Source organism: Sciurus vulgaris, assembly GCF_902686455.1.
Source record: "Sciurus vulgaris genome assembly, chromosome: 2".
NCBI lineage: Eukaryota > Metazoa > Chordata > Mammalia > Rodentia > Sciuridae > Sciurus > Sciurus vulgaris.
Genome location: NC_136462.1, coordinates 202,637,057 through 202,762,750, shown reverse-complemented (window position 1 = coordinate 202,762,750; position 125,694 = coordinate 202,637,057). Strand labels below are relative to the sequence as shown.

Sequence of the window (125,694 nt, the reverse complement as noted above, 5' to 3'; positions counted from 1 at the left end):
CCCTAGTAGGACCAAGGTAACTTGAGGCAGGGCAAGTCTTGGTGACTGTGGCCCCTGGCAGACACTCATCCTTGTAAATATCGGGGCCTCTGTGGCTGGGCGGGACCCAGGCTGCCTCTCTGGCTCCCCATCCCAGGGGCTGTCCCAGTGCACTGGTGGGTCCATTGTCAGCTGGGCTGCTGGGGACTTGGAAGGAGCCCCCTGCGTCCCTCCTGAAAAGAGAGATGGGAGGGCCTCTGAAACAAAGGCGTTGCCATGGTTACCCCTGAAGAGAGAGAGAGAGAAAGAGAGAGAGAGAGACAGAGAGAGAGACTGCAGCCTACAGAGGGAAGGGTGCAGGCACAGCCCCCAAGCCAGGACAAGGACAAGCTGGTTGCCATGGAGATGGCCAGGCTGACCAGGCTCCACAGCTTCCCACCAGCCTCCACGCCCCTTACCCTAAGTCTCTAAGACTGACCCTTGTGTAAGGGACACGCTTCTGAGGGGCTGAGCCGCCTGCCCTCCTCTTGACCAGGAGCTCTGGTCTAGGCTCAGGCAAACGTCTACGCAGCTGAGCCTGGTCATCTCCGTCTGGCTGTGGGCGTGGGGTGGGTTTCCCCCACTTTAAGACGCCATAGCTGGACCCCGAGGACTGGCTGCCATGTAGCCAGGATTGGGTGGGTGGCAGCCGAGGGTGAGCACCCCTCGGTCAGTGATGAGGGTGCTGGGAACCAACTTCAGAGGGCACTGCAGGGCCCTCACCAGGTCAAAGGCCAATTCCAGACCCAGAGTCTTCTAAGAATGGATGCAGGAAGGGAAGAGAAGGGACAGAGATGGGTGGGGATATGTGAAGCCAGGAAGAAGGTGGTGGAGGATGATGGCAGCTGAGTGTCCCTGATTTACCTGCCTCTCTGGTTTCCCTCTGCAGCGACCAGACTGGGGGGCACTGCATTGTCACTGGGACTTTACGGAGGAGCAGACTGAGTCTCACCCAGGACCGGTGACTCCCTGGACCCACAATGAAGAAGTGCTCCCCACCCAGCCCCAGGCCTTCCTACAGGCCAGCAGCCTGGCCTGTCCCCATCCCGTGGCTACTGGAGAGGCAGAACCCTGGCCCGGCCACGCCCCAGAGCCAGCACTTGGACGAGACGCCCAGGAGTTCCCACTTGGCCAGGGTAGCCACTGGCAGCCCCGAGAGTTGCTGGTCAGAGGGTCATTTGGGGCATCTGCTCATCTAGTGGTCTGTTTTGGGGGTGTGCTACCACCTGAAGTGCTCTGAGATTAACCCAAGTCCTGGAACCTCAGTCCCCACCCCAGCCTAGCATGGATGGTCATCCAGTGAACATCAGTGTCCAACTTCTGAATTTGAGGGTGGCCATATGGATGGACCTCTGTGGTTTTGAGAGGACACTGGGGACAAAGCCAGGACTGAGTGCTTAGAATGAAGTGTGGGGCTCTCTGACCAAATTCCCAGGATCCTCCCTGTCCTCTTAGCCAAGGAGGGGGGACCTGTCCCTTTTCCCTACAGAAATATGTCATCAGTCAGTGGATCCCACGCTTGACCCAGGGCCTGCTCCTGGCCTGCCCATGGCTGCCCACTCTCCCTGTGGACAGCCGTAGCCTCTTAGAAAGACAAGCCCACATCACCTGCCTCCTGTAGGCAGGCAGAGGAGAGATTACAGCCCCATTCCCGGGTCACCGAGGCTTTGAGGGCAGAAGCAGCTTGCCAGGTCAGACTCACCTGGCAGCAGTGCAGTCCTGCCCATAACCTGCTGCCTTCCACTCCACACCTCTCTTACCTCCTCTCAGGACTCTGGCCTGGATTTATCGCCTCACCTGGGCCTGGGCCCAGAGCAGCCCCATTAGACCAGCCAGGGCTTGGTGTCCAGGAAGGTGCAACGCCCCATTGCAGCCCCACCTGGCCAGCTCCTGGGGCCGGTCCAGGCTCTGCCTCATTATTCCCAGGTCTTTGCAGAGCATACTTCCCTTTGCCCTTCTGGGGCACGCCCTGTAATCTTCTCTGTGGACGCAGCCAGAGGGAGGCCCGGCCACGGAGGCCTGGCCTCAGCCTCACGTGGCTCAGGCAGATCCCTCCCCACCAGCTTTCAAGTCTGCGGCGTGACAGCTCGGCTCCCCTGTTGTCGGGAGGAGGGTATTTTTAGGTTTGAACCCGCCTCGTGAAGAGACAAGTTATCAATAGCAGCAGCAAAGGGCTTTTTCTTGTTCTTTCACCCCCCCCCCCATGTATTTGGGACCTGAACAATCTGCACCCATTAAATTCTGCCAAAAAAATAAATGATGTTCCTCTTATTAACTTTTTACCCCACAGCTTCCTCCCTGCTTCGGCTTTGAGATCCAACTCTTGCTGGGGCAGAGCCCACCTGCTCCCCACCCTGGTGGGTTGATATTGAAGTCAGTCTGCTCAGTGATGCCAGCCATCCCAGCAGAGAGTGAGGGTGGGCTTGGGAGGGGAGGTGGGCAGCAAGGCCCCCGATTCTACTCTCACAGGTGGATGTGGGCCGCAACTTCTGAGCTCCATGACGGCCCTTGCATTTATTTAGGGCTGGCTATGTACCCAGCCCTGAGCTGAGTAGCTTGGAATGCCCTGTCCAGTTGGCCGTGAAAATTGGTGATAAAGAGACCCTCCGGAGTCCCCAGGCTCATGGCCATCATTCAGTATTTCTAGAGGAAACGGCTCCACAGTCAAGGAAGTGGGAAGACACTAAACAGAGCAAGCAGGTGTCCTCCTCCAGCCCAGGGCTCCCCAGGTCCCTTCCCGCTCTGGTAAATGTGATGCCAGGAGAGCCCAGAGCAGACCCAGGACTTACGGGACCGGGAGGTTTTTCCATGAAGTTTCTTGCGGAACGCTGGCGTGGCCTCTTGCCTTCCTGGTTGGAAGGTCGGACGAAGCCAACTTATCTGCTTGCCCTTCAGGGTTACAGCTTTGTTCTGAGGAAGCCCAGAATAGCCCGCTCTCAGTGTGGTGCAGGCCCAGGCTGTCCGGGTTGGCAGGGGCTGTGCGTCCACCTCACTGCACTCCCCAGGGCTTCCTTCCATCTTTTTTATTTTTTTAAGTCATTGATGGACCTTTATTTTTTATGTATTTATTCACGGTGCTGAGAACCAAACCCAGTGTCACGCATGCTAGGCAAGCACTCTACCACTGAGCCATACACTGAGCCCTCCTTCCATCTTCAATGTCACCTCCTGGCCATCTGGCCAGAAAGGAGGAAGGAAGAGTGTGCGGGCAGAGCACACCCACCGGATGAGTCAGCTTCCTCTGAGGACCTGTCCCCAGAGATACACCAGGCACTTCTCACATGTTGCAGGCCACAACTTCGTCCCACGCCTCTTGGGGCAGGACAGCCACGTTTTAGCTACGTGCATTGTGGCCTACCTAAAACAGGCTTGGAGGAGTTATGGATGGCTCCCTGACATAGAGCCTGCCTCCTGGCCTCACCCAAGGGAGACCCCTGACACCACTAGAGCCCAGCAGCCAGGCCTGCCCACAGCTTCAGGAGTCCACAGACCCAGAAATGTGGACCCCTCTGGAAGTACATTGAGTGCCGGGCACTATCAGGTCACGATGGATGCAAAGCTCAATGCTCAGCTCAAGTCCCTGGGGCAGTTGTCCATCTCGGCCTGTGCCCCACCCTGAACCCCAGTGGGGTACGGGGCCAGTAGGCTGTGTTTCCCCTCCTTCTGTCCACCCTAACACGGAAAGTGGTTCCTGCTTCTTCTCTGGATACCTCTGGAGCACCAGCCACACACTGGCCCTGCAATGAACTCTGGGTACCACCATAAGCAGAGCATGGACCCCAGGGGACACTGGCCACTCTGTTCCCCGCCATCCCGTGCACCCTTCCTGGGGCCCTCATGGGGCAAGAAGTGTGCGCACACATCCATGTGCTGGGGATCGGTGGGGCGTGTAGGAGCAGGAGGAGAGACAGCTGGGCTGGGTTAGATTTAGCTTGCCGGGAGCCAAGTGCGTTGGCCAGAGCCACTGGCTAGGCCTCCGTGCCAGGGAAGCTGCGGCACGGGGTGGGAGGGAGAAGTTTAAACAAGCCTGGGGAGCCAAGAGTGGGGGCAGAGGTGGTGTCCAGGACAAAGAGCAGCACTTTGTTCCTCTTCCTGGAAGCAGCCTAGGCCAACAGTGAGGGCTGGTCACAGCCCCCCAGCTTCCATTGTTGACCCCAGCACATTGCTCCAATAGGTGGAGCTGGGGCCAAGGGTACGACACAGCCAGGTACTGGGGGTTCTCCTGGAATCTGTCCCAGGAAAGGAAGCCGGGGCAGGGGAGGCGAAGACAGCCCAGGGACAACTGTATGCCAGGCCATATCACAGCACAGGGCAGGGTCACAGCACAGTGGAGAGAGCGGGTGACCCCTTGGGCACCATCACTGGCTGGGAGCCAGCATGTGGGCACATGGCCTGTGCCACCCTGTGAGGTCTGAGCTCAGTTTACTGCTCTGCTGTTGCCACCTGGAAATTCCTTACCATCTGGGACAAGAGGCCACATTCTCATCTCCCTGTGGGCCCAGCAAGGTCTGTGGCTGTCCAAAGGAAGGAGGATGTGGTGTGGGAAGCGGGCCCACAGGTGCTCCTGTCCGGAGTCATGTGCAGCCAACCTAGGGACTCCATCCCTCCTGGGTGTGATGACAGACCTGACGGGCAGGCTGAGTCTGCTCTGGGGAAGCAACGAAAGCTTGATAAAGAGCCTCATGTTGGGCGTGTTGCTGGCACTGCCCAAGCTGGGGAAGACAGTCAGCCAGGAGTTCAAGGGCCAGTGTTGCAGAGACCTTCAGGGACAGTTCTTCTAAGGCACTCTGGGACACAAAGCTAGCCCAGTGCTTCCCACTACTCACTAGCCTTAGGAGGGAGCTACGAGGGCTTCCAAGCCCCCATCTGAGCTGCACATAGTAGGTGCTCAATAAATACCCCTGGTTTCTGCAGGAGGGGGCGCAGGCTGGTTGGCAAATGCTGGAGGTCAGGCCTGGAGCCCCCACGGGTTGAGGTCCTGCCGTTTGCTCTCCGTGCTCCAGTTTCCTTGGGCTTGGTGAGGAGTGGAAGCCTTAGAGAGCATGAGCACCATGTGCTCCCCGCAACAAGTATCTGGTGCTGTGCCCAGCTCCCACCCCATCCTCTAGGAGCCACCTGAGTTCTCCCCACGTGCAGGTGACCCCTATGCCCCAGACGGGGCATGTGACTCAGCCCCAGGGCATCACCGTGGGATACAGCAGGTGGAGAGTTTGGGCCCAGAGTTCTCCATCTCCTCCAGGGCTGTGAGTTGAGGTGTCAGCCTGGAGATGCTGAGTTGAGGCAGGCAGCTGCCTGAGGGGGACCAGGGCAGGGAGGCACAGGCTCTGCTGCCAGCAGTGGGTTCCTGAATCCGCCTGCCTGGAGTAGAAGCCGGGGCCAATGGACTCGCAGATACACACACACCAAAGCTTCCATCTGGACAGCACTCCCACCTCTCCACACACAGGGAGGGTGACCAGCCATCAGGCCAGCCTCTGAATGCATGTCCCTGCTTACCTGGGCACCCAGGCTGGCTTGCCCTGCAGGATGGCACACAGGTGAGTCACTCAAGACAGATTCGTCACTGGCTTATCCAGGGTCACCATTGTCAGATGTAAATGGAGCCTGGGAGCAACCTGCCTCCTGGGGAAGCTCATTACTCACCCTGTGGCTCTTCCAGCTGAGCATCTAGAAAGAGACAGGGTTATGAGATGCCGGAGAGGTGGACCCAGGCGCAGGTCTGGAAGGAGTGGGAGGAGAGGTCAGTGACTGGAGGGGCAGGCGGTGGCAAGGTAGACCAGGGATGCACCATGACAGTAAGCACCCTGGTGGCACAGACACCCTCCCTGGGGGCATGGGGAGGGGCCCCTGAAGACAGTGGGCACTGGTCTGGGCCCGAGCTGGGCCTCCCTGGTCCTCAGTCAGGACCCAGTATTGAGACCACTGTGACCAGTGCTATCCCACTGGAAGTGCTCTGTGGGCACCACAAAACCTAAAGGCAGCTCATGAGCCAAGACTCTGGGCCTCACAAGACCATGAGGCGCTGCTCCCTGCTGCCCTACGCCCCAGGGTGGCCCTAGAAGACGCCTGTAGCCTGGTGTCCTGTTGCCCAGCTGTGTGTGAGTTCGGACGAGTGCTGTATGAGTGTGTGTGTCCAGTAAGGGCTGGACTCCTGCCCAGACCCGAAATCGGCTCTACAGCAATCTCTTGACTCTGGAGAGGGGGGCCTGTCCCTAAAGGGTGGGAGGACAGTGAACTTCCTCCTGGTGTCTTCCCAACCTGGTGTCTTCAGACACACTCAGACATACCCACAGACACACATATCGGAGCACACTCACATGCACACGTCATAAGCATGCCCAAGAACCCACACAGACAAACCCCAGCAACGCCAGACCTGTGCATGATGAGCACACCTTGCTGGCCCCCTATGAGCTGCCCAGGCCCCTCCCACCCTCCTGAGGACCCAGGAGCCTCGTCTCCTTGGCTGGGTCCGATGGGTCCAGCACCGGTGCAGCTGGGCTCATTCACTCGTTCCTCAAGGAGCGTCCCTGAACACAGGCATCCCTGGTCCCAGAAGCAGCGCTGAGCCAACCTGCCTGGGCTCACCTCCAGCAGCCCCACGGCACACCACTGAAGGCTGGGATTCAGGCCTCTACGAGGAGTTTGGGTGCCCCGTGTTTGCCCACGTGCGATGGAGAGACCTGGAGGAACCCCGAGCTTCAGAGGGGGGCTAGAGGGCAGGTGCTGGGTGGGGCTGAGCCTGGAAGCGTGTGTCTGGGATGGGGTGTGGGGACACAGGGGCGCAAGGAAGGAGGTAGTCACCTGTGTCCTAGCAGGCCTCAGGTTCCAGGCCCAGGAGGGGGCTGTTGGCCCCCAGCCTTACTCCAGAGCCACCAGTGGCAGCAGCCAGACAGGGGAGCCAGCAGCACAGCAGTCAGATCCCTGGAGCAGCCACAGAGTCACACTAGGCCCTGCCCAAGCCAGACCACCTCCCTGGGAAGCAGGTCAGAGGGTGCAGCTCAGCTGCTTGAGAAGGCCTCGCCTGCCCAGGAGTGGAGCAGCCTGGCACGAGTTGCCCCTGCTCAACCTGCCCAGCCTTGCACCCCTGACCTGGGCTCAGCAATGGACCAAGGCTGCCGGACCCAGGCCCCCTCATGCATCGTCATCTGTACTGCCCCAGCTAGTCACTGCAGGAAGGCCCAGCAGGCGGCAGCAGCAGGGGACAGAGCACAGGAAAACAAAAGGAGACCAAATGAAACCGGTGCAATGGCCGTGCCTGTGATCCCAGCTACCAGGAGGCAGAAGCAGGAGGATGCAAGTCCCAGACCAGCCTGGGCATCTCAGCCAGACCCGGTCTCAAAATGAACAATAGAAAGGGCTGGGGGCACAACTCAGTGATGGAGTGACAGGGCCCTGGGTTCCATCACCAGCACCAGGGAAAGAAAGAGGCCCAGTGAGGGGGCAGGGGAAAGGCATGCCCAAGGTGTGTTCGGGCTGAATGTGCTGTGCAGTGACGCTGGTGGCAGAGGGCACAGAGCAGGGACGCCCTCTGGAGAGCTGAAACCTCTTGAGCCATTGCCCAGCCAGGAGTCCAGACTAAGGAGTAATCAGTCCCCACCTGACAGGACCCAGGCCCAGGGCAGGGAGCAGTCCCACACAGATGCCAGCCATAGTATGGGAGAGGACAGAGGTGGGGGTGGACAGAGCTGGGCACCCCACACCAGGGACCAAAACTCCCCCTCCCCAGGACTGGGCCCTTGATCAAGTGGATTGTCCCCACCTCTGGCTAGGCCCACTGACCCCAGGGGTTTGACATCTGCCATCAGGGCCTGGGGGGGGCGAGCCCTAGTCCAGAGTGTCCCCAGGCATGGCAGGCATGTGTCTTGGGTGGGGAGGTCTCGCCAAACACCCCAGGATGGAGTGGGAGATCCTGGGCTGGGCTGGGGCTTCGTACACCTAGGTTTGGGTGCAGAACCCAGTTCCAGCTGCTCTAGTCCCATCCATCCCACAGGGGACAGCCCACCCCAGCTGCCAGGGTCTAGAGAAGCATGGGGAGAGGGGCCAATCGCCTCCAGAGGGAGCCGGCTCGAGGCTGCCTACTCCGCTCCTCCAGCAGGTAACTACTGGTCGCCCTGGAAGTGCATGCCTGTGCCACAGGGGCCTTGCAGGCAGGGGTCCTCCCCTGGCTCCTCCAGCAGCCTCTGGGTGGCTGTCCACACACCCCTCGAACCAACCCAGGTCCCCACTCTTCCTCCAGGAGCCTGGTGCTGGCCTTAGGAGGCTTCCGGCCGCTCAGTCAAGTTCTCCAGGCACTGCAGGCTCCCTAGACGCTGCGCCGGGCCAGTGCGGTTCCCCTCCTCTCAGCCTCTTCTCCCCCAGGTGGAGACCCAGCCCCAGGGTGAGGTGGAGAGGCTAAAGCATGACCTGAGCCCCATTTTCTGGGGACCACTGACCCAACCTGTGGGTTGGGCTGACCCCATCTCTTAGGCTGGCCACACAGGCTCTGGGTGAGCAGAGAGCAGACCAGAGAAGACCATGCGTGAGCTTCCTTCCTGGGGTGGCCAGGCCTCCTGAGCCAGCCTGCCGGGGCCTCAGGCTCAGTGCTCTGGGGGAAGCAGCGCTGCCCCATCTCCCACCGTCTCCCTCGCTGTCTTCTTGCTCCTCCCCCCGGCCTCACTCTGTCCGGTGCCCACAGCAGTCAGGCGAAGACAGGCACTCAGACACAGGCCATCTTCGCAGGGCGGCTACCAGCATGGGCCCCACATGGTGGAGCACTCTGCCCAGGCCACATCCTGCAGGACAGGACACGGGCTCTGAGGGCAGCACCAGCGAAAGCCCCTCAAGCGCATGGGGAGCCACCGGTTTTTGGAGGACCGTGGCTATGCCTGCACCCCCCACACTGCTCCTCCATCCCCTGCAGCAGGCGTGGGATTCAAGTGATGCTCTCCCACACTGCTGCAAGTCCAGCCATCAAGACAGCCACAGGGGACTGGGACTGTGGCTCAGTGGTGAGCACTTGCCTAGCACGTGTAAGTGGGTTCCATCCTCAGCACCACATAGAAATAAATAAAGGTATTGTGTCCATGTACAACCTGAAATATTTTTTAAAAAAAGAGATTGCCACTGTCAGGCCGGTGCAAGGGGCTTGGGTTCTCTTGACAGCTTCCTCTCCCTCCTGGGTATAGAGGAAGGGACGGGGGCAGCCTGGAGCTTCAGGAAGAGAGTCCAGGAACAAGCTCTGCCTGAGAAGGAAGCAAACACAGAAAGATGAGCTGGGAGGAACTGATCTTTGAGCACCTGGATACTGCCATACCCCTAGGCTTCTCTGTCCTGGGCCACAATAAGTTTCTTTTTGCTGGACATGGTAATCCCAGCGACTTGGGAGGCTGAGGCAGGAGGATCACATGTTCAAAGCCAGCCTCAGCAATTTAGCAAGGCTCTAAGCAACTCAGTAAGACCCTGTCACTAAATAAATTCAAAAAAGGGCTGGAGATATGCCTCAGTGGTTAAATGCCCTTGAGTTCAATCCCTGGTACAAAAAGAAAAAAGAAAAAAAAAAAAAAAAAACCCTTTTTTCCTTAGGGCTTTCTTGAGTTGGTTTCTGTCACCTGCAACCAAACAGCAGCAACTCTACCACTGGATCCCTTGTCCCCTGCTCCTTCCCAACACCTGGGCCTTGGGCCTAATTCTGCATGGTCCTCAAAGGCAGGGAGAGTCAGACCCAGTTTTTCATTCCAAATCAGTGGCCTCAGACACCATTTTTATCACACCCGGGCCCTGAGCTCATCAGGATGCACCCAGAGTTGGCTCAGAATGTCATGGGGCGGGGGGAGGGGAGTGGGGGGAAGACAAGGAACAAAAAAAGAAAAAATCTGCATTCCCATATTCAAATGAGCTTCTGCAGAAAGAGAGAGCAAATAGCAGTTCCTCTGCAGAGGTGGCAGGCACCAGACCCAGACCCCACGAGTGCCTTGGCTGTCACTAGAAGGGCAGCTGGCTCTTGGTGGCCCTGCTCCCTCATTATTCCCCATTAGTAAGCCATGTGCTGCGCAGCAGGGACAGAGCTCCGCAGGGCCACAGCACTGGGCTTGCCCTCATCGAAGGCAGAAAGATCTTTTCTGACATCTCAAGAGAAGCTGGAGGCAAAGCAGTCACCCTGGGAGGGCACCAGTGCCGGGTCAACCCAGCTGGACTCCCCCGAGACCTGGGCAGGCTCTTCCCAAACATGCAGCTCAATTAGGCCTCCACGCACTTGAAGCACACCTTGCCCATATGCTCCAGGTCATATGCTCCGACCGTCGTTATACGGTTTCAACCTGAGACCTTGGAGCCAGGGAGGACCTTCTTTCCCTCAGCTCCTGCAAATCGCATGCCAGAGTCTGGCAGTCCTCACCTGGACCGCCCACTCCTCCACCTGGTTCTGGTCCTCTGTCCCCACAGCAGTCAGAGGTCCTGTTAAAATGCCTCTCAAACCTTCCTGGAGCTCCCGCCTCCCCTGGAGGAAGTCCAGGCCTTGGCAAGAGGTGCCACACAGGGCCCTCCGAACCCCTCTCTACCTCCCGGCTCTCTGCTGCAGTCACACTGGCCTCACTGTGTGTAGCAGTGCCAGACACACTCCCACCTACTGCCCTCTGCTCCCGTGTCCCTCTGCATGTAGCCCTGTTTGTCTCTCCCTCTCTGGGTCTTTGCCCAAGGGTCCCTCAGTGGACACTCCCTGACCTATTAACTCTCAGAACCTGGTTGGGTCAATGTGGGTCTCCCAGGCAGATGCAAGATGGGTCAGGAGGTGGAAGGCTTGCTAAGGACCAGGCAGGGAGCAGGGCAGTGCCCCAGGCCTCACCTGCCCATCCCCGCAGTCACCCCTGCAGATGGGAGTCTGTGCTTCTACCTAAGGGGTCTAAGTCCTGGCCCCTGTACCTGTGCAAGCCGCACCTGTCCATTCACAGAAACAACCAGGCAAGAGAGTACTGTGGTGACCAAGCAGCCCCTGAAGCCCACCCTTGCCCCTGCCAGGCCCACTGTGAGGCAGAGGCCCTCTTCCTCCTGCTGGTCACCACCCCTTGTCTTCTTGTCTGCCAGTCCCTGGGCCCAAACAACTCAAAATGCCTGCAAAGTAGACCCTTCCTGTCTTCCCCCTCCACCCATGAGTGTGTGCCCCTTCTGGGGACAAGGACCTCTAATGCTACAGAGCCCAGAATTGCAGAACAAATTCCCTGGTAGGTCATTGAGAGGGACGCTGAGTGGGCTCTCCTGCCATCACGACTGGATCCCAGGCACTTTTGCCAACTCTCTGGTCGGAGAAAGGTCTCTGATTGCCTGATGTGGTGGCCATGCCTGTCATCCCAGCAACAAGAGGCTGAGGCAGGAGGATCCAAGTTCTAGGCCAGCCTGAGCAATTAAGGGAGACCCTGTCTTAAAGCAAAACATAAAAAGTAGCTCAGTGATAGAGCCCCTGGGCTCAGTCCCCAGTACCAAAAAAGAAGAGGGGCTGGGGAGATAGCTCAGTTGGTAGAGTGCTTGCCTTGCATGCACAAGGCCCTGGGTTCGATCCCCAGCACCGCAAAAAAAAAAAAAAAAAAAAAAAAAAAAAAAAAGAAGAAAGCGCTGTGATTTGTGATCTGCATCCTCTCAGACAGTGCCCACCCTCACAGTGTTGTCCCAAGCCTTGTGTCTGTGGGAGACACTCCCTGCACCCTCTGAGGCCACTGCTTCAGGTGCTGTGACCAGTGGTACACCTTGGGTCCCCTGGGCATAGGATGTTCCTGCCCCTCTTTCACTAGGAAGTGGGCCCCTGGCTGGATGCTACTCTTTTTTTTTTGGCGGTGCTGGGGGTTGAACCCAGGGACTTGTGCTTGCAACACAAGCACTCTACTGACTGAGCTATCCCCCAACCCTGCTGGACGCTATTCTGTATGGAATCTCTGGCCTGTGGATCAGGATTCTGTATGCCTCAGCATTGTGGTGCAGGCCCTGTGGCAAGAGGGGCAGACCCACACCTGGAACAGGCACTGAGCCCTGTGAGGAGGAGGACAGTAGGGCCAAGGTTGACAGGTTCCCACTAGCTGTTCTCACTGGACTCAGGCTGGTGGGCAGACACTCAGGGGCAGCAGTAGTGGTGGGCCTTCGCAGGTAGGAGTCTGGACTCCTGGACCTGCCTGCAGCCTTTGGGATGGCACTGTATCCAGGCCACTGTATTTTCTGGGCTGGCTGATGACACTCCTTGGTGGATGTTTGCACATGACACAAAATCATATGCTTGTGCCCACAGCCACATGCCGGCCACATGACTCTGACCCACAGCTCCTGGTCTCTGTCTCCAGGACTTTTCCTCCCAGGCCTCTGACCCTCTTGCCAGGACACTGGCCACAATTTCAGCTGGCCATATTTTCTCTATTTCAAGTGCAAGACCGGACTGACCTCTCCATGGGAGAGTCTCCAGGGTAGGATGCCACAGGGAGAGCTGGCCTTGCTGGTATATTTGTTGGCCTCAGGGGCCTCTGCCTCATGGCTGGGCTAGGAGTACGTCTGTTGTTGTGTCTGTTGAGAGGGTGGGTTCCAGGCTGCTGTGATCCCAGGAAGGTGGGCTGCAGGCTTTGCATAGGGAGACTGGCCCTGCCCATCATTAGGGCATCTGGGGCCTCCTAGGGTCATGCACACAGGTGCTGGCAAAAGAGCCTGGCTCCAGCCACATCCAGCCACGGCCATTACCAAACCTCTGGCCAGCCTCAGCCTTCCCTGTTCCTGTTGGACTCCATTTAGAGGAAGATATCCAGGCTCATAAAAATTTGGTATCTCACGCGAGGCCACACAGCTGGTCCTCAGCACCAGCACCTGAGGTGAGTCCACCCCTGACACTAGCTGTGTGCCCTTGGGAGAGGTGCTTGGTCCCTGAGCTCAGCCTCCTTCTTAAGACTTCCTGTGAACAGGTGGTGAGATGATCTGCAGGACATGAACACCATGTCTACCTCCAATGTGTGATGGACATTCTCCAGAACAACTGTGGGGCAGTGCAGCTGAATTGTCCCAGGCCAGCTGCTGGGATAGAGTCCACCAGGAAAGTGCCCTCTGCCCCAGGAGTCTGGCACAGGTACTCTTGGGATGGACAGAAGGCAGGGAGGTTGTGGATGAAAGGTGTTGGAGCCAGGATGGCAGATAGAACTTCCGTGCCCTGTCCCTGGTTCTGCTTGGGGTCCCAACCTCCACTGTCACTTACAGACTTGATTAGCTTCCTATGAGTTTCCAGAATAATGACAATCACCAGGACAGATATAGTTGGGGCTGACTGAGACTTTACAAGGACTTTACAGACTCTAGTTGACTCTGCCCCTCAACCCTGGACAGTCAGCCATTCATATTCCCATCTTGACAAGGGACACTGAGGCGCCAGTCTGTAAGTGAGGTCCAGGGACTCCTCTTAACCCCCATCCAACTCCATCTCACGAGGTCTCAGGGCCCCACATGGCATGCCTGGCTGGAGTCGGCCTCGGGAGTGGTAGGAGGAGCTGGACCTGTGGGAGCTGCAGGCTGAGGATGAGACAGGGAGCCTGCCAGCACCACACCCCCAGGGGGCTCCCACAGTGGGTCTGACGGGGGTCCAGCAGCCCTCCCGCTCCAGCTTCAGGTAGCTGTCTTGTAGGGCCACAGCCCCCGCCCACCAGCAAACTGGGGTGGGGCAAGGGGAAACCGGGGAGCCTGTGAGAGGAGCAGGTCTGTGAGACCTCAGGGAAGAGGGTGAGCCAAGGGGGAGCAGAGAGGATCCCTGCCCCCATATCCCCAAAGTTTCAGAAGCACCACTTGAGGCTGGGAGAAGGGGGCAGATCTCCATGTGACCAAGAAGCTGCTGTCAGCATGGGGCGCCCAGGTGCAGCACCTGGGGTCCTTCTGCAGCCCCTGCCTCCCACAGTCTCCCCCACCCCCACCCCCACCCCCACAGATGCATTTCTGTCCTCTTTGAGGCATCCCCTGATGTGAGCTGCTGGTGACTGAGCAGAGTCTATGCTTCCCTCTCCCTCGGGCACTGTTCCCTGTCTGCTGTCTGATGTCTGACTGTTGGCAGGTCCCTGCCTGACGCTGGGTGGCTGTTTCACTGACTGTGGGTGTCTGTGTGTCTGAGCGTGGGCGTGTCTGTCTGTCTGCAATAAGCCTCTCCGCTGACTCTGCCCTTGACCCTGAGTATCTGAGCACGTGTGTGGAGGGAGGGGGAGCTGCCTCTCTCGCCAGCTCTTCTCCTCCACCCCCTCCCGCCGGCGCTAACGCAGGCAGCCTCTGCTGCCCTGGTTGCGCCGGGAGCGCAGTGACCTCGCCTGTCCGCTGCAGCAGTAAATGGCCCACCGTGAAGTCCGCCCAGGCATCGGTGGTCCAGCTTCGAGTTGCTAGCTGCTGCCCCCGCCCCCTCCTGAGGGGCCTCGTGAGTTCTGGGTGGGCATGCTCCTCTCCTGGCTGGGGCCACTCGGACTCATCTTCCCTTTCCCTTATGTAACTCCACATCTGTGCGCGCCTTGCGGGTCACCCTGGACACTGCTCTGCGCCCTGCCCACAGGGAGACTGACACCAGGGTTCGGTGCATACAGGGGGTGGTCAAACGAAACCCTGGTCAGGGCACTGGTCTGGAAGACCCCCTTCCCCACCCCTTCTCCTCCGATGTTTCCTCCCCGAGAAACCCACTTGCCCAAAGCATGAAACGAGGAGGGGCCCCACAGGGCAAGTTCCCCAGAGAGGGGGCAGGTCTTTCCTCCACCCCCACCTCAGGTCTCCGCGGGAGCCCCAGTTCCCAACAAGATCTGGGCAGGGGTCACCAGGGCTGAGAGCATCTGCAGAGCCTAGCAGCCCAGATATCGACCCCCCAAATGCGACTGCATGCGAGCCCCAAGCCCCCGGTCGGGCTCCCTGCCAGCCGCTGTGTACACCCAGGCTGTGGCTCCAGCCGACCGGGCGGGCACGCGGCGCTGTCCGTGGTGCTGCTCGCGCCGGGCGGGGCGGGGGCGGGGCGGGGGCGGGGCGAGGGTGCCAGCCAATGGCGGGGTCTCTGCACGGGGCGCGGGGGGCGGCGGGCTAGGCGCTGGGCGCACTCTGCTGCGCGCTGCGCTCGGGGTGCACCGACGCGCCAGCGGCGGCTGGGGTTCCAGCTCTGCTCCTGCTGCAGTTGCCTCACGGCCCGCTCCGCTTGGCTCCGATTTCAGCCCCAGCCACTTCGGGGCTGCTCGCCTAGGCCTGGGTCCCAGCCCCGCAGACCATGCCCCGGGCATCCTCCGGGGAACCCAGCTGGGCAGAGAGCCCGAAAAGACGAAGCTCCCGGGCCGGGGCCCCACCCTGCCGCCCTGCTCTCAGCCCTTGCTCTACCCCGCGTCCCGGCGCTGCGTGAGCCTGCGGGGTCATGGAGCGCTCGCCACCCGACGGGCTGCTGAACGCGTCGGGGGCGCTGGCGGGCGAAGCGGCAGCGGCGGGCGGGGCGCGCGGCTTCTCCGCCGCCTGGACCGCGGTGCTCGCCGCGCTCATGGCGCTGCTTATCGTGGCCACGGTGCTGGGCAACGCTCTGGTCATGCTTGCCTTCGTGGCCGACTCAAGCCTCCGCACCCAGAACAACTTCTTTCTGCTCAACCTCGCCATCTCCGACTTCCTCGTGGGTAAAGCCCCCAGACCCCGCCGGCTGCCGGGAGTCCAGGGGCGCCGAGACCTGCTGGGCTAGCGGGGCTAGGAGCGTGGACCTGGGGTGGCTCCCGCAGGCTCACGCTCCTCCGGGAGCCTGGTCTGGGGAGGGGGCGCCCAGAACCTGCGGGGTGGTGGGAGTGGGCGAAGTTCCTTGCCTCCTGGGCCGTGGGACGCGGTTGAGGAGGGACGTCATCGGGGAAAGGACCCCCAGCTGAAGGGCGCTCTGCAAGGAGCCCGGCGCAGCAGCCCGGCAGTCGTGGGTGCAGCGCTGTCTCCTCGCCGTTGCCAAACAAAGGCTGCAGCGGACTCCGGACGCGCCGAGGGCGCTGGAGGGAGACTTGGGGGAGGGGACAAGGAAGGGGGATTTTTAGAGCTGTGTTGGGGAAGGGGGCCGTGGGAAAGGCGGGGGTTGGGTGGAGAAGATGCTCGGAGGAGCGCTCTCACGTGTCCATGCTCTGCTGCCGGCTGGGGGGCGGGGCGCGCGGAGGGGGCCGGAGCGCCAGACACCTGTTGGGGCTGAGACGCGTCTTCCAGACGCTGGGAGCCGGCTTTGGCGGTGGCAGCAGCCGGTGGCAGCGACTGACGGGGACGCAGCCAAGCGCTCTTTAAGCCAGGAGAAAGGCTTTCTGGACTTTGAAGCTGAGGAGGGAGGCTGACCAACAGCCAGAGCAGGGGCTGAGGTCCAGCCTGGTGGAGGGGCTGAAGAAATGCTCTTCCTTCTTCTCTTTGGAGGCTGACAGAGCCCAGCCCGGACAGAAGCCAGGCTCGGGGTTCTGTGCTCAGAGGTCCCATACCTGGGTCCTCCTCCTGCCCCCAAGTCCAGGGGACAACAGTGGGGCCAGGGGCTCTGTGGGGGCTGAAGGCTAGCTGCCACACTGAGATGGTGCCTGGTGTGGGGATGGCAATGTCGGGATTGCTCTTCCTGTGCAAGCAGCTGCCCTGTGCCCCCTGGGGCCCTGTGTCTGTCCAAGTGGTGGATCTGACCCAAGGCCCTATCCAACGCAGGCCCCCTCAACCCCCATTCTCCCACAGGTGCCTTCTGCATCCCACTGTATGTGCCCTACGTGCTGACTGGCCGCTGGAGCTTCGGCCGGGGCCTCTGCAAGCTGTGGTTGGTGGTAGATTACCTGCTGTGCACCTCCTCAGTCTTCAACATTGTGCTCATCAGCTATGACCGCTTCCTGTCAGTCACCAGAGCTGTGAGTCCTGTGATGTGTGGGGGGCAGCAAGTGATGGACTCCGGGAGACCTGAGAAAGTGGGCAGGTGCCTTGGTCCTGACATGTGGGCACTCTTTGGCCAGGTGCCTATTCAGTGGCCATTTGCTGCCAGCAGGACTGGTCCTGGCACAGGCAGGAGGCAGGGAGTCTGACCTGGAATCATAGATTCCTGCAGGAAGAGGTGTCACTATCCAGCCTCTGCCTGGGGCAGGTCCAAAGTGTCTGGAGGTGAGGGAGATCTGATCCCTCCCACACGTGGGCACACATGCATGTGAACTCCTCCGCCCCAGGCAGGCAGTCTGCAGCTCCCTATGCAGAGTTCCCGTTGGTGTCAGTGGTCATGGTGAGTTAGCCCTGGACCCATCTGGTTGCTGTGTTACAGCCACGCAGGTGCCAATGCAGGGGGAGCCCCAGCAGTCTCTTTTACCCCCTCATCTCTTTCTTTTTTTAAAAATATTTTTTGTTGTTGATGGACTTTTATTTTAGTTATTTATGTGCAGTGCTGAGACTTGAATTCAGTGTCTCACTCATGCTAAGCAAGTACTCTGCCACTAAGCCACAACCCCAGTCCCCCACCCCCCATCTTCCTGATGGCTCACCACCCCCAGGCCTTATCAGGGACCCTCTGCTGGGGGACCACACTTCCTTCAGGTCTGAAAAACTGAGGGACAAATGCAAAGAGCACAAGCCTGGGTCCTCTTGAGCCGTCTATAGCCACCAAGGAAGTGGGGCATCAGTAAGACTGCAGTGCATGAAGTGGTGTGACGTCCAGAGCATGCACACAGCAGTAACCCATGTGCCACAGGCCTGTGTAGCACTAGCTCTGCTCACTGCTCCTGTTAGCACCAGGATAAAAGCCACTGGGATGTGGGGGGAGGGGAAGCTGTCAGGCCACTTCCTCCTGGGCTGTGCCCTGGTGCCCCTCAGCTGCACCCGAGCCCTCCTACCTCCCTGCCCCCTGCTGGCTGGCTGCTCTCTGCACTTGGAAGTCCTGGGAAAGACACTTGTTGGCCCCACCCTCTCTACTCCTCCTTCCAGAGGTCCTGGACTGGGGATCTGGGCGGTGTGGTGACTTTGTGTGTGTGTAGGGGGTTCTTTCAGCACCTGAGCAGGGGCAGGGCTGGGACCACCCCCTCTGGCATAGCAAGCCTCTGAAGAAGGCTCAGGCCTTTGCAAGATGTCTCAATCAGAAACAGTGTGGCCCCTGGCGTTGGCCGGTGCTGAGTCTGGTGCGGGGGACACCATGACATGCTGGGCCAATGACAGGACACGAGGGGTGCCTGGCTGAAGAGGGTGGTAAAGGTCAGGACTCCACGGACTGCAGGAGATGCTGAGGCAGGGCATCAGCTGGTCGGGGGCACTGGTGGGGTGGGGGTGGAGGGAAGGGAACATTCCTGACAGCAAGGGGCTGGGGCCAGCCCAGCTTTAGTCCCTCCGCACCCATATGCCCCTCCACAGGTCTCATATCGGGCCCAGCAGGGCGACACCCGGCGGGCAGTGCGGAAGATGGCCCTGGTGTGGGTGCTGGCCTTCCTGCTGTACGGGCCGGCCATCTTGAGCTGGGAGTACCTGTCTGGTGGCAGCTCCATCCCTGAGGGCCACTGCTACGCCGAGTTCTTCTACAACTGGTACTTCCTCATCACGGCGTCCACCCTCGAGTTCTTCACGCCCTTCCTCAGCGTCACCTTCTTCAACCTCAGCATCTACCTGAACATCCAGAGGCGCACCCGCCTCCGGCTGGACGGCACCCGCGAGGCTGGCCCCGAGCCCCCACCAGAGGCCCAGCCCTCGCCACCCCCACCTGCGCCCAGCTGCTGGGGCTGCTGGCCCAGGGGGCATGGGGAGGCTGTGCCCCTGAACAGGTATGGTGTGGGCGAGGCTGGCCCTGGCGGCGAGGCTGGGGAGGCTGCCCTTGGCGGAGGCAGTGGGGGCGCTGCGGCCTCCCCAACCTCCAGCTCGGGCAGCTCCTCGAGGGGCAACGAGAGACCACGCTCGCTCAAGAGGGGCTCCAAGCCGTCTGCGTCCTCAGCATCGCTGGAGAAGCGCATGAAGATGGTGTCCCAGAGCATCACTCAGCGCTTCCGGCTCTCGCGGGACAAGAAGGTGGCCAAATCCCTGGCCATCATCGTGAGCATCTTCGGGCTCTGCTGGGCCCCATACACACTTCTGATGATCATCCGAGCCGCCTGCCACGGCCACTGCATCCCCGACTACTGGTACGAGACTTCCTTCTGGCTCCTGTGGGCCAACTCGGCCGTGAACCCCGTGCTCTACCCGCTGTGCCACTACAGCTTCCGCCGGGCCTTCACCAAGCTGCTCTGCCCTCAGAAGCTCAAGGTGCAGCCGCACGGCTCCCTGGAGCAGTGCTGGAAGTGAGCCAGCCCACCGAGCCCCTCGCCACTCCCCTTGTAGGCTGTTTCCTGGGCAGCTGGGCCACACTGACCCTGCCTGGCTCACCCCCAGATGTGAGCCACGCCTTGTCCGTGGCCTGTCTGAAATGCCATGGCAACCTCCTCTAGACCATCTGCCCTGGGGTGCCCTGGTGGGCTGGCCGGGGTCCCTCAAAGGCTAAACTGCCACCACCTCTTGCTTCACTCCAGGAGGGCTCCAGACATGCTGTTCAATCCCACGGACAGCGCAGGGGCCCGGTGGCCCGTGGTGTCCACCCTTTGCACACTTGGTGGTTACTGGGTGTGTGCTCCAGCCCCTGCCCGCAGTGTGCCCCTGCACGTGCACACGCCTGCACACGCCTGCACTACCCCCAGGCGAGCTGGGCCTGCCTTTGCCACGTCTGTCTTGCTCGAGCCCAGAGCCTGGCTCCTTCAGCCCTTCCCTCCAGCTCTCTGCCCCGCCATGTGTCAGGTGCCCCAGGAACCTCGAAGCCGTTCTCCACTTTCCCATTCTGGGTGTTTTCAGGAAGATGAAGAAAACACGTCTGTGAACTTGATGTTCCTTGGATGTTTAATCAAGAAAGACAAAATTGCCGAGCAGCTCAGGCTGGATTGGCAGGTGTGGGCTCCCACGCCCTCCTCCCTCTGCTGCGGCTTCCGGCTGAGCTGTGCCAGCTGCTTCTGCCTGCCCCACCCCTGGGCTCGGGAGCTGGTCGGACTGGTGGCTCTGAGAGTGGCCAGAGCCATGAGGCCTGCTGGGCGGGCTGGAGCCTGCCCCACCCATCCCATCTACTCAACCAGGTTCTTGGGGTTGTGGGTACAGGGTCCCAAGGCTTGCAGGAGTAGACGGCAGAAGACCAGGGGCCAGGACTCCCAGGGAGGGCCGCCTTGCCACGTCCCATGCACCTGCTTCAGGTGCTCTGCATGTTCTGCTCGCTCTCCCTGTGCCCGCTGCACTGCCGCTGCCAGCGTGAAGCCACAATAAAGCGTATTTTTTTATTGGTGCTCATTCCTGAGGACTATGTGGGGGTGGTCTGAGCCCTGATCTCCAGTCAGAGGTCTCAGGAAGACAAGGCCCCATGAGGAGAGGCAAGGCACAGGTCTTGGCATACTGAGTGAGGGACTTGGTCAGAGAGAATGGGCCTGCCACCTCCAGGTTACTGCCAGCAAGGGGCTGGTGCCCGACAATGCCCCGACCCTGACCACCACACTCAAGCCCCCTGGAAGAGGAGACCCCGCCACACACGCAAGGCTGGTTGGGAAGCAGTCACAGCAGTCTCAAAGATGCAGACCTGTGTCCCCCAGGACGGGTGCTGAGCATTCCTTGTGGGAGCTTTGTGTCCTCAGAACCATGACTTTCCCTTAGGGACCCGGGCAGCAAGACCCAGGGCACAGGGTCATTGCCATGCCGTGCACTGACTTAGGGTCAGGGAGGGCCCTGGGCATGCCCCTGTGCTGAGTTGGGTCAGGGATGAGAGTTTCTGGGGTGTGGGGGCTAGAGCTGAGTGGCAGGGGCACCCTGAGGGGATGAGCCAGGCCTTTGGTCAGTGCTGTCGCCGGAGGTGGAGGAAGAGTGAGTGGCAAGGATGTTGTGGCCCCTGCCCGCTGCTGGGGCAAATGGCCTGAGGCTGCCCTCAGCCAGGAACCCAGAAGCCACTTGAGAGTGGGACAGTGGAGCCTGGCTCTCACCTTCCTGCTGCCTTGCTCTACAGCGTCCACCTGTCCTTCTCTGGACAGGGAGAGAACCCACCATCTCACAGAACACTGCCTCTTGACCGGCACTGCCACTGGTGAGGTGAGCTCTAGGCACAGCCTGGCTCCCCGGCAACTGAGTCCTGACGCTGCAGAGGGGACCCAGCCTCTAGCAGCCCTCTCCCCGACACCCCTCTATCACCTGCCACACCCACACTTTGTTTTCCAAACTCACCAAACACTCCTGCCCCATTCTAAATCCGGCCCATTCTAAATCCTGGGCCCTGCCTGCTCCGGTTCTCTTCCCCTCTCTGAATTTTAAACCCTCTTCTTGGGCCGCTCTTAGTGACCAGAAGGAGGGTGACCCTGGGACGCTGGCCTTCCTTCACTGTGTTATCTAGCCTGCACCTCCTGCCCCGCCCCACCTGGCACCTGGCTGGGTGCTGTCCTGAGAGCTGGAGCACTGAGGGCGGAGGCCACCTTGCATGAGACTCGGGAGGGGCACCTCTCTGGCAGGTGAACTGAGGCCAACTACCCCTGCACCACCTGGCCTGCCCACCAGCGGGTGTCTGTCCAGAGGCCTGAAGCTGTCTGAGGAAGGACAAAGGACCGTGCTCTGCTGCTGTGGGTGCTTCCTTGCAACAGCACAGCCAGAGCCCGGCCGCCCCTCCGCCCGGCCCCGCTAAATGGCTACAAATTGGAGGATAAAAGCACAGGCTTTCAAGCAATTTTGCCTTCAATCTCTGGAAACTGCGCTCCTGGAGCTCCAGCGCAGGGACGGAGGAGGAGAGGAGAAAGGCAGGGAGCCTGTCGGGCCCTCAGCTGCAGAAACAAACACGCCCTGGGGCCTTCTTCTGCAATCTGAGCCCTGGAGGAGACAAAGCCCTGGGCCCAGGGCCCAGCAGCACAGCTGTTGTTTACTGAGCACCTACTATGCACCAGGCCTACAGCAGGAGAAACACAGATGTGTTCCCTGAGCTGTGGGGAGGTGACATATGACCTAAGGGCAAGCTGGGGCCACAGGCAGGGAGCTGCCATGGGCACAGAGTCGGCCTGACTGCCCACCAGTGGCCACTCGCAGCTCTCCCAGAGCAGGGGGCAGGACCACAGCCCGGCTGGGTAAGCTCCCCAGAAGGGCACTCAGGGACATCAGGGACTGGCCAGATATGTGTTGCCACCATGCCTGCCCTGCACTGGCTCTGAAGATGCCTCCTGGGGATAGGTTCTGGGCACACGCTGTGTGGGGGTCCTTCTCAGCCTGGCATGGAGACCCTAAGTTCTCCAGATGCTCCTCAGGCAGTCCCACGGGACCCTCTGCAAAGGCCAAGTTACTACAGGGCCAGGAGGGATGGCTGGGTCTCCCTGAGATGTAGGGGAGCCACCAGGCTACTGGTTATCACCTCTCCATGCCCCAGGGCACCCCAGCACTCGAGCAGGAACCTTCCACCAGTAGTTAGTGTTGTGCCTCTGCAACTGCAGCGGGTGACCGTGTTCTCCACTCTGCCTAGGAGAAAGCCAGCTGGGGCACAGGGACTTGGCCATGTGGGCAGGGAGATGGCATCTGGAGCCAGGCCTGACTCTAAAGTCCATGTGTTTTCCATTTCATCACATTCTCCCTAAGCACCTACTGTGGGCTGGGCACTGCAAGATAGTGGGGTATGAACTAATCCCTCTGTAGGGCCACATCCTCCTGGGAAATGTGGTCCAGGCCTCTGTCCCCTGCAGGCATGGTTGCAGGCAGGGGTGTCCCCAGGAGGGGGGCAGAATGGGGCACCCAGGGAGAACTCTGAACCTCAGAATCAAGCCCCAGCTCTGATGCTCTTAATGAAACACTTATTGGGCTCTCACTGTATGTCTCCATTGTGCACCGGAAGGAGCTGGGAAAGCAACTGTCCTCCGAAAGCCTCTCCTGAACCAGGACTATGGGGAAGGACAAAAGAGGGGCAGCAGGGTGGCTGTAGGGCTTCAGGTCCCAAGGTCCAATGGCCCAGGGTGCAGGAGGTGTGTTTGGAAGGAAACTGACGCCTGTCCCAGCCTAGCCAGCAGGTCTGCCTGGAGGCCAGGAGTACAATGCAGGCTGAAGGGGACACCAGCCCTTTCACACCTCTTCCCCCAGGTCCAGGCCAGGCAGAGGCAGGACTGCTGGACCACAGCATTTCCTCCTTCCCTCCCACCTGCCCTTCTTCCTTCAGCTTCTTCCTTCTTCTGCTGTGGGCTCTGCTATGCTCAACATGGGCAGCCAGGTGCCTGGCACCACTCTTTGGTCTGGGGTGACTCAGCAGACCCCTTGCCCTGCATGCAGGTGGCAACTCATTAAGGAAACTGCTTCCACCTGCCAGCTGGCAGTGGACTACAAAGGGTGTTGGGGCTGAGGATAGACCCTGCTGCCCTGGACCTGGAGGGGTCACCTTCCCCACCAGCTTGTCTCTGTCCTCCCCTAGAGTGGGAGTGAGCATGGCGTCTGGACTTGGCTGGACGGGAAGTTTGGTCAAGTCCCTCAGTTTTCAGGGATCAAACAGCCCCTCCCTCTCTGGGGCCTGAAAGAGGACAGGAGAACATCTTGCTCCTGATGACCAGGCCTTGTGGCTCATCCAGTGGCCAGTGCTGAGGTGGGGACATCCAAAGGCTGGGGATCTTAGAGGAGGAGTCAGGGTCAAGGGTCAGGGCCAGGCTCCAGAGGTCCCTAAGTTTCCTTTGGAGCACACACAGGGGCAGGGAAGGGGGCCTACCTGACAGGATCACCACAGGGCCTGGTAGGAGGAACGTGTGTGAGCTGTGAGGACATCAAGGGCAGCGCTGGGGCGCAGCACCCTGTCCCAGCACCCATCCCAGCACATTCCGAGCCCTGTCCTCCAGCTCGTCTGGCCCTCAAGCATGTTGATTTTATAGATGAGGAGACAGAGGCACAGAGAGGGTCAGTGACCCCTCAATATCACAGAGCTAATGGGAGGTTAATCTGGGGCTGCTCTTCTTCTGGAACCACCTCCCCACTCCCTCAGCTCTCAGGACCTCCTCCTCATCCTCTTCCAAGTTCAGGACGAGGGCACCTTCCCAGGAGAAGCACTTTGGGGAGCCATGCTCCCTCACTCCAGCAGGACCTGTGGGGCCATCTAGGCCTAGGATGAGTGGGGGTCCCAGGCATAGCTAGCCAGAATCACCAGGATGGCCGTGAGGTGGCCCACAGCCCCAGCCTGGTAAGCCAGCAGCAATGCTGGGCCTTTGGCTGGAGCCTTGGAAGGACAGGCTTCTCCAGCTGCCATTACTGGCCTAGCAGCCTCCAAGCCTGAGGTCACCTGTAGGGAGAGCAGCCAGTGCAGAGGGAAGCCAAGCTGAGAGGTGGAAGGAGACAGCACCTGGATTCCGCTTTGCTGCAGTGAGCTCGAGTGCTTCAGGTTTCACAAGTCACCCGCATGCTTCCCTTCCTAAAGCCATCATGATGGGAAAGATCCTGCCCATGGCTCACCCGTGTCTTTGATGAATAAAAATGTGGAGCTAAATATCCAGTGGGCAGTGGGTGTTAGCAGGAAACCGTCTTTCGACACACCAGGCTCTGGGGCAGAGAGGTGATATTCTTCCTGCCAACAGGCTGCCAGCAGGGGTCTGGACCACTGAGCAGGTGGCCCTGATAGCATCCACCCCTGCCCTCCTGACTTTGGACCCCAAGAGGTATGAAAATTCCCTTCAAATGAAGAAGAGAAAGGGGAAGTGGGGCAGAAGCAGCTTCTGAAAGTGAGGCGGGGGAGGCGACAGGAAGGGATGTGCCAGGCTGGACGGCTCTGCCCCTCTGAGCCACTGGTCTGCCACGCTCAGACAGCACACATTTGACAGCCTTCACAGGCCTCCACTGTCCATGCTGGGCCATCTTTAAAGTCCCCAGTAGACCTGGTTCCAAGCTTGGGTCAGAGTGGGCAACCGGTGGTGGGGAGCCCCCAGCTGGTCCTCCAGCTTGGCAGACCCACAGACTGTAGCAAGCCAGGATGGTGGGTGGCCAGTGGGCCACTTTTGCAGAGTTGCTTCCCTGGTGGCCGTGGTCCTTCAGGACCCACAGGCTTTCTTTGTCAGCTCTGGGTCTCATCTGGTCCATTACCCACTCCAAGCCAGAAAACATCTGGCCCTTGTCCCATTCCCTCCAAGCCACTCATTCATACTAGAGTGATGAACTGACTATCCCAAGGTGCAGATTCACATTCTGGTTGATATGGGCACCCCGTGAGTCCACTCCTAGTGCAGGCGTTTTAGGAAGATGCTCCAAAGGAAGGGAGTGTGTCCAGTCTCCCCTGCGCTTGCTTTGTACTGGACCTGCACCAGGCATCTCCTTCCCGAGGGATGGCAGAGTTGTCCGTCTGGGTGGCAGGAACTCCTGGGCCTGAGCCCTGGTGGGCCACAGACACCTAACGGGCCACACAGACACTTCCTGGAGCCAGGACTGGGCCCTTTAGGACGTGCGCTCCAGTCATTTCCCAGTGCTCCCCGTGGGGCCACACAACTAGGTGGGGATAGGACCAGCAGTCTCCAGGAGAGGGCAGCCAGTGGCTGTGCCAGCATACGCAGGGGCAACTGGTTGGAAGGCACTGGCAGGTGCCTACCCTGGGTGGTCCCGGACGAGCAAGTTACTTAGAGCATGTGATTGGCATGGAGACCATTGGGTACATTTCCCAACACCCTCCCTACCTCAGGGTTCCTCTAGTCTGGCAGCAGCAGGCCTGTGCCAGGCCGAAGGGGGCCTGAGCGACATGCCAGGCAGAGGTGCAGGAGGAAGCCTTCCTGGCACAATGGCTGGATGGCAGACTGACTTGGCAGGTCTGGGACCCGGCGGCAGTGTGGAGGCAGGGCTGCGGTGAGGCAGGCTGAACCCAGGCCATCCTGGCAGGGAGTGCCCCTTGCTCCGTCCTGCATCTCCCAGATTGTTCCCAGCAGGCACGGCTTCTGTCTGTCTCTGGAGTCACAGCCCTGACCAATGCTGAGGGGCCTAGTCACCAGGACCACGAGGCTTTGTTCTGCCCTTGGCCATGTATCCCAGGTGATACCTGGGACCTGTGAGTCCAGAGGACCCTGGCCCAGGATGGGGTCCCACACCTGTCCCAGGAGGCTGAAGTGAGGTGCCGGACAGGTCAGGCCGGGCAATGCCTCCTGCTGCACTGCAGGCCTCATTAGCCCCGGGACACAGAACCACGTGGAACTGGCACCCTGCCCTGGGCCTAACCAAACTTGACCATCACCATATCCCACCACCCAGCCCAGTGTAATGGGCACAATGACTGAGTCCTTTGCTGGGCCAGGGCTAGTCCTATCCCCAGTGGCCACAGCAGAACATGGGGTGATTTCCTGATTTGGGGGAAAGACAAACTCAGTGGCTTTTGTTAAGAGAACTCCTCTCCTCAGAAACAAAATGACTGCAAGAAAGCATAACCAGGCAACTGTCTGCCACACAACCTGTTCCGGCACCCACCAACTGTGCCCCATGTAGCCCTGGCTCCCACCCCTGGGTTCAGTGGGTGTGGGCTGAGGGCCATTGGGCTGTGTGGGAGATCACCCACTCTGTGTGTCGGGCTGGGAACCGGGGTTCACTGCTGCGCTGGCCCTCCCCCAACACCCTGGGTCTGACTTATTTCAAAAGGGCCACACGCCTGCTATGGGCGTGAACATGTCCGTTATGTGTGGATTCCTTGACCCTTGTGGAGCTGATGGTCACGTCCCCAGGAGTCCCCACAGAGGAGGAAGAAGGGACATTCCCTGGGAGGCCTCACACCAGGGCAGTGCAGGCTACCATGGACTCCTTTATGTGTTCCTCAACCGCAGGTGCCCATTCCCTCAGGAAATGCGGCTCCAGACTGCCAGCTGGGCCCAGGCCCAGCGGCTTGCTGCAGAGTGGCACTCTGGGGAAGGTGTCCTTTGCCTTTCCTTTGAGTTTATCATAGTCACATGTGGGGGGAGGGGTGACGCATGGCAGTACAGAGACCCTGAGCACCCATCACCCAGTGTTCTCCAGTGGAATCATAGGCCCACAGCAGGAGACCAACACCAACGTCCACGCCCTGCCCATCCTGCCTGCACCCACGCGCAACCTGTCCTGATGTGTTAGATACTGGCAATTTTTGTTGCCGTGGAAGAAACGGCTCTGCAGTCCCCTTGCTGTGAATGTCCACTCTGTGGCATCAAGTCCATTCACGTGGCTCTGCAGCGCTGCCCCGTTCACCTTGGGAATGTTTCCTCTTCCCACTGGAACCTGCTGCCCATGAAACACCAGGTTCTTCCTGGGGCCACGGGGGGTGAACCAGGGCCTCACCAGCATTGCTCACCAGCATGCCAGGTGAGCAATACTCTGCGCCCCACCCAGCCTCACACTCAGTACCAAGAGGCTTTTCCATGTGTGGATGTAGGACATCACCTCCGTCCACCCGCCTGCTACCCTTGCCTGGCTGCACCCCTCCCTGCTCCCCACCCACACCCCTGGCCACCACTGCTTCCATGCAATCTGCCATGACATGGACAATCACAGTGGCCACCTTGGGAACATGGTCTCCTCACTTCCTGGTTCCTGGATGGCCGTGCAGCTTGCTCCCCTTCTTTGCTGGGTGGTGTCCCCTACTGGTGAACACCTTGCATGAGCCAACACAAGTGCACTCAGCATGCCTGGCCTTCACGACAAGCCCTGGTGCCAGTGCTGTCCAGGTGTTGGGGGTACTGCAGACAAAATGAGGTCACCTTCTCAAGTGGCTTCAGGAGGGTGGCAGCTTGTGCTGAGGGCCTGGTCGGTGGGCTGTATTTGCTTCCTGACTGGGGGCATTTGGTCACATGGGTCAGCAGGAGGTTTAATCTAGAGGGTGCTCTCAGTGTGGCCAGGGAGTGGCTGGCAGAGCAGCAGGAGACCTGTCCTGAGTGGGCAGAGGAATGTGCCATGCACAGGGTCCTGCCACATGGAAAGGGCACAGGCAGGGAAGTTAGAAGGCTGCAGTGATAATCCAGGGGGAGAAACCAGGTTCTGACTGGTTCTAAGGTGGAGCTGAGGCTGATGCACTGATGTGGATGAGGACAGGAGGAGGAGACTCACAGAAGCCCCAGACCAGTGCGACACCCCTCATGAGGCACACAGGGCATCAGAGTGAGAAGGGACGCCACACAGGGCGGATGACAGGCCAGCACTCATGTCTGTCCAGAACTTCAGCATATACCCTGGTGGGAAATAGCATCTTGGTGAAAGTCGTCGGTTAGGGTTTTCAAGAGAAGGGCATCCTGAATTTAGAGGGCACCTTAAGTCCAGTAACTAGGGTCTTTAAGAAGAGGACAGAGGGACACAGGGAGGTGCCACGTGAAGATGGCAGCAGAGGTCTGAGGCCACAGGAGCCCCTGGGAGCTGGAAGGACTCTCCCCAGGGATTCTGATGCCTGAATCCTGGAGGCCCAGTCTCCAGAACTGGGAGAGATTGCCTCTCTTGTCCCACATTGGGCTTGTCCTGGCTCCCTGGGGAGTATCAGGTAGTGCTGCCTCAGCTGGGCCTCTGGTTGCCAGGACAGAGTGGGAGTGCCAGGGCCCTTGGAAGCCTAGCTGGTGCTGCCCCATCTGGTCAGGGCAAGCTGGGGCACCTAGGTGGTGGGCTGCAAGGTGGACTCCATTGCACTCTGCCACTAAGACCAGCAACTGCCCATGGCTTCAGTCTGCTGGGGCGGAGGGAACTCTGTCCTGCTGGAAAGTGGGCCAGTCCCCTTGGCCTTCCCAGGCTTTTTATGTTCTGTAAACAGTGTGTCCTGCTGGCTTCTTTCCCGCTATGCATAGGAAAGGAATGTGGCAGGTGGGAGACTGCACAAAGGAAGAGTGGGCTACAGACCTCGCACAGCTTGGAGCAGACCTGCTGGCAGGGGTTCAGAGGGCGAGTTGAGAGGAGCTCCTCCCACGTGCACCCCTGAAGGCCTGCAGGAGCTGGTGGCTTGGCCTGGAACACGTGCACAGGGAGCTCTGGAGCCAGGGTGCCAGGCTAAGGGTGGAGTGCAGGACTCAAAGCTGGGAAGCTTAGGGACATTTTGCATACTGAAGCTTGGGTCCCAATCTTCAGACCTGCTTCCACAAAGATCATGGAGTAGCCAGACTGCAGTCCATGACAGATACTCGTGCAAACCACTGGAGGGTGATGATCCACAGGAGGCAGCCTCCCAAGCAAGACAGACTAGGGAGCCCCATAGTGGGCAGGCCAGACCCATTACCGAGCATGTATGGCCACTGCCTTTAGGCAGGGGACCCAGACCCAGGAGGAAACCGCCAGGAAAAAAAGGGAAGCTGGCTTGCTGGAGTGTCTGAAAAATGTCACCAGTCAGTGGGGACAGATGACAGGGGATGGAAAACAAGACAGAGCAGGTATGGGCAGCCTGCCCTGGTACGGGGGATCCTCAGGCACAGTAAACTCTGGGGACTGGTGTGAGGTCACTCAGTAAAGAAGCTGGGATGGAGGGGGACAGGGCACTGCTGCCCGAGTCTTCTAGTACCACCTGCCTGTTTCAAATGAAGAGAAAGTAGATGTACCAGACCCCACTCACCTGCTCATTCCACAAATAACTGCTCAGAGACATTTGGGGGGGCAGGTCCTCTAATGCTGCTGGGGTAGATGAGAACCGAAGGCCCTGCGATGCTCTCTTCTGCCTTGGAAGGCAGCTCCTGCCTCAAGACTGGCGCAGGGGCAAGCATCTACTACACGCAAGGCTGTGGCAGATGACCACCCAGGGCTGGCTTCCAGCTGCAGGAAGGGTGAAGGCCAGGTCAGAGTGAGGCGGTGGGGACACTGAACTAGTGTCTGAGTCCAGGGGAAGGGGGTTATAGCTGATGGGGACAGGGTTTCTGTGGGTGATGAAGACCTCGAGGTATGCACACCCGAGAGTCTACTAACCACCACATGGCAGGCTTTAAAAGCGTGAGCTGAGGGGCTGGGATTGTGGTTCAGAGGTGGAGTGCTTGCCTGGCATGTGTGAGGCACTGGGTTCCATCCTCAGCACCACACAGAAATATAAAAATAAAAAATAAAGGTTTAAAATAATAAAAGGGTGAGTTGACAGTATGAGTTCAATCTCAATGTAAAATTCAGAATGGCAAAAAGAAAACTGCCTATAAAAGCAGACAGGGAGGAGCCAGAGATATAGCTCAGTTGTGCCTCACAAGCACAAGGCCCTGGGTTCAAATCCCAGCAACACACACACACACACACACAAAGGGGGGGGGGGGCAAGCAGACAGGAACCTGGCAAAGGACTGATGGCTGTGTCCTGTGGACACACAGCTCTGAAGAGTCAGCCCAGACCAAGGCCTCAGAGCTACTGGAGGCTACGATGGGGTCAGGGCTGGGAGGCATTCCGAGTGCCTCCCTGCCCAAGCATGTGGGGCTGAGCAGGAAGATGAAAGCTATGGATAATTAATGCTCTCAGGCCTGGCTCGACTCTGAAACCCTTTGTGGTGGCCTGAAAGAGAAAGCAAATAGATGCAAGACCCATCCAGGGCTTCCAGAACACGAGGACCTTTGAAATTACAAGACATTAAAATAAAGCTCTGGGTAAAAGGACCTCGTGTTCTAGTTGCAGATTTGATGTTAGATCAAAACTGAATTGCTCCTGAAAGCTGAGGCACAGGCCTATTATTCGAGGTAGCCCAACCTCAACGTACAGAAAGGGCCTCTGCACTGAGCATTCCCACAGTGCAGCCGGTCTCGGACCCCGTGGCTAACCTCAGCCTGCGGCAGGTATCTCCCCAAAAGATGAGGGCCCCTTCTCTCTTCTGTTGTCCCTGCCATTTCTGAAGGGCTGTAGGGACACGTCAGAGACTTTGGGGTCTTTGGGGGAGCATTCTGCAGGGTTGGCCATCCTCATCCTGCCTCCCTTGCACTCAGTGAGGTGCCTGGGGGCAAAGACTTGCACCCCTCACAGGAGAGACTGCTTCCTAGAGCACAACACCTGGAGGACAGCATGGCTCCCATCTGCAGTCCAGCCTCGGGAAGGAGGCCAACAACATCCCCACAGGACCGGCTCAGTCTTGGTGACTGCCTGGCCCAAAGCAAGGGTTTTCTTCAAACCCCAGTAAGCAGAGTACTGCTCTGGTTACCTGCTGGGAGCAACATAGGCTCCTGCTGCCTTTGGTTAGCAGCTTGCCTGCGTGCACTGAGCTGAGCCAGACACTGGGTGTGCCCGCACCGGATATTGGGTGCACTCAGTCGCGAAGCTGTGTCCGCCTTGGCGTTTGGGAGCAGCAGAGAGCATCACTGTGCCCAAGCCCAGCTACACCACAGGCAGCCTCTGCCACGTGCACTAACATGCGCGAGCCCCAGATTCTGGCTGCGTTATTCTGCTGAGCTCTCCCAGGGCTCATGTGTGTGCCGCCGCAGCAGCGTTTGCTGACACCAGCATGGCATGGTCCTCCTCCTAATCAAGGGTATTAATTAGTACAAATGAGTCAACCTTAGCAAATTAGTCAGCAAGGCACTGGGGAGCAGATGGGTGTCAGGTGGCACAGAACGCTCCACCACCTGAGGGAGTCCTAGGCCAGAGGGTAGGGGGCACCTGGTGGGGGAGCCCCAAGCTGGCAGGGAAGACAGAAGCACCAACACTCTCCAGTATTTACAAGCATCTTCTCTTATGTGTTCAGAACCACCCATGTCTTACAATCAGGCTTGCTTGTGCAGCTTGGAGGCCCCTGTGCCACTGGGCACTGCTACCATCTGAGAGGCTGGCGGCCCCGCTCCAGCTCAGCCTCCACGTAGGCATCGTGTAGCACCTTCAGATGCAGCAGCAGCTGCTCCAGGTTCTCCCCGGTCACTGCCGACAGGGCAATGACCTGTCCCAGGTGGGCCTTGAGCTGGGGCAGACGGGCTCTGGCCTGGGGCAGATCAATCTTGTTTGCAACAACCACGTGGGGCCTCTCAGACAGGCCTTCTTCATACTTCTCCAGTTCGTATTTTAAATCCTCCACCTGTGTCCATGGCTCTGGTAGAGAAAGGTCTACTATGAACAAGAGCAAGTGGCAGCGCTCGATGTGCCTGAGGAAGCTGAGTCCCAGGCCCCTGTCCTGGTGGGCACCTCGGATGATGCCTGGGATGTCTGCCACTGTAGGAAACAAGAGCACAGGGTCACACACACTGCAGTAACTTTCGAACTCGGGGCTGGGATGGGGTCCTAGAGCTGAAGGAGCTGCAGCATCATTTAGCTCAGTAGCTGGTGGGCCAGGCCATGGGGCTGCCTCACCTTTCAGATCTGCAGAATGCAAGATGACGCAGTGATCTGATGAGGTGTGTTTAAGTTCCTGCCCCTCCTGGCTTCAAACATGATCCAAAAAGGAAAAACAGCTTCCTGCACTCTATTAATAATTTGATTACTGATAGAAACCATTATGGAGCACTTTGAAAACATGAAGTGCTATACAAACCAGCTTCCCAACAGGCTATTTTTAATGGGTACATTATCTTCTAGAAAAAGTTTTCTTCTCTCAAAACAGTGCAGGGAAAGCTTCATAAATCGCACACAGTCTACATCAGAGCAGAGTCCCTGATGGAAGAATGAAGCCGTGGCAGGCACTCTCCTCAGGCTCGAAATGCACACTCACAGATCTGATCTGAAACTATGGGTTCCAGGGATGGTGGTGGTGGGGGGGTGGAGCTGATTTTAAGAAAGACCAGACTCACTAAAGTTGTTTCAGTTAGTATAAACAGGAAGCTAAGCTTAGGAGTGGTTATTTTCCTCGACTCCCTCGGGGATTGTGGATGCTTTACCTGCTACCTGTTGGTGACCTTCATAGTGAACAATCCCCACGTGGGGGTTCAAGGTGGTGAATGGATAGGAAGCCACAGCAGGTCTCGCATTTGAAATGGCCCGGAGGAGCGAGGACTTCCCCGCATTGGGGAAGCCAACCTGGAAGACAAGGAAGGCAGCACGTGAGTCCAACAAGGACCTTGCTGCTGCAGCCTGCCGCTGGCTGAGACGGGGACCAGCGAGCCAAGAAGCTGTTACTGTCCCCTAAGTCAGCAGCTTGTCCTGCCACCAGGGACCCACCATCCCAGCGTGGGCCATCGTCTTGAGCTCCAGGTAGAGAATGCGTTCCTGACCCGGCTGCCCAGGGGTGCAAGTCACAGGGGCGCGGTTGTCGTTGGCCAGGAAGAAGCGGTTGCCTTTCCCGCCTGCCCCACCTAGTGCAGCGATGTACTCCTGGCCCGGCAGGGATAAGTCGGCCACGACCTCACTGCCCTCCTTCACCAACGTGCCCACAGGAACCTGAAAGCAACATGGCATTCATGGATTAGGGTCCACCAACAGGCAGGGGCCTGGGGGGTGGGGCACTAACCTCTCCCCTCACAGAACGAAGCACAAGAAAAGGCCTGGCCACCAAGAGTTCCATGGGGCCGTTCATAATCTGTCAGACTGTTCAAGTGGCTTTTGTAGGGTTTTTAAGTGTTTCCAAAACAAGACGCTGGCCTCCACAGAGATGGGCACAGAGTGTGCTCTGTAGGTTACCTCCTTCAAGGTCTCTCCGCTTGCAGGGTCAGACCGCACGGGCCCAACACCAGTGCACAAGGCCCTGTGTGGGCTGTGACCTGCCCGGTCACCCACGCTCTGAGTAGCTGAAGCCAGTGGCAGGAGAAGGGATTCAGCAGCCAGGCTTACCCGGATATAGAGGACAGCACCACTTCGGCCAAAGCAGTTTTTCCTGCCACCATCTTCACCGCTGAAACCCTGATACTGAGACAGGACCGACGACAGTGACTTGACGTGCTGGTCAGCTGGAGGCAGAGCAAGAACGCTGATGTTCCTTTGAGTTGAGACAGAACCAGTGCCCGTGGCTGACATTCTGTGCAGCCTAAGAGCCTTAAGAGCCTCCTGTCTCAGCCCCTCAAGTGGTGGGTTTAAGGGCTGTGCCACCACGTCCAGCGTTCAGCACACTGTTGATGAACACCCGTGCACTTTATAAAAATGTCTGCCCATCAGGTTTTTAATGTAAGACATTCAGGACAATAAGGCGGATGTGAGGACTTAGCTTCTCCCCAGACGCTCCCAGGGCACGTGCCTCTCAGGACGACGTGGCCACCGTTGCCGCCATCTCCACCATCGGGGCCACCGAACTCCTTGCGGGGCTCGCTGTGGAAGCAGCTCATGCCAGAGCCTCCATTTCCTCCACGAACCAGCACTCTCCGATGGTCCACAAAATACCTTTTCTACAGAAAGCACAAGGCACCTAGAGCATCAGCAACACTCCACAGTCCACCCAAGAGATCTCGTATACATGAGAAATATGTCTTTTTATTGATTAAACTTAGAAGTTAATGACACTAATATTACTAATCTCTCCTAAAATCCAAAGATAAAAATCAGTTCCTGGCAAGGGTTGTGGCTCAATGGTGGAGTGCTTGCCTAGCATGTGTAAGGCACTGAGTTTGATCCTCAGCACCACATTAATAAATAAAATATTGTGTCCATCTACAACTAAAAAATATTTTAAAAGATAAGTTTCCACAAGTCATGAGAATTTTCAGGCTTCAGTTCCTTTGAAAAGGAATTCAGCATTTCCAACCCAAAGAAAACACAGCTTTCTTCAAGTGGGCCATAGTGCTAACAGGTCTCGTCTTCACAAACGTTCTAGTCCTAGTTCTGTAGGCTGCAGCAAAGTTAAGGGGGAGTCCCTCCTGGACAATCATGAACTCTCAGCTGTGGAGAGAGAGGACAGTCATCCCTAACTGCTGGGGCTTCTCTGTGACATGCAGAGAGGTGACACACAGAGCCCTTCTTCAGGAGCTCTCTCCAGGTCCTGAAGGCAGGTGCGACCCAGCTAAAGAATCAGAACGACTGGCTAACTAGGTCAGTTAGTACACGTTAGCTCGTCCTACAAGTGCAGCTTTTTTTTACATTTTATTTAGAGACAGGATCTCGCAGGGCTGCTCAGGGCCTCGTTAACTGAGGCTGGTTCTGAACTCGTGATCCTCCTGCATCAGTGTCCCAAGCTGCTGGAATCACAGGCAAGCACCACTGCGCCCGGCTGTATTTCCTTAAATTTAGTTAAAGACCATTCTTGTTTTGAATAGGTTTTGGTAAACAGAACAAGAGAAATTGTAAGGCTTAAACTATAAATCCAAAGAGTCACTTCTCCCTGGACATTTTAGGTTAAGACCCTTCCTTCGCACACACCTGTTCCCCAGGCCAGTAGCTCGTGAGCAGCCCCACACTGCCACACCTCCCAAGGTGCCCGGCCCTCTGCGGGCTGCTGTCTGCAACAGCACGGTCCTCGGCACAAGGGCCCCATCTCAAAAGGCTCTACAGTCCCTCCAGTAACACGGTCAGCATGCATGACACCCTGCTGCCTTCCACAGGGGAGCCGGGGCAGGGTGGTCCCAGCTGAGAAACCTTACCAGTTTTTTCTCAGAGAGTGGCTTCTTTCCTGGGGGCTCCTGATGCCTGGCGTGGTCCGTGCAGCCTACTGACAGCAACCTTGGTGAAGCCTGCTGTGGAGGGAGCTGGCGGGGCCTGAGGCTGGCCTGTGCAGACCAAGTCCACTGTGCCAGGCCCTCCAGCAGGGTCTGAGACGCTGCTGAGAAGAGCCTCACAGGTACCATGGCTCCTAAAATGAGTCCAGTGGGCGAAACGAGACCTCGGGTCTTTGAAGCCCGAGTGAGAAGCTGGAGCAACGTGCCTGGCGTATGGGAGAAAGAGCCTGGTGCCTGAGACAGAATACTGAACCGACAACCCGACGTTCAATACTGGCACGTGGTGTCCTGCGGTGCCCAGCAGCGCACCTGTGACGCAGGCAGACGTGAGTATAAAGAATTGAAGTCATTAGGTCTCCCACAGCATGGGGCGTGCCTCCCGGGGGAATATCAAGTGTCTGCTTCATGAAAACACTAAAAGGCAATCTAGCCAGGCATGGTGGCACACGCCTGTAACCCCAGCGGCGTGGGAGGCTGCGATGGGATGATTGGGAGTTCAAAGTCAGCCTCAGCAATGGTGAGGTCCTAAGCAAGTCAGTGAGACCGTGTCCCTAAATAAAAAAAAATACAAAACGGGGCTGGAGTTGTGGCTCAGTGGTCAAGTGTCCCCGAGTTCAATCCCTGGTAACCCCCGCCGCCCCCTGCCAAGAAAAGGCAATCTAAACTTCAAGTCAAAATTATTTCAAAATAAAAGTATTCATTTGCCCAAGCGTAACTGTGTTCATCTCCTGCAGTTTCCAATCATCAGACTGGAACTTGAGAACACTGCGGTGGACTGCAGTGGTGGTGATACTCCAGACCAAACAAACTCCCACCCTTGCCACTCACCTCGGAGTGACCCAGGGAAGGTCATGCACCTGCGGCCCCAGTCGCCTCACCTAAAAATGGACAGGAATGGTGAGTGCGGGTTGAGCTGACCCATGAGGACAGAGCAGCACTGGCTACCCCACTGTGAGGTGAAGAGCAACAGCTACTTGGTCTCTGCCCCAGGTCTGACCCGAGTCCCTTCCTTGAGTGACGGGAGAAACAGCAGCAAAGAGAATTTGAGCAGTGCTACTACCTCTCTTGGAACTTGCTGAATGCCAGGGGAGACACTTGCTTTACTGAGGTGTTCTCAGGGGCCCCTGGATGGCGTCAGGACAAGAGCTGGGCACCGGAAAGAGCAGGCCTGGAGCAAAGCTTGGGACTCTCACCTCACCCCATCCTTCCGCAGGAAGAGGGGCTGGGACGAGCCAACAACTGATCATGCCCCGTGAGGAACCTCCACCAACACCTGAGCCATGGGATCTGGAGAACTTCTGGGTAGAACACTTCACATGCTGGAGGGTGCCACACCCCAATACCACAGGAGCAAAAACTCCTGCCCAGGGCCTTTCTGGACCTCTCTGGCTGTTCACTGCATCCTCTACAGTAGCCTTACAATGTATCCTTTATAACAAATGAATAAATGCCACGTTTTCTTGAGTCTGGGGAGAAGCTGGAGGACGCCCCCTGCCCTGCCCACCACCCTGCGGTTGTAGCAAAGTTCAACAGAGGTGTGGGTACCTGGGGACCCACTACTTGTGACTAGTATCTGAGATGGGGGTGGTTTTGTGTAACTGAGTCTTCCTGGCACAGTGTCAGAATGTCGCCGCCTGCGGCAACAATCCCGCAGATATTTGTTACCGCCTGCAGCAACAATTGCGCAGGTATTTATCGGAGGTGGACTGGAAATAAACTACTTCTATTTCTGTGCTGCTTCCTTGCTCGCTTGCTTATTCTCTAGCTTATAGAGGAAGAAAAGCTTGCTTGATTTTAGAGGAAGAAAGGCTTTGAGAGGAAGAGAGACTTTGCTTTTAGAGGAAGTTTTTAGAGAAAGGCTTCTACGCTTATCAGATATCTATTTCTTCTTAGAGTTCTGCTGCTTCTTCTTAGAGGTAGGTCCCGCATCCTGTGAACTAGGTGCTATCTATCTGAGGTGCTTCTTCGTGGCGCTTATATTCCCTCCAGGAGGCAGAGGGTGGGGCCACGCCAGCTGAGATCAGGCGAGGAGCCAGCTGCCCTATCATGGCAAAGGTTAAAACAAGCAGGCCCGAGCAGGAGCACTGGGGAACACCTGTGCATGCGTTGTGGGTGTGGACTTAATTGAATACGGCCAATGATAAATCACCTGGGTGTGCTTATATTAATCAACCTCCTCACTGCCGATGTGATCAAAATAACCTCCGGCTGGCCGCCATGCGCCATCCTAGCGCAGCCCATGTGGCACAGCCCCCAACGTCAGAATAAACTTGAATTGTGGGCACACAGCCAGCATCCCAGAGAACTGGAGAAGAGCTGGGTGTGAAGACCCACGTGTGGGTGTCAGTGTTCCGGGGTGCGTGTGGGCAGTGGCAGCAGCACTGACCCAGGGGCGCGCTGTGAGCTGCTTCTCAGTGCTGCCAGTACACACTTGTTGAGCTTCCTTGCCTTCCACCACTCCCAGATAGTCTGAGGCTACTCGAGAAATTGAATTGGCTGGAAAAGAACATTTCCAAAATGAAATTCCAGACTCAGGCTGTTTTCTTGATAAATTCCATCAAACATTCAAGGAATACTCAGTCTTACACACACTTTTTCAGAAAGGAGAGGAGATAAGATCACTATATAACTCATTTTATGGGCCAATAAAGCCCCAGTACCAAAATCTGACTTTACAAAAAGAGAGCAATACTGCTCTTGCACATAGGTACAAAGCACCCATGACAAAACAGCTCTCAGATCAATCAGCAGCATGGAAAGGGGAAGACACCAACACAGCAGGACCTGCCCCAGAACACACAGGGCACCTCCCCATGTTGGCAGACCCTGCAACGACTGCAAGAGCAAACCTGGAGAAGGGTGCATGGCCCCCCTGACAGAGGGCATCCCAGGGCTGCCACCTAGCATGACAGTCATGGAGAAAGACTGAGATGAAGAAAAAGGCAGGATAGCCACGCTGGGCACCTCTATGCCACAGAGTCCTTGCACACACTGCAGTAAAGGAATGGAAGGAAGAAAAACTCCCTGTCTACAGAGGAGACTAGGGATTTCACAGAAAGCCCTGGGGAATCTACAAGCCAACAATCAGAATCAAGAAATGAGCTGGGCAAGGTTGCAGGCTACAAGGTTACAATTAGAAATCACTTGTGTTCTTATACACTAGTAGCAAAACAACTGGGAGGCTGGGTTTGTAGCTCAGCAGCAGTGGGCTTGGCCAGCATGTATGAGGCACTGGGCTTGATCCTTAGCCCCACATGAAAATAAATAAATGAAATAAAATTATTGTGTCCTTCTACAACAACAACAACAAAAAGGCAATCCCCTTCAGGAATGCAAAAGTATGGATGTGAATGTGAGTTCACAGCCACCTCGCTGCTGCTTGCAATATTCTACTTTAAGCATTTTTCAGGGATTAGCTCATTTAGTCCTCATAAACATTCTGTGAAGGAAGTATTTTACTATTCCCATTTTACAAACGAACACACGAGGCAAAGAGGTGACTCACAAGAGGGGGACAGGGAGGAGAGTGAAATAGGTGCTTAAGGGAGAAACAACTTACAGCTTACCCACACAAGCCCACCTGCAGTTACTCTGCCAGAAACTCATGCCATATGAGCTGCAGCCTGAGCCGTGACAATCAGCGATGGAGAAGCTGGTCAACTGCAAACCCCCAGAGATCTTAGCTCCAAATTCTGCCTAATTTGGCGTACCTCCTTTTTGCCCTTTCGACTGCAGTGGGGGGACCCACTGATGATGCAGGTCTCCTTTGCCAGGGGAACAAATTCCACACGGTTCTGCAGTGCTGGCTGGGGGTCTCCATTTTCCTTCTAATGAGGCTATCCTTACGCTATCCATTACCGAAACCACGAGCCACTTGGATCTATTAATTTCAATTAATTAAACTGAATGAAATGTGAAACTTGGTTCCTCAGCCCCATCGGCCACACTGTTGGGTACTCAGCCTCAAGTGGCCAGTGTGCCATAGTGGGTGGCAAGTGTAGGGAGTTTCTACCCGACATCACAACACTCCTATGGGACAGCACCTGCCTGCAGAGCAGAGACCCCAGAAAAGTGAGCTCTGCTCCCTGTAACAGTACCCATGTGTAACAGTATCCAGTTTAGCACAGAATAAAGAAGGCTAAGGTGACAGCCCAGGATCAGAAGTCTGACGGAGACATGCTTTGCAGTCACAGGACAGGGCTTTTACAGACTTATAAGGACACTGTCACCGCTGTTCTGCAGTGTCAAGCTCAGCTTGAACTGGTCCACAGAGGTTACTGCCAAAACCTCCTATGGAGGCTTAAATTCAGTCCTTACAACCCTGCTGTCTCGAGCATGCCCCATGCCCCCTTCCACGACCTACTGACTGGAAGGAAAGCAGGGCTTCCCGCCAGTTCGGGTCCCTCACTCACGCAGTCCCCTCCCGCGCCTCTGCTGGCCGGCACCTGCACCCTCCCCTAGGCCTTCGGAGTGCAGGATGGAAGCAAGCGCCTGCCCCGTTACCTTCCCCGCGGCGTGGAGCCCGTTTTTCACGACCCGACACAGCAGTTAAGGCCCGACTCGCAGAGGGCAAGCCACTCGCCCCGCCTCGGTGCCCCGGGCCTGCCTCCTGGCGCAGGGCCTCCAGCGCGAGGCGCGCGTGCAGACCACGAGGGCCCCGTCCCCCGGCGCCTGCCGCACGCCCCGGGGAGGCCTCCGGCCCCTGCAGACCGAGCGCAGCACCGCGGGGTGCGGCCTCGCCGCCGCCGAGCGGCGCGACCGAGCGCAGCAGGCGGCTAGCTCCGAGCCGCCGCTTCCGGGGCACCGACTGCTTCCGGGGCGGGGCCGGGCGCGCAGGCGCCGGCGACTCCGGAGGACAGGTTCGCGGTTACGCTGGGAACGTGGTTCATGCGCGAGCCCCCAGGGAGCCGGGAGCCGGCCTGGAGGGTGCGCTGCACCCAGACGAGACGACGAGGCCCGCTCGGCGGCAGAGGCCAAGCAGAGGCTAAAAGCGTTACACGGCAGGGCGCCTGGAGCTGCGGAGGCTGCACCTGCGGGGGCACAGGAGCTCCGGGAGGCCGGTCCCTGGACAGCGCGGCCCGCAGGCGCCGCTGCAGCTCAGCGGGACTTCCCGACAAGCTGCTCCGCTCAGGCTGGGGCAGGGGCGGCAGGCCCGGCCTCCGGCCTCGGCCGTGCGCAGGGTACAAAGCACAGGACTCCGGCAGGCACACCGCACGAGGAGTTCATTTCTGCCCAGACCTTGAGACATTCACGGTACAGAAGACAGAAGACAGCCAAAGAAATCGCGGCTGGCATCACTTTCCCCCACAATATTACATGAAAGTGGACAAACATTAAATAAACATTCTGTTGTTGATCAATAAATATATTAACACTGGAAATCATGTATAAATTAGGAAATAAATGTACAGACTTTCACAAAGTGCTTTTTAAAATATATACACAACATTCAAGAAATTCTTAATGTAAGACATTCCAGATTGAACTTTTGGGGTAGTAAGTTTTTTAAAATGTCCTCTTCTTTCAAAAAACATTTATACAACACTTAAAAAACAGAACAATGCACACACACGCGCATGCGTACACACACACACACACACACACACACACACACACGCGCGCGCGCGCGCGCGCGCGGCATATTCCCAGACTGGCAAGGGATAAAAACTATCTTCATATTACCTAACATGTCACACATTTTCAAGCAGTCGCCAGCTGAGTTTGCAAATTAGTTCTATAAAACTGACAGAAAGGAACAAAATCAAGAGATGACCCCTACATGAAATAATACCTTTATCATTTAGCAATTAAGAACTCTCATTTCTGTAATTTAATATGGGCGTGATATTTTTAAGCCCTTATTGGTGTTAAGGATTTCTTTTTAAAAAAACCTATGCCTACAACATAAATCTAAGTATATGCCCATGTTCCCATAGAAGAGGGAGAAATATAAGTATATGCCCATGTTCCCATAGAAGAGGGAGAATGTCCTAGAACAGGACTGGCAGTCAATACAGAAAAGTTCTTTCATCTGAGCCTTGGTTCTTCATCTATAAATGGGAACAGTACCTGCTCCATATTTCCCAGCATGGCCTGCCAGGATTAATTGTAGCAAAACTTATAAAAGTGAAAAATAAATAAATAAATAAATGTGTCATATAAATTCTAAACTACTCAACACTGGACCAAAGAATTACATTTGCTGTAATCCCAGCCACTCAGGAGGCTGAAGCAGGAGGACGGCAAGTTTGAAGCCAGCCTGGGCAACTTAATGAGATCCTGTCTCAAAATAAAAAAAAATAAGGGCTGAGGTGTAGCTCAGTGGTAGAGCGCCCCTGGGTTAAATCCCCAGCACTGGAAAAAAAAAAAAAAAATTAAAATTAAAAAATAAAAATAAGGGGCTGGGGATGCAGCTCAGTGGTTGGAGCACTCGCCTGGCACACAGGGCCCTGGGTTTGATCCTCAGTACCACATTAAAAAAAAAAAAAAAAGGTATTGTGTACACCTACAACTAAAAATTTAAAAAATAAAAATAAAAATAAAAAGTAATTACATTCTTAAAACATAAAAATCAATTAAAGAAAACATTGTCTTTAGTGGCCTAATATCTCAAGCACTGTATAGTTTTTGTGTTTTCTTGGTCATTCTTGGAAACACATCAGCATTTATATGAAGATTTTGTTTTTTTTAAAAAAGGATTCATAGTAAATATAGCCATTATTATCCAAATAAAGGCTGATCAAGTGTCCACGCTTCTATGAGAGGCTTTTTCCTTTGATCATGATTTTCCAAGTGTGTTGTATTTGATATTTGCACAGAATGTAAATGGGATTGCATGTCCTATGATGTAAGAATCACTCACATTTCACTATATAAAACCTTTACTTTTCATTCAAAAGGACACAGGAAAGTTACTGAGGTTCTTTTCAAAACTAGGACGTGGATTTCAGATATCCTTAAAAGAAAAAAACACTTGCTTGGAGATCAGACCAACTAGGTCCTAGAAGAAATAATACAAAATAAACAACTTGCCAAGCGTCTGGAAGATTTGGTATCAGTACTTCAAATTACTTAAGTTTAGGACTGGGCATATTAAATAGTCAAATCCTAGAAATGACATCAGATGAAAAAAGGCCAAAGCCGAAGCCGTTCTGACAGCCCTGCTGGCAGAGAACTGCCCTTTCCTTCGGTAATTCGACTTCCCTGTATAGGCTAGTCACATGCTATCCTCATGGGCTCATTTATTTGGAACATAGTCACTGATCCCTCTTCACCTTTTAGTACAAAGACAAATACCTTTCTGGACCAAAAGAGTTGGTGAGAGACAGAGGCAATGGCAGCTCTGGAAATGATGTTTGTGGCTTTCCAGGTGAAGCATGTTTATCCTTGTCACACAGAACAGAAACTGGCCCGACACACAAGGGGGCCCCACCCCTGCCAAGGTCCGGGGCAGGCAGCTGAGGGCTGCAGAGGCAGCCGCTGGAGGTGTGGCCAGCAGAAGAGCTGCTCATAGCCCACAGCACACAGCACGAGGAGGGAGCAGACTTAGGTCTGCTCATGTGAACACGAGGACCGGGGCACCTTTCGGCTATGTCCCATCGCCAGGCACAGAACACTGATGACGAGTTGACCCCCCAAACTAGCTAGGAACAAAGAGAAGTGGATGGGGGACAAAAATGGGACAACCGCTCCATCACACTGACACACAATACCACACACGGCACCCAATGTTCCAGCACAGTGCCGTCGTGTGCCAGTGGTGCAGGTAGCATCGTACCCAGCATGAAGTGGGCACATTCACATGCAGGCATGGTGCCGGGCGAGGGGCAAGCAACACAGCACAGTTCTGGCCCAGATGTGAGCCCACCAGTTTCCAACGAGAATGCGAGTCCCTCACTGCTGGTAATTTCCATACTGGCCCTAGAAGAGATCAAGACATAGATTAGACCTCCATGGTCCTGAGTAGGAGGGTCCACACCCAAAAGCAAGGCTGGCACCCCAGCCAACATCCAGGTGAGCAGGAAAGCCCACCTGGCCTGCCAGTTGTGAGAATGGCAGCCCTCAGCAGCCCAGAGCTGGGCAGTTGGAATGCCTTGCACAATCTCATTCTAGCCCAGGGCTTCTCAATTAGGGTTGATACTGTCTCCAGTGACAACTGGCAGCTGGGGACATGCCCAGCTGTCAGACTCTAGGTAGGGTGGGGGTGCACCGGCATCCAGCAAGAGGCTTACAGTGTGCACCCTGACCCCACAGACTCGTTCAGCCCACAGCTGTGCCTGCAGCCTGCAGTTGGAGGTGAACCTCACAGATGCACAAATCAGGGTTCTGAGAGCAAGATGACACTTCCCCCACCATGTTACTGCTCTGTCTCTTCCCTGATGCAGGCATAAAGCTACTTGTCCTCTAGTCTGTCTATCATGGAGTGAGAACGTTTGTTTGTTATTTCCTAGTAATTCCAGTTCTACATCCATTGGAGGCTGGATTCCACATGCTGCTCCTAGGCAGCTGCTATTCCCAGTGCACACCCACAGGTCAACCTCAGAGCCTGCCTGTGTGCCAGGTCAGGACACTGTGCCCAGAGCACTCACAAGGGCACCCTGGACCATGGTCCTCCATGCCAAGTGATTTGCTCCTCTAATTACTCTGCCCTGATAATTACATGGTTGGCTTTACACTGTACTCAAAGTCAGACTTCAGACTGGTTCACCCTTTTAGAAGCAGGATGAGAAGCACTTAAGAAATAAAACACCCTCTTAGATACTCAGTTATCCAAGGAAAACAACTAACCTGTACTTTGGAAGTTCACTAGCTCTGCGAGGTCATCGACGTCTGCTACCTAGCACCATCACCATGCACAGTCACCTTTTGCAAGGATTTTCTTCAAAGGATGTTCCAAATGAATGTCTGTGCCACATCCCCGCTTAGGCCCCAGACTGCAGCCACCCTATCTTCTTCCTGCTGTCTTCAGCACAACAAATCTGCCACTTCCCCAAGATCTTCACAAGTCCTCTTCCTGAGCCTAGCTCACCTCATCTGTGAGGGTCTTCGACCCTTCAGTGCTTCTGACATGCAGACCCTGTCCTTTCAGGAGTCCCTTCTTACTCAGAGCAAAGGGCAACTCTTCATGAGGCCTGTGAAGCCCCAGGCCCTGCAGCCTGTTCCTGTCACTTCTTGCCAGGTTCTTGCTGTCCTGGGCTCTGGCCACACAGGCCTTACTGTAGCAGAAGTCTTCACTCTTATCCATCAAGAATGGTCTTCTTTGGTTCCTTCAGGGCCCTGTTCGACTGTCCCCTTGGCAAACAGGGTTCCTGTTCACCTACCTGCTGCCCTCTCTCTTCTTCCTAGATCTACTGGCATCTGGAGAATGTGTGCCCCTCTCCACCTGCTCTTTGAGCACAGGGTCCTGTCAGTGCCATGCCACACGCACGTAGCAGAGGCCCAAATGTGCTAGGTGCACAGTGAACATTTGCAGAGCAGAGAGAAGGACCGAGAGAACCCTGCGTGCAAATCAGCAGAGGTTTTTTTTTTTTTTTTTAAATGGTACTGGGGACTGGACCCAGGAAGAGCTGAAGAGCTTTAGCAGTGGGCTATATTCCCAGCCCTTTTTATTTTGAGACAGGATCTCACCAAATTGCTCAGGCTGGCCTGAACGTGCGATTCTCCTGCTGCAGCCTCCAGAGTAGGTGGGATTATAGGCATTGCCACAGAGCCCAGAGGCAGAGGTAATCCTGAAACCTTACAGGCTCAGTGACTTAACATTCTGAAAGGAACCTAGAACCAATTAATGCTGCCTTATCACTCTTCATGACTTGTTATCTCCACAGTCCCATAGGGTGGGCATGTCTGGAAGTGCCCAGGTAACTTGCCTGCTCATAGCCATAAGGCCGCTGCTGCTGGGCAGAGGGTCCCGTCTGTGATGCTCTGTAGCCCCCGTACTGCTGGCCTTGTCCCTGCTGGTAGCTGGAGTACTGCGAGGGGGCGCCCTGGGCAGGCCCTGGGAAGACAGGATCTGTGGGAACCAGCACGAGCTCAACCATCTTTTGGAACCTCCAAACACCAGGGGCCTGTTATTCCTCAACGTTGAGTCACATGGAGGGAGGCCATGTGACTACCTGCCAGATCCCAAGTCACATGGAGGGAGGCCATGTGACTACCGGCCAGATCCCAAGTCACATGGAGGGAGGCCATGTGACTACCGAGCAAGATCCCAAGTCACACGGAGAGAGGCCATGTGACTACCGGCCAGATCCTAAGTCACATGGAGAGAGGCCATGTGACTACCGGCCAGATCCCAAGTCACATGGAGAGAGGCCATGTGACTACCGGCCAGATCCCAAGTCACATGGAGAGAGGCCATGTGACTACCGGCCAGATCCCAAGTCACAGGGAGGGAGGCCATGTGACTACCGAGCAAGATCCCAAGTCACATGGAGAGAGGCCATGTGACTACCGGCCAGATCCCAAGTCACAGGGAGAGAGGCCATGTGACTACCGAGCAAGATCCCAAGTCACAGGGAGGGAGGCCATGTGACTACCGGCCAGATCCCAAGTCACAGGGAGGGAGGCCATGTGACTACCGGCCAGATCCCAAGTCACAGGGAGGGAGGCCATGTGACTACCGAGCAAGATCCCAAGTCACATGGAGGGAGGCCATGTGACTACCGGCCAGATCCCAAGTCACACGGAGAGAGGCCATGTGACTACCGGCCAGATCCCAAGTCACAGGGAGAGAGGCCATGTGACTACCTGCCAGATCCCAGTCCTGTACCCTGGCCTGGGATGGGTGGACAAGGCCACTCCTTTACACCTGTTCTAGACCAGCTGAGGTAACATATGGTGGGCACTGTCAACTTGTACCTTAAAGATCACAAGAAATGGGGGGTGGGAGGGAACTGCAGCAGAGAAGAAACGCCAGCGTTTCTGTGAAAACTAAGTTGAAGGCTTTGGAAAGAATTGATAAAGGCCAACGATGTTTTTCCCAAACGAGGGCCTTGCGTGAGCTGGGCAAGCAGTCCACCACTGAGCCGAGCCCTAGCTCCCCAGGTCTGCTCTACATGCTATTTAACTGGCTGTGTCATAAAGGTGAAGGGTCCTCCTCCCCCACAGAACCCCATGGGCTTCATGGGGACCTTGCCCATGGGGCCCACCTCAGTGGGTCTGGGCTGGGTCCAGCTCCTTTTCAAAGGCACTCAGACAACGCTCAGGTGCAGCAAGGGCTGAGACCCACTGGCCAGACTACGTGCCCCCAGACTCCAAGCTGCTGCGCCTGCTAAAACAGGGAAACAAAGCCGGCCCCCACAGACCCTGGGGCCGTGTTCATGTTTCAGGTACAACAAGACCTCTCAGGGGCTGGGCTCCCTCTCAGGGGTAGTGAGCTCAGCAGAGGCAGGCCAGTTTGATTCCACCTCCATGAATAAATAAGTGAAGAGGGTCCTTCTTTGGGTGGGTAGGTGCCTGTGAGGACTAGATTTTTTTGTCTTGATACTAGGGATTGAGCCCAGGGGCACTTTACTCCATCCCCAGCCTCCCACCCCCAACCTTTCTGTTTTTGAGCCAGGGTCTCACCAAGTTGCTGAGCTGGCCTGGAACCTGTGATCCTCCTGCCTCAGTCTCCCGAGTCACTGGGATGACAGGCACTGCCACCACACCCCAGCAGGGCACTCACTCTTGAGGAGCTCATCGCCTGCCAGCTCTGACCTAGGGGCAGGCAGCCTTCCTATGCACCTTAAATGCAGGGGTGTCACCCAGTGGCACTGACTGCAGGGCAAAAGTGCGTGCACCCCTGGGTCTGGGGAGTTCCCAGCGGGCAGGAACTGCAGGGAGCTTCCTTCAGTCTGGGTCTCTGGACAAGCAAGACCTGCAGACAAGGGGCCAGGATCCTGTTGAAACCTGGCCTGGGTGAAACTGAGGCTCGTTTCCATTGGTCCTTGGTGAACAGGACTTTTGCCTGTGTTCCCACTGAAGCTGGGAAAGCTACCCCAGCCTGTCTCCTTTGCATCCCGGGACCCTGAAAGCAAGGTCAGTTTGTTCACGGGCCTCACTAAGCCTGGGCAGACTTCCTGACTGCGTCTCACATGAGCGATCCTCATTGGGGGAAGCTCACAAGTGGAAAAGTGTTTCCGGCCCAGCTAAAAGACTGGCACCCTTGCAGGCAGGCTCGGGAAAGCATGGCAGGTGTATGCAGAAAGCACCCACCTGCACTGTTCCCATTGCCTACCACTATTCTCCAGCAAGAGGAGCTCGGGCTCCTTGGAGAAGTGCTGACCTAGGGCTAGGCAGGAAAGGTATGGTGCAGAAAAGACAGAGGTGCTCAAAAACCCCAAAGGGGGTTAAAGGAATACAGGGACCTCAGCCAGGGCAACTTGACCACTAAGTACAGTGGTACCAGATCACGACCCGAGGTGGACGTTAACGCCCACAGGCGACACTGACATAAAAATACACCTGAAGGAGTGGGTGGGTGGACAAAGGAAGTTTCCCTGTAGAGTTCCAAAGAACATATGAAGATGATCCCCCTTGACTGGAGCTTACTGACCTGCTCCCAAAGGAGGGAGGGAAGGAGGGAGGAACAGGAGGGAAGAACAGACCAGGCAGACACCTGACAACCACCACCTGGGCCAGGTAAGCTGACCGCATCACCATAGGCGAGCTGTGAGGATCAGCTGTGCTGAGAAGGGACCCACCTGTCTTTTTTCCAAACCCACACCCAGTCTCACCTGGTGAAAAGCACCAAACCACAGTGAGGTACCTTCAAAACGCCTAGTCAGTGTGCCCGAGACTGTCAGGTTGTGAGGTTGTATGAGACACCCAGACCAGAGAAGCCCACAGACAAAGGACACCAGGGGAAACCAGTGAGGCCTGAACAGAGTGGGTTTGGTCCCAGGCAGTGAGTGCTGGTTTCCCAGTCGAGGCAGCTGTGTCAGGGCACTGTGTGAGGTTCACTGTGGGGACCGGGCCAGACTGCGGGCACACACTGCACGGTCCTTGCAAGGGTCCTGGAGATCCAGAGCTGCTCCAGGAGGGGGAGCTGCTAAATGGCCACCAGAACATGGGTCGTGCCCACATGGGGTGCAGGGCAGGTCCCTGGGGCAGTGCCCCTCTTACCATAGCCCTGCTGCTGCCCGGGGTAGCTCTGCTGGTTGGGGTACTGCTGCTGGGAGTAGGTCTGTGGCTGGGCAGTGCCCTGTTGGTACCCGGCCTGCTGCTGGCTGTACTGGGAGTTCCCTGCAGAAAGAAGGGCACATGCTCATCTCCAGCCGGTCAGCAGCGGAGCCCAGACAGGGCCACTCTGGTGTGCTTTCTTTCTCACAGCGTTCAAATGCTCATCTCCTCTTGTAGAAACAAATGGAAAGCCAAAGAATGACATGGTTAATATAGCAACTGAGACAAAGGCTAACACCCGACACTGTGGGCTGAGCTTTGCCCCCCCACAAAACATGCTGAAGTCCTGAACTGTGACTGATTTAAAGAGGAACCGAGGTCCTTGCAGATGTAATAAAAGGAGCTTGTCCTACTCTCAGGTCTGGTGTCCTCATGAGGAGGGAAACCTGGACACAGACATGCGATGAGCCATGTGATGATGGAGCAAAATGGGCCACACTTCTCCAGGCCAAGGACCGAGGAGGATTGTCAGTGGCTTCCTGTAGGAAGTGCCTTGCTGACACCTGGGTCTCGGCCTTCAGGCCTCCAGAGCAATGGATTCCTGTTGCTTTAAGTTGCTCAGGTGGTGGTCCCTTGACACCACATGCCCAGGAGACTGGATGGCCCACACGCACAGCACCAGCAGCAGATAGAAGCGAGCAGGATACTGCAGTGCCGGTCAGCAGCACCTTGGCTGTGAAGGACCCTAACAAGGTGAGCAAGCAGAGAACCGTGTCTGGAAGGCACAGCGAGATGGTGCAGGGAAGCCAGCAGAACCCACCCGCCAGCCTCCCGCATGCACACGCACCCTTCTCTTGTGTTTTCCAGGAAAGTGGGGCTGCCCAGTTATTGAGAAATGACCTACCACAGGCCAGCGATGGTCAAGCATGTCACATGGAGATCTCCAGCAGTTTCCTTAACCACCCTGTGCAGTGAGTATTGCCATCATCCCCGCCGTGCAGGGAGACAAACAGAAGCACAGTCTACGTAGAGGATGGGCATCCAGACCTGCAGACCCTCTCATCCTGGGACACCAGCCACGATAGGACCTCTGGGATGGGTGGGGACACTTGCATCCTGAGTCCAGGCCACTGCCTTCTCCCTAGGGATGTACAGCGTGATGCCGAGGAGGTTCATGGCAGAGGCCAACTGGACAGGTCCCTCAGGTCAAAACAGACAGCTGAAGTTTACACTCCCACTGGGCCCAACAGGTTCTGGGGCTTTGGGGACATCAGGCTCCTCCTTCCACCCAGGACCTATGGGCAGAAGCTTCCCACATGCTGCAGTCACCAGTATGTAGGCAGAAGGCAAGAGCTCAGGTTCTTGCTCTCTCTTCCTTCAGAAAAAACACCTTCGCTTGTTTCCAAGTTGGACTCCCAGTTGCGCCCACGCCAAGGCCTTTTTGTTTAGAAGCCGGCCTACCCAGAGGCGTCAGGTCGTGAAGCGGTACACATAACCAGAGGCGTCAGGTCGTGAAGCGGTACACATAACCACAGACAACCTCGCCAAGCTCAGAGGCACCAGCACTCTGCAGCCTCTCCCGACGGTCTTCCTGGGAGGTCCGAGGCGCCCCTTCAGAGCCAGGGCAGAGATCAGAGTCAACGCCACGCAGGGAAGACTCCCAGAAGGCAGCGTCTAGCCCAAGTCCTATCTTTCAAGCAGGCTGGGGCTCTGCAAAACTTGAGCAAGCACACTGCTTGTCTGGGTGGGACCTGCACCTGAGTAGCCCAGCTCCAGGCTGGGCGGGGGTCTGGGGGACATGTGCACCTCTGGGACTCAGAAAATGCACAAAAAGGATGGTCGTTCTTATGAAAATGTGCCCAAGAAGTAAAGGGAGGCATCAGGGGGCCGATGGTGAAAAGCAGAATCCAAAGAGCCCATGTTCCTACTTGACTATTCTGGCAATTGGTAACTTTACTTTTCTAGGACCCGTAAAAGTTAAGTACTTTAAAACTGGGTCCTAGTAATGTACTTTTAAAATAACAGCTTTATTGAGAGAGAATTCACATTGCAAAGGCTTAAAAACCAACTAAGGAAATTCACCAAGAGTAGTGAGAGCAACATGTGCTCTTATTCTGGCTGACTCCTTCCTGAGACGGGCGCTTTTGGAAAGCCTGTTTGAGTCTGTTCCATTGTTCACCACCTAAGCTATCACCCCAGTTCTTCATGCAGGCTCCTTCCTCAACATCTGCGCTGGCTCCAGCAGCCCAAGGGCAGGCGAGGCGACCAGGGAGCTAGAGGACTCGGGTCATCACTGGGCACCTTAAGAATGCACCTGAGCCTCAGCAGGCTCCTTCGTTGTGCAGTTTTTGGTCGGCTGGGTGTTCTTGTTTTACAGCTCCACTTTTAGTCTTCGTGAGGTGACAGTGAAAGGAGCTATTCCTGGGGCGCCTGCTCTCCTGCACCTGGAAAACCTTCAGGGACCTGGTAGGAACGAGCAGCAGGTGTCAGGTGTCTGACAACCTCGTAGAAAGGGCTCTGCAGGGAAGGAGGCCACAGCAGAGCTGGGGAGCACCGGCTCTGCCTCCACGCCGGCCGGTGAACACATACTCTCCTGCTCCTGTTTCTGCCTCCAGGAATTCTGCAGCATCCCGGGACGAGGTCACGAAGGGTGAAGGGCAACGCCACTTGGAAGAAGAGGCCAGTACTGGCCAGCAAGCACTCTCACCTCTCTAAAAAATGGTCAGGACATGGCCACATGGACAGCGAGAGGACCAAAGGAATGATGGACATATTAATGAGTTACGGAAGGGGGTACCCTCTGCTGCTGCTGGGGGTGCTGCCAACCTGAACACACACTCCCAGGGGACATGTCAGTCACCACTTGGCAGGATGCTGAGCAACACCCGAGACAACACACCAAGGGCTCTCAGGACTCCAGGAAGCGTAGATGGTATGGACAACTGCTCAGTCAGGGTCCTCCTGTCCTTGGTGACGGCCAATATTTGGCCCTTTCAACTTTATCCTCTAAATAGGCAAATTCATTCTCGTGATTCAGAAACGTAAAACCAAGCAGGTGTACACCTTGGAGAAGGAAGGAGGGCACGCCGTCCCTGCTGTGCTGCCTGCCCCTGCCCATTACCACCTATGACTGTTCTCAGTGGCGTCTCCGATCTTCTCCAGCTGCTTGGTGGTGTGCTGTGGGCAGCATGGCTGCACGCGATCCTGCCCTTTCTGTGTTTGCTCAGAAGGTACATGCAGATCCCCTGCCCATGCCTGGCCTCTGCAGCTCACAGGGAGCACCTCTCCCAATGCTGCGCCTGTGGCCAACGAGGAGGGACTCACTCCAGGGCTGTGCTGCCATGAGCTCACCACAGTGCCAAGGCCACTGTACCTGAGTCCCTCCAGTCCACCCTCCACCAGCACCACACTCCTGCCCAGGTCACTTAGCCCACCCCGGCCCCTCCTGCTTCTGGTCCTTGGTGGTCAGTGCCTATGACCCACTCTGCACTTGAAGGAGGTGAGACCTATACCCGAGTGTTCTCAAAACCCAGTGATCCACCTCTCACTCCACCCAGGACCTAACAATGTGACAGCTGTGGGGTGACAGACCACGGACCATTTGCACGTGTTCCCACACCGAAGTCTAATGAGTCAGGGAATACAGCTCTTCTCAATCCAGGAGGAACCAAGCCATCCACCACCTGCTGGCATTATACATCACTTTTGTCAATTACACTTTAAAAAAGCTGAGAGGAAAACTGGAAAAATAAACAAAGAAAATTTAAAAAAAAGAAAAACAGTGGCACAGTGACATGCACCTGTGATCCCAGTGACTCGGGAGGTGGAGGTGGGAGGATCCCAAGTTCAAGGCCAGTCTGGGCAACAGCGACTGCCTCAATCATAAAGGGCTGGGAGTGTGGCTCAATGGTAGGGCACCCCCAGGTTCAATTCCCAGCTTTGCTTAAAAAAACCCAAGTATACATTTGTTACACAAGATGTATGACACAGGTATACACCTGGGTGCTTTCCTCACAGCAAACTGGGGCCTGTTAGCTCAACACAGCATCCACAGATCCAATTCTTAGAGAAATAGCCCAAGTGAGCACACAGCAGCCACACGAAGCTGCCCATTTCCCGGCAACTGGTGCTACTGCAAAGAAGGGGCTGTGAGGAGAAGGCCCAGGCCGCTGCACCACAGGCAGCCCCTCTCCAGACCAGCACTGGCCTCCACCCTTTCTGGACGGGACTTCCACTGTGAGGGACGCCCCCCAACCAAACTCGCCCAGTGCTGCCCAACAAAGCCAGGTTCTCCTAGCTCTGCCTTCTCCCCTACGGCCCCCAAGGCCCTCGAACCTCACGCTGGCCAGATACCAGCCCACCGGCACTGCCCAGCAGTGCAAAGCTGGCCCTCTGCCCAGGGCCCTATGCAGGAAGAGTCCTGAGAAGCTCCCAGGTGGTGCCCAGAGCACATCTGCTGGTTTCTCAACAGTGACCACGACAGAGAAGCCATGTGTGGTGACTGCATTCATGCGGCCATGGCCAGGGTCTGTCCTCCTACCTCCGGGGTGGGATCTCAGCTGGGTCCACTCTGGTGGCACAAACGGCTTCAGGGAGCAGCAGAGAACCCGCCTACATTGTGGTGGATGGGAAGGCACCATGACCACCCCACCTGTTCATGATGCAGGGCGAGGGTTAGGTGCTTGTGGGCACCTCCACGGTCCCTGCACATAACTGTCCCGGCAGACGGCGGTTCACCCTCTCAGCTTATGTTCACTCGCAGCTTCCTAACCCGGTGGGAGTGACGGCCAGTCCACAGCACCTGCGGCGGCACCAGGTGGGGCCAGCAGGCCAGTGTCTACATGGTGGGGCAACAGCAGCAGGTGGAAAGCATAGGGGCCCCACCCCACAGGACGAGCAGGCAGGGTGGCATGGCAATGCGAGAAAGCGGAGCAGCCCAGGACACTCACCGGGTCACGGCAGGTGGAGGACCTTCCCTGTTTTCAAATTTTCTAAAATGTTTTATATCATATGTGACTAAAAGCCAGAATTGCTTTGTAGTAAACAGTATACCAGCTCCTTGAGAAGTCAAACAATTGCCACATGATCCAGCAGTCCCACTTCTGGGCAGGGACCTTCACCAGAGCATCACCAGTAAGAGCTACAGCACAGAGGCAGCCCAAGTGTCCGGGGACAGAGCAAAGTGTGTCCACAGGCACAGAGCCGCCCCACAACACTGGGAAGCCTGAGAGCAGCACGCGGGGTGCGGCAAGCTGGTCGCAGGACGAGCCCAGGTTCCTCTTGCAGGAGGGCCCCAGGCAGTGCACATCATGGAGGCCAAAGGGAGAACGGTGGGTGCCAAGGGGCTGGGAGGGGCGGGGTCAGCGGTCAGCGGGGACGGTCTTAGTGTCAGGCAGTGGGAAGTCCTGCGCACAGATGGCGTGATGCTGCAAGCCAGTGTGAACGTGCTTCAGACCGTGGGCTGCCCGTCCAAGTGGCTGTGAGGGTAAGTTTTGTTTGTGGGATATTTAGCCACAGATGCACTTAAGGCCTCCTGAGCTGTGGCCTGTACAGGTTGCCTGTGTCTTGCTCTCCCCTCACCCAGGCCCATCAGCAGCCCTTACGCTTCCCCATCACCAACATCCAGATCAGGAAGTCTGGAACTCAAGGCAGTGGAGGCCATGCAGGCCTGTGAGCCGAGCGTGCACTCGGGGGCTGCCCTCACCCTCAATGCGCAGAGCTGGCAACACCCCAGATCTGACCATGCTGCTCTTCCTAAGGCCCCTTCAGGGATGTGCCACTGGTGGCCGGGGGTGGGGGGGCGTATTTACACCACAGAAGTGGGAAGGCAGGGCTTTCTGCCCTGAGAGCAAGACCCAGCACAAGCTGCCGCGACCTCAGCCGACAGGTAGCACAGCCACAGTGCACTGGCCATGCAACCCTGGCCAAAGACATGCGTGTCCTGGTCAGCAGGGCTTCAGAGACATGCTGGGCACACCGCCAGCACCACGCCATCCCCACATGTTCCCGGCCTGGCTCAGGAGGGCTTTCGGGTGCATGGTCCCTGCTGGGTGGCCCTGACTGAGGTTCTGAGAGCAGCTCCCAGGCCACACTGGGCAGCTGGACTGAACGGCAGTGTTCGTCCCCAGCATCCCAATATGTGGCCGAAGCTCTCCCACATCCCAAACACACAGGTGGGCAGGACTCAATGCATGGCATGACGCGGCAGCTTCTGTGCCACCAGGATGTGTCTGGGCCCATGGCCTGGCGGGGTCTGGGGAGGCCCCTGGAGCAGCACTGCTCCCGGGCGTGCGGAACCCCCGCGTGGGCTGCTTACCGCCCTCGTAGTAGTGCTGTGTGGACTCCTCGAATGAGCGCTCATAGCTCTGCTCCGAGTAGGACGACGGTTGGTAGGCATAGTCGCTGTGGCCTGCAAGAGACGGGCGCCTGCTGTGGCCAGGGCTCTTGCTGCCACCCAGCCCTGTGGAGAAGCCCACGCCCAGGGAAGGCAGCAGAGTAGGAAAGGAGCCTCATTCCCCAGGTGGCCACGCCCATGACCCCAGCGACTCAGGATGGCAACTAGCCAGACCCTGCCTCAAAATGGTAAAGTGTCCTGGGTTTGATCTCTGGTACCAAAAAAGGAATAAAATGCAGTCATCACTTCCCATTCCATGGGCTACTGGAAGGCCATCTGCAGGTCACTGCAAGGGTCAAGTCTTTCACAGCCAGCTTCGTGGGCACCAGCTGCTCTCCTCTTGCCCTGGCCTGGTTTTCTTGGGGCTTCTGGGCAGGGTGCTGTGTGGCACCATTGCTACAGGGACCCAGCCTGCCCCATGGCTGGTCTTGGTGAGTACCCACCACCCATTTCTCAGCAGGATGGTACCTGCCTTATGCTAGTGCTAGCATGAGCACCCTGCTTGGCTGTCCCCCAGGGAGCCCTGTCTTTTGTCTTCCAAAATCTACACATCTTTTAAGACCAGTTTAAAGGCCACTTCCTCAAATCCTAGGCCGATCTAAAGACAACTGAAGGTAACGGGGCAGAGCCGCAAGCCCCCCAAGGCCATCTGGGGCCCATCCATGCCAGGCAGCCCCTCCCACCTCAGACTCCTCGGCCTGAGCCTGTCTTGCCCCCCGGCATGCTCGGGCCTCACCCTCGGGGTAGTACTGCTGGCTCATGGGCTCCGAGGCGCCCTGGCTGTGGCCATACGGCTCGCTGTAGTACTCCTCCTGGCCCAGGTACTGCTGCGCAGAGCCTGCGGGCAACACCAAGCTCAGGACCCACACGAGGTGGGCAAGCTTTCCTCGAAGCTGAGACCCAGCTGGGCAGCAGGGCCCTGCCACAAAGAACCCACCCTGGGGCCAGGACCACAGCCACCAGTTCTCCCTCTCCTCCCACCCCACCTTGCACCTGTAACCACCGCCAGCCACCCCACCTGCCCCGGGGCCTCTCCCAGCGGACCGCGGCCCCACTGGGTCACTTCCAGAACAGCACAGACCCCCAGAAGGCCCAGTGTCCTCACTCATGCACAGGTGGGGAAATGCGGGAGCAGGGGTCCTGGGCGCATGGCCCCCTGTGGGCCTCACCTTGCTGCGAGGGCCGGTAAGGCGCCATGGGCCGCTGCCCCATCATACTGCTGCCCTGACCACCCTGGCCCATCATGGCCATGGACGACTGGCCCTGGTAGTGCTGGCTCCCGCCCTGCGCTGAGGTGTAGTGGGACGTGGCCGCCTGCTGGTGCATCATGGAGACTGCGTGACAGAGACCCCGAGTCACCTGGGGTCAGCCAGGCCAGCCCCTGACCTCCCACCCCCACGTCACCTCGACTCCAAGGTACGCCTCCCCTGTACAGGGTCAGGCCCCAGGGCCGGGTGCTGGTCTAAATGTGCCTCTGGGCAGGAGGATGGGGCTCCCACAGCAAACATGAGGTGTTCCCGCAGCTCCCTGCAAAACCCTAGCCCATGCAATGCTGACCCTCCCCGTCCCTGGGCCACACTGTCACCGGAGCACCCTGACCTCAGCAGCCCTTTGGGGCTGCAGTGGGTTAATCCGCCACTGCCCGTCACACTCCTACTACTCAGAGCCCCCGGAGTAGCACCACCTGACAGACGCAGGCCAGGAGCCACCGTTTCAAGGTTTCTAGAAGCCCATGGTGGAGAAGAAACAGTGAGATCCATTCTAATGATACGCTGTATTGGAGTCAATACTTCCAAAGTAAATTTTAGCACGTAATTATTTTAATAAAATCTAGGAGACATTTCATGTCCTCTTTTTGGTAATAAGCCTCTAAAGACTGGTGTCTGTTATTCAGGGAACATACAAATTGGGACCTCCTGCAACTGTCCAGCAGCTCAGTGACCCTGCTCTGGAGCAGGCCTGGTATTTGTGGCTCCTCAGTGCCTTGACTCCTGTGTTCCTGCCAGAGTTCCCTGCACAGGGAGCCGCTTACCCCTCTCTGAGCCCAGTGGGGTCTCCCAGACAAAGGCCAGGCCACCCTCTCTTGGGGCCTTCCCTGAAGCCTCTGAGAACAGCCCGCGTTGTCATCACTGAAGGCCATTGGCCCAGCCCTGTGGACGCCCTGAGGAGGCAGTTGGCCCTGCTGGCCCTCTCCCTCTCTGCACCAGGCAGGGGGGCGGCCCCAGGCACCACAGGTAGGACCTGCACACACTCCCACTGTGAAGAGCTGTCCGGGGGGTGGGTACCTGGGTTGGACTGCATGTTGATGTTGGTCCGAGACACGTAGTTGCTGATGGCACCCTGGCCCTGCATGGGGACGCTCTGTGAGGCGGGTCCTGAGTGGCTGTAGCCAGGCCCCGTGCCGTGGCCACTGCCGGACATGCTCATGGAGGTTGTGGGCAGGGTGCTCTGCACTGTCTGCTGCATGGACACGTGACTGGGGCCTGTGGAGGGCGGGCATCAGGGGTGGGGGCCAGTGAACATCCGAGTCTCCTCTAGGCAGCTCTGGGGAGGGAGGCGACTACCCCAGGTCAGGCCCAGGTCAAGCCAGCGCACTGACAGATGGGTCCCTCCCCAGGCAGCCACACCACTCCCACTTGGCGCCCACGGGAACTGCGTCTGCATTTGAAGTGGGCGCGGTGTGCCCATGTGTGCATGGTGGGGTCTGGAGCAGAGCTCTGCTCCCTGGGCACACTGACTCCACCGAGCACACACCTGGCCAGGACTCGGGAGCTGGGGACAGTGTGCCCAGCCCTGCAGGCTGCGGGGCTCCACCATGGCAGCCACCCCTGTGGCTGCCTCGGGGACTGTGGGACTGAGAACCCTCCCCTGCAGACCTGCTCACCGTTGCCGATCTGGCCCTGCATGAGAGAGGCCGGGGGCAGGCCCGTGCTGATGGCGTCGCTGAGGCTGCCTTGAGGGTGCAGGCCCTGGCTGGGACCGCTCTGGCTCAGCGCTCCGGGGCCCAGGTTCATGTTCTGGGTCGGCGGCTGCAGCAACAGAAGGTTGGGAGGATGGCTAACTAATGCCACCAACACCCACCTGGGATTTGGTGGCTCACAGCATTTGCACTGCGTTTCTGGCCGTTTAAGATCCAGGTGTACAGCTACTGTCACACTCAGCAGCACGGTGGCAGGGCCTGGCCTCACATTTCAGATCAAATGGAGACAACACAAGTGGTCTGCACAAACATTCACAATGTAAGCAGGAGCCAAGTCGATCCACACACATATGGGCATTTAAAAACTGGCCCCCTTGCTGGGATGACAGGGAACCCCTTTGCTGGCCCACCATGCTGTGCCCACCCCATCCCTCTCAGGCTCAGCTGACCAGCATCTCAGTGTCCACAGCTCCCACCACTTTGTGCCCCAGGGCCTTTTTTACAAGCTGGTCACAGATGTTCCCTGCACTCCTTCTGCATGTGCCCCTTCCTCTCTCATTCTTCATTTCCCCAAGCCCACCTCTGATCACAGGATGTAGAAGGGAGGTGGGATGTACAGGAAAGCCCCAGACCCTTATTCCCAGATCTAGCTCAAGTATGGCTCCAAAGGTTTGCACAAAAGCTGTCTACACCTGGCCAAGTAAAGGAAGTTTCTAGCAGGCTCTACTGGCATCTACAGGGAGGAGCCCTGGCAGGCCAACCAAGACTGGTTAACCTGCTGTACTCAAAAAACCTGTCTTGACATTTCTGCTGTCACTGATTTCCAGGGGAACCAGGGCACTGGGAGGCCAGCCATCTGGGGCCACGGCACTGTCAATGTGAGGCTGCTACTTCCCGGGCAACGCTCTCCAGCATGGAGGACACTGAAGTGCAGCCACAGGGTCTCATCTCACAGTGAAAATCTAACTTGGGGAAAACATTTTAAAAAACCAAACCAGTGCAGGCACAGATGCCTATGTCTGTAATCTCAGCAACTCAGGAGGCTGAGGCAGGAGGATCACAAGCTTGAAGACAACCTCAGCAATACAAGAAGGCCCTATCTCAAAATACGAAACAAAGAGGGTGGGGGATGGGCTCAGCGCGTTCCACCTCCAGAACAAAAATAAATCCAAAAAGCAGAAAACAAAATATTGAGGCTAACATCTAGAGTATTTATGGTCCTGGGGATTTCTCTTGTTAAGCTCGGTTTCCAGTCACAGCAGGGCACACACATGGCTCCTGATCGCTTACGCTGTAGAGGATTTACAACACGCAAGGCCAAGTGGAAGCATGACGCGACAAGGAAGGGCTCATCAGGCCTGGGACTCCTTCCCACTCCACTGCCCAGACATGTGCCACCCACCACTCCTAGGTTAGCTCTGGGGGTCAAGTCACCTTCCTGTGCTAAAGAGACCAAAGCCCCAATTCCAACCCGTCCACTGCTGACAGGTTTGCCCCGCTTGTGACGGAAAGGCACACACCACAGGCCCCAGGCCCACACCTGCCTCCCCAAGATGTGGTCCCTCAGGTCACCTTCCTATTGGAGGTGACACGCTGGGCACCTGGACCTAGGCAATGTGTGGCTCCTCGTGGTAAGTGGGGAGCCCTGGCCCCTGCGCCTGGCACTCACGGCGGGCAGCAGCGACTGCATGTTCTGGTTGGAGTCGGCTATGGTGGCCAGGTAGACCAGGTTCCGGTGCAGGATCTGCTGGTACCTGTGGGGGACACATGAGTGAGGCAGAGGCCAGGTTTAACAGGAGCTGGGGCCTCCAACCCTGTCAGGACACTAGAGGACACCAGGCACAGGCAGGTGGCAGTGCTTGAGGGTCCAGGAAGTGGCAGGCAGGGAGTGGACCCAGTCTAGCCCTGAGCAGGCTCCTGTTCAGAAATGCAGGTGCAGGGAGAGAGTTCAAGGAGGCTGAGGCTGAAGGAAACAGAACATGGAGGCTGTGGCACAGAGCAGAGCAGCAGAACCCAGCATCAGGCTGATGCCACAGCAGCGCCTGAGTACCCCAGAGGAAACAGGAATGGCAGGGGTTCCAGCCTCTCCCGGGCCACACCCGGGGGTCCCTTCCTACATACTCATCACATGTGGGGGATTCGAGGCACCTCACACAGTGAGCCTGGTGACCCGAAAGCACACTCTGCAGCAGGTGCCAGCAGGTCATGGGAGGCAATGGCAGCCCCTGGTGTGTCCATTACTGGCCATGGAGCTACCAGCTCCAGCGGGTCTGGCTTCCCGACACTTTGCTCCCTCCCACTCACCTGCTCCCCTCCCCCTCATGTCAGGGGGCTCTCCAACTTGGGCACAGCCTGCCCTGTAGCCGGACTTACTGCGTGCACTCGGCCGTCTTGCCCTTGCTCTGGTAGTCCAGGATGCACTGGATCAGGTGGTGGTTCTCGTCCAGCATCTACAGGAGATGGGCATGAACTGGGCATGGGCTTGGGCACATGATGCTTCTGTGGAGCAGCCACAGGGCATCTGCCCAGCAAGCCTCAGCCAGTTCATAGCAAAGATGCAGGACCCAAGGGACAAGGAGGCTCACCCACCAGCCCCAGGCCCAACTCCTGCCTGGAGGTAGCACACAGAGTCCTGGCCTCCTGACTGATGAGAAAAGCTCTGGGGACATATTGCCAGCAGGAGGAACTGCAGGCACATGGGCCTGGGGCAGGACGCTCAGGCAGGACTGAGAAGCCCGATACGGCCCGCACGGGGCACCTACCTGGAGCCTCACCCCTCGGGGCCTCCGCCATCTGAGTACCAGATGAGACACAGTAGGCCAGATGGGCCTGCGCCACGCAGGGACCCCTGTCTGCCTTGTGCATAGTGCAGGTGTGTACATGTGTACCGAATCACGACCTCAAACCCCGACTGAGACCAAGGCCACTGACCAACCACACATGGCACCCTAGAGCTGGACCAGGGCTCTCAGAGCAGGTGTATGGTGCCCTATAAGGAGGCCGGTGTTGCTCCTCCAGGCATGCTCCAGGTTCAGCAGCAGCAGTATCACAGGAACTTATCAAAAATAGGTGCTTAAGCCTGTCCCTGCCCAGGTGGTGTGCCCAGAGGCATCTGAGAAGAACTGGGCTGGGCTCACAGCTACACAGACCCCTTGCAAGGATTCCCTGCATGCTGACCAGTCTGCAGAACCCCAGCATGTTTCCTCTACCTGTAGTCCCAGGCCCTCGTACCCAGACCCTGGGCTGCCACACTGCTGTGTGTGAGGACGGGGCTGCGGGAGCGGGAGGCTGGGTGTGAAGATGTCCATGGGCACTGGGAAACCACACCAGTTTGTGGACAAGTGAGGCACCCGAGCGTCCCTCTTCCCAGATGACCACCTGAGGGTGACATGAGGATGGCCAGGGAGGCCCAGGGGGTGGCGAAGAGGGAGTAGTGGGACAAAGAGGAACCACAGCCTCCCTACCACGTGTGTCATTCCCTACCTGGAAGGACCATGCCTTCCGTGGGTCAGAGCCCATGACACCTGCTGCCTCCTCATCCCCAGAGACCTTTCCTCAGACACTCTTAAGAAGGAAGGACTGGACAGGTCCAGTGGTCACATCTGCAGTCCTAGTAGCCCAGGCAGGAGGATCACAAGTTCAAGGCCAGTCTCAGCTACTTAGGGAAACCCTCAGCAGTTTGGCAAGACCCTGTCTCAAACCCCGGGACCAATGTCTTCATCTCCACCAAACACATTGGCCACATCAGCACCCATAGTTCGTGCTGGGTACTGACTGAGCCCCTGGAGCAGGTGAAGCCCAGGCAGCAAGGGGAAGAGGGGCCCACTTGCCCACTGTCCCTGGGGCTATGCTGCCTGGCAGGGCGGAGTGCAGCCCTGCAGTCTCTGCAGACTCAGCTGCTGTTGTTACAACACCCTTCTCTCCACTTTTTCTTTCTTTCTTTCTTTCTTTTTTTTTTTTTTTTTTGTACCAGAGATTGAACCTAGGGCCTCTGCCCCTGAGCTACATCCCCAGCTCTGGGGTGTGTGTGTGTGTGTGTGTGTGTGTACCAGGGATTGGTTTCAAGAGCACTCGACCACTGAGCCACATCCCCAGCCCCATTTCGTATTTTATCAGAGACAGGGTCCCACTGAGCAGCTTAGTGCCTCGCATTTGCTGAGGCTGGCTTTGAACTCAAGATCCTCCTGCCTAGCCTCCTAAGTCCCTGGGACTCCAGGTGTGACCACCTCCTCATCTCTACTCGGTGGCTTTCCTTTCACTGTGACAAGATGCCCCATGTCAGGTATGCCCAGCTGGGTGGAGGAGCTGTCCTGAAACAGGGAACCAGCAGGGGGCGCTGCCAGCCAGCTCACGGGTACGCAGGTGAGGGCAGCTAAACATGCAGAAGGGCATTCTGGGTCCTTCTGCAGATTGATTTAAAGGAAGAACCATTGGGTTTTTTGACTTGCTCCCAGTCTCCCACTCCTCGCTCCTCAGTCCAGGCAGGATTCTCTCTAAGGACACTAGATACATGCCCCAGCTGTGCACCTGTGTATGCTGCAATGCCACCTGTGTAACCCACAGTAGCTCAAGAGAGACATGCTATTCGGCCGCTGTCAGGATCATGGTACAACCACAGGACAGGATATCACCCACCACTGGGATGCTCCACACTCTCACAAGGAAATACTGCACTGCTCTCATAACGTTTTTAGAAGCAGCAGCAGAACCATAGCTCTCTTAGGCCAAAGAGGGTGGGACACAGGCTAAACTCCAAACCTTTGAAGACCCGCCCACAGAGTAAGAGACAAGAGAGGAAGAAATGCACGAGGGCAAGAACAGGGCACAGGGCAGTGGCAGGACCTGGGATGAAACCCAGGGGCTGGAGAGAACTGCAGCGTGGATGCAGGGTACTGATCTGAGATCCAAACCCAGCTGCGTGGAGCCACCGGGGAAAGACCAAGGAGGCTCGGGACTGCCCACCCAGTCCCCAAGGCATTGGGGCCCTGTTGGCAGGAGATGTGGTCTCTGGGAAAAGTGTCCAGCCTGGGAGGAAAGATGCTGGACTCCTGGGGGCAGAGAGCACTTCGGTGAAGTCCCTGGCACACTCTGGCTGTGAGCGAGTGCAGGGAGCGTCCCCCCAGGCGCCAGGGAGGGCCGAGCAGCAGCCTGCAGGGACCTCATCCCGTGAGAGTCAGAAACCACGGTCAATCCTGGGGCGACCAGGACCATGAGGAAGGAAATGTCAAGCAGAGATGGCTAAGAGCCACACAGAAAGACGGAAAGCAGTCCTCACAGCCACAGAACAGGATGCTTGAGCTCTTGGGAATCAGAAGTTCTATGAGTTGAAGGACATGTTTCAGAATGGAAGGGCCCCTAAGAAACAATACTGCCAAAACAATAGGGCACAAGGATCTAAGCATAACAGAAGAGAAAAACTACATCTCCGTAAACAGTGGTAAGTCCCAATGGCAAGGTGCATCTCCACACAGGAACACATGCTGGTAGACAATGGGGACGCAATGACAGGGACGGGTGAGACTCCTAAGAGGGATGACCCACTGAAGAGGCGGTAGAGGGGCGAGGACTTGAGAGTGGAGCCCTCCAGTAGGGCGATGACCTTACAGAGACCCTAGGAGGGTGGTGACATTGCAGAGGAGGTGCCAGGAGGGGCAATGACCTCGTAGGACAATGCTGTGGGTGTGAAGCCCCAGACTGAGGTGACTTTCAGAGGGCTGATGACCTGGCCCTGAGGGAGGCTTCCATAGGGTCCATGACGTAGCTGTGGAGAGACCACAGGAGTGCTGGCCTGACCCTGCGACTTCGGAGGAGCATGACCTTATGGACAAGAACTTCCAAGGCAGGATGACCTAGCCCAAGAGAGGAGACTTGCAGAGCAGCACGACCCAGCCTAAAGTGACTTCCGCAAGAGCACACACCTACTAAAGGAAGTCAGGCACCTTTCAACATTCACCCAGCCGCAGAGACAGGAATTAGGCGTGGAGTTCCAAAACAGCCCAACTTCTACACATGCAGAGTCTTAGGTGGTGCTGGCTCCCGCCCTGTGGCCCCACCTCCCTTGCCAAATGGACCCGCTGCATTCTGGCCTGCCCTCTGCGCATCAAGGGCTAGGTGAAAAGGGTGAAGACGGTCAATGATGACGCTTTGCCACAAACACAGCTTCGTCTTCAAAAGGAGGAAACCAGGCCTACCTAGGAAGCCTCCATGACACTCACCATGTCAATGGCAGGCTCAAGAGCTCAGGCCACTCAGAGTTGTGGGGACAGCTCTCTTTATAACGGCAGACACACCTTTTCAACTGGATCACCTGTGTACTCTGTGACAGCAGTTCCAGGTCCCAGGACAGCACAAGACACTCCTAATCCACTGCTAGCCCAGCCCCCAAGTCCCCTCCCATCATGGCCCATACCTAGGCACACTTCCCCACCCAGACTGTCATCCCCTACATCCCGCACCTGGGCACAGGTACCTGGGGCAAGGCTGTCTGGTTTCAACCACTCCCTGGCTAGGAAAATCTGTTGCCTGAAGAATCTGAGGAGCCTAAATGTGGAGTGGGGTATAAAGTACAAATTTCTGAATAAATGTTGAAGCCAGGAACAGACTATTAAGCTCCAGAAGGCCAGGGCTGCAGGAGACCTGCAGATGCTGATGTGTGCCTCCAAGCCTGATGCTCCACCCTCCAGTCAGCCAAAAGTCCTGGCCAGATGCCATAGGATAGCAGCCTCTGCAGCCCCTGCGTCCTCCTATGTCTCAGTTTGCTCCACTATAAAATGGGGACGATAATGATTTCCATGAAGAATTAAATTAGTTAAGATCTGCAAAGCGTAAGACAGTGCCTAGAACGCAGTGGCACTACATCAGCACTTGCTAATAAAAGAGACACACTTGCAAGCCTGCATTTCTGCTCTTCTCAAATATTCTTTCCTCCGCTTGGGGCAGCCCGACCTCCCCATTCGTTAAGTTACCACTACATTTCTAAAGACTGCAACAGTAACGACGCGCCCCACAAGAGAGCAGGTCAGCAAGTCGAACGCACCGGGGGCCCTAAGAGGCTTAAAGGAACCCAGGAATACTGCCGTAGATGGAACCAGAGCTGAAAAGAGAAACGGACGCAGCTACAGAAGACTCGGACAAAGCTCAAACAGGAATGTCTGAACGCTCGTTTTCTTCTCCACGTCAAAACTTAAGGGTTTTACGGAGATGGCCCCCGCCCGTGTAAACGCTCGGTCTAGGAAACCGTGGGTCAAATCTGTGGTTTCGGTTAGGCAAGGACGCTGAAAGCTGAGAGACGAGGAAAGAGGGCGGGGACGCGCTGGCCCACAGGTCCGCCGCGCGCTCTGCCCAGGGCTGCGGGCCGCTGGACCTGCACCCACACCTCCGACGCGTCCCTTTGTGCCCCAAGCTCTGCATCTTACTAAAGGGCTGCCTCACCGTCACCGTGCGCCCCTTCTCCACTCGCCAAGTTGCGCGCAAAGACGAGCGGCCCCCGGGCTATGGGCAGAGCGCGTGGAGCCCCAGTCGGCCGCGACAGCTCCGGAGGCGCGCTCTGCGGACGCCGGCAGCGCGCTCAGGGCCGGCATTCCGGCGGCCACTCGGCCCGCCGCCCTGCGCCCCTGCCGAGGGCACGCGGGCCCCCTCAAAGTCCGCGTGGGCTCTCTGGGGAGCGCCCTCGTCCGCCCTGAGCTCGCAGGCGCGCCACTGCGGACAGCAGGGCACCGGGCCACTGTCGGGGCTCGCGGCCACCCGGCTGCGCCCCGGCTTTGTTCGCGCCCCGCGCCCGCCCCGCGCCCGCCCGCCCACACCCCGCCGTCCCGCGTCGCCCACCTTTTGAATGGTTTGCTGCGTGACCTCTCCTTTGCCTCTCGGCCGCGCGGACGCGAAGGCCACGGACATGGTGGCGGCGCGGGCTCAACCGGTGATCACCGGGGTCTATCCTCCAGCGGCGCCCGGCAGCCCGAGGTGCCCATTCTCCGCAGCGCGGGCGGGGCGGGGGGCGCCGCGCCGTGGGCTCGCCCGCCCCGCCGCCGCCGCCGCGCGCCGGAGCCCGCCGCGCTGCCGCTCCGAGTGTCGCCGCCGCCGCAGGCAGCGCTCCGTGCAAGGCCCCCCGGAGCCCGCCCAGCGCCCCGCGCCCGCTCGCCGCCGCCGCGCCGCCCCCCGCGCCCCGCGCCGGTGGTTCCGCCCGCCGCGCCCCGCCCGCCGCCGCACGTCCGCCTGGCGCGGCGACGCGACGACGCCGGCAGCGTGGCGGGCGGGGCTGCGGCGGACGGCCGTGAGTGTGCGCTTTTGAGCGGCGGCGAGAGCTCCGCGCCCCGCCGGCATGAGCTACGATCGCGCCATCACCGTCTTCTCGCCCGACGGCCACCTCTTCCAAGTGGAGTACGCGCAGGAGGCCGTCAAGAAGGGCTCCACTGCGGTGAGCGCTGGGCCGGGCAGCGGCGGGCCGAGCGCCTCCTTGGAGGCGGGCAGCAGCGCGTCTGGGGCGGCGGGCCTGTAGACAGGGCAGGGGCAGCGAGGCTGGCGACCCGGGAGCGGAGAAGGGCCGCGGGCGCGCGCTTGTGCTCCCGTGCCGGGGAGACCTAGCGGCGCTTGGGCGTCGGCCGCGCTTTGGACCGTTCGATAGCTTGTGCGGTGGCCTTCTCCGGGTGCCGCGACGCGGGCTGCCGGGCCGCGCTCCGGGCTGGGGCCATCTTGGCCACCTTGGGGCGCCGGGAGCCGAGGCCACAGGTGCGCGGTTGGCAAGAGGGCTGGTGGCGTTCCCGCAGCCAGCAGTGGTGGGGACCGCCCCTGCGAGGTCCAGGTGGGCGTCCAGAACAAAGGGCGGCTCGGTGGCCTGTGCTGGTACCAGGCCGCTTCCGGGTCCAGCTGCGCCGTAGAAGGCGCACTCCGCCACGCTGAGTTCTCGTCCCAGCGCGGCGCTCTCGCCTCGCCAGGGCTCTTGTTCAGGGACTGAACTGTTCGACGCTGTTGGAAACGTCAAATTGTGACTCTTTGGAACACCTGCTAATGTTACTAGTCAAATCATAGGTCGGTTTTTCATGTGTCACCTGGTCTTTCCGAGGTTTGAGCGGACAGAGAAAGCAACACGCACAGTTCTGGAGTTTTGTTTCCATCTCCCGAGTCTTTAACCATTTTGAAATTAAAGCTTCAAATCTGTCCAGTGACCTAACAGTTCAAAGGACTGTGGTAGAGGAATGGACCAATGCCCACCAGGGGCCCCCAGTGCCTGCCCTGCGGGGCCAGCTGCAGCTTGCAAGCTTTTCTTGATGCTGCCTGATGCTGAGGGACATGTGAGGAAGCGCAGGAGAAACTGAAACACACTCCAGGCCTGGGGCCAGATGGATTGGCCAAGACTTTGCTGAGCTCCCCCCCCCCCCCCCCCCCCCCCGCCAAAAAAAAAAAAAGCATCTGGAGAGCTGAGGCCAGGGATGCTACTTCACTCTCCACAGCACTGTAGGACCCCACTTGCTGCAGGGTTCCCTCTACCAGACAGGACTTGTCCCAATGTTTCTGCACTTGTCTAGATTCAAGGGTCAACTTCAGGTGATTTCCCCTTTGTAATCCACATCCTCCTCCCCTCTGTTGTGCCAGCCATAAACAAGGAGCTGTTGACTTTTCAGTGGGTAGTTCCTCTGTTGCAAACCAGGCCTTTGCCCACCTGTGCATACTGGTGTGCTAATACAGGAGAGGACCTCAGTAGAATTACACAGGTAAGTCTCTGGCTTAGAGGTTTGGAAGGACTAATCCTTGAATTGATACTAAGCACACACATATTACTAGCTAGCTATAATGTGCCAAGAATGATACATCAGTATCTAAAAGGCACAGGTTGGGCACTTTCCACCAGGAGTGGGTGGTTAACCCCTTGTTTGCAGGGCCAGGTGCCCTGTGACAGGCAAGGAGAGGAAGGGGTGTAAGCATATACCTTCCTATGGGGCTGTCGCCCCAGTCTTTCTGGGGCCCACATTAGCATGAGCTCTCATGTTCTGTGCCTAGTAGGACTCACGTGGCTTGGGGATTTTTATTAAAGGTTGGTGTTCGAGGAAGGGACATTGTTGTTCTTGGTGTGGAAAAGAAATCAGTGGCCAAACTACAAGATGAAAGAACAGTACGCAAGATCTGTGCTTTGGATGACAATGTCTGCATGGCCTTTGCAGGTGAGTCCTGCCAGGGCCTTCTCTGGAGTTATGGTGTACAGCAGAGCTTTGGAGACTAGTTGGGTGGGCAGTTGAGAGACATGTAAACTAGGTTTATTGGTGGTCTCTGCTGGGGTGGGCACAAGTGGGCAAACAAATGCAAACACTGCCCAGGTAGGGCTGCGTTGTGCTGCTTCACCTCCAGTTACCTTCCTTGGCCAGTAACTAGGATCTGATCACCCCGCACCTGTGGCTGGGAGGACAGTGCCTTGCCATCACCAGCAGCCACATGAGTGACATTTGTGGCACACCAGCCAGTGCATTGCCATGGCCTTGATCCTGCCCTACTTTTGGAAGATCCAATCTAGGAAGATTGAAATTCTTGTAAACAGTGTGGGATTTTTGTGTTTCAGTACTGAGTTTCAAACCTTGGGCCTTGAGCATGCTAGGCAAGTGCTGTCACTGAGCTACATCCCCAGCCCTCGTCTTTAGGGTCTGATACGCACTATTTTTCTTTTACTTTCGGCAGGGGGCATATACCAGGGATTGAATCCAGGGGTACTTAGCCACAGTGCAACATCTGTATGTATATATATATATATATTGATAGGGAGGCCCTAAGCAACTTGGTGAAATCTCAAGTTGCTAAGGCTGACTTTGAAATTCTCCTGCCTCAGCCTCCCAAGTCGCTGGAGTATAGGTGTGCATCACGATGCCCAGCCTACACGATTTTTCATTATCCATTTTCTTAGGAGTTTCTGAGGGCTGATTAGTTCCACTGTCGGTCACTCAGAAATGCTATGCTGGGCTTCCAAGAACAGGTTTTGGAATTTGCCCTGAGGGTGAATGCTGTCTGCTTATGTGATTCTTATCCTTGGGTGGAGCTGAGTGGCAGCTCCAGCAGAAGCTTCTCTGCCTTTATCGTAGGCCTCACTGCAGATGCAAGGATAGTTATCAATAGGGCCCGGGTGGAGTGCCAGAGCCACCGGCTAACTGTGGAGGACCCTGTCACGGTGGAGTATATCACCCGCTACATCGCCAGTCTGAAGCAGGTGAGTGCTGCCCTGCTTGTGATGGAGCAGGCATGGTCTTGGAGTGTCCTATGGTGTTGCCTCCTGGACGTTTGCATTTGGTTCATGGCCTCATCTAAGTCTACCTGTATGTGTGTAACTTGAGACCTTTCCCATTTAGTGGCACTGAACCGTTGTGATTTTCTGCTGTGGGCAGTCTGGATTCGTGTTTCCAGAGAGAAATAATAGTTTTCATCTTGCCCTTTTGAACCACCAGTTACCAAGCAGTTGGAAGGGGGCTGAAAGCCCACCAACTCTGTGGTTCTCAAATGCCCATTAACCTTTGAAACCAGCATGTAATAAGAATGCTAGTCTGTCCGTCAAGATAATTTCCAGCACCCTCAGTAGTTCCAGTCCTGGGTGAGTCTGAGAATGAAAATGTAGAAGAAGGAGAGATGTTGAAAGCTGTTGGCTAATTTCTTTTATTATTTGAATGACAAATACCCTGAAGGTGGGCTTAATGACAAACATTTCATCCTTTCACTAAGCACAGTTGTTTTGGATGTCATATGAGTTTTCTCATGGTTAACAACAATGACTTCTTTTCCTGACAGCGTTATACACAGAGCAATGGGCGCAGGCCGTTTGGCATCTCTGCCCTCATTGTGGGTTTTGACTTTGATGGCACTCCCAGACTCTATCAGACCGACCCCTCAGGCACATACCATGCCTGGAAGGTGAGTCCAGAACAAGGTAAATGAAGGGGTTGAGCTCCTTGGGGAGGTATTGGGCCTCTTGCCAGGCAGTGCCTGCGTCAGTGAACAAGCAGCAGTGTAAGTTACCTTAGTCCAAAGTGAACAGTCTGTTCCATGACACTTCACTAATGTGAAAGCAAAAAATTCATTCAGTATCAAAGGACACCAAGATTCAAGGATATGTGCATAAATTGATAATGAAGTGGAATATAATCCCATTCACAGCATTACCAGTCTCTTAATAATTAAATAAAAATGTAATCCCATTTGTAATAAGAATTAGCACCACTTCTAAATGACACACACACACAGAGCTATTGGGCAGGCCCCATGTCAAGGGCTGGCACTACTGTGCATGGCTACAGAGCAAACGGCACAGCTCTGGGAGAAGACAGAGGTAGCTCTGGTTTGCTGTGCCTTGTAAGCCCACACTTGCTTGTCTGTTTCAGGCCAATGCCATAGGCCGGGGTGCCAAGTCAGTGCGAGAGTTCCTGGAGAAGAACTATACTGAAGAAGCCATTGAGACAGACGACCTGACCATCAAGCTGGTGATCAAGGCCCTCCTGGAAGTAAGTGCATGCAGTCGGGGCAAGATGGAGAAGGGGCATGTGTGACAGCAGCCCATGGAGGGCAGGAGGCAAGCGTGCACCAGCAGTGCTGGGTGGGTGGGAATTGTCCACCTGCCATACACCACGAGTCTTGGGGAAGTGACTACAGCCGGGGTAGTGGCAGCTCCCCCAGGGGTACACAGCATGAGAAGGATGAAGACAGGAGCGTAGTCATCAGGCTGTGGGCTCTGTGCTGCACGTCACTTGGCCTCTCAAAGACTTGGGTTGCTAAGTCAGGGAATTAAGAAGTCCAGAGCTAGTGGCTGGAGGCTTTGAGGTCACAGGCTCTATCAAGACTTTTGAAGTGCAAACAGGTCAAGCCAGGAGTGTGGGGTATTGGGCTTCCCATTGGTCACTGCCCATCCAGGGAGGGCTGCCAGGACAGCCACCGTGTTCATTAAGGACAAAGACACACCCATACTTAAGGTCCTCACAAGAACAGGTTTGATCTTGAGGGCAGAGGTGTCTTAACATTCCTATCTTTCCCTTCAAGGTGGTCCAGTCAGGTGGCAAAAACATTGAACTTGCTGTCATGAGGCGAGATCAGCCCCTCAAGGTAATCCATGAGTTGCTATCTTTATCTGACCTATGAAGTTTTCTTAGCCACATGGTCTGGGCTGGAATCTGGAGACCCATGGTACAGACCCTCTCCCAGTGCTAAATCACAGAAGGACCCTATGGCATTTCCTTCTGGAGGGTCACTTCCTTGTGAGGCCATCATGCTGTGGCCTCAGCTGCCTCGGTGCCTAAGGCTCTACAGTCTGAATACCTTTCCACTTGCTTCTGTGGTTCCAGATGGTGCTCACATGTTCTCTTGGTGCACTGGGGTTGTCAAGCGCAACTTTGATTTTAACACCTCAGGCAAATGTGACCCTGTTTCCTTGAAGCCTTTTCCCAACAGGGCTGTGGAACAGCTACAGCACAAACCCAGGCTGCTCTACCAGAAGGGGCTAGCGCTTTGCACCTTTACACCTTGGGGGGCAAACATGTTTCTGAGGTTTTTGAAATTTCTATGTTGTAGATTCTAAATCCTGAAGAAATTGAGAAATACGTTGCTGAAATTGAAAAAGAAAAAGAAGAAAATGAAAAGAAGAAACAAAAGAAAGCATCGTGATGAAGAGACTCCCTTGCTTAGAACAGCTTTTAAACTTGGTCACAGATGAGTCTGTGTGGGGCTTTTCCATCCATCCACCTGTCTGGGATGTCAGTACCCAATAAACTTCCATATTTTTTAGCCTTTGCTTGTGAAGAGAGCCTGTATTTTTAGGTGTGAGCATAGTAGCGCTTTAAGAAGATGGACCTTTCTCCCTGGGTTTGGGAATCTGTATGTTTGCTTTCATGCACTTTCCTTTCTGTCGCTTGTTGCCAGGCAGGCAAGCCAGGGTTCTCCTTCAGGGGTTCAACACAACTTTCCATTTCCTTCCAGCTTTGAGGACACAAGCCACACAGCACTGAGAGTCTGACTGCATTTTGCAGAGTTGCTAGATATTTCTGCTTTTAATGGATTTCCATTTGTCTCCTCTTTTCTACCTAGCTGTTTCCCACTTGCTTTTTAGCCAGAAAGAGAACCCCTCTGGCCTTTGGGTCCTGGGCTGCTCCTTGCACACACCACCACCTCCCTCAGCCTACAGCTCCCCGCCCTGGTTCTCATCTTGCAGTGTATGCTGTCCTCTAGAAACCTCTAGAATACACAGAATCAAGATACAATTTAAGCTCAGCATTAAAAAATGTAATTGTCAAAATGACTGTCAGCTGGATTAATAGTAAGGCTAGTCCCAGGTGGTAAGCAGACTTTAGATTCACCAGCAGTGCAGTCCAGCTGCTGAGCTGCACAGGTCAAAATCAGGGCTATGACCCTCTGCATCTACTGTACACAATGAAAAGATTTAATTTATTTTAAACTGGTCAAGGCCACTGGGTTTCTCCCCTCTGCTGCCACCACCAAAACAGAAGGCTGCCTGCTGCCAGTTCATGCTCTAGAGCCTGACCAAAGCATGGACAGATGCCACAGAGAAAGCCAATTCAGCTGTGCCTTCTAGTCCCTCGAGCACCGCTTTTAAAGTCTCTTGGAAACCCCCTGTAGTGAGGAAAGTAGGCTGCTTTCAGCCTAAACTAGTTGGTACCCTGATTCTAGACAGCAGGGCCACTCGTCCCAGAAAGGCAGCCAACACAAGAACCCAGGCCCATCTCACTGCACTTCAGCAGGGTCACACCTTCCTCAAGCAGCACGTGAAACCAATTCCCCCCAAATCCTACCGCCCCAAGTGTACACTAAGCCTGGGCCCTGGGCATGCTGCAGAGGTTGTCAGCAGAGAAGAAAGTCTTAAAGGTTCGCATATTTATTTATAATTACAATTTACATTTCCCCAACAAAGCAGTGCCAATGCTATGTTCTACTTCTCAGCCATGAAGTCCTACAAAAATAAACCCAAGCATTTACAGTGACTTAATCAATACAGAACTAAAGCCTTCATAGCTATTTAAAGGAGTTTAGTTACCAAGGTGCTTATTTTCAACAAAATGCCCTGTCAATCAGAAGGACGCATGCTTACACTGGAGGTCTGACCCACCTTACTCATGCAACAAATTTATGTTCCCCACCCTCCCTCCACCCACCTTTAAAACAAACACAAGAACTATTTACAATCAGAGGAAAAAAGGTCAACTGACCTTGCCCCCCCCCCAAAAAAAAAAAAAAAAAAAAAAAGACTGGCTCATTTCCAAGTGGATGAGAAGAGTCCAACACTGACTGACCTGGGTCAGAGGCTGGTAAGGACAGGACAGGAGGGTCAGGGAGACTATGGGTGTTCCAGGGCTTCGACCCTCGGCCTCAGTGCCTGTGGAAGCCAGGCTCCATGCAACGCTGCACAGGTAACGTTCAGGGTCCCTTCCCACTACCACCAAGTCCACCACCCTCCCTCAGCCCCAACCCTGACAACATCACTCCAGTTTGTTATGCAACATGATCCACGGGACATCCCCTTTCCCTGCCTTTGACCCACCCACCCACATGTCTGACCCACCCTGTGCTGGCCCTGCCAGGCTCCTGAGACCCACCAATGACAGGGGGGGGGGGGGGGGGGGGGCGGGGGTGCCAGGCCAGCAGCACCAGGGGCCAGATGGGTTACAGAAATGCACTTGGCCATATGTGCCAAATGAGATTTGGTTCTACAGTCAAAGCTGTCATAAAAAAAGATATAGTCACAAAGTGAAGATCAAACCTTCGCTATAGAAAATGCCAAAACCTTAGAATTAGGCTATGCACAAACAAAAAGGAAACGTAGGTCAAGACACCTCAAAGAGGTTACCCATGAATACTTCCCAAAAAACAAGTGGTTTTAACTCAGACCATGTCTAAGTTCAGTTAAGTCCAAAACGTAAGTAGCAGTATGGGAATTTTCCAAACTCAGTAAACAGGACCCACTTCTCCCCTGTTAAGTGCAGAGCATTTCTGTGTGTCCTTATATACACAGCATCACTTCTGTGCTCTTCAGCAGGAGCCTGGAAAAGAGGACAGGAAGTGAGCACATCCACACCTGTTGTCACACAGCTGCCCAGTATCACCAGGCATTGCTGCCTGACAAGGAACGGAATGGGACCAATGAAGCCCTATTCCCTCTCAGGCTGCCCACTTTCCCATCAGGGCCCACAATGAGTATCACATTAGGGACTTGGAGACAGTGAGTGGCAGGAAGCCCTGGTTCCTCCATGTCCCACCTTGCTGGGGTAGGTCAGCACCGGTTATCACACAGGGATGCGTGTCCAGACCCAAGGGTACACACAGTCACTGGGGCCTTACTAAGGGGCTCTGACTCAGTGCAGGGCGAGGCTGGACTGGGCCATCCCACTGGAGCCCAGCAGCAAGCGCACAGCCCACCAGATTCCACCATGGTCCTCGCCCTCCCACGCCCATAATCTCACCTGGATGAAGTAGGCAGAGGCCTGGGTGTGACAGACCTGGGTTAGACCTAACTGTTTCTAGGAGCTCCCTAGGTGATTCTGAGGTGGAGGCCACATTGAGGGGCCTCAACACCTTCAGGTTGCTCTTCTTGTGGGAAGACAAAGCCAATCTACTCCAGTGCCTCTGCTCTGACTAGGTACACCTGTCCCAGTGCCTCCCACCAAAGGATCCAGAAGGTTCCCACACTCACTCAGGCTGCATCCTCACACCCTGCCAGTCCCAGCTCTGTGGGAAGTTGGGTTGCGCCGGGTTGTCCCATTGCCCCTTCCTCCACGGAACCCACCACGGGAACTACGACCACGGAGGAACCTCCCTGACACGCCAAAGGTCTCTGTGTTGAGCTTCCTCTCTTCTGCCCATGTTGTACGCCTAGAACTGGACCAAAGATGAGATGTGTGAAATTCTGATTACGGCAGGTAACAACCTGAGCTTCATCCTTGTAACAGCCCAGGGAAGAATGAGCTGTTGCTGCAGCCATTATAGAGGTGGAGGGGAATGGGTTAGAGGCCTGGAGTCCAAGACTAGGGGGTTCCCAGTCACCTTCCTGCACACTGGGCTGCTCAAAAAGTACCTTTCATCACCAAGGTCAAGCAGGTGACACCAGTGGGTGACAAAGGAAGCCTTCTCCCCACTGATTACTGGGCAGGAAGAGAAGGTAGGGAGCCCAGGCCCCATGCAAACCTCAGACCAGAGCAGGATACAGACTGCCCAATTCGGGTTTCTACTAGAAGGGGGCTGGGTAAGGAAGGGCAGGGCTGGAACAAACAATGGTGTGTGTGCTCCTGGGGATGGCGGAGATGGCATCACAGCACTTACACTCTGTGCTACCCAAACATTTGGGAGCACAACTCCTATGTTCAACCATGTGCCCAGTGCACCCAAAGTGTTCACAGGTAGCCACCCAGTTCCTGCCCTTCAGCCCAGAAGTCTGCTGCATCCACAGGCTTCTTGGTTGAAGAGGACTCTGTTCTTCACATGCCCAGGTCAGGACATGTGGGAGTCATTCTGGACTCCCAACGCCCTGTCAGTGTCACCCTCAAAACACACGGCATCCAGCTTCCCTCATCACACAGCCTGGAACTCCAAGAACCTGCACTGCTGAGCCAGCTTCCGTCTATCCACCCTCATGGTGGCCCACCCTGGGCCACTCTCCTCAACATGCTATAGTGTCACTCTTAGAAGATTGCCCACAGGCTCAGAATAAAGCCAACATCATTTCTGTGACCTGCAACACCCTATTGAACTCCTCCCACCCCTTCCAATCCAGTCCCATACACAGACCTTGGCCCTGACTGAAAAAGCCCTGTCACTCACCCACGTGGCTACCCTAGACCTGGCCCTGCCCACCCTCCACTCTGGGCTCCCACATGTCCTCTGCTTATGTTTTGTTCATTTCCACTTGCATGTTCCCCCAGTGGAGCTGTGAGCATGTGCCAGGGCCACTCAACTTTGCCTGCTGCCGCTCTTCAATGCCTGGTAGCATTCCTGGTGCTCAACCTGCAGAACACATGGGTCTGGGTTTCCACACTATGCCCACTTCTACTTCCTGCACAGTCCAGAACATTCACATAAGGTACTAAAAATGACAGTACATGTAAAACATGGTCACTGGTGGCCAACACCAAGGCAAAGAACATCAGAGAACACTAGCCAGGCCACTGGGACCAGCAGTCAGCTAGGCAAGCACAAGCACTGCATGTGGACAGGGAACCTAGTGCATGGGGGCCTGACCTCAGCAAATCCCCCTGTGGCTGGATGACTGCCAGAGCTTTCTGCACCACATCCTGGGTGGCCAAGAGACAAAACTGGAGACTAATACCTACTACACAGAAATGTAAGCTCCTAAGGCATGTGCTCTGAACTTAAGGCTGCAGGTTAGGTCTTCAAGTGAAGACTGCTGAGTCCTGTGCCTCTGGGACGTGCATGCAGTGATGACTTTCTCTACCAGTCCACTGAGGTCTCACCTGGTCTTGAGTTCAGAGGAGATGTTGTCAAAGAATGACTTGGATTTATCGTAGTAGCAGTTAGGCCCCAGGAGGTCTTCCTCAGCAGGAGTTTCATCACTCTGAGTCACCACGGCTGGGTCCTTCTCTTCCCCCTTCTCAGCTTTGTCCTCTACAAAGAGAAGAAGAGCACACAAAGGTGCAGAACTAAACACCACACAACCCCCTCCAGGGTGCTCCCTCTCTAGGGGTCCATTCAGCAGCCCAGACAGTGTGTCTAACTGTGTCATGCTCAGCACAGATCTCTTCTCACCGACCGTCAGAACAACTGCTTCACAGCCCATCCCAAACACTTGCTCATCTCATTAGCTCTTCAGTTAATTCCAATTTCCAGAGTGGTCAGCACCCCAGTTGGCTTCCCAGGTCACCCCAGTCATCTTTTCATAGCACACTCTTGGGATATTTCTGGGGAATGGCAAATTTCATTAAAATCAGACCTTTAAAATTCAGCTTCTTCTTGAATTCTTTGTCAAGCTCCTCTCGGTTGAACTGAGCATTTGCACTCTCAAAATCAAAGTCACCTTCAAACTTGATTGTGTTCTCCTTGACATTAGCTGGACGGTTTTGCCCTCTGGAGCGATTCCTTGTTCGCCGGTTGCCTACAAGGGAGGAGGACAGCAATGGCTGCAGTAAACCACCAACCCGACATGTCCAGCAGGACTTCAATTGCAGCTTCCAAGCACAAGCAGACAAGGAAGAGGGGCAGCATCCGTGAGGACAAGCAAAACGTGGCCAGTTGCTTGTGGGTCCCGAACTTGGGCGGCCACAGGTGTTACCTGACCGCCTCCTTTGAGGTCTTCTGTTTTCATCATTCACCTGCCCTTGAGTGTGCACAGCTGCCGGTGGGACTACATCTGAGGCGCAAAGGGAAGAGAAAGGCGAAGCTCCTGCAGAAGCCAGAACCCAGCCACCAAGCAGGGCACCACCACTGCCTGGGGCCCCATGGGAGGAAGTCTGCCACATGGGCCCATCCAAAAGCACGTGGGGCTTAGGATGGGGGAGGGGTTTAATGATTCAAAAAACAACCCAGTAAGTAGTAAGCCACTTTGAACAAAGCAAACTGTAGGGGAAGAAGAGCTCAAGTACCACCAGTGGTCTTGCTGCTTGGCTGGGCCTGGCGGCTGTTGAGCTGCATCCCTGCAGTGCCCTTGCCAGGTAACAGCTTCTTGGCATTCAGGTTATCGACAGAGCCAGTCTGGACAGCCTGCTCCACCATGGGGCTCTTGCCAACAGGGGCAGAAGGAAAGCCGGCTCCTGAGATGAGGAGAGGAGGAAGGTTTACAAACAGAGAAATAAGCCTTATGCCTCCAGTCACTTCTTTTCTGGATGACAATCAGGCAGGAGAGGGCAACTGCTCAGAGAGGGTCCAAACCCTCCCCCAGACTGGGCTGCTCCTTTAGGAACAGCTTTCTAGAACCACATAAGCTCTAACCCCAAAGGGACTCAACAGCCCTGAGATGTTGAATTTCAGGACTTAACCATTTGTTTCATTCCATTTCATGCCGGAGTAGAATCAGTCCAGCCTGGGGTCTTCTAGCAAGTGCAGTGGTCAGACTTCAAAGTTAAGTTCTAGAACACTGTCATTTTTGCTTACAAGATATTAAAAAAATAGGATGAAGTGGTAAGAGCTGACTACAGTAATTAGCCTGTAGCTTCACAGGAGTACAGGCTTCTCATAAAACAAAAAGGCTCTCTGGTGGCCTTGGTAAGGGCTATTCCTGGAGTACTGCCTAAGATGCACCTCAAAACCAAACGTTAGTGGTGATCCTGGTGCAGGGGACGTCACCTGAATCTGGTGGAGAGTACACAAAAGGCCACCCGCCTGAACTACCTCTTTCTACTCCTCTCCCAGGTTCTAGGATCTGTGGGCAGTGTTAAAGAGGGCACCTGGGGACTGAGAAGTGGACAATGATGAGACAGAAAAATAAGTCCTAACCATAGGGTAACCACTGTCAGAGGGGCAGCCCAACACAGATGAAGAATGGATATAGTGTGACTTGGCATACTGGACAGATATTTAGAAATCAGTGTAGAAAAAGTTCTTGCAGCCAATCAAGAGCAGCACTCACAGGGCAGGCATCCAGAAGGGTCCTCTCTGACAGGAACTAATCTGGACCACTTTCTCTGGCCTATCATCTCATGGGAATGGATGGGGCAAGATGTATTTGTTTTTTAGAAAATTGAACCAGTTAAAACAATCTATCTGCACTTTGGGTAGTTTTATGTAAATATTCCTAAGAAAAATCAAAGTATTTAGTGTAGTTTTTAAGTGGAAAAATATGATTGCTCTCAGACACAAGCAGGACTTAAAAGCAACAAATCTAACAGACTAACAGTCCTTGTGTGGCTGAACAAGAGCATAGGCAGTTTCTTGGACCATGTCTGGATGATGGTGCAGGGCTGAGCCTGTGGCAATGCACATGAAACATGGGTAAAACAGATGTGTAAGAAAACCATCAATGTGAAATTCAGAACTTTAGGTGAGAATGTCAGGGAAGTCGAAAAAATGCCATAGGGACTGCAGTCTCAGCAGACAGGTGGTGGATACCAGACTGACGAGTTGGCCTTTAGGACAATACTCTGCACCTGGCCATATGACTAGAGATCGTCACTGAGCTCCCATTCTGAACACCATGAAGGGTGACTTGTATTTGCATGTTGAGTGGCTGGGAGCTCCACTGTAGCAGTCCAGAACAGTATTATGTCTCGGCAAACCCCCAGGGAAGCAGCTTTGTATTCAAAGGAAGTTCCCCATGTACCCATCGTGGGCAGGTTGAAACAAACTTTAGACCCAGGCAGTGTGAACCAAGGGCTCCCTATCTGAAAATAGAAAATAAAAAAGGGCTGGGGACATGGCTCAGTGGAGCACCCCTGGGTTCAATCCCCAATACCAAAAACAAAACAAAACAAAACAAAACGTATAAAACTGGTAGTTACGAATCAGGCTCTGGGCTGAACCAAACAAACAGTATCATGATCCCTGGGCCTAGCAACTACAGCTCCTGTCATTCTGGCTCTCACTTTACCCCCTTGCACTCAGAACGGCCTGCAAGACAGCATGCAGTTAGTTCTCCAAACTGCTGTTACCCTTGGAAGTGAGCTGAGGTGGCTCTGAGGACATGTCAAGCTCTGAAACGGGCTGTGGAGATGGAGAAGAACTAGGGCTGGAAGCAGCGGCTGAGGCTGGAGGGCTTACCAACTTCTCTAAAGGAAGAGAAAGGAGAAAAGAGCAAAGAGAAAGCACACAAATAAGTCAGGACATACTTATCTTGTGTCTAGCAAGCTTGGAAAGAGTCAAGCAAACTCTCAGGACACTTTGCTCACACACACACACATTTAGAAACAGTGAGCTGGGCTGAGAGGTCACCCATCATACGAGGAACAGCAATCAAGACAAACAAGTAACCCACAGAATTGATCTGGGTGATGTTCCCTGACTCATGCTGGGGGTCCAAGTAAGGGTTGCCAATGCCATGTACTGAACATAGCTGCAGAGTTAGAGCCAGGCCAAGGTCAAGGACAAGACCAATCTCACTATCAATATGGAAAACAGACTCTTCACTCTGGGACTAGTCAACCTTGGTTAAAACCATTTTTGAGCAAGATCTTTAGAGTAGAATAACGAAAGGATTTAATAGGATACTATATTTACAGGCTTACGAATGTGCAAATAGCTAGAACTCATACGTAAGTACAGTGTCAGCATTTCTTCTTCCAGGCAGGTGTACCAGGACTTCCACTCAGATGCAGGCTGACATTTCAGATTAATTTTGATATGGTTCATTTAGTCCAAAACCCATACTGCTGATTCTCACTCAGCTGGACAGTTACTGGACACTAGTGAGCTGAAGCTGCACTGGACAGTTTACCCAATATGTGCTACGATAAACAGCCTAGGAGCTGAACAAGACAAGAGGACATGTCCCCACCCTCAGAGTCTGTCACTCTACTTCCTGGTGGTCAAAAGCAGGGGTAGTTGGGCGAACAGAAACTGTTACTCACCTAGACCTAAGGAAGCAGCATACTGCTGGCTGAGCAGGGAGCTGGCCGCCAGCTGGCCATAGGGTGGCATTCCTCTGAAGGGGCTGTAAGGCACATGCGGCTGGAAGGGCGAGGCGGAGGCAGAGCCCAGAGAAGACTAAACAACGAGACACACTGGTAAGAGCAGAGCAAGGCCATCCTGTTACCCTGCAAGTCTGCTCAGAGCACTTTCTCAGAAGGGATGTGCCAATTCTGTTGCCTGTTTGTACTGCCGACATGTTGAGTGGTCCTGGGAGTTTTCAGTATGGTCAAACCTTCCTTTTTTCAACCAGTTGCACCTGTCCACGTAACACTAACATAGTTTCTCTTAATTAAAACTTTCCAACAATTCCCCTCAACCACTGGTGGGGTCTAGCCTCCCTAACAGGGAAAAACACGACCCTCAATTCCAGACAGCCCTGCAGAGGTGCTTTGGTTTCCCAACATCTACCTCTGCTCTGGACCCCAAGCCTCAGGAAGGACCACTGCCAGTTTGAGGACTGACCTTTTCTGATGCCCTTCACCTTGGGCCCTGCTCAAACATACAGTCCTCTTTTTAAGTCCCAAGGACTTTCCCTCCAAACTTCAGAAGTGGTCCAAAGAGCTCCTCCAAGTGCTCCCAAAGCCAACCCCTGCCTTCTCCTACCTTCCAGGTGCACCCCCAACTCAGAACCTGGTACAGGAGCCAACAAATGTTTAAACTTACAAGTAAATATTAACCTGGAACTCCTGATAGTCCTGAGACACAACCTACAAGGCTGGTATGTGGCTTAAGACTTACAAATTTAGGGTTCCACTCTCTTCCCTGCCAAGTATCTCATGCCACTCAGGGCTTGATTACACTATGCCCAAGCACCCAGGTCCAAGCAAGAACCCAGAAGCAGCACCCCCCCTCACTTCACATCACACAACACACACAAAGTGAGTCCGAGGCCTCCTCCCCAAGGGATCATGCCACACAGAACACACTACCTACTATATGCTGCATGAATTAACACTTTTCACAGGAACATCAAACACCAGATGAAAATGAGACTACTTTTCATTGAAGAGTCATTCCTCAATTTGAGCACTCTAGCCAAACATAAAAAGTTCCAGGTGGAAGCCAGCTCCCTTAAAAACAGTGTCATACGGAAGCACAGTGACACACTTACCTGAACAATGGCAGGGTCCTGAGGGAGCGTGTGCTGAGCTTTTGGAGGTTCACACACCGTGATATCTTTGATGTCACTTCCCCGGAAAATGATATACTCATAAATTTCCTCTCTTGGTGGAGCAGGCCTATCTGTAGGACGATCTTCGGTGCCAAAGGATCTCACTTAAGGGTTGAAAAAAGGAAGGGTTGTCACCCTTTGCCAAGTCCATTTCGCTGATCCTTGGACACTACAGCTCTACAGTTCCTGGGCCTGCCAGAAGACAAGGGCCTCTGCCCTGAGCACCATCCCCAACACAACACCCAAATTTCCAATTCAACAGCTACTTAATACTCCCAAGAGGGACCCATTAGTGAAACTCCAAAAAGACAGCTGGTCAAAAATGACAAGGAAAATTCCAATAGGAAGTCTCACAAAAATCCACGTGCTCCAGTATAAACACACCAATACACAGACACACAGAGCTCTCTGCTTTGCAAAATCTTCCTGGTTCACATCTACCTTTGCAGATGAAACCATCAGCTGTTTTGTGCTCAAAGCCTCACCACACATTGCAGCTGTGGAGGTAGTTGTGTTAGGTCAGGACCCAGCCAATCGCCACCCTCACCCTTCTGCATACATCGAGTTGCGAAAGGAGTGTCATAGAAATAATAGGGAGAAAGAAGTCCTAGAACCTGAATCCCCAACGCCAGCTTCTGTGTCTAAGGAAATACTGAACCCGAGGGACCTCCTTGGGGTATGAAACCTCAACAAGCAAGGGTCCAGGAGCCCTATCACACTTCTACTCTGTAGGGCTCCAGGGCCAGGTTGGACTTGGCAACAGGCTCAATCTAAGGTCCAGACCTACTCTGGACCTCAGTTTCTACAACTAGGATCTTGTGTCAAAGTAAGTACATACGAAGAGTTCAAATGAACAAAAAGACTTGGAACACTGAGCTATTTCCTGCAGGGCTGCCATATGTGCCCAAGTTTGAGTACCAGGCTTCAAAAGAGACATGCCTAGGATTTGGGACAATTGCACCCTGAGTCATGGAGCTCCCTCTGACCTAGGCCAGCTTCAGACAGATCTCAGCACTTGGCACCCACAAAAACTGTCAGGGCCTAGCACCAGGCACAGCACACACCCAGGGCTGCTGCAGAGCTGGCGGTACTGGCTTTCCTCCAGGAGGCAGGGGAATCCACTCCCGTCCTCTGGAGGATGAAGACAAAGAGGCTCTGGACCCGCGCTGGCTGCACTGGTTTGTGGGTTCTGGGCCTCTCTAATCACACTTTGCCTGCGCCGGCTTGTGGGTTCTGGACCTCTCTAGTCACAAACAAGCGCCTTTAAGTCAGCCGGCACCCACAGGCGTCTGCCACAAAAGGGCAGCTCAGTTGGGCCCACGGTAAATCAGTCAGTCCAGGGCACCCTGTGCCAACGAATGCTCTACCTTGGCGGGAGGTTCCACAGGACCCGGTGGGCCCAGCTGGCTAACGGGTTCCAGGAGGACGCCCGGGTTCTCATCTTTTCACCCCGCCCCCACCCTGCCTCCTGGGGAGGCCGGGGAGACTCGGCCCCTGGTCCCTGCAGAACACCCCCGCAGGTGAAGAACCACAGCTGTTGGAGCCGCCCCTCCGGCAACACCTGCAAGATGGGCTGCGTGGAGAGGGCGGCGCCGCGAGAACCATTGTGCGGGCGGGAACCTGGTGAGGCCTGGAGGGGCGTCCCGGGGTGGAGAGGCTCCGGGCGCGAGGGGCGCCCGGGCTGGGGGCGCGGCTCGGGAGCGTCCCAGGAGGGAGGCTCCGCTCCGAGGGCGTGGGGTGAGGGCGGGGTCCGGCGCGGCGCGCGTCCCGGAGTGGGGAGGGGGCTCCGGTCGGGGGGGGCGTCCCGGGGTGGGGGCGGGGTCCGGGCGCGTCCCGCGGTGAAGACGGGGCTGCGGGCGCGGAGGACGCCCCGGGGTGGGGTTGGAGGCGGGGGTCCGAACGCCGGGCGCGTCTCGGGTGGAGACGGGGGTCCCGGCGCGGGGAGCGTCCCCGGGTGGGGGCAGGGCCCCGGGCGCGGGGCGGGCCCGGGGCTGTTGGCGGCGGTTGGGCGCGCGGGGGCGGGCCGCTACCTTTGGCGAGCGCCACGGTGGAGTTGTCGGTGTCGATGGTGTAGAGAATGCCCTCGTAGCGGATCTGCGCCTTGGAAATGAGGCTGATCTTGCTGCCCAGGTACGGGGTGCCCGAGGAGCCGCTCATGGCGGCGGCCGCCGGGCGCGGGGGACGAGCGCTGGGCCGCGCCGGGCCCCGCCCGCTCCGCCCCGCGCGGTCGCCGCGCCGCCCGCTCCTGCGCTGCTCCGCGCCGCCGGGGCGCCTCCCGCAGCGCCCGAGGGGCCTGCGGGCCGCGAGCGAGCGAGCTAGCGGAGCGGGGCGCGCCTCCGGGCTCTGAGGCGAGCGGGGGAGGAGCGACGCCGCAGCCACATCCGGGACCCCGCGCCGCCACGCGCCGCCCCTACACCCTGGCCGCCCATTGGCTCGCCGCACCCGCCGCCCTTTAAATATGTCCGCGCCGCCAGCCAGGGTGGGGGCGAAATCGCGCTCTGCGCCTGCGCAGTAGGGTGCCGCCGGCCGGGGGCGGGCCTTTTCTGTTGCCCGCGCCCCCAGCATACGGTTCCCGGCGGACTCCGCGCGCGACTAGGGAGCTCGGGACGCAGCGGGCGGGACGGTGTGCGCGTGCGCGGAGGAGGCGGCCGGCGGCCGGCTGTTTGCTGGGGACGGGGGCAGGGCCTGGAGAAGGTAAGCTCCGCCCTCCGGCGTGTCGGCCCCGCCCCGGGCACGGGCGGGCGGGTTGTTTGGCTTAGGCCGGCTTCTCAGTTTCCCTTCGTGCAGAAGCTGCACTCGGATGCCTCCCTTTCGCGCTGGGCTGCATGAGCCCCTACCTTCATTCCGGGGGCGGCGAGAGGGGAGGAAGGCGCAGCCCGGCCTGGCGGTCCTTGGGGCTCCTGGCCCCTAAATAGAACTCAGCGGCGCGCGCCACTGAAGTCCGTCCCTTCTGCCAAACCTGCGGTGCGGTCTGGCCCTTAAAATAAACCCTGACTTGCCACCCCGGCCTCCGAGGCCCCACGACCTGGGCCGTCTGTCCGCCTGGACTCGTTCTCAGGCTGCAGCCCAGAGCCCTTGCTGAACCCTCGACTATGAAATAGCCCACCCCATCCTCTGTCCTTTTCTTGCATCGCCCTTAGCGTGATTAGTAATTAATTTTACACGTGTGCGCCGCATGCGTACTTGGTCTTTGTCTTTACTATGAATATTATGAGATCAGGGTCCAATATTGGGTCCTGGGAAAAATTTAGTGGGTAATGACCAGAGTTTTATAAAAATGAAATAGAATAAGAAAAATAGAGCGTCCTACATAGTGAAAATAAGTATTGTTTTGCAAAGCATTTCACTCTCATTACGTCTGGACTCTTGTAAAATGTATCTTTTGCCAGGTTGAGAACAACTTACCACCGTACCAGGTAGGTTTTGTGACTCCCTAGTTTACTGAGGAGGAAACGTGCAATGTGCAAGTAAGTTGCAGGTTGGCCCTTAGTGGGTTTTAGGTCTAGCTACCAGGCACCTGAAACCCCACACCACCTCCTGCCCTTTGTGAAACCCACTGGGTCAAGACTGGTGAGAGGAGAACAGGGGAAGCACAAGCGAAGGTAGGAAAGTCTTCCAGTTTCATCTGCCATGATTTAGCGGTGTATTCCAGAATTGATTCTTGACTCTGGGGAAGTCCTACTCAAGAGAACTGAGACAGCCAGTTAAGACTTGGCCCCTCCTGGGAAAGAGTCCTGGGATGTCTGGTCTCAGCCTCTCTCAGCGTGACACACCCACTTGGTCACAGAAGGCTGCGCCTGCTAGAGTAGGTCTGTGAGCACCTCAGCCACCTGACTAGTTATACTGCTGTCAGGCTGAGGTGCCCCCACCAAGGTCACAGATTCTCAACTCTGTGCCTCCCAGGTTCTGAGCCACAAACCTCTGTGTTGAGCGTGGGGTGCATTATTCACTAATGGGAGCTAACTCTGTCTTAGGAAAAGCTGAATCCTAACTCCCAGGACACAAAGTAGGGGTGTGGAAGTGCAGTTCCCAGAGATCTCTGCGTGCCCACCAGACTACTGGGTACGTAACTGGGTGGTTCCCTGAGGACACTAGCCATAGTGACACGCCCTCCCAGGGCAGAGGCTAAAAATACACACAATGCACTGGTCCAGGAGTGTGTCCTGCCCAACACCAGGAATGGAGGGTGCTTGGGAAAGGCCTGCAAAGGGGAAGGGTTGTGCTGGACCATTGGTGTGGTTTGTTTCCAGGCTACCATTAGTACCTCCACAAGGTCAGCTCTTCATGTGTGTGCAGATCTGGAGAGCCCACCCACTTGGTCACCACCAAACCTTAGACCCCTGAGCTAAGGAGTATAGAGAAATGAGCTGGGGCTTCTAGGACTCCCAGAAAGGTCAGCCTTCCAGCCTCAGTTTCTCCATTTGCCAAATGGAGATTATAGGTGCCCTCTGCATCTCACAAGTATACTCTAGTCATCCTGAAAATGACTATGAAAGGCTTTGAGGGACAGGGGCCTACATGTGGGGGACAGGCTGTGCAGAAGACCACAGGGGCAGCCTCAGAGGTTTCCACTGCAACCACAAACCCTTTCTCACTACCTACTATGCTGCCGGAGGAGAGTGAAGCAGTCCCTAATGTAGATAAGCAGAAGATGAGGAGAGGGGTCCCTTTCCCACATAGTGTTGCCAGTCTTACTAGGATCATACAGGCAAGTGTCTCACAGCAGGCAAGAGCGCACCGTCACAGAAAGCCATCTGTGACTCAAACCTACACCTGAAAAGGAATAACCAGCATACCACTCATCTCATGAGTATTGCTACTTAGTGGGCGGGACACAGGCTGATTCAGAGGAAAACATGGATAGACAGATGGTCCACAGGTAAAATGAAAACTGAGCCAGTGATCTAAAGTGCAGGAATGTGCCAGGGAGGAGGGACCTTGCCTTGTCCCCTCCTCTCATTCAGGAATTGGTACAGTGGCAGAACTGAGGGAGTATCTTCAGATGTTCACCTGACCTGGAATAAGCCCTCCAGCCTCAGCCACAGGGAACAAAGAAGGCTCCTTGCTGGCTTTGTAGTGGGCAGGGAAAGGGACTGGAAGGCCCAGGGTGACAATGTTCAAGACACCATGGCCCCACATGTGACTGGATGGGAATGCAGAGGGAAGGCAGAGCGGGCCTTGCAACTCTGAATCCTCCCTCGGGCCTCACCTGTTCTCTGAGTGTCCAGCTGAAACCATTTCCTCCTGCACAGGGCTCGGCAGGGCTGCTTTCCCAGTGCAAGTACCAGTGGGCTGAAGATCATGTGTCCTCAGAGCCCCTGCTTCTCCTTGCTCTCTTGCCCTCTTGCCCTCTTCCTGCTGCCTGCTCCTCCTCTTCCCTGCCTTCTCTCCTGCTTTCTCTCCCCTCTCCACTTCTCCCCCAGCCCCAGCCCACACTGACTGCCAACCTTCCGGTGCAAGGAGGGTGGGAAGTTGAAAATAAGTCCTTTGAACTCCTCACCCAACTAAGCAGCCCTTCTGGCTCTCAGGCACAGCTACGGGGCCTCTGCCGGAGCTGATGGGAATGTAGGCCGACCCAGACATGGCATTCCCAGAGGTCAGGTTCTAATGGGTTCAGCCCTGGAGCTGACACAACAATACATAGGCACGTGTTTGGAACAGAACCGAGCCTTCAGCTTGGTGGGGGCAAGCTGCAGAGGATCTCTATTCTACTTGGATAGAAGGGAAACAATTAACAGAGCATGGGGGTGCACCCCTGTCATCCCAGTGCCTAGGAGGCTGAAGCAGGAGGATGTTGAGTTCAAAGCCAGCCTCAGCAACTTAGTGAGACCCTGTTTCAAAATAGAAAATAAAAAGGGCTGGATATGTGACTCAGTGGTAGTGTGCCCCTGTGTTCAATGTCCAGTTTAAAAAAAAAAAAAAGGTATACAATGAAAGACTCATTCTGAGCCAATTCATCATACACTTCCTAAGTGCCCCCCTCCCTGCACAAAAGCCAGTGTTTAGTTTACAGAGCCCTTTCCGTGCCAGACCTGTAGTTTCCTCCCAAAGCCCTTGGTAGTTTGACACTGAACCTTTAGAGCTAAGGAAGCCAGACGTCCACCCTGTGCCAGGTAACTAACCAGAGTCAAATAGCCAGTAGTGGCGGGACCATGATCTGAGTCTTCCAACTGCTGACCCATGGTTCTCTGCCTCCAGATCTCCTACCTAATGGTCCTCTGTGGTCAGCCATGGGGACAAATACCAGAGGTGATTTCTGCACTGCAGATGCTCAGGCTCTGTGGGTGCCCTGAGGTGGGAACAGGGCAGTGGGAGAAGGAAGCAGTTACTTCCCTAAGAGTGTCTTCTCTGGCGTTTTATCCTCTCTTGATTCCTTGGGAAGGATGCAAGATGCATCCTAGGGAGTTGCCATGGCAACTCAGAAGACTACCTGAGAGCATCCCAGCCAGGCTGGGTACTTCTCTTTGTGTCTGCCTGATGGTACATGAGTGCCTGCTGAGCAGAGCCACTGCCCTAAGAACGAAGTCATGCAAACAGAGATGGTTCTGACCTCCCAAAGCCTGTCCTCATCCGGAAATGCTTCTTGAGATGACTGAGGGCTTCTGGGACTTACTGCCTAGCTCAAGGCTGGCATGCTGGGGATAGAAAGCATTCCACCACAGGTATAGCTATTTTTACTTACGTGTGGTCTGATTTGTTAATACCATAATCCTTTCCTTCCATTTCTGCTTCAACCAACTTGAGAACAAGTCTGGGTTAAGCCTTTGGGTGGCAAGAACTACTGTGCAGCAGGAGCTGAGGGTGCACACATGGGCCCACAGAGGCAGACACTGGCTGTGATGCCCTGACAGGTCTGGGTGGAGCATGTGCAGTGCAGTCAGATGGAGAAGTGGCCTGCCCCGGAGGAAGACAGTTTCCAATCCAGGGCTTCTTCACACTTTCTCAGAGTGTGCCTGGTGCTAGATGGGGAGGCTGCTCCTCACCCACGTTCCTGGGGCCTCATTCTGTTAGGCAGATGCTGATATGTTTATCTTTCCCATGCACCCAAACAGGGGCCCCCTTCCTTGCCTTGGGAGTTCTGCTGGGTTACAGCATTCTTTCAAATAGTACCCACCAGCAACAGGGAGCCCGGGAGCCAGGGGCCAGCATTCCAAGTCTAGTCTTTCCATGCTGGGCTGAAGCTGACTTCATTCCTATTCATCTAACAGCTTTATGGAGAAGTCACAGTCTGTAATATTCACCCATTAAAGTATACAACCCAGTGATGTTTTGTATAGTCCCAGAATTCTGACTCCATCGCCACTAGTTATATTCCATTACCCCTAGAAACCTCATCATCATTAGCAATTGCTCCCTGTCCCTTCCTCCCTCCCTCTTCTGCTGAGTGACTTGCAGCTGTCTCCATGGATTTGCCTTCTGAACATTTCATGTAAGTGGAATCCTACTATAGATGGCCTTTGGTGACTGACTTCCTGTACCCAGCCCCTGTCTGAATGTTTTCAAAGTGCCTCCTCTTATAACATGTGTCAGAGCTTCATTCCTTTTTATGGTTGGATGATATGCCATTCTAGGGTGTGACTGACCTGTTGACCAGCCGATGGACATTTGGATTGTTTCCACTTCTTAGCTATTGTGCACAATGCTGCTGTGAACATTTGTGCATGCATTTTGTGTGGACATATATTTTCATTGATCCTGGATACATAAATGCTACTGGTCTGCAGTGATTCTGTTTAACTGAGTGCTGCGAGAGGCAGCTGTACCCCTGCATGTTCCCACCAACCCTGTGTCGAGTGGAGCCCTTACTTTTCCCAGTACTGGTTGTGACTGAGAACAGGGTGTTCACATATCAGTGGGGAGGTTCTTCCAATTGGGGATGGAGTCTCTTCCCTGCTTAGCTGAGCACCTCAGAACTACGTGTGAACTCTCCCTGACTCCAGCTGCCCTAGGGTTCAGATATGCAAGGTAGAGGCTTCTTTTGTGACAAGGGTAGAACATGCAACCCCGTCCTGAGAAGGGCTGCACAGGAGTTGCTGCACATGGAGCCTGCCGTTCACTGGAGCCAGTCATGAATACCCAGGAGCAGCAGCCACACAGCCCACAGTCCTCAGTTCTTGCCATTCCAGATCTTCAAGCTTCTCCTTGCCATCCCTGCCCTGATATCGTCAGCCCAGGCATCTCATTTCCAAGTAGAGAAACAAGCTCATGGACCAAAAACCTTGAAGTGAGTGTTCAAAGAAAAAAATGGCAGATGAAGTTCATAAGAGGAAGGTATCCCTGGCTTGTGCTGAGCAGTCCACAATTAGGGTCTTCAAAGCACCACTCAGGAGCAGGTTTTATAGACAGGAAGCTGAGGACAGGGTCCCAGTGCCCTCCATCCCTGCATGAGTGGCAGGCAGACCCAAGTTGGGAAACCCATGTCATAAGGATGATGTTACCCATCCTCCCCAAATATTTGCTGAGTGAATAAATAAAACTCTCTGACCTTCCTACCCGTCATCACGCAGGCCTCAGGAGTGGGTTGCAAGTTGACTTCTCCAGGAAACCAAGGTGCCAAGATGGGGTTCAGGATGCAGTGTTAGTTGGGAGGGTGAGGCCTGTGACAAGTGGAGGAAGCAGGTTGGGCTGGAGCTGTCCCCAGGTCGAAGTGCAGATGTGATAGTACCTCTGCAGGGCCAATGGGGAGCCCCCCACTGAGCAGAAATGGCCTGGTCCTAGCATGGGACCACTCTGTACCTCAGCAAAAAGGGAGGCAAGACCTAAGGTGCTCACAGGCGTAGGCAGTCAATTAACCCTCCGCCCCAGCAGTCAGTGAGTCGTGTGTGTGTGAATGGAACCCAGGGCCTTGGGCATTCTGGGCGAGTACTCTACCCCTGAGCGGCACCCTCATCTGGCTGCACCTCTCCTGCTTTAGGGTCTCCCCCTGCAGCTCCCCCATGGCTCCCTAGCCTGCTTCCTGAGGCAGGCTCAGAGGGAGGGAGGAAGGTGGAGAGTCCAGGGCTGCAGCTGGCCTCAAACCTCACCTGGTGGGCTGCCTTCTCCATGCTCGGGTCTGTGCCCCTGCCTTTACTGTCACTTGGGGGCTCACCTTCATGACTTCATGACTGCATGGCTTCCATTTCTCCCCAAGCTGGGGTAGCTGCACCTGTCCATTCACAGAAGCAACCCGGCAGGTAAGGGAGCACCTTGGCATCCAAAAGGGCCCCTGAGCACCCTCTGAATCTGATCCCATAGGCACCCACTCCCTGTTTTGGCAATATATTCTGACTGAGCCTTTCCACCACTGGGTGGAAAGGGACAGCCCCTTTCCTTCATTGTCAGCCCAGCATGTCGTTGGCTGGGACAAGTCTGGTTGCTGGGAGAGGATGCGTGATAGCCCCCAGACACCGCTGCTTCCTCGGGGACAGGGTTCTTCACTCTCTCCCACAGGGAGCAGGCCAGCTGATGGGGAGAGGGGGCTGCTCGGTCGTCTGAAGGGTCAAAGTACACACTTCTCAGGACATCTGCCCTCGCTCTCCTGCCCTCCTCTTCTGGGGCGCGGGCTGACTGGAGCCCACAGCCATGCCTCAACAGGGCCTCAGTCCCTGAAGTCTGGCTATCAGGTCTGGGCTGGAGTTTTCCTGCTCTTCCTGCCAGCACTCCTGTGGGCTGTCACGCACAGTCAATGCTTCGTTGATTGCTAATACCCTCAGCTTGTCACTCTCCCGCTCCAAGTCAGTGCAGTTTTGCTGATGACCCTCGTGACGCATTTCCAGCACCTGAGTCAGTTTGACTGGTGATGCTGGGCTGGCTGCTGGCAGGATCCCAAACCAGCTCATTCTCTCAGGTTATCCCAAGAACAGTGTGGCAACCAGGCTGGGGCTGGGCAGTCTGGGCACTGAGCAGGTGGCAAGTGATCAGTTTGCAAACCCAGCTACTGCTTGCTTTCTTGGGTCACTCTGTCCCTAGTCCCAACTTGTTGTGTTCTCCTGGAAGCAGATGCCAAGGTGTTCAAAGGTTTCCTGAGAAGTCACACATCTGAGAGAAGAAAGGGAGGAAGCAGGACTGGACATGGGGACTGTGGCCTGTGAGGGGAGCCTGGCCCACTCTGAGCCAGCCAGGTGGGATGCTTAGAAGTACAGACTGCCTGTGAGAGGGGCCACACTGGGCAGAGAGCAGCTCTTGTCCCCTGGCCTTAGAAGAGCATGAGGTAGCTGAAGCTGACTGCTGGGAGCTACAGGTTGCCCCACTCTCCGCAGCTGGGCAGCACTCCTTTCTTGGAGGGGACCCAGCAGCCCCTGGCAGGGTGTCAGTATTCAGGGAAATCCCTCTTAGGGGAAGTCCTCTATGCCATTAGTGGACGTGAGGACCACTAATGGCACTGGGGTGTCAATAGAATGCCCTGCTGGGCTGGGCTGGGGGGCTCCTTGTCCTCTGCTGATTGGATGGGATGGTCACCTGACCCAGAGCCACAGCCTAAGAGGGACCAGGCAGCTCTCTCCTGCAAATTTGGATTTGGGGCCAATGAGGTGGGCCATCACAGGAAGAGCACCATGGCAATCCTGATGCAGGGCCAGAGTGGGCTCACTGTTACGGGCTGCAAAGAGCCTTCCAAAGTAGAGACAGGCAGACGTTGGGGCCACCTGGCAAGGTGTGCTCCCTGCAGGTGGAGGGGAATCTCTGTTGCCAATGCCACGAAGCCCAGCTGCGGGTAGTTCTTGACCTGTAGCCTTCAAAATGGCACACCAGTTCCTTGTGACACCTCTGGAACTGGCTTGAGGGGCTGTCTGTGCCCTAGACCTAAAGCATCCCCACAGGAAAGGTCAGGTTTCCATTCAGGTTTACTGTCCTTGGCTAACCCAGCCCCAGGATTTGGATTGGAGCCTCCAGGGTCCAGCAGATTTGGAAGCTTGTCTGGAGGTGCTGGGGGAAGCAGTGGGATTCACCGCATCCCAGTCCCAGGATGGACAGCTCTCAGCCCCTGGCTCAGGTGTGGCCACATGGTCCTCGCCTGGCCATCTGGCCACACCGATGGGATGCAGCTTGGTGCTGCCCAAGGGCTGTTGCAACCATCGGGGGGAAGAAGTGAGACAAGCTGCCGCGAGGAGGGAGGGACTGTGGAGAGCTCTCCGCCCTGCGGATGCAGCTAAGGCTGCCCCAACCCAGCCATGCCTTTGTCACATTCTACCTGCAGGAGCCAGTTGGATTCTGCTACTTGCTGCACACTCGAGAGGCTCAGGGACACCCCTGCAGCCCCTGCCCAGTCTGAACCTTGGATTATTCCAAGGGCCCTGCTTCCACCTCCTCAAACCCAGGGTTGCCTCCAGCCTGGACCTGCCGGGACGAGGAAGTTTACCACCTGCCAATCACCCATCCCATGGCACAGCTCTGATAGGACTCTACCTGTTTCTCAGGCCTGGTAGAGATTTGTTGGCTACAGGGACGTGGTGGGCAGGTCAGACATGGCCTGCTCTGGAACCTGAGGAGAGGGACCCAGTACCAGCACTTTTGCCCACAGGTGAACAGCACCCCTTCAGAGATCTATGCTGCTTTTTCATATTTTAAAAATAATTGGCACCAAATTAAAATACCTTACAATTCACCCAAAGTGTATAGTTCAGTGACTTTATATCTGCGGAGTTGTGTGACCATTGCCCGATGGATTTTAGAACACTTTCACCCCCTGCCCAGGAAACCCAGCCCAGACCCACCGGTCCCTGCCTCTCCTCGAGTCCTGCCTCCCCACGTGCACGCTACCACTGGTCTCCTGTTCTCTCTGTGGATTTGCTTCCTCTGAGCATTTCACATGCATGGACTCATACAAGATGTTGTCCACCTGGCTGTTGCTGTTTTGTGGTTGTTTTTCTTTTTCTCGGTACTGGGGATAGAACCCAGGCCCTCACACATGCTAGGCAAGCACTCTGCCACTGAGCCATATCTCCAGCTCTGTAGTTTATTTTGAGACAGGGTCTCATTAAATTACCCAGACTGGCTTCAAACTTGGAATCTTCCTGCCTCAGCCTCTTGAACAGCTGGGATCCTAGGTGTGAGTCACTCTGCCTGGCTTCTTTGATTCAGCCTAATGTTTTACAGATTATTCCACTTTGTGCCAGAAATTTATTCCTTTTTATTGCTGCATAGTATTCTGTCCTGTGCACGTGTCAGATCTCATTTGTCCATTTGCTAATTGATGGACATGTGGCTTGTTTTCACTTTTTAGCTACGAAAGCCGATGCTGCTGGGAACTCAGTGTACATGAAGTTGAGTGGACCTATTTTCATTTCTTTTAGGTGTGTACCTAGGAGCAAAGTTGCTAAGCCATATGGGAACTGTTTAACCTTGTGAAGAGCTACTGGCCTGTTTTCCAAAGCGACTGCTTTGTCTCTCACTCATACCAGCAGTGTATGAGGGCTCCAGCTTTCCACACCCTCACCTATGCCACCCCAGTGGGTGGGACATGCTCTCTCATGTTGTTTTCTGTGTGCATTTTCCTAATGACAAATGATATGGAGAATCTTTCCACATTCTTGTTGTTCATTTGCCCATATTTTTGGAGAAATATCTATTCCAGATCTTTTGCCCATTTTTATGTTGGGCTGTCTCATTTTGAGTTGTAGGAGCTCTTTGTAGATCCTGCATAGAAGTCTCATCAGATCTATGATTTACAGACTTCTTCCCCTGTTCTGGAGGTCCTTCCACTTTCTTGGTGATGTCTCCTGACGCATGGAAGTTTTTAGTTTAGCTGATCTACAATTTGTCTTATTTAATCTTTTATTGCTTTTGTTTTTGGTGTCATATCAAAAATTCATTGCTCCATTGAAAGCCTGTGCCATTTTTCCTCTGAAGGTTTTCTAGGTTCTGCTCTTACATTTAGATGTGTGATCAGTTCTATGTTAGTTTTGTATGTAGTGTGAGATGGGGGTCCAGCTTCACCCTTTTGCATATGGATATCTAATTGTCTCAGCACCTTTGTTGAAAGACTGTCTTTTTTCCTTTGAATGTCAAAAGCATGTTTGATAGTGATTGTGCTGGCACCCTTGTGAAATGGGTTCTCTTTTCTGCAAACGTGGAGGTCTATCTTTATCCAAGTACCATGCTATTTTTGTTTGTACTGGGGATTGAACCTGAGTGCTCTACCACTGAGCCACATTCCCTGCCCTTTTTAATTTTTCTTCTGAGACAGGGTCTTGCTAAACTGCCCAGTCTAACCTGGAACCTCTGATCCTCCTGCCTCAGCCTCCTAGGTTGCTAGGATTATGGGCATGCACCATTGCATTCAGCTGTAGTAAGTTTTGGTACCAGGAAGTCTGAGTCCTCCAAATTTGTTCTTCTGAGTTCCTTGATATTCCATATATATTTAAGAATTGATTTCTCTATTTCTGCAGAAAAGTCATCTGGGTGTTTGATAGTGATTGTGTTGAATCTGATACACCAGTAGCATCAAGGAAAGGCAAATGAAAATAAGTGGGGAGTGTTGCCATCTTAACAAGTTTCATTCTTCCAATCCATGAACATGGAATGCCTTTCCATTTATTTAGATTTTCCTTACTCTTTCAACCATGTGTTATAGTTTTAAGAACATGTTCTGCACTGTTTAAAAATGCGTTCCTAAGTATTTTATGGAATTATTTTCTTAATTTCAGTTTTGGTTTGTTCATTGGAAACACATAGCTGTGCAATTGATTTTTGTGTATTATCTTATATCTTGTAACCTTGATGACCTTGTTTATTAGTTCTAATATTTTCTTAGTGGCTTCCTTAGGATTTTCAATGTACAATATCGTGTCATCTGCAAAGAGAGAGAGTTTTACTTTCTTTACAATGTGGATAGCTTTTATTTTTTTCTTCTTGCCTGATCCCAAACTCTCTGTCTTTTTATAGATGGGGCTCAGAGAAGAAAAGTGATTTTCCAGGTTTCACAGTTGGGGACCAACTGTTGGGACTGAAGCGCCGTCCAGTGAAGCCAACTGCTGCCTGCCTGGCCCTTCATTTCCTACCTGGGGTTGCCACCTTTCACTCCTAGGCCTCTCCCTGGCATCGTGGGACTTGGCATGCCCACCAACCCAAGGTCTGGGTTGGTTATGGGAATGGGGAAGACCTAGGGTACTCTGGCATCTCCAGGAGGGCCTGTAGGGTTTCCCTCTCTCCCTAAAGACCCCTCAGACATGCATGGCAGGCTATGGCCTCAGCAACTGAGGACACAGCAAAATGACCCACAGATGCTGCTCTGCCAGATTGCAGTCTCTGGAGTGCTGGTTAGTTCTGTGCCTGGACCTGTGATTGTATCCTCTGGAAGCCAAATTAGGATCAGAATCTGGTCCCCACCCTGGACAGGCCGAGGTCAGCAGTTGCCTGGGATAGCCTGATACGCTCCTCCCTCAGGACAAGCAGACAGCAGAGTCAGGTGTCCTCTTCGCCCTCCCAGGAGCCCCTTTTCTGGGCCCTACAGACCCCCTCTCACTCTGGGAGGTCGATGGTGAGGGATGCTAGGCTAGGGCTGCCCTCACAGAGCATCCAGTTAAGAAGGAAGGAGTAGTGAACCAGATAATCACCAAAGTGACTGACTATAGAGGGCAGGAGCAAAGAAAGCAGGAGAGAATGTGTGGGCCTGGCCTGGTGGGCATGGCCCTGAAAAATTGACACTTGAGCCTTAAGCTGGCAGAGGTGTGGACATGAACCAGGTAAAGACATGGAATTGGCATGCAAAGGCCCTGTGACAGAAGGGAGATGGCCAAAAAGAAACCAAAAAGAGGGAAACCAAAAAGAGGCCTAAGTGACTGGTATGGCAGAAGGAACGGGGAGCAGCATGAGGTGAAGCTGGAGAAGCTGGGGTAGGGGAGCAGCTGCACAGGCGATCTAGGCAGAGATGACCAAGGGGCACTGGAGAGCTACAGAAGATTTCAAGTCAGGCCACTTATGTCTGAAGGTGGGGACTGTTTATACAAATGTGCACCCGATCAGGCTCAGCACTTGAGAAGAGTTGAACACAACACTGCCCCCGTGATCACAGAGTTCTGACCCAGCTGGCCTACCACTGCTGCTGAGACCAGAGTATTTGCAAGCTCAATGCTTAGCTGTGAAAATTGAAATGACAATGTAAGATTATTTGTAATTAGCTGGGTGCAGTTGTGCGTGCCCATAATTCCAGCGGCTCAGGAGGCTGAGGCAGGAGGATCACAAGTTCAAAGCCAGCCTCAGCAATTTATCAAGATCTTAAGTAACTTAGCAAGACCCTGTCTCAAAATAAAATATAAAAAAGGGCTGGGGGTGTGGCTCAGTGGTTAAGAACTCCTGTGTTCAATCCCAGTACCAAATTAAAAAAAAAAAGATTATTTGTAATTATTTCCTAAGATAAAGGTTAAAGGCAAGAACTCTTTGAGAAAGAAGGAAGGAATGTGAAAGGGACGATAAGGTTTTATTGGAATGTGGGACACAACCTGGGCCTGGGGACATAAGGTTCAACGGACGTGTCTGTGTCCGTGGGCTCATCCTCCTCTCCACACCTGCTCACTTGCCCATTCACCTGCCAGTCCTTCTCGGCACCCGTTTTCCCATCCGCAGTCACCATCCAGCCACTCACCATCCATCGTGGACAGCACGTCTACTGCGACGCTCATTCACATATCCACTGCATGCCTCCCATGGACCAGGCACCACGTTGGGTGCTGGGACTAATAGGGAGCAAAAGACCGTGGGGCACTGGCACACATGGCCTGCACAGCTGTGCAGGACGAGCAGCGCATACCTTGAGGACACACAGCATCTGCTTGAAAGCTGCGGTCACGCCAAGGGAAGAGGGTGCCAGCAGCGGGTGGCAGAGGCAGTCTGGGGCACTGCTCTGTGGAAAGGTGAGGAGGCCTTCCTGAGCAGGGAGCAGGGATGGCAGGGCTTCTCGCTGGGATGCTCACCTGGGGACCTCCACACCACGCAGTGAGGAAGCCCAGCACGACCTGCTTAGAGACTGGGAAGCACTGAGGCCTACAGCCAGCACCAGTGTCACCCCCAGACACAGGAGCGAAGAGCCTCAGGGGTACCCAGACCTGGGCTTCGAGTCCACCAAGGCCCAGGGAAGTGGAGGACAGCAGCTGTGCTCATCCTGCCCAGCCGAACCCCTGGCCCACAGGACCTCAGTTGGATCAGTGGCTCTTTCACACCACTGTGTTTGGGGACAATCCTTTCGTAGCGCTGAACTGGGTCCAGTACTCACCTATGGACTCGGGTAACCATAGGGTGTTCTGCAGGGAACAGCAGGTCATCTTTGGTGAGGGGGCCAGTCATCTGTCCCCTTTAGCTCATGGGGGAGAAGCCAGATGGTCCCCTTTCCTCCTGAGCGTGCAGTGACTTTGCCTCCTGGGCCTGAGGGGAGGCACTGGGTCTACCTTGGCTCAGCTCCCCCTGCAGACCTGGGCCCTTCCTCAAACTGGCCTCCTCAGTCCACGATCCTACCTGGAAAGTCAGTCTTTCCCATCTCCTTGGATGATGTGTGCCAGACTCCTGCCTCTTCCTGGAAGCCCTCCCTGACTGGCATCCACAGCAACCTGTTTCTTGGAAACTCTGAGAGCGCTGACCCTTGGGTGAAGACAGTGACGCTTTCCCTTCCCAACAGCATCGGGTGGTGTCATGGTGCTCACTCCTTTAGTCTTGTTCCAGAGTGGTTTGGCTCCCGTCAGGTTGAGAGCATTGAGATTGGGGGCTGGGAGCCAAACTCAGCTGAGCACTTGCCTGGCATGTGCGAGGCCCTGGTTTCAACCCCAGCATCAGCAAAAATGAAAGACAGAGAGAGAGAGGCCAGCTGGGCGTGGGCATGAACACATCGTTCCTTCTGCTGACTGCGCACCTGGCTGAGTCCCTGCCCTTGCTTCAGGCCTCAGCCTTCCTGGCCTCCCCCTCCCCTGGCTCCTCCTCCCTGTCTGCTGACTACTCCTCTCCCCAGTGCCCAGACCCCTTTCTGCCATGCTGCCCGCTCTAGCCCGGCCCCGCTGCGCTCCTGACCTGCCAGCTCCTCCTCTGCGGCCCTTTGCAGCAGTGCTGCTGCAGGTCTCACTGCTGTCCCGTCACTGCTGGTCTGTCTCCACTCGGCCCAGCAGGGTTCTACCCAGAGGGCTGTGGCGAGGTCACCGGTGACCTCCAGGAGGTTAAGCCTATAGGCAGTGAGCCGACCTCTCAGAGCTGGCGGTGCATGGACCTCCTGGTCACCTTGCTTCACCGCCCTGCATCCAGGTCCTCTTGGGTTCCTTCCTAGCCTGAGACTCTGGCCAGAGGTGTCTTGCTTTGGGGGCTTCTCCTGTGGGCAGCTGTCCCCACGAGTGCAGGCTACAGGCTCCCATTGGCCTGGGGCTGGTGCAGGAGAGCTGCCTGACCACAGGATCCTGATGGGTCTCCACAGCTGACCTGCTTCTCTCACACCACAGCCAGGAAATCCTGCTGTCCCGACTTTCAACGTATATCCAGAGTCGACAGCCAGACCTGTGGGCAGCCACCTGGCCCACGCCCCACCTCAGCTGTGTCAGAGCTGAGACGCTGACCTGGCCTCCACACTGCCCTTGCGCCTCCCCAGGACCCTCCCTACCTCTGCCAGCCTGGCACGTCCTAGCCCCCCAGCCTGCCCTCCTTGGGCTTCCATCACTGTACCTGGCAAGTGGGCACCAGGCCTGCTGAGTAAGCTGTGGGCAGGGAGGACGAAGGGCCTGGGGTCACCAATTCCCTGGAGGAGGCAGAGTAGACAGCTGCCGAGTTTGGAGAGCAGGAACCCTGAGCTTAGGGAGAAGTCGCCGCCCCGGCCACCTTGAGAAACTGAAGCGGATGTTTCATATTACGGGTAAAAACACAGATTGGGACCTTACCAAGAAGACGCAGTTCATAGCCTGGGCAGCGCTCCCTGATGGGAACTGGGCAGCGCTCGTTTTTAAAAGGAGTTGGAAGCGGGCTGGGGTTGTGGCTCAGTGGTCGAGCACTTACCTAGCCCACGTGAGACACTGGGTTTGATCCTCAGCACCACATAAAAATAAATAAATAACAAAGGTATCGTGTTCATCTACAATTAAAAAATACAAAAAGATCCTGAATGTCAGAGTTTCATGAGAAGTTTATTTTTTGACGACTCGCTCATACAGCTAGCTGTCTCCAACCCTGGGCTGGGATTCTCCCTGAGGTGGGAGTAGGGGCTGCTTTTGACAGTCGCCCCCACCCCAGGTCTCATCCAGGTGTGCCCAGTTTCTCCTTCTGCAGGTGACAAGCAGGTGATGTGCCCTGGCATTGCAGGGGCTCCCCCCACAAGGCTGCTGCTTATGCCTGTGGCAGGCCCAGCTGTGAGGGCTACCAAACCTTAGAAATAGTGAGAGCTAGGGTTTCCCTCTAAATATGCACCAGAGCAGACCTTATTGCAAACCTGTTTGTTTTACTGAAGATGATATTTGAACTCATTTTGTTTATTATAACAATTTTGTTATTGTCCCCGTAGGGGCTATTTGGTCTAGGATTGCATAGTGTCTGAATTGGGCACTGCTAATATTGATCTCCCTTTAAAAAAAGGGTTTTGGAAACCTATAGGGCCACTATAAGCCTATAGGGGGAAATCTGCAATACCCCAGATCTGCACTTCTAGAGGGGAAGATACATGAACAACATGAAAAAACAAGGGAAGAAAATGATCCAAACAAATCTAGATTCTATATTAATAGAATCCAATGACAGTATGTTAAGAGAAATGTCAGAAAAGGACTTCAGATTATACATGATTAAGATGATTTGCGAAGCAAAGCATGAGATAAGAGAGCAAATGCAGGCAATGAATGATAATACCAATTAGCTGAAAGAGCACCTGCAGGAAGCAAAAGATCATTTCAACAAAGAGATAGAGATTCTCAAAACAAACAAACAAAAAAAAAAACCAAATGGAATCCTTGAAATGAAGGAGACAATAAACCAAATAAAAAACTCAATGGAAAGCATCACCAATAGACTAGACCACTTGGAAGACAGAACCTCAGACAATGAAGACAAAATATTTAATCTTGAAAATAAAGTTGCCCAAACAGAGAAGATGGTAAGAAATCATGAACACAATCTCCAAGAACTATGGGACATCATGAAAAGACCAAATTTAAGAATTATTGGGATTGAGGAAGGCACAGAGATACAAACCAAAGGAATGAACAACCTATTCAATGAAATAATATCAGAAAATTTCCCAAACCTGAAGAAGGAAATGGAAAATCAAATACAAGAGGCTTACAGAACACCAAATGCACAGAATCACAACAGGTCCACACCAAGGCACATTATAATGAAAATGCCTAACATTCAAAATAAAGATAGGATTTTGAAGGCCGCAAGAGAAAAGCATCAGATTACATATAGGGGGAGACCAATACGGATAGCAGCTGACTTCTCAACCCAGACTCTAAAAACTAGAAGGGCCTGGTCCAACATATTTCAAGCTCTGAAAGAACATGATTGCCAACCAAGAATCCTATACCCAGCAAAACTAACCTTCAGATTTGAAGATGAAATAAAATCCTTCCATAATAAATAAAAGTTAAAAGAATTTACAAATAGAAAGCCTGCGCTGCAGAATGTTCTCAACAAAATATTCCATGAGGAGGAAATGAAAAACAACAATGTAGGTCAGCAAAGGGAGGAACTACCTTAGAGAAAAACCACTCAAAGGAGAAACCAAGCCAACTTAAAATACCAAAAATAAGCCAAATGACTGGGAATACAAATCATTTCTCAATAATAACCCTGAACATTAATGGCCTAAACTCATCAATCAAAAGACATAGACTGGCAGAATGGATTAAAAAGAAAGACCCAAGAGTATGCTGCCTGCAAGAGACTCATCTCATAGAAAAAGACCACAGACTAAAGGTGAAAGGATAGGAAAAAACCTACCATGCACATGGACTCAGTAAAAAAGCGGGGGTTTCCATCCTTATATCAGATAAAGTGGACTTCAAGCCAAAGTTAGTCAGAAGGGATAAAGAAGGACATTTCATACTGCTTAAGGGAACCATAAATCAGGAAGACATAACGATAGTAAATATTTATGCCCCAAACAATGGTGCATCCCTATACATCAAACAAATCCTTCTCAATTTCAAGAATCACATAGACCACAACACAATAATTCTGGGTGACTTTAATGCACTGCTGTCACCACTAGATAGATCTTCCAAACAAAATCCAACCAAAGAAACCATAGAACTCAATAACACAATCAATAACCTAGACTTAATAGACATATATAAAATATTCCATCCATCAACGAGCGGATTCACTTTCTTCTCAGCAGCACATGGAACCTTCTCGAAAATAGACTATATGTTATGCCACAAAGCAGCCCTTAGGAAATGTAAAAAAATAGAGATACTGCCTTGTGTTCTATCAGATCATAATGGACGGAGAGTAGAAATCAATGAGAAAATAAAAAAGGGAATTACTCCAACACTTGGAGACTAAATAATATGCTATTGAATGAAACATGGATAACAAAAAACAACAGGGAGGAGATTAAAAAATTCTTAGAGGTCAATGAGAACGATGATACAACATATCAAAATCTGCGGGACACTATGAAAGCAGTACTAAAAGGAAAATTCATTGCATGGAGCACATTCCAGAAAAGAATGAAAAGTCAACAATTAAATGACCTGACATTACAGCCCAAAGCCCTAGAAAAAGAAGAACAGAATAACAGCAAAAGCAGTAGAAGACAGGAAATAATTAAAATCAGAGCTGAAATCAATGAAATTGAAACAAAAGAAACTATTCAAAAAATTGACAAAACAAAAAGTTGGTTCTTTGAGAAAGTATACAAAATAGACAAACCCTTAGCCACACTAACAAAGAGAAGGTGAGAGAAGACTCAAATTACTAAAATACATGATGCAACAGGAAATATCACGACAGACACCACTGAGATACAGAACATAATGAGAAACTACTTTGAAAATCTGTATTCCAACAAAATAGAAACTACCGAAGACACTGAAAAATTTCTAGAGACATATGCTCCTCCCAAACTGAACCAGGAGGACATACACGATTTAAACAGGTCAATATCAAGCAATGAAATAGAAGAAGCCATTATAAATCTACCATCCAAGAAAAGCCCAGGATCAGACGGACTCTCAGCGGAGTTCTACAAGACCTTCAGAGAAGAACTCATTCCAATACTTCTCAAAGTATTCCAGGAAATAGAAAAGGAGGGTACCCTACCGAACTAATTCTATGAAGCTAATATCACCCTCATACCCAAACCAGGAAAAGACACATCAAGGAAAGAAAATTTTAGACCAATATCCTTGATGAATATAGATGCAAAGATCCTTAACAAAATATTGGCAAACTGTATCCAAAAACATATTAAGAAAATTGTGCACCACAATCAAATTGGGTTCATTCCTGGAATGCAAGGATGGTTCAACATTCATAAATCAATAAACATAATCCATCATGTCAATAGACTTAAGGATAAGAATCATATGGTCATTTCAATTGACACAGAAAAAGCGTTTGACAAAATACAACACCCCTTCATACTCAAAACACTAGAAAAAATAGGGATAGTAGGAACATACCTGAACATTGTAAAGGCTATTTATGCTAACCCCATGGCCAACATCATTCTTAATGGAGAAAAACTGAAACCATTCCCTTTAAAAACAGGAACAAGACAGGGATGTCCTCTTTCACCACTTCTATTCAACATTGTCCTCGAAACTCTAGCCAGAGCAATTAGGCAGACTAAAGGAATTAAAGAGATACGAATAGGAAAAGAGGAACTTAAGCTGTCACTATTTGCGGATGACATGATTCTATATTTATGGGATCCAAAAACCTCCTCCAGAAAACTTCTAAACCTCATCAATGAATTCAGCAAAATAGCAGGCTATAAAATCAACACGCATAAATCAAAGCATTTTTATATGCAAGCGACAAAACAGCTGAAAGGGAAATGAAGAAAACAACTCCATTTGCAACAGCCTCAAAAAAAAAAAAAATTCTTGGGCATCCATCTAACCAAAAAGGTAAATGATCTCTACAATGAAAACACTACAAAACATTGAAGAAAGAAATTAAGGAAGACCTTAGAAGATGGAAAGATCTCCCATGTTCTCGGATAGGCAGAATTAATATTGTCAAAATGGCCATACTACCAAAAGTACTATACAGATTCAATGCAATTCCAATTAAAATCCCAAAGATGTACCTCACAGAAACAGAGCAAGGAATCATGAAATTCATCTGGAAGAATAAGAAACCCAGAATAGCTAAAGCAATCCTTAGCAGGAAGAATGAAACAGGGGGTATCACAATACCAGAACTTCAACTATACTACAAAGCAATAGTAACAAAAACAGCATGGTATTGGCACCAAAATAGACAGGTAGATCAATGGTACAGAATAGAGGACACGGACACAAACCCAAACAAATACAATTTTCTAATACTAGACAAAGGTGCCAAAAATATGCAATGGAGAAAAGATAGCCTCTTCAACAAATGGTGCTGGGAAAAATGGAAATCCATATGCAGCAGAATGAAACTAAACCCCTATCTCTCACCCTGCACAAAACTCAACTCACAATGGATCAAGGACCGTGAAATCAGACCAGAGACCCTGCATCTTAAAGAAGAAAAAGTAGGTCCAAATCTTCAACTTGTTGGCTTAGGATCAGACTTCCTTAACAGGACTCCCATAGCACAAGAAATAAAAGCAAGAATCAACAACTGGGATAGATTCAAACTAAATAGCTTTCTCTCAGCAAAGGAAACTATCAGCAATGCGAAGAGAGAGCCTACAGAGTGGGAGAAAATCTTTCCCAATCATACTTCAGATAGAGCACTCATTTCCAGAATATATAAAGAACTCAAAAAACTCTCCACCAAGAATACAAATAACCCAATCAACAAATGAGCTAAGGAAATGAACAGACACTTCTCAGAAGAAGATGTACAAGCAATCAACAGATTTATGAAAAAATGTTCACCATTTTTAGTAATAAGAGAAATGAAAATCAAAACTACACTAAGATTCCATCTCACCCCAATTAGAATGGTGATTATCAAAAATACAAGCAACAAGAGGTGTTGGAGAGGATGTGGGGAAAAAGGTACACTCATATATTGCTGGTGGGGCTGCAAATTAGTGCAGCCACTCTGGAAAGCAGTGTGGAGATTTCTTAGAATACTTGGAATGGACCCACCATTTGACCCAGCTATCCCACTCCTTGGCCTGTACCCAAAGGACTTAAAATCAGCATACCACAGAGATACAGCCACATCAATGTTCATAGCTGCTCAATTCACAATAGCCAGACTATGGAACCAACCCAGATGCCCTTCAATTGATGAATGGATAAAGAAACTGTGGTATATATATACAATGGAATATTATTCAGCTATAAAGAATAATAAAATTATGGCATTTGCAGGCAAATGGATGAAATTGGAGCATATCATGTTAAGTGAGATAAGCCAATTTCAAAAAACCAAAGGACGAATGATCTCACTGATAAGTGGATGATGACACATAATGGGGGGTGGGAGGGGGGGAGGAAGGAGGGACTGTATAGAGGGAAAAGAGAGATGGGAGGGGTGGGGGGGAAGGAAAAAAATAATGGAATGAATCAAACATCATTACTCTATGGGAAGTTGGTTTCATTTGTTTGTTATTTCCACAATCTCAGACTGCTGGGGATTCGAACCTGGGCCACCCGCATGAGAGGCAGGCACTGTACGAGATGGGCTATTCGGTCTGCACTTCATTACTCTATGTAAATGTATGATTACGCAAATGGTATGCTGTTACTCCATGTACAAACACAAACAACATGTATCCTATTTGTTTACAATAAAAATAAATTTAAAAAAATAAGTAAAATAAAGGCCTATTGAAAACTAAAAATAAATAAATAAATAAGCACCAGATTCCTGAAGAACAAAACGTTTCACGTGAAAGACGTGCCTGCCAGATGGGGCTCGAAGGAGACAGTGACCTGGCGACAGCGCAGACCTGTGTATAGTAAAGATCCTGTTGCCGATGCCCTGGGAGAGATGAGAGAAAAGCATCACCTCCCAGGCCTTCAGACAGGAAGTTGTGTGAACAAAGAATAAGAATGCACTGGGGCTGGGGTTGTGGCTCAGTGGTAGAGGCACTTTGGGGCTGCGGTTGTGGTTCAGTGGTAGAACACTTGACTAACGTGTGAGGCACTGGGTTTGATTCTCAGCACTGCAAGTAAATAAATGTGTATTGACAACTAAAAAATATTTTAAAAAAAGAGAATAAGAATGCACTCTTGGAAATAAATAAAAAATATCCCTTGAAGTAGAAAAAATGAAATCAAAATTTGGAGGGAAAACATCATTGGACCATCAGTCCATTGATCTAACTGATCAGTAAGAATTCCAACAAGAGCTGGGTGTGGTGACTCAGGCCTGTAATCTGTCACTGGGAGGCTGAAGCAGGAGGATTGAAAGTTCCAGGCAAGTTAGTTAGTGAGACCCTGTCTCAAAAAATAAAATTAAATTAATAAAAGAAAGAAATGGAGTCTGGGATGTAGCTCAGAGGCAAAGTGCCCTTGGGTTCAATCCTCAGTACCAGGAAAAAAGTTCCAGCAAGAACAGAGGGTATCGCATCATCAAGCAGATAATCCCCCAGTGTGTCCTCAAATGAGGACTGGATGCCCTGGCTGAGGAGCGAGGAAGAGCCTGTTCAGGTGCAGCCCCGTCAATCTCCCAGAAGCAGGGGACCTGAGGCCGACTGAATGTGGGCCACAGCCTGCAGGTGCCAGCTGCCTGGCCGCCAACCTCTGAGGTAGGACCCCCAGGCAGGCAGCACCTCCCAACACCCCCTCACGAAGAGGATGTGCAGACAGGGAGGGAAGTCAGGAGGAGCCCCTGAGCAGGGCCCGATGCCGGAGGTGAGCAGCTGTCCTGGTGGGAGCCAGAGCCAGTCGTCCACAGGGAGGATGGGCCTGAGGCTGTCTGCTCCCAGGGGGGAGGTGGCCCAGGACATGTTTTCCAGAGGCCAGGGTGGTGCAGGTATGGCAGAGAGCCAGCAAGTGGGAAATCAGCCACTCACACCGGGAGAACCGGGATACAGGATCCAGGGGCATCTCCGGAGGGTGGGCTTCCCAGACATCAAGAAGGTGATGAGGACAGACCGGAGAGAGGCCGCACAATTAGTCAATGTGTTGGCCCCTGGATTCACGGAGCCATTTGTTGGTTCACTGGTGGGCTGGCTGACTGGCTCCGCCAGAGCCTGATGTGCTTCCCAGACCCTCCTGGAACACTGCTTAGGAGACCCCAAGGCGACTGGCTGGAGCGCCAAAGCGGCCTGTCGGGAGGTGGTAGGTGAGCTCGCAATCACCAGGCTGCCGGTTGCTGCCTCTAGAGCATTAGGCTGGGCCTGGGAAGCCCAGGCATGGGTTTCCTCCTTGGTCCAGGACTAAGGTTCTCCACCTTGCTGTACCTTGGACTTACCTGGGAGCTTAGAGGCCAGCTCCAGGGGTCTGGTTTAAATGATGGGGAATGGCCCAGGGAGGTTTTCACAGCCTGCCAGGGTTACAATGTGCATTTAGGGGCGTGAGCCACTTTTGCAGGAGAGCAGATGCAGGCTTCCCCATCAAGGGAGAAGGGGCAGGGAATGGGTTCTGGGAAGCACCAGGGGCTAGCTCCACACAGGCCATGTGAGAGTTTGGAGGGTCTGAAGGGAGGCCGTGGAGGAATGGGCCAATGGGAAGCCCAGAGCGCTAGGGGAAGGGGCCATGAAGAAAAAAGGAGCCTGGAGGCTGATGGAGGGAGCTGCCCAGCCCAGTTGCTGCCGTCACCGAGTGGACAGCACCATGTGGGTAGCTGTCAGGGAGGCCATGTACCTGCTGGTGTGATGCAGGTTGCTGGCACAGTCCACAACTGGGCTATGCATGGGTCTGAGGGTCTCTGTGCAAACATTGCTGGATGTCCTTCAGGCTGCCTCCTGGGCCTCCTCTCTGCCAGGACACTAGCTGCTGAACAGGTGAAGGTGACGTGGGAAAGATCAATGCAATCCTCACCAGGCTGGCAGGTGCCGGAGTTGGAATCAAACCTAGGAGTTCCTCCATCACCAGGGCTGTGCAACAGGACAGTTCTGGAGAAGGCCCACCTGCCACTGAAGGAGCCTGCCCTGCCCGGTTCTGTCCTGTTTTAAGCTCTCAGTGGGAACTCTTCTCCCTAGGTTATGTGGCATTCTCTGCAGAGGGCCAGCTTTTTCCTGCTCCATGTGTGTATCCTACACCAAGGGCGTCTCCATGGGAGGAGCGGGCCCCACAGCCTTCAGTGCTTCTCCTGCCCCTTCCCTGGTAGGAAAGAATGCTGGAGACCCCAAGACTGAGTGGATAGCTGACCTGCAGGGGGGTCCTTCCCTCCAGGCACCACCCCAGGTCCAGGGCCACCTTCCTTGAAGGCTCACATGTGTCCTGGCCTAAGGCCTGCCCAGGCTGGCTCATGAGATGTGTGGGTCTTGCTTCCTCCTGCCCATGTCCTCACCCTGGGGTCCCACAGAGCAGAGCTTGAGGCATGAAGCTTGGACTCTTGTGTGTGGTGCTGGAGACTACAGCCAGAGCCCTGCACATGCCAGGCAAGTGCTGTACTACCGAGCTGCATCCCCAGCACCGAAGCCTGGACTCTTAGGATGATCACATCCACTTTGCATTTCAAACACCCATCTTGACACTGGGATGCCTTGGACTGCTGCCTCCTGTTATATCTGCATGAGGCTCCCTGGAGGCCCCTTGCTACCTCTGTCCCCAGCCCTTTCGCAGGGGGCACCCATATCTTCTGCCTCACTTGCCACAGTGCAGGAGCAGCTCCCTCGCCCAGGACCCCAAGTGGAGCATGCAAATGGCCTCTCTGCTGAGGGTGGGGTGGTGTCCACCTTGGTCCTCCAAGCGCTCTTGTCCCAAGTGACTGCCTGCCCTGCCCTCAGCTTGGTTTGCCCAAGCTGGCATCAGCGCTGGCATGCTCTTGCCAGAGAAGTCTTATAATAACTGCATTCACTGGGGAACTGGGTGCCCATCCCTGTGCCCTGTGGAGGGAGCGACAGTGAGGAGAGGGCCAAGGTCAGGCACCCCCCCCCCCCACTGGTGGGACTGTCTCATCCCTCTGAGAGGCTGGTCACAGGGAGGTCCCCCAGGCTCTGGGCGCAGCAAGCAGTGTACAGCCCTAAGGCACGGTATTCTTCTGCCAGCCCTTATTCCCCTCACCCCTGGTCCTTTCCATGCTCCCTGGAGGACAGAGTGGGATGTTGCCCCCACTGCATGGATGAAACACCTGAACCCAGGTCAGCTCAGGCCATGGGGCAGGAGGGGACAGAGGAGGGACCTGAAGCCATGTGCCCTTGCTGGGGCCCTGGCACCTGCACTTGTACGCAGTGAGAGGAAGAGGTGACTGCCCAGCACGGGTAACACTCCTGCCTCTTCTTGCAGACCCTCCTTTCAGCCTCACAGCTGCACCCCCACCTTGCCTGTGCCTGGGACACCTCCTCAGGGAAGCCCTCTAAGGCTCCCTCTTCTTCCATGTGACTCAGGGGCTCGCTTGCTTCCTGTCTGCCCCTGTGGGAAGCTGTCCTCAGCACCTAGAGCAAGCCTGGCCCACGGCACCCCCTGGCAGCCCCTGCTGCCCTCCTTCCCAGGAGCCCCCTCCCCTCTTTCCTCCCCGTCTGCCACCACACTGGATGACCTTCAAGGGGGAAGAAGGAAACTCTTGATGGTTCCTGCCTCAGGTGGCTTGCTGGCGAGAGACCGATGGGGGAGGCAGAGGTAGAGCTAAAGGTTCATTGTGAGCTCTACTCCCAAGAGAGCCCTGCGCCATGTCACTGGAAGTCAAGCCTGGAACCAGTACCTGCTCTTTTCTTTTTTTGGTGGGGGGTTACCAGGGATTGAACCCCAGGGCACTTAATTACTGAGCAACATCCCAGTCCTTTTTAGTATTTTACTGAAATACAGGGTCTCACTAAGCTGCTGAGGCTGGTTTTGAACATGCAGTCCTCCTGCCTATGCCTCCCAAGCTGCTGGGATTACTGTGCCCAGGCCTGTTCTGTATCATAGCCTTATTATGGTTTGGACATGCAGTGTCCCCCAACAAATTCCTGCTAATGCAGGAAAATTCAGAGGTGAGATGGCTGGACTGTGAGAGCTATCACTGAACAATGACCTCAGCAGCCCACCTGGTTGGAATGGAGTGACTGGGTGGTGACTGGCAGGTGGGCATGGTTGGAGAGGTAGTCGCTGGGGCTGCCCTGGAAGGCCCATCTTCCCTCTTGCTCTATCTTTCCTTCCTGACCCCAGCATGAGCTAAGCAGCTTCCCTCCACTGGGCTCTTCTCCCAGGATGTTCTGCTTCATCTCATGCCCAGAGCAAAGGAGTCAGCCATCTAGGGACTGAGACCTCTGGAACCATGAGTCCCAAATATACTTTCCTCCTGAGTTGTTCTTGTTGGGATATTTAGGTCACAGTGATGCAAAAGCTGACTTAAACAAGCCCCAAACTGACCCCCCCCCCCCAATGCCATCAATCCAGGAATGGATACAAAGTTGTGAATGTTCCAGCCATGGCATGTCCTGCAGAACTGCCTGTGCCACAGAGGACTTGTGCCTCAAGACACTGGATGTGGATGGAGCACGCGGCTGGCATGCCCCAGCACCTGTCCACAACACGTGCTAACAGCAGCCTGCTCTGAGATGGGCATAACCCAAGTGTCAGTGCCAAAATGGTCACACACGGCCTCTTCATCAGCTGCTAAAATGAATGAAGCCCCAGCATACGCAGCACTAGGATGGACCTTGGGCACCTGATGCTAAACAGGAGCGTCCGGACACAAAGGACCATGTGCTGTGTGACTCTGTTCAAGGGGCAAATTTGTGAAAACAGAGCAGACCAGTGGTTGCCGGTGCCAGGAGGTGGGATGGAGAGTGACTTCCAGGTATGGGTCGCCTTCTGGAGATGAAAATGCTCTGGAACCAGACAGAGGCCACAGCTGCTCAACTAGTAACTGTATTAGCCACCACTGAATTGGACATCGCGGGGTCAGGAGAGGGTCTGCAGGTGTGCAGGACCGTGGCACTTTGAAACTCAGCAGTTGCTTGATCTTAAAGTACAGAGCACTCTGCAATGGGATTTCTACTGTGCTGGCTTTTTATTTTGAATTCTTCTTCTTTTCTTCCTTTTTTTGTTTTCAGTGGTGCTGGGGATTGAACCCAGTGCTTGAGCAAGCTAGGCAAGCACTCGACCACCGAGTTACATCCCAGCCTTTATTTTAAGTCATTTTAGTGATGTAAGTAATACACGCCCATTTTTTTCTTGTAAAATATCACACAAAAGGCAGCCTTCCTGGTGACGGCCTCCTCGTCTGAGGACCCTGCAGAGGGAAGACAGCTTCTAAACGAGGTTTGAAAACTGTCATGGCAAAGATGACGGGTGTGTGTGGTAAGAGAAGCCCGTCCACCTCCACGGAGATGACTCCTTCCCCTCCCCTACAGCCCCAGACCTCGCTCTGCCCATGTGTCCTTGGTTCCTCATGTCAGCTGTCCAGCTGTTCCCTCCTCTTTGAACCTGCACTCATCTCCAGAGGTTGGAGCATCCTGGAGGCTGACTGTGGCCCCCGCTCAGCCCGTTAGGGCCTGTGCTTGGAGGGGCCCCATTGGCTTCAGGCTGTGCTGTGAATACCCTGAAGCTCTTCACGGTCAGACTGAGGAGGCAGTGCAGATCCAGGGCACCTTGTGCTGGGTGGCTGAAAGCCACAGAAATTCACCCTTGCTTTTTCCTGCCTCACCACTCCAGCAGGACCTCTCATGTCCTATGCGGGGATGGCTCCCGAGCGCCTAGACTGCAGGCGGCAGCTTCCGGGACCTTCATTCCCATTCCTCACCACGTACGTGCGCCACATACTACATAATAAGCCACATACGTGACTGCGATTCGGTAGGTTACAATGGAACGGAAAAATTCCTACCTCCCAGTAACACCATAACCACTCTGACGTCACAGTACAACATGCTCCTCACCTGCCTGTGGTGACGCTGGTGTCAACACACACAGCTGTGCTGCCAGTCCTACGAAGTCCCGCAGGTGCAGCTGTGCACAGTACATGGCATTGATAAGAAGGCAAGGGCAGGGCCGGGATGTGGCTCAGTGGGAAGCACTTGGCTGGCATGCTCAAGCCCTGGGTCCAGACCCCAGTGCTGCAGGAGTAAATAAGTACAGGTGATGGTTACTGTTTGTGCATGTGGCCATCACGAGTGCACTCCTTCCGCCTGCACAAAGTGTAAATGGCATGCACTGCGCCAGCAGCAGCCTCGCGCCTCCTGCTCATCGCCTGTTGATAGCATGTTCTCCAAGCTTGGTTTGAACCTGCTCATCCTGGCCCCGGGAGCAGCAGGCTATACCATATACCTATGTGCACATGCCACATACCAGGCACGAGCTGGCCAGACCACCCAGTTGGTGTAAGTCCTCGGGGATGCTCCCAGTGGTGAAATTCCTTAAGGATCTTTCTCGGAATGTAAACTGTGTTGTGCAGTGGCGCTTGGCGGTTAGCATCGCCTGTTGGTATGTTTCTCTGAAGGACCCTGAAATATCAACTGCAGAAGTTTGTCTGGAAACCTGGCTTAGCCCTTCCTCACTGCCCCCAACTCAGCACATCAGGCCTCAGTGCTGTCTTATGGAGGACTGTGTTGACCTGGGCCCCGAGAAAAAGAGTCTGAGCCGAAGGATTCGTTTGAGAGTATCAACTGAAGAATGGGTGGTGTGAGGCAGGGAAGGAGGGAGAGCCTCAAAGAGGTCTGCCCCTGTCGAGGTGACTGGGTGTGCCGTCCATTAGGACCACAGAGAGAGCTGGTCATGTGAGTCCAGACTGAAGCCTCATTCGACGGCTCCCAGCTCCCGTTGGTTGAGCTTCTGATGGGTGGAGGGCAGTGCTTTCCAGTCTTGGGCTGGGTGTGTGTGAGCGCAGGTGGGCAGGGAAGGGAGCAGTGCTGCAAGCTGCAGCTGTGTGGAGTTGAGCCCCACCTGCATGCAGTGGGCTTGCGGCCGTCCATAGAATCGGAGGTGCAGCCTAGAGCATTTGAGAAGATACACAAGAAATCTCCAACCAACAGTTAACATTTACTTACGATTTTCTGTAGTTACAGTACTTACATATTTACTGATAAAGTTTTCAACATAAAAAAAGAGCTTATTCTCTTACAGTTCTGGAGGCCTTAAGTCCAAAATGGAGGTGTTGATTCCTTCAGAGGCTCCGAGGAAGGATTGGTTCCAGGCATCTCTGCAGCTGCTGGTGGCTGCTGGCAGCTGTTGGTGCTCCTTGGCTGTATTGTCCATCACTGTCTTCATGTGGGGAGCCCCCTCTGGGCACTTCTGTATCAAGATTCTTTCTCTGTGGGTTTTTTTCTTTTTTCATTTTTTGTGGTGCTGGGGATTGGACCCAGGGCTCCACACGCTAGGCCAGTGCTCTACCACTGAGCCACACCCCAGTCCCTCTTTCTCTTTTTTCTGTAAAGGACACCTGACATTGGGTTTAGGGTTCATCCTAAATCCAGGATAATCTCATCCTGATTCTTATATATATCTATAAAGACCCTATTTCCAAATAAGGTGACATTCACAGGTAATGGTATGAAAACTTGGAGATAAATATACAATATATAAAAAATAAGGTTACAAAAATAAGGTTATATATAATGTATATATATATAGTCATGCAAAACTAAAACTCTATATCCATTAACGCCCCCTCCCCAGAGCTGGGCGTGGTGGTGCAGGTCTGTAACCCTAGCTTCTCAGGAGGCTGAGGCAGGAGGATCACAAGTTTGAAACCAGCCTCAGCAACTTAGCAAGAACCTGTCTTGAAATAAAATAAAAAGGCCCGGGAACATATGCAGTTCAGTGGTAGAGCACCCTTGGGGTTCAATCCCCAGCACCAAAGGACAAAAACAAACAAACAAAAAAAAGCAGACAAAACCCACAAAACAGTTACCCCATCTCCACGAAACACCCGGAACTCCCTCCTCACCCCTTCCCCAGTCTCCCTGGTCCCTGGCAACTGGTTTTCTGTTTCTACAAATTGGACTACTCTAGATACTTCATTTAAGTGGAGTTGAGCAGGGTTTATTTTTTCATGACTGGCTTATTTTGCTTCAGCACTATTTATTTATTTTCTAAGTTTAAAGATGGTGCTAAAATACACACTGTACTCACGTTTTGGGGCTGGGATGCAGCTCAGCACAAGAGCACGCCTGGTAGGTGTAAGGTGCGCAGGCCCTGGGCTCCATCCCAGTAGCTCACAAAACTGACACCTTAACCAGTAAAATAATTTTATTTATTTACTTATTTATTTTTATTTCTTTTTAAGTTGTCAGTGGACCTTTATTTTATTTATTTATATTTGGTGCTGAGAATTGAACCCAGTACCTCACACATGCTAGGCAAGTGCTCTACCACTGAGCCACAACCCCAGCCCCCATTTTATTTTTAATTGGCAAATGATTGTTTATATTTATGAGGTGCAATATTATTTTTCAATACATGTATTCACTATGGAATGACCAGATCATGTTGATTAGTGGATCCATCACCTTGCACATTTCTTCATGGTGAGAACATTTAAAATCCACTCTTGGGGTTGGGGATATAGCTCAGTTGGTAGAGTGCTTGCCTTGCAAGCATAAGGCCCTGGGTTCGATCCTCAGTACCGCCAAAAAAAAAAAAAAAAAAAAAAATCCACTCTTATGGCAATTTTGAAATACACAATGTATTAACTACAGTCACTAGAATTTATTTTTCTGGGCTAAATGAAACTGTGTGTCCTTCCCCACCTGTCCCTCCCACCCCAGGTGCTGGGAACTACCACTCTACTCACCGTTCTGGAATTTTGATATTTTTAGATCCGAGTGGACAGAGTGGTGTTCTTCCCTCTGTGCCTGGCTTATTTTTACCCAGCACGCTGTCTCCGATGACAGGACTTCCTTCCTTCTTAAGGCTGTAGTACTTCACGGTGCAGATGTACTGTCTCACGGGCTCTTTTTCCACTGGCGACTCTCAGGCTTTCTGCAACTTCACTGTTGTGCACGAGGGAACAGTGAACACGGGGTAGGTATCTCTGTGACATGTGCGCTCAGTCCCTCGGAATGCATACCCAGAAGACAGTTGCTGGATCGTGTGGAGGTTCTGCTTTTGTTTTTTTGAGGAATCTCCCTCCTATTCTTGAGTGGGTGTACCCCTCTTCTCACATGTTTGCCAGTGTGTGTTGGCCTGGTCTTTTTGATAAAGCCATTCCTTTACAGGTGTGAGGATTCTCATTGCAGCAGTTCAGTGGCAGTAACAGATTCACCATGTTGGGCAGCCACCACCAGTGCCACCTCCAGAACCCTTCTCATCTTGTGGGACTGAAACTGCCCCCACTGCCACAGCTCCCCACCTTTCCTCTGTGTGGAGCTGGTCCTGGCTCCTGGCCAAGTCCTCCGGCCTCTCTGGAGGAAAGCTACCCCTGTGAGACATTCCTGTGTGCTTCCAGAGTGGGGCGGGGCCATAAGGAAAAAGGATGATTCAGTGGCACACATGCTGCTTCTAGCTGGCAGGAACCACCTGTGGCATCTCCTCCCAATTCCACACTGTCGCGGGTTGGATCTGGAATGTTCTTCTAAGGCTCATGTGTTGAAGGCCTGGTCTCCAATGGAGGAGGGGCTTTTGGGAGGTGGTTGGATCACGAGGACTCCAACCTCATTCATGGGTTCACAGCAGAATGTACTACTGAGAGGTGGTGGAAACTGCAGGAGGCGGGGCTGCTGGAACGGACTGGGTCCTGGGGGAAAGGCTCGGGGACTGTATCTTGAACCTGGCCTCTTCCTGTTTCCTGGCTGTCATGAGGACAGCAAGCTCATCCATGTGCTTGCACCACCATGACCCGAAGCAATGGAGCTGGTCTACACGGATTGGAACCTCCAAAACCATTAGACAAAACAAATCTTTCTTCCTCTAAGATAATTTTCTCAGGTATTTTGTCACAAATGATGAAAAGCTAACACGTGTTCAGTGAAGTTGTGTGGTCAGCTTGAAATCAGTCATGGTAGGAGCACTCACACCAGGAAACCGGCAGATGCTGAGGTCAGGGCTTTCCTCTTCCTCTTTAAATGGTTATTAAGGACTTAGCAACTCCCAACTGGATCACCTGAATATTCACCTGAAGTGCTGAAACCCATGAGTATAAAATAACACTGATGAGATTATCCCCAGCTATCCAAAAGAACTGGAAGCAGGGTCTTGAAGGGATAACTTATACCCCCATGTTCACAGCAGTGTCGTTCAAGGTAGCCAAGAGGTAGAAGCAACCCAGGTGTCCGTCAGAGGACGTGTACTACATACATCAGTGGAGCATCAGTCAGCCTGGAAAAGCAAGGAAATTCTAACGTGTTGTCAATTTGCATGGCACAAATAAGCTGGTTCTAAGAAGACAAATACTGCAGGGGTCCAGTTGAGGGAGTTAGTTGATGTAGTCGAATTGTGTAAACATGGTACAATGGTGGTTACCAGTGACTGGCATGTGCCCGCTTTGCTGCCTGTGGAAGTCTGGGTGATCTGGAGAGGCAACGAAGGGGAGTGCTATGAATGCCATCCTGGCCAGGCACCTCGACACACAGGGTACGCTTCTGTTGAGCACGCTGGGGCGGCTGCTGGGCAAAATGCTGAGCAAGTATATAGCTCGGAAAGTGTTGAAACAGGTCTACACCCATCAGCACTGCCCTCATCCCACAGCACTGGCCATTCTGGAGGGGCTGCAGTGGTTTCAACTCACACTTTACTGGTGGCAGATGGGGCATCTGGATGCCCTCTTCCGTGGAGTGCCTGCCAAGTCTGCCCATTTCCCTGCACTGTGTGTCTTCTCCCACCGTGTGGTTGCCTTTCCATTTGCTAATGGCATCTTCTGTGAGAAGTTCTTAATGTCATACAATTCTATTTTTCCCTTTACAAGGAAAAGCACATTTGTTTTGTGCTTATATTTAAAGATCTTTACCTTCTCCAAGATTACAAAATACTTTCTTCTGAAGTTTCATTATTTTCTCTCTCACACTTAGATCTTCAGTTCAGTAGGGGTTGATTCTTCCTATTTTGTGAAGTGTGGTCCAGATTCATTTCTTTCCCCTGTGGGCTACCAATCAACGCAGTACCAATTACTCAAAAGACCATTGTTTCCTCACGGCTAATGGGAGCTCTGTCCTTTTCTGGATTGTGTTTTATTCCATCAGTCTACTTACCTATTCCCTCACCAGTGCCGCACTGTCTGGATCACTCTGCTGGTCAGGATACGTGTTATCAGTGCATCAGCCCTGTTCGAGATTACCTCGACTATCCTACATGAACTTTAGAATTAGCAGGTTAGTTTCTACTTATAAGCACTTAAAGTTAAAACTCCTTCTGCCCATGCTTTCCTTGCATCCCCCGATCTGTTATTTTCATAGAGTTCGTAGTATTATCTATTTCTTCTGTGATCTCTTTGACCCATGAGTTACTGGATATTTTCAAATACTTGAGGCTTTCCTAGTTATCTTGTTATTATTGATTTTTAATTTCAGCATCAGAGGGTGTATTCTGCATGATATCGGTTCTTTCAAACCTACTGAGACCTGTTCTGTGGCCCAGCATTTGGTTCACCTCACTGAATGCCACACAGGACAGGAAAGAAGTGTCGAGTGTGGTGTTTGATGTCATCAGGGCAGGCTTCTACCTGCCATCATTTTCCTTCGTCCTTCCTGTCACCGGGGGCCTGCTGGATCAATGCCCTTTCCTTTAAATGTCTTTATTCACCTCGCTCTTGAGACAGTTGGCATGCCATGGCTTGGACAGGCTGCCTTCCAATACTTGAAGGGGCTGGTCCACTCTCTTCGGGCTCCCATGGTTTCTGACGAGACGTCAGCTGTTTCGAGTCTGCTCCCTGAGTGCCATGTGTTGTTTTTCTATGGCTATTTTTTAAATAGAATTTTCATTTCATATTTTCTTTCCAGCAATTTGACTGTGACGTCCCTACACTTGGTTCTCCTTGAATTTATCACAGAATTTCTTAAATGCGTAGATCCATGTCTCTCACCACATATAGGACATTCCAGTCGTTTTTTCTCCCCACCCATTCCTTCTCTCCTCTCTTTCTGTAAATCGTGTCACCCACATGGACGTGTGACATTGCCCACAGGTTCCTTCTCCTCCTCCCTCTTTTTCAGATTGGGTAAGTTCTACCGAGATGAGGTCAAGTTCACTGTGCGTTCCTTGTTCCCACTCTTCTCTTAGTCCAGTTAACACTGAAGATATTTTAATTTTTAGTTCCAGAATTTCCATTTAAAATTATAATTACTGTTATCTGTTGTAGTTTTTTAATCTATTCACTTGTTAAAAGCCTATGTTCCTGCCCCTCAGTGATCATGATCCTGGTTTTAGGGTTGCCTCAACATCCCTGTTTCCATCACTCCATCATATGGGTCCTATCAGGGTCAATCTCCAGCCTTTTTTTTTTTTTTTGAGAATGAATAACAGTATTTTATATTGGTTAATTTTGGATTGTATCTTTGACATTATGACAGTTCGTGGTGAGTTTATATTCTCTTATAATAGTGTTGGTTTTTTGTGTTAGTTGGCCATTGACTTGATGGGACTCAGACTTCACACTCTGTCCTTTGGGAACTTTGATTTTGGGGTTCTGGAGATTGAACCCAAGGGCACTCTACCACTGGCTACATCTCCAGTTCTTTTCACTTTTTGAGATAGGACCTTGCTAGGTTGCCCAGGCTGGCTTCAAACTTATGATTCCCCCAACTCAGCCTCTCAAGTGGTTGGGATGAAAGAAACCCACCACTGTGCCCAGCACACACCCTGCTCAGATCACATTTCAGCTGTTTTATTCTTGGCCAGGCTGTTTGGGGTCTGCCCTACCCATGTGGTTCAGAGGTCAGCAAGAGACCTAGGAAAAGCCACCACTGTGATGTGGCTCTCTCTTCTCTGGGATGCCCCTGCCTTCCAGGGCGCCATCGCCTCACTCCGTCTTCCTGCTCTTCAGGTCAGAACGGCTTCAGGCTTTTGCTGGAGTTTCGTCTGCCCTGCCTGGTCTGGCCTGACTCTTGGCCTCAGGCTAGAAGCTGTGGACACAGAGGACGCGCCTGGCACCTCCCTTCTTCCTAGTGCTGGCTCCTCTCCAGAATCTACTGCCTGTGCTCACTCGCTGGTGGCTGCAGCTAAGAGCTGGTTTGCATTCTGCCTGGCTGACGGCACCACCTGAGGGAGGGTCAGTCCTTCCTGAGGGAGGGTTAGGTTTACTCTACCATCCTGGAAACAGAAGCTCAAACTCTGACATATGTGAACAAAAACAAGGAAAAAAACCCAGTGAGGATTTAAAAATTAATTTTGCTGCTTGGCATGGTGGTGCACGCCCGCCAGTAAGCCCAGTGACTTGGGAGGTTGAAGCAGGAGGACTACAAGGCTCAAGGCCAGCCTGAACGTAGCGTGAACCTATGTCAACTGAAAATCCAATCCCTGAAAATTCAGGGCTGTGGTGTGGATCTGAAATGTCCCTGAAAGGCCCACGTGCTAAGGATTTGGTTCCTGGCATGGTGCTACTGGGAGGTGGTGGAGGCTTTAGGAGGTGGGCCTAGAGAGAGGTCCCTCAGACACTGGATACGTGCCCTCCAAGGGGACTGCAAAACCCCAGTCCTTCCCCTTCTTCTCTTTTGCTTCCTGTCTATAAGGTGAGTGGTTTTGCTCTGCCACATGCTTTTGTTATGATCAGCTGCATTACCATAGACCCAAAGCCATGAGCAAAAATAACCTTTTCTCTTTATAAGCTAATTTTTTTCAGGCATTTTGCTACAGTGACAGCTAACACACCTACTCTCCTGAAAAACTTTAGTTTCACTGTAGGTGCTTTGGAAGGTGCACCAAACCATAAGTTCTGTAAAATTTGTTAGTAAGTACTGTTGGGACATGTAAGTTGAGATATTAGATGCTGGCCACTAAATATCAATTAAATGGAAAAAAATGAAACTTTTAAAGACCCCCCCTATAAGAATATCAAAAACCAAATACTGCAACATAAAACTATTGAAAAGACTGACAGAAAATTGTAACACATGACTGAATGGCAGGCACAGTGGCACACTCCTGTAATCCTAGTTACTCCAGAGGCTGAGGCAAGAAGGAAGACAAGTTCAAGACTAGCCTGGCAGATTGTTGAGACCCTGTCTCAAAATGAAACGGGCTGGGGGTGTAGCTCAGTGGTAGAGTGTCTTTGCATTCAATCTTCAGTAAAAAAACAAAAACAAAAACATAATTGAGAGATGTTAGAGAATAAAACTACATACCTGGAGGGATCTACCATGTTGAAGAACAGGAAGACTCAATACAGTAATAAAATTCTTTCTCCAAATACGATCTCTGTTTTCTCCCTGGTACTGGGAATCGAATCCTATGCCCTGCACATACCAGGGAAGTGTTCCACCACGGATCTACATTCCTAGTCATTTTTATATTTTCTGAGACACAGCCTCACTAAGCTGCTCAGGCTGGCCTTGAACCTTGAACCTCCCACCTGGCTGGAATCTGGGTTTTACAAACTGAGCTGTGGCCTGAAGGTGGGGCAGGTTATTTTAGGAATTAACCAATGCAAAAAGAAGTTCTAAAAAATTACCTGAGGGGCACCTTGCTTAGACAGGGAAGTCCAGGAAAGGTGGCGGTGAGATGCCACCCAGCTGCTCACCTGGATCTAAGGACGGTCTCTCTGACACTTCGGGATGGAGGCGTTCAGGAAGGCGTCCAGAGTGTAGGAGAGGGTAGTGCCTCCTGAACTTTCCATAAGTTCCCCTCTGTGAAGCCCAGCCACAGGGCTACGGTTGCCCTTGGTGGGAGTCATCGAGAGACTGCTCTCCAGGTATTGCTCTGGAGCTCACCAACAGTCCACTTGGGAGGTCCTGTCAGTCCCAGGAGGAAGGGTTCTGCCTCTAGTTAGCCAGTGGGCATCATTTCACTCTTGGTGTCCAGCTGTGCTTGGTGTGGATGGAAAGGTTGGTCTGCCTGGGGCCTGGCAGCTTGTGGGTCTGAAATCCTGGCTTTTCTCCCTACCAAGAACACAACCACAGGTCAAGGACTTAACCTTCTCAGGTTGTGGTTCCCTCTCTGCAAGTGTGCTCAGGCTGGCATATAGGGAGTGTTCAGTGGTTGGTCCTCATTACTACCGGGGCCCCTTGGCCTCATCTCTGGTGAGGGAGTCCTGACTGAGCAGATTTGAGCATCAACATTTTCTTGGGAACATGGGCAGGGAGGAATTGTCTTGTTTACTTTCCACAGTTCCCTCCCTGTCCCTCAAGTGCTGGCTGCTGTGCCCTACCCCAGTCCCCAGGCCTGTGTCCTCAGTTGAGGGTCTGTCCAGGCTCTCCAGGGCTTTCTCTGTAGAAGTGGACAGACTGGTAATCAGGTGGACAGTGTTGAATCATGTCCCCCTCCCACCAATTCACATCCACCCACAAAGAAAGAAGAGACCTTATTTGGAGGTAGGGTCTTTGCAAATGTAATGAACCACTCAAAATCATTTTGGATTTAGGTCCCAAATTCAAGGACAGGTGTCTCTGTAAGAGAAGAAGCACTGGAAACTTAAAAGGCAAAAAGGTGAGAGGGTACTGACATATAAGCAGAAGCCAGGTGAAGACAGCTCAAGGGAGGCTGCCCTACGGAAGGACCACCTGGAGCCACCAGAAGCTGGAAGAGGCAGGAAGTACCCTCCTCTACTGCCTCTGGAGGGAGTGTGACTCTGCCCACAACTTGATTTCAGACTTCTGGCTTTCAGAACTATAAGAGAATCTGTGATTTACCGAAGTCCTAGGAAGTGTGTGTGCCTATGCTGACAGTAGCTGTGTGCTCATGAGCTAGTTCCTTGGATGTAGTCCATTTTGACCATGCACATGTCCACACAGCTGAGAAAGGCTGCCTGATGGGCTGGTGAGGTCACCCAGGAAGTGGGACCCTGGGAACCAACCCTAGGCCCCCAGCTGCCATCTAGCTGTATGTCTTTTTAAGAAAGATGTGTGGGAGCTGTGTGCGGTGGCCACACCTGCAATCCCAGCCACTTGGGAGACTGAGGCAGGAGGATTGCAAGTTCCAGGCCAGGCTCAGCAACTGCATGAGACCCTGTCTCAAAATAAAAAAAATTAAAAGGGCGGTGGGGGGGCTTAAAGAAGCATGAAATTATGGCATTTGCTGATAAATGGATGGAACTGGAGAATATTATGCTAAGTGAAATAAGCCAATCCCAGAGAACCAAAGGCTGAATGTTTTCTGATATGCAGATGCTAATTCACAATTAAATCGGGGGGAAGAATAGAGGTATTTTGGACTAGACACAGGGAGTGAAGGGAGGGGAGGGGACATGGGGGTAGGGATGATAATAGAATGAATCAGACTTTATTACCCCAGGTGCATACATGATTACATGACCTGTGTGACTCTACATCATGTACAACCAGACAAGTGAAAAGTTATATTCCATTTATGTATACTGTGTCAAAATGCATTCTACTGTCATATGTAAATAGATTTAAAAAAAAAAGAGTTAAAAAAATAACAGAAAAAGGGCTGGGGGCTGGGGCTGAGTGGTAAGCACTTGCCTAGCATGTGTCAGGCAGTGGGTTGGATCCTCAGCACCGCATAAAAATAAAGAAAGAAAGAAAGAAAAAAAAAAAGGGCTGGAGATGGCGTTCAGTGGTAAAGCATCTCTGGGTTTAATCCCCACACACATACACACCACCACCAAAAAACGTGTTGTATGAGAAGGACTTCAACATTGTATGTTGCTTGCACCCAGAGTAATGTGGAATCACTAACTGAGGTTACACTTATTCTTAAATTTAAGAGTGTCTGATGCTTTATTTTTATGGGAAAAATGATACTGCTTACTGAATTTAAAAGGCCCACAGAGCTTCTGGCTTGGGAAGATGCTTCTTTGCCCACCTGCTCGTCTGGCAGCAAGGATGTACTGTTTCAGGGTCTGCCACTGTCCCTCATCTCTTTATGCTGGGCAGGACTTTAATTTCATACTGTAGAAGTCATAACTGCTTGTGGCAACCTGTAAACCAAACAGAGATATTTAAAGAAAAATCCTTCCTGAGTTTCCTGGGTGGCCAGGGCTAAGCAGCTGTGTGTCCACTGCCCTTGTGAACTCTTGTGGGAAGGGGAGTAGCCTCAGGACTTCCTGGTCACCCCCACTCTTATCCTCAAAGTGGGCAATGCTGTTGAAAACAGCAGTTGTACAGTTGCCTGAGCCATGGTTCCTACATGCCCAAACACTTTTGGTTCACAGGACCATTCTGCAAGGGATGCTGGGATAAGCGGGCATGGACCCTTAACTCTGCCACACTTCAGAAGTTCTGGGATGCCGGCAGCTCCAGAGGGCACTGGGGGTGATGTGCACAAGTGCATGGGTGCAGGAAGCTGAGCCCAGACTGCAGGGGCTCAGGGTCCTAAGAGGAGGGCGCCTAGAAGGTCCTTTGGAGGACTCAGAAGCCACCACTCTGTGGCTGACTCTTAAAGATTTCAGTGAGGGATGTGTAGGGTAGGAGTGTGAGTGGTGGGAACCCCCCAAATTACATGCACCTTGGGGCTGGGGGCCTGAGATTCCCGGTCTCTTTCACCTGGGGTCCAGCCTTCTGCCCCAATCCCACCTGAGAGTTTTGAGGGACACACACAGCTATACATCTGGTCTGTCACTACCCAAGGTACACAGGGGACTGATGGCAGCTGCTGATGGCTTGACCTACTTTACAATTTTCTAATTAGTCATCAAAATTTAAAAATTCCAAGATCTATGACTGGGTAAAGTGGTAAAGCACTTGCCTACCTGGTGTGAGACCCTGGGTTCCATCCCCAGCACTACAAAAACAAAACCAAAAAACTCTTAACGTTTTACACGTAACTCCAAATTTCCGCTCCCGTTGGAAGACTCAGGCCATGCCCACGCTGAGCTTAAGGTGCCCTTGGAGTGGGGCACAGTGCCCTCCTGCTTGCTCCCAGCGCCCCCAAGCTTCCTCACACCCAGCCCGCTGTATTCAAGTATATTCCGGTCCTCGGGAGACTGACGTTCAAATACGAAATTCCCGTTGGACTCAGAGGAGTTCTCCCAAACACCTTTCCTAGGCTCCAACCTTCGCTGCTCCTTAGGGACACCGGTGTCAAGAGAACAGAATGCGGAGGGTCGTGCACTGCAGGTACCGAGCAGTTGGGAAGGCTGCGGGGGGATCACGCACAGCGCCCGGCACGCCGTACGGGCGCAGCAGTCCCTCTAAGTTCTACAGCCCCGCCCGGCCCGCGGTGCTCCCGCGGTCGCGGCCAGCGAAGACCACCTGGGGCTTCAGGGGCAGCGAGATCCGGGCCAGGGGTCTTTGTGGACACCGTTTCTGAGCATTTCCAGTGGGGGAGGGAGGCGGAGAAAAGAAAACCAACGGCAGTGTCAATGACACCGTCATACGCTTAAAACACCGGCCGGCAGAAGGGAGAGTGCAGTGCTGCCCGAGGCGCGGTGGAGACTAGGTGCGTTCACACCTCGGTTTAGGCGATTTATTACCCTTCCCGCCCCCAAACAGAAATAAAGGGCAGAAGACGGCTTCCGGCCGCGGCTGGTGCAGGCGCTGCGCTTACCGGCGCTCGGCGGGAGCCCACGTCGTCCGGCGGTGTCCTCCGCCCGGCTCGCCGCAGCCATTTTGGAGCAGCGGAGACAAAGAGCAAACCCGCCGCCCGCGCCCTGGCCGCCGGCCCCGAGCGTCGCCGCCGCCCCCGCCCGCCCCCGCCTGCGCCAGCTCCCGCACCGGTACCCGCACCCACACCCCGCGCCCGCACCCGCGCCCGCGCCCGGCCTCTGACGCTCGCGGCCATTGGACGCGCCTTTTAAGCGCGCGCCACAGCCAATCAGCGGCGCCGGGGCACGGGCGGGGGCGGCGCGCGCCGCTGCGTCTGCGCAGTGCGGCGCCCCTCCCCCGCCCCCCGCCGCGCCCCCGCCCGCCCCGCGCGCCGCCCCCCGCCCGCCCCGCGCCCCGCTGGAACCTCCTCCTGCCCAGGCGCGCTCGGCCGAGCGGCGGCGGCGGCGGCGGCGAGGAGGAAAGATGGCGGCGGGCTCGGATCTGCTGGACGAGGTCTTCTTCAACAGCGAGGTGGACGAGAAAGTGGTGAGCGACCTGGTGGGCTCGCTCGAGTCGCAGCTGGCGGCCAGCGCGGCCCACCACCACCACCTCGCGCCGCGCGCGCCCGAGCTGCGGGCCGCGGCCGCCGGCGCGCTCGGGAACCATGTTGTGAGCGGCAGCCCGGCCGGAGCCGCGGGCGCAGGGCCGGCCGCCCCCGCCGAGGGCGCGCCCGCAGCGGCGCCGGAGCCGCCCCCCGCAGGTAGAGCGCGGCCGGCGGGCGGGGGGCCGCGGCGCGCGGGCCCCGGCTCACCACGCCGCCCGCTTGTCCCCGCAGGGCCCGCGCCGGCGCCCGCCAAGCTGAGGCCGCCGCCCGAGGCCAGCGCGGGGCCCTGCCCGGCCGCCGCCGCCGCCGCCGCCGCCGCTGCCGCCGCCGGGCCCGAGCCCGCCGCCACCGCCCCGCCCGCCGGCCCCGGCCCCGGCGCCGCCAAGCCCGGCCCGCCCGGCCCGCCCGGCCCCGGCGCCGCGCAAACTTTGAATGGGAGCGCCGCGCCGCCCACCGCGCCGCACGCCGCACCTGCTGTCAGCCCGGTCAACAACGGGCCCGCGCCGCCGCCCGCCGCCGGCTCCGTCATCCAGGCGGCCCCCGCGCCCGCGCCCGCCGCGCCCTCGCCGCCCGCCGCGCCCGCGCCCGCCGCGCCCCCGCCGCCCGCGCCCCCTGCGCCCGCCGCGCCAGCCCGGCCGCCCGGCCTCCCCGCCGCGCCCGCGCCCCCCGCGCCCGCCGCCGCGCAGAACGGGGCCGGCGCCGCCCCCGCCCCCGCCCCCGCCCCGGCCGCCGGGGGCGCCGCGGGGCTCAGCGGCCAGTCGGGGCCCGGCGCGCCAGCGCAGGGGGCCAAGGCCGAGCCGCCCAAGACGGCGGGGCCGGCGGCGGCGGGCGCGGCGGCCGGCGTGCTGCTCGGGCCCGCGATGCAAGGGGCGCTGCCCGGGCCGGCCGGCGGCCCGCCTCCAGCCCCCGGAGCCCCGGCGGGGCTGCCCAAAGGC

The 125,694-nt window shown here is 54.4% G+C and overlaps 6 protein-coding genes and 2 long non-coding RNA genes across 24 annotated transcripts in view; 4 read left to right on the top strand and 4 right to left on the bottom strand.

Annotated features, from left to right (window-relative positions):
* Window positions 1–15,063: 15,063 nt before the first annotated feature.
* Window positions 15,064–20,116, top strand: HRH3 (histamine receptor H3). 4 transcript variants are annotated; one of them, XM_079130150.1, is made up of 4 exons: window positions 15,234–15,623; window positions 16,681–16,847; window positions 18,325–19,082; window positions 19,783–20,116. In XM_079130150.1, exons 1-4 carry the CDS (start codon window positions 15,374–15,376, stop codon window positions 19,805–19,807), a joined length of 1,200 nt encoding a protein of 399 aa, XP_078986276.1. In that variant the 5' UTR covers window positions 15,234–15,373; the 3' UTR covers window positions 19,808–20,116. The 4 variants fall into 4 exon arrangements, with proteins under 4 accessions (XP_078986277.1, XP_078986276.1, XP_078986275.1 ...); XM_079130149.1 differs by having other exon boundaries at window positions 19,729–20,116; XM_079130151.1 differs by having other exon boundaries at window positions 15,064–15,619; window positions 18,325–20,116.
* Window positions 20,117–31,350: 11,234 nt separating this feature from the next.
* Window positions 31,351–40,041, bottom strand: MTG2 (mitochondrial ribosome associated GTPase 2). Its single transcript, XM_079127244.1, has 8 exons — window positions 39,888–40,041; window positions 36,213–36,262; window positions 35,310–35,518; window positions 33,974–34,121; window positions 33,574–33,689; window positions 32,965–33,183; window positions 32,685–32,823; window positions 31,351–32,022 (listed from the first exon to the last, which is right to left on the bottom strand). Exons 2-8 carry the CDS (start codon window positions 36,235–36,237, stop codon window positions 31,631–31,633), a joined length of 1,248 nt encoding a protein of 415 aa, XP_078983370.1. The 5' UTR covers window positions 36,238–36,262; window positions 39,888–40,041; the 3' UTR covers window positions 31,351–31,630.
* Window positions 40,042–41,830: 1,789 nt separating this feature from the next.
* SS18L1 (SS18L1 subunit of BAF chromatin remodeling complex) lies at window positions 41,831–65,833 on the bottom strand. 5 transcript variants are annotated; one of them, XM_079128841.1, is made up of 12 exons: window positions 65,624–65,725; window positions 61,283–61,409; window positions 60,173–60,249; window positions 59,469–59,553; window positions 57,764–57,908; window positions 57,165–57,362; window positions 56,049–56,213; window positions 55,616–55,717; window positions 54,802–54,894; window positions 48,489–48,608; window positions 45,251–45,378; window positions 41,831–43,304 (listed from the first exon to the last, which is right to left on the bottom strand). In XM_079128841.1, exons 2-12 carry the CDS (start codon window positions 61,316–61,318, stop codon window positions 43,278–43,280), a joined length of 1,176 nt encoding a protein of 391 aa, XP_078984967.1. In that variant the 5' UTR covers window positions 61,319–61,409; window positions 65,624–65,725; the 3' UTR covers window positions 41,831–43,277. The 5 variants fall into 5 exon arrangements, 4 of the variants coding, with proteins under 4 accessions (XP_078984967.1, XP_078984968.1, XP_078984966.1 ...); XM_079128840.1 differs by lacking the exon at window positions 61,283–61,409 and having other exon boundaries at window positions 41,832–43,304; window positions 65,624–65,832; XM_079128842.1 differs by lacking the exons at window positions 55,616–55,717; window positions 61,283–61,409 and having other exon boundaries at window positions 65,624–65,833.
* A 200-nt stretch (window positions 65,834–66,033) lies between these two features.
* On the top strand, window positions 66,034–71,472 carry PSMA7 (proteasome 20S subunit alpha 7). The gene is made up of 7 exons (XM_079128844.1): window positions 66,034–66,212; window positions 67,827–67,953; window positions 68,860–68,984; window positions 69,557–69,679; window positions 70,147–70,266; window positions 70,799–70,861; window positions 71,327–71,472. The coding sequence occupies exons 1-7, from the start codon at window positions 66,117–66,119 to the stop codon at window positions 71,417–71,419; spliced, it is 747 nt and encodes a 248-aa protein (XP_078984970.1). The 5' UTR covers window positions 66,034–66,116; the 3' UTR covers window positions 71,420–71,472.
* A 1,156-nt stretch (window positions 71,473–72,628) lies between these two features.
* On the bottom strand, window positions 72,629–83,875 carry LSM14B (LSM family member 14B). Of its 4 annotated transcripts, XM_079128836.1 has the most exons (10): window positions 83,534–83,873; window positions 81,444–81,607; window positions 80,272–80,407; window positions 79,357–79,473; window positions 77,356–77,523; window positions 77,046–77,123; window positions 76,707–76,868; window positions 76,231–76,381; window positions 74,457–74,641; window positions 72,629–73,806 (listed from the first exon to the last, which is right to left on the bottom strand). In XM_079128836.1, the coding sequence occupies exons 1-9, from the start codon at window positions 83,658–83,660 to the stop codon at window positions 74,470–74,472; spliced, it is 1,275 nt and encodes a 424-aa protein (XP_078984962.1). In that variant the 5' UTR covers window positions 83,661–83,873; the 3' UTR covers window positions 72,629–73,806; window positions 74,457–74,469. The 4 variants fall into 4 exon arrangements, with proteins under 4 accessions (XP_078984962.1, XP_078984963.1, XP_078984964.1 ...); XM_079128837.1 differs by lacking the exon at window positions 77,046–77,123 and having other exon boundaries at window positions 83,534–83,875; XM_079128838.1 differs by lacking the exon at window positions 79,357–79,473 and having other exon boundaries at window positions 83,534–83,872.
* An 8,823-nt stretch (window positions 83,876–92,698) lies between these two features.
* Window positions 92,699–95,550, top strand: LOC306653137. Its single transcript, XR_013761648.1, has 2 exons — window positions 92,699–93,000; window positions 95,364–95,550. It is a non-coding gene; the product is annotated as an uncharacterized lncRNA (long non-coding RNA).
* A 14,824-nt stretch (window positions 95,551–110,374) lies between these two features.
* On the bottom strand, window positions 110,375–125,315 carry LOC306654876. 7 transcript variants are annotated; one of them, XR_013762112.1, is made up of 7 exons: window positions 124,178–124,450; window positions 122,441–122,609; window positions 114,366–114,576; window positions 112,707–113,807; window positions 111,935–112,574; window positions 111,526–111,702; window positions 110,375–110,879 (listed from the first exon to the last, which is right to left on the bottom strand). It is a non-coding gene; the product is annotated as an uncharacterized lncRNA (long non-coding RNA). The 7 variants fall into 7 exon arrangements; XR_013762114.1 differs by having other exon boundaries at window positions 111,935–113,359; window positions 113,717–113,807; XR_013762110.1 differs by lacking the exon at window positions 124,178–124,450 and adding an exon at window positions 125,231–125,315 and having other exon boundaries at window positions 111,935–113,807.
* TAF4 (TATA-box binding protein associated factor 4) overlaps window positions 124,595–125,694 on the top strand; it is a 74,134-nt gene continuing 73,034 nt past the window's right edge. Inside the window, exon 1 of the mRNA XM_079128832.1 lies at window positions 124,595–125,694. This exon is cut by the window's right edge and continues 151 nt beyond it. Within this exon, the coding sequence (XP_078984958.1) occupies window positions 124,639–125,694 (1,056 nt within the window). The 5' untranslated portion in view covers window positions 124,595–124,638.

Excerpts from the sequence above, each read along its gene's own strand:
- HRH3 (XM_079130148.1), top strand. The coding sequence starts at position 15,374 with ATGGAGCGCTCGCCACCCGACGGGCTGCTGAACGCGTCGGGGGCGCTG. Across the intron at positions 15,624-16,680 it reads CATCTCCGACTTCCTCGTGG|GTGCCTTCTGCATCCCACTG; the intron begins GTAAAGCCCCCA and ends ATTCTCCCACAG. Across the intron at positions 16,848-18,324 it reads TCCTGTCAGTCACCAGAGCT|GTCTCATATCGGGCCCAGCA; the intron begins GTGAGTCCTGTG and ends GCCCCTCCACAG.
- PSMA7 (XM_079128844.1), top strand. The coding sequence starts at position 66,117 with ATGAGCTACGATCGCGCCATCACCGTCTTCTCGCCCGACGGCCACCTC. Across the intron at positions 66,213-67,826 it reads TCAAGAAGGGCTCCACTGCG|GTTGGTGTTCGAGGAAGGGA; the intron begins GTGAGCGCTGGG and ends TTTTTATTAAAG. Across the intron at positions 69,680-70,146 it reads GCACATACCATGCCTGGAAG|GCCAATGCCATAGGCCGGGG; the intron begins GTGAGTCCAGAA and ends TGTCTGTTTCAG.
- MTG2 (XM_079127244.1), bottom strand. The coding sequence starts at position 36,237 with ATGACCTTCCCTGGGTCACTCCGAG. Across the intron at positions 32,824-32,964 it reads CGATGGCCCACGCTGGGATG|GTTGGCTTCCCCAATGCGGG; the intron begins GTGGGTCCCTGG and ends CTTGTCTTCCAG. Across the intron at positions 32,023-32,684 it reads AGGTCACCAACAGGTAGCAG|TGGCAGACATCCCAGGCATC; the intron begins GTAAAGCATCCA and ends TGTTTCCTACAG.
- SS18L1 (XM_079128840.1), bottom strand. The coding sequence starts at position 65,692 with ATGTCCGTGGCCTTCGCGTCCGCGCGGCCGAGAGGCAAAGGAGAGGTC. Across the intron at positions 60,250-65,623 it reads CGCAGCAAACCATTCAAAAG|ATGCTGGACGAGAACCACCA; the intron begins GTGGGCGACGCG and ends CATCTCCTGTAG. Across the intron at positions 57,909-59,468 it reads TGCAGTCGCTGCTGCCCGCC|CCGCCGACCCAGAACATGAA; the intron begins GTGAGTGCCAGG and ends CTGTTGCTGCAG.
- LSM14B (XM_079128836.1), bottom strand. The coding sequence starts at position 83,660 with ATGAGCGGCTCCTCGGGCACCCCGTACCTGGGCAGCAAGATCAGCCTC. Across the intron at positions 80,408-81,443 it reads AGGACCCTGCCATTGTTCAG|TCTTCTCTGGGCTCTGCCTC; the intron begins GTAAGTGTGTCA and ends CTCGTTGTTTAG. Across the intron at positions 76,869-77,045 it reads ACCTCAAAGGAGGCGGTCAG|GCAACCGGCGAACAAGGAAT; the intron begins GTAACACCTGTG and ends CCTCCCTTGTAG.